The sequence below is a fragment of the Eubalaena glacialis genome, chromosome 19 (genome assembly GCF_028564815.1).
Source record: "Eubalaena glacialis isolate mEubGla1 chromosome 19, mEubGla1.1.hap2.+ XY, whole genome shotgun sequence".
In the NCBI taxonomy this organism is placed as follows: domain Eukaryota; kingdom Metazoa; phylum Chordata; class Mammalia; order Artiodactyla; family Balaenidae; genus Eubalaena; species Eubalaena glacialis.
The window spans coordinates 18,012,849-18,134,744 of NC_083734.1; the positions used below are offsets into that span (position 1 = coordinate 18,012,849).

A 121,896-nucleotide genomic window follows, 5' to 3' on the forward strand; every position below is an offset into this window, starting at 1 on the left:
TGAGGCTCATGCAAGTGTTCGGGACACCTCGGCCAGAGCAGTGGGGAGAGGGCCCTGGTCCAGAACCAGGAGGAGGGTCCCGTGGCCTGAAGGAGAATGACAGAGGCCCCAGGAGGCAGTGGGAGCCTGGGGGGAATGGTTTGGGGATGCCCTTGGGCTGTGACAGTGACCCTGAGGAAGTAACAGGAAAACATCGGGGCAGGAGAACCTCAGAAGTGACTTGGGGGGCTTCCCTGGTGGCGCAGTGGTTGAGAATCTGCCTGCCAATGCAGGGGACAGGGGTTCGAGCCCTGGCCTGGGAGGATCCCACATGCCGCGGAGCAACTAAGCCCGTGAGCCACAACTACTGAGCCTGCTGGAGCCTGTGCTCCGCAACGGGAGAGGCCGCGACAGTGAGAGGCCTGCGCACCGCGATGAAGAGTGGCCCCCACTCGCCGCAACTGGAGAAAGCCCTCGCACAGAAACGAAGACCCAACACAGCCAAAACTAAATAAATAAATAAATTTATTTTTAAAAAAAGAAAAAAAAAAGAAGTGACTTGGGAATTGTTTCACGAGAACCAAAACGCCATCCTCCTACCATGCGTTATTGCATTAAGATCTCAGAACTAGGATATAACTCCTGGAAGAAGTGGTATATTTTCCCCCACCAGCCTGATGGAAAAGGGACTCAGAAATGAGGCACACTTGTAGAAAATAAAGAAACTTCTATGTCTCCTCCCCACCCCTTGAGATGCCTGGCCACTGAGAGAAAACCCAGCCTGTGGATCTGAGGCCTGGAGCCCAGAGGATGGACTGCGCATGCTCGCTCAGTCCCTCCCGCCACTTTCCTCTAAGTCTCTGCACTTGGTGCTGCCCCCTTCCCAGGCCCCATCTGTTCTGTGGTTACTTCCCAATCTTGACTTTCTCTGGAGGGTGGAGCCACGTTTTATGACCCCTGTAAAACACTGTGAGCTGTTTACTTCTTCCTCTGGGTTACTTAGATTCTTGCAGGAGCTGGGGAGAGGGCAGTGAGAAAGGAAGGGGCAGGCTGATCTTTCGAGGCTCCCGCCAACCCGTCAACACAGCTGTCAACAGGGAGATGTGGCCCGATTCCAAGACTTGGCAAGACAACCACAGACATTTGCAAAGTGACAAAAGGGGAGGAGGGGCCTAAGAAGAAAACAGCTTTCACACATGAAAATGCCTGGAAAAGTTTTCCAGACTCATTATTCTTCTCTGGGGTGATTTTCAAGGCCAACAGAGCCTGGGGCCTACAGCTCCAGGAGGTGACTCAAGTGGCCCAGCAGACATGCAGATGCTTCCTCTCTGCCGAGTGTGTGTGTGTGTGTGTGTGTCCATCCCAGGACAGGACACTCTCTAGATCTTTAGAGCCAGTAGGGCATTTAGCCATCCCCTAAATTCACTTCTTTTAGGGCATGTGGAAACAAGGGCCTCAGGGACATAACCCACCTGAGGTCACACCATTCTCCAGAGATAAAGGAGGAAGTGGCCAGGGACTCTGAAACCATCTCGCCTGTGCCCCAGCACTGGCTCCTCCAGCTTGGTGGGGGTCACTCTCTCATGATGGCACAGCCAGTAGATAAAGATAGCGTGGTTGGACTGCCCAGCATTGGTCCTCATCTAGGGCCAGGCCCTGTGCTTTTTTACATAGGTTATGTTGTCCCATGTACTCCTCACCCTCATCTTCCAAAAGAGACATTTTAATCCACATTTCAGATGAGGAAACTGAAGCCAGGTGTGTTTTATTTCCCACAGCCCATGCTGGTCCTATTTATATTATCATGATTGACATTTTGAGCACATACTCTGTGCCAGGCACTATCTACACACTTCACACATGTTAGTTCATTTTGTCCTCATCCTGGCAGGTACTAGGACTAGCCCTATGTTATAAATGAGGTCCCTAAGGCACAGGGTTTGAGTAATGTGCTCCAGGTAAAAGACAAAACAAAAAACAAACACACAAAAAACAAGGGGAGGAGTCGGAAATCCAACATGAGGTGAAGGAGGGGAGGTGAGACAGGGAAGGGAGGAAGGCCCCTGAAGTCTGCACTCATGAGGAAGTGACCACTGTGGGCAACTGGGGTCACTCCCACCGGGACCCTCTGAGGGGCTGCATAGAACACACATCAGGATATGGCAGAGGGGTAAAGATGCTCCTCGTTGGTTGAGGGTCACAACTGGGGTACTGGCAATTCCTTGGTACTTCTGAGCTGCCCCTGTGTGGGCTCCATATCCGGGGTATGTCCTGAGGCAGAGATGCCAAGCTACCTTGCTAAAGCTACTAACTGCAGGTGACTCCAGGTGGCCCAGGGGCAGCTTCTGCTACCGGCACAGTGTTAGACCCGGCACATCCATGCTCAACAAATGCTCATTCACTTCCCTACTCTCTACAGGTTTTGTTTTTTTTCATTCACTTCCCTACTCTCTACAGGTTTTGTTTTTTTTCATTCACTTCCCTACTCTCTACAGGTTTTGGGTTTTATTTTCTTTTTTACCCAGGCATTCCTGGAAATCAATAAAATTGATATCATTAAATGTATGTCAAAATGTGATTTACTTTTACAACACCATGAAATTTTCACATTAAAAAAGTCACAGATTAGAAAACTTGCTTTGTCAGATCACTCCCCAATTATTACTTCATAAAAATCATCATCTCTACGAATGCTCATAGCACTATTCACAATAGTCAAAAAATGGAGGCAACCCAAAAGTCCATCCATGGAGGAATGGATAAGCAAATTATGGTATAGCCATACAATGGAATATTATTCAGCCATAAAAAGGAGCCAAGTACTGATACATGCTACAACATGGGTGAGCCTCAAAAACATTTCACTAAAAGAAAGAAGCCAGACACAAAAGGTCACATAATGTATGATTCCATTTATATAAAATATCCACAATAGTTAAATCCACAGAGACAGAAAGCAGGTTCATGGTTACCAGGCTGTGGGGAGAGAGGAATGGACAGTGATTGCTTAATGAATATGGGTCTGCTCTGGGGGTGATGAAAATATTTTGGAACTAGATGGAGGTGATGGCGGCCCAACACTGTGAATGTACTAAATGCCAATGAACTGTTCACTTAAATGGTTAATTTAACGTTAGGTGGATTTCACTTCAATTTAAAAAAATATCATGGTCACCCATCCATAAGGAGTAGAGAGAGGAGGCAAAGGTAGGTCTCAGGTGAACCTCAGGTGAGGAAACAGGTCAGTTGCCATCCCTGCCCAGGTGGTCCTGCTGAAAGGGTTTCCCCAGCAGCCAAGAACGGTAAATTAAGACAGAACAATGAAGTGGTATTTTTTGTCTTTCAAATTGGGACCCATTTTTTACAAATAATACTCAACCTTGGCATGAGTATAGGGAAAGGGCATTCTCATACTCTTCTGGTGGAATATAAATTAGTCTAGCCATTCTGGAGGAAGGCTTGGCATTTTGTATTATAAGAATTTAAAATGTTCTTGTACTTTTGTTGTTGTTGTTCGTTTGTTTAATTTGGGCACACACTCGGCAGAGAAAGCACGGAGTCCTAACCACTGGCCTGCCAAGGAATTTCCCAAAATGTTCTTGTCCTTTTAAATGAAATATTTCCCATCCAGTTTTCATGTGCAGATGTCTCACTCAGGACTGCATTTTTATCTGGATCTTAAAGAATGTGAATATGTCCTAAATCCATGAGAAGTGGTCTAATACTTTTTTTTTTTTTAAGAAGTCTATACCCTTTGACTTGTTTATAAGGGTCGGGGTCCTGGCCAGAAACAGGCCTAAGCATTTATTCTATAATCGAGGTGGTATTTCAAATCAGTAAGGAAATATTCTAGTAAAGGAGAAAGGCTGAATAATGGTATTTAGGAAGTTAGCTAACTATTTGGAAAAAAATAAGCTTAGATCTTTACTTCACCCTTATAGCAAAATAAATTCCAGGATTTAAAAGCGAATGAAGGGACTTCTCTGGTGGTCCAGTGGTTAAGACTGCGCACTTCCAATGCAGCAGGCCCAGGTTTAATCCCTGGTCAGGGAACTAGATCCCGCATGCTGCAACTAAGACCCGGCGCAGCCAAATAAATAAATATTAAAAAAAAAAAAAAAAAAAAAAGCTAATGAAGAAGGAGAAGGAGGAGCAGGAAAAAAAGGACGAAGGCGGGGAGGGGGAGAAAAGAAAAAAAAATCGAGCTCTAGAAGAAAATTAGGGAAATCTTTTGTCTGATACTCAGATGGAAACAGTCCTATAAGCAGAAAGCAAAGGGGGAAAGAATAGAGCAAAACATCAAAACGTCCTCATAAAAATGTAACGTGTATGTATCAAAAAATCGCTAAAAACAAAATCGAGGTAAACTCTAAGCTTAGAAAAATATTTGCAGCACGTGACAGACTCAACATGTCGGAGAACTTCTAAAAATCAATACGAGAAAAAAAAAATAGAAAAAGTGGACAAGAGATATGAATAGGCCACTCACAAAAGGGGAACTGCAGATGTTCGCATCTATTTTTAAAATGAAGCAGACACGTGATTTCGGGGATGCGGAAAGCAGGAACCAAGCCAGGCTTTCACCAGAAAAGGGCAGTGGCCCCGCCCCGCTCTGTAAAAGGGCTCCCCACGAGGGGGGCTCCGGGATGCCGGAGCTTGCCCTTTCCCCGAGCGCTGGACGAACAATTCCATCCTTTGTTGAGGCTTCACCCAGAACGCAGCCCACACCCTCAGGAAGGTGGTGATCCCCCTCCCTTTTCACGGGGGCGGACCGGGCTCCCGATCGCAGGGCCAGCAGGGCAGGAGCTGGGCTACGCCCCCGGGGCGCCGCGGCCACCGGGGGGCGGTGCTGCCCAAGTGACGCGCCAGCCTCGGGCCAGCTCGGGGACCACAAAGGCCCCTTTCTTCTCCCGGAGATGAGTCACGGGAGTCACGGCCGGGGCCAAAGTCAGAAACGCCGCCCGTCCAAGGCGATGGGAGAGGAGGGCAGCGGGGCCGCAGGGCGGCGCCTCGGAGTCACCCTGGACTCCTGCTCTGGCCTCATCTGCGGCTCGTCGGACTTGGCTGGCACAGCGGGGAAACTGGGTCAGGCCGGTGGCCTTGTTTGCTGTTGAGCATCAGTGGCCCAGTGGCAGGATGTGAGTGGGAAGGGCATCTCCATTTCCTTCCTAGTGCACTCATGTGACAGATATCTGAGGAGTCCCTAATGCCAGGCAGGTCAGGAGACACTCTGACAGGCAGCTTCTAGGGAACTTCTAAAGCCACAGCCACAGGAGTTCAGAATGTGTGATCTCAGACCCTGGAGGCTGGGCTTGCCTGGGTGGGTCCCCAAATCACTGGTCTCCCCTTTGCATCTCAAGTTCAGCTGCCGGATTTGGGACACCTCATCCTGGCATTGGATTCCCTTGGGATCCACCTCTGTGACTGGCTCTGACACCCCCTCTCACTCTGTCACCCCCCTCCCACCATCCCACACACCCCCCTACATCCTACTCATTGGGGCCTGTGTTTGTATCCCAGGCTGCCGTGGCCACCGGTCCCCATGCCCACTCAAGCCCATCCAGTCTTCCCTCTGCTTCTGAAACTGCCCTGGGATGTCTGCAGTCTGCATTTCTTTGTCTCTCCAAAATTCTCACTTTTTGCTGATAAAGAGGACACTTTTGTCGCTTGGTCCAAAGGTGTGAGCTACACAGTCTTAGGGAAGCTAGAAGCAGCCTGTACAGCCCAGGTCTGTTTAGCTGGAGATGGTTGGAGAGACCCAGGAAGACGGGACCTTGGAGAAGTTGGGGGCAACGTCAGGGAAGGAAGCTCTGGGCCTAAGTGACACAAAGACCTCCCATGCCAGCAGGGAGGTCAGCGAGAGAGTCAGGTGGAAGAGGGTCTGAGTCCAGAAGAAACGAACTCTTCCTCTCCTCTCTCTCCTTCTCTCTTTCCTCCCTCCTTACCCGCCTTGAGCTTGAGTCTGACTCTGAACCCACATTGCCCTGGCCGTGAAGTTGGGCTGCTGCAAGGCCTCTCTTACACTGAGTTTTGCTAACACAGTGTCACCTCTGCCTGCATTATGTGTGGACACAGTGAGGCACAGAAGGGCTAAATTATGTGCCAGGAAACACGGCAGAGTGGCAGAAGGGCTTAGCTCCCAAGCCCCCCATGCTCCTCACTGTAGAGAATGTGGCCAGAATAAAGGGGAAAGCAGGTTGGTGCTCTGCGACCTTGCTGGGATGACCTGTTCACAGAATTGAAGGCAGAAATTTGTCTTTAGCATTTTTTAAATTGACTATTTATGTACTTATTAATTTAGGCCATGCTGTGCGGCTTGTGGGATCTTAGTTCCCGGACCAGGGATCGAATCCAGGCCCTCCGCAGTGAAAACTTGGAGTCCTAACCACTGGACCACCAGGGAATTCCCTAAATTGACTTTTTTTTTTTTTTTTTTTTGGGCTGCGTTGGGTCTTCGTTGCTGTGCGTGGGCTTTCTCTAGTTGCGTTGAGCAGGGGCTACTCTTCACTGTGGTGCGTGGGCTTCTCATTGTGGTGGCTTCTCTTGTTGTGGAGCACAGGCTCTAGGCATGTGGGCTTCAGTAGTTGTGGCATGCTGGCTCAGTAGTTGTGGCTCGCGGACTCTAGAGCACAGGCTCAGTAGTTGTGGCGCACGGGCTTAGTTGCTCCGCAGCATGTGGGATCTTCCCGGACCAGGGATCGAACCCGTGTCCCCGGCATTGGCAGGCGGATTCTCAACCACTGCGCCACCAGGGAAGTCCTAAATTGACTTTTTAAAAATGTTTGCTGTAAAATGTCCAAACAAGACGGAAGTATATAAAATAGAATCTGAATGAAAGTCCAATTCTCCCCCAACTGACATCTCACTGTTAACAGCTTGGTGTAAATCCTTCCAAGATTTTTCATCTATAAATTGAGCATACCATTCTAGAACTTGCTCTGTTCTCTTCCTACAGTTTTATCTCCTTTTGTACAGGCTCCTAACATCCCACAGATGGTTAACCCGGCCTTCTCAGATGGACAGTTAGGGAGTTTCCTGGTTTTACCTTTACAGTACACATCTGTGGTTTACTGCAGGCACATCTGCAGGGAATAACTTTCTAAAAGTGGAACTGTGATAGCAAAGGAAGTGCATGCTTCTGCTACTCTCTCTAAAAGCTTGTGATGGCAAAGGGCTGACAGGCGCAGGGCAGGCTGCACTGAGCCACCTCACGGAGCAGTTCCAGATGTCAGCCTCCCCTGCTCCCTGGCCTGCCCCTCACCCTCCAGCCAGGAAGCAGCCCGGTCTAAAGTTTCTGCCTTTGTGCACAGACCCTGGGGTCCTTCTGGCACACCTGACCTCCTCCCCCAAATTTCTTATTTCCCATCAAACACCTCCCTCTGGCCATCAGAACTGACAACTGTCCCACCGTGGGGGGCCACCAGGGACTCACAAAGCCTCCCTTTTGCAGCCTAGTGGCCCTGCCTACTAGCTTTGGTAACACATTTCCATTTCCCTCCTTTTAAGGAAGAGACAAAGATAGAGAAACAGTTTGTCTCCAAATGCAAATCAAATCCTCCCCACTGCCACAGGGCTCTGCTGGGAGTGTGTCTGCTTATTGTCTTAATGCACGGTCCGCAGTCCACTCAGGTAGCTTTGAGTGACTGATGTGAGCTAGTCAAGTCGCAGGGCTTCATGGAGCCCACTCAGCTCTGGGCCAAGCACTGGGGGTGAGAAAAGAAAAATAGAGAACATGAACCTGGGTCCACTTTCTCCCCAGTACTGTGTGTTCCCCAGATCCTGTCACAGCACAGCATGGCTTTAAAGAGATTTGCCTCCCTCCTGCCCATCCCCCTCCCCAACAAAAATGAGTGCAGGTGACTCTTCTTTCTCACAATGACTATACCGGGACTTCCCTGGTTTCTCAGTGGTTAAGAATCCACCTGCCAATGCAGGGGACAGGGGTTCGATCCCTGGTCCAGGAAGATCCCACATGCCGCGGAGCAGCTAAGCCCACGCGCCACAACTACTGAGCCTGTGCTCTAGAGCCCGCGAGCTGCAACTACTGAGCCCACGCACCACAACTACTGAAGCCCGCGTGCCTAGAGCCCGTGCTTCGCAACAAAAGAAGCCACTGCAATGAGAAGCCCGCGCACCGCAACGAAGACCAAACGCAGCCAAAAATAAATTTAAAAAAAAAAAAAGAATGACTATACCATGAGTGTTAGCAATCAGTATCATCTATGGTGGTGGGGAGTGGAAGCAGGGTGCTCAGAACAGTTTACAGAGCATTCTCAGACAACCTTCTTTTGGGGTCCCTTGAGCCACTCACTGGGTATCACTGTCTACTCCCGGAAACTAGGTGGGAAAATGTCCCTGCCCTTAGGTCTAGCCTCACAGTCTGGTCACAAGACAGGAGCAGAAACAATCACAATACAATGAGATAGATGCAAGAGGAGGCATGGGTAGGAGGGAGATTGGTGCCATTAAATGAAGGGGAATATTTACTCTTGGTGAAATGTTTTGGGGGGGAATGTGATATCTGTCCATCCACCTTCTCTTCTTTTTCACTTACACATTTTTGCTCGAGGTTATATGTTCTCTGCCTGTACCTCTTGCTCTTGAAATCCCATTATTGCCTCAAGGATACATTTTTATATTAGACAAAGGAAAAGATAGTAACATTCGCAGCCTAAAGGCAAAACCCCCCATGAGTCTGGCTCTCTTCACAGGTCTGCACGGGTCCTCTGTCTTCTCCATAGGCTAATAATCTTTTATGAGTTTTTCCTTTCATTCAGGGATGCGTTGGGAATGCGGACCGCAGGAGGAAGCAGTTGCCTGTCGAACATGCTGGGTACCAAACATTTTTTGGACAAGATAACGCCCAGTGCTGGTGAGGTTGCAGTGAAGTCGTCAGACCCACACACATGCTGTTGCTGTGGTTTAAATGGAATCTACACTTTTGGAAAGCAAGCTGGCAACATGCAAAAGAGCTGCAAAGTAAAACTTTTGACCCACTAGTCCATTTTCGGGATTATCAAAGCTTTGTTTTTCTGGGAGCTATTTTTAATAGGAGAAAAGAGGGAGCAAGCTTAAATGTCTAACCAGAGGGAAATTGTTCGTTAGACTGAAAGCTCCTTTGATACAGGGACTTCCTCCTATACGTGAAGCCCAGGCTCAAAGAGGGCCCTCCGGAAAAGTCTGAGGGCCAGTGGAGCCAAGAGATGCAGCATAGTGGTTAGAGGTACAGCTTCAAGAGCCAGCCTGCCCGATTCAAGTCCCAACTCTGCCACTAACTAGCTGCGTGACCTAGAGAAAGTTATGTCCCTTCTCCATGCCTCAGTTTCCTCTTCTGTAAAATGAGGATGATGATTAGAGTTGGGCCATTCCCACAGGATTATTGTAAGAATTAAAGAAAGGTAAAAAAAAATTTTAAGAAAATAATTTTTAAAATAAGAAAAAATAAATATAAAGAAAAATCTAAAAATTAAAAAACCAAGGGAATTCCCTGGTGGTCCAGTGGTTAGGATTCTGCACTTCCACTGCCAGGGCCCGGGTTCAATCCCTGGTTGGGGAACTAAGATCCTGCAAGCTGTGTGGTGCAAAGAATTAAAAAAATAAAAATAAAACAGCAACAACAAAAGAATTAAAGAAGGTAAAATACGGGAAGTATAAGTGAGTGTAAATATTCTATTATTATCATCACTGAATAAGCCAAAACATTCTGAAATATCATGTAGTGATTATAAACGATAATAACTAATTCTATGTAGCAAAGTGGAAAAAATGTTAATGATGTCATCAGCTCCTCTCCATTCTCCCTGCCTCTTGCCTTGCCTCTCTGGTACCTGCTTCCTCAGCTGTCACATAGATGACAAGCAGAATAACCCTGTAACTGCACTGCTGGGCTTTTACTGCTTCACTTCTCCTAAAATGCCTAGAAGCTGCTTCACACCTCTATATCTTTACCACCCCCCTCACCCAACCTGGTGAATGCTGACTCATCCTCCAAACTTTGCACTGTATCTAGAGCCTTCCTTCTTTGAAACGCCTGATGCTTTCTGAATCATAACAATTGGATGGAGAGATGAACAGGCGACTGGCTCTGCCTGCGCTCCTAGTCTGGGTCTCCAGCCATGCACACAAATACAGATGGTCTCTGACTTACACGGTTCAACTTTATGATGGTGTGAAAGCAATACAAATTCAGTAGAAACCATACTTGGAATTTTGAATTTTGACCTTTTCCCAGGCTAGCAATATGTGGTCTGATGCTCTCTTATGATGCTGGGCAGGGCAGCCACACAGCTCCCGGTCAGCCACGCGATCACAAAGATGCACTTACAATCATTCTGGATCCAGACAACCATTCTGTTTTTCACTTTAAGTACAGTTCTCAATAAATTACCTGAGATATTCGACACTTTATTATAAAACAGGCTGTGTTAGATGATTTTGCCCAACTGTAGGCTAATATGTGTTTTGAGTACGTTTAAGGTGGGCTAGGTTCAGCTGTGATATTGATAGTTTAGGTGTATTAAATGCATTTTTTACTTAGGATATTTTCAATTTATGATGTGTTTATTGGGAGGTAACCCCATCGTAAGTCGAGGAAGATCTGTGCCTTCACAGCCTTTCTGGCCCCTTGATCTCTCCCTTCCATCCTTCAGCCATTGAAAGGCTGCTGTCCCAAGGCCTTGCTCTGCCCACGAGCAGGCACTACTGCTGCCTAAGGAAGGAGCCCTACAGAAGGGGGCCAGAGAGTGTGCTTTAAACTAGAAGAGGCAGCCAGGTAAGGAGGCCATGGGAAGGATAGCAGCACCACCCCACGTGGTTTCCCAGCGTCCTCTTAGTTTCCCAGCATCCTCCCTGGTTTCCCAGCATCCTCTCCGGTTTCCCAGCATCCTCTCTGGCTTCCCAGCATCCTCTCTGGTAGCTGGCGCTCTCCCCCATGGCCCCACCTTTTGAGGGTCCCATTTGCTGTGAGGACCGCTGGGGCCATGGTTCCAACAATAGGAGTGAAAGGAAACAACCCCTCACTTTCCCGGTCTGGGCTCTGCTGCTGACTTCACCTTGTCTTGATGGAGTTGATTGACTTCAGTAAAATTAAGGGGTTTGAACCAGATCAGTGGTTTTCAACTGGGAACATACTTCTATGTGGCCTGTGTTGACTGAAAAAAAAGGCACAACCTATAAGCTGACAATTGTGTCTTATTCGGCAGACATACCATGGACTTCAAGCCCAGGAGACAGGACTCTCAGATCACGCTCCGAAGAGGTAACGGGGAAGCTAGGATATATGGGAGTTTTTGCAACAAAGACCAGGTAGTCAGAACTTAAAAAAATTACTGTTAATTAAAGAAAACCAGTATCTCAAGTTAAGGAATTTAGCACTTTTCTATGTATGGGGAGAGGCAAGAGTCTGGGCTCACTGAAATCATTCCTTTGATAGGAACCTTAGCTCTCTAGGGCCAGTAGTCTGTGCTTTCTCATCCTGAGTCTCCTCAGGGTGCACCATCGGGGGTGGCTTCAGTGTCTGACTGCTAGATTGGCGGGCATCCTGTTTCTATTCTGAGTTCCTTCAGGGCTCACCATCCGGGCGGCTGTAATGTGATAGCTTGGTAGCTGCAGCATCCTTTGTTTACTGATACGGCAGGCAACATTTTTTCATTGACACCTGGGTTGTGGTTCCAACTCAGAATGTCCAGGGAAGGGGCCTGGCAGGTACTTTTTCCAAAATTCCACAAGTAACTCTTATGGTCAACGTAGCTCATTCATTTTCTGGGGAGGGCCATGGGGCACGCTCGCTGTGAGCTTGGGTGGGGTGGGTGTAGAACCCCATTGCTATACGAAAAACTTGCAGCGTCGTAAAGAAAACCGACTGAAACACTTACATTGCTATATGTCAGGCCCTATTCCAGTCTTTTTTTTTTTTTTTTTTAATGTAAGAAGTGGATTTATTTAGAGAGAAACACATTCCACAGGCAGAGTGTGGGCCGTCTCAGAAGGAGAGAGCAGCCCCTATTCCAGTCCTAAATCCTTTAATCCTCATGACAACCCTATGAGGATGTAACTGAAACAGGAGGGAAGGGGGCAGGGGACAGGCTTTAAAAGAATGACATAGCCCGAGGACATGACATAAACTGATTAGAACAAAATAGGTCCAAGATGGCGGACTAGTCGGCTTCCACGAGACCTTGAGCCTCAGTATATGCTCATCGTGACACACCAGCAAAGCTAAATGACACAACCACAGGCGCCATGACAGTTCCAAGGCTGACCATAAAGGTCAAAAAGCGGGCGGTGGCCCAATGCCTGGAAATCCCCACCCCTTCCCCAAAGTAGCTGGAATACTTGTCCCATTCATTAGCCTATGAAAGTACCCACCCCTGTAAAAACGGACAACCCCATACCACGGGGCCGCTCTCGCCTCTGTGTTGGCCCACACTCTGTGGAGCGTCTTTCTCTCTAAATAAATCCACTTCTTACCTGTCCCTTTGTCTCTCGCTGAATTCTTCCTGCCGTGAGACATCAAGAACCTGAGCTTCATTAAGTCCTGAGACCAGGTGTGCGATCTCAGTTAAAAGACCGTGGGTTCAAGTCCCAATCTGGGTTTTGGCTGGTTCAAGTCCCAGTCTGAGATACATGGTTTCATAACTACTATTATCCCCATTTGACAGCCAAACAGAGGCACAGAGAATCTCAGTTCCTGCCCGAGGTCCCACAGCTAGTTAGTAGAGAGCTCGGGTGCCTACCCTGGCAGTTTGGCTGCAGACTCTCCTGTCAACCAACTCTTTCTGTTGCTTCCAGTGATAAACCCACTGAATAAGGCCGTGAATAGTGATCCTGCCTATGGCCCATTAAAGCAATTATGAGGTTTTTTTCCTTAGCTGTTTAGTTTTACAGATTTGTTTTCATCTGCTTTCGAGACTGGGATTCTTGGAGGGCAGGAACTGTCTTGGTATCCCCGGCACCAGCATGGTCAGGCATATGGCAAGTGCTCAAGATATGCTGAGTGAATAAATGAAGGAAGGAAGGAAGACAAGAATGAATGAATGAGTTTGTGAATGACAGGTGCGGGAATAGAAGGAGGCCCAGGATGTCGAAGAAGCCAGGGTAGGACAGCCACTGCCTGGGCAGAAGCAGGAATCAGGCCCAAGAGGGTGGTTCTGTGCCCTGATCAGTCCATACCCAAGGCAGCTAAACAATGTCCTCTGACAGTCTCTGCCCACAGCCCAAGTACTGGTTCCAGCAAAACCCTCCGCCTCTTGGGGCTGCAGCCTCCCCATCGCCCTCCACCCCCCAGCCCAGGCTCTGCCTTCCCCCCCAGTGGAAGGAGGCTCCTCCCTGGGTTCCAGGGCTTGTGTCTTGGGGGCAGGCAGCCAAGCTCCACTTCTCTGCCTCCCAGCCCTCCCTGATCATCTGACTGGTCACATGAGACCTGGAGTGGGGTGTGGCTGCTTTTAAGGCCTTTGGCATTTCTTTCAGGAAAAAAAAAACAACTAAAAAAACGAAATACAATGGATCAACACGCTAAAAAAAAAATTTGATTTGCCTCAAATTTGCCTGGGGGAAGGGGATAATCAAAAACACCCAAGGCCCCTGCTTCTGTGGACTCTTTTAAGCATAATAACAGTTCCCTATCTTAGGCTAGGCCCCATGCTAAATGCTTTTGGGGCTTTGGGGGCTTGCTCTCCTATAATCCTGACAACCCTGGGTTTTAGGTACTAGGATGATTTCACAGGTGAGGAAGAGGAAGTTCAGAGAGGTCAAGGGACTTGCCCAAGGCCACACAATTATGAAGTATCAGTAGTTAGAGCAAAGATTTTAAACCAAGTTATTTCTTGACTCTGAAGCTTATGATCTCATAGGTGTATAACCAGACTCTGCCTTGGCCTTGTCTGAGGATGTGTCAATGCCCTTTCAGTAATTATTTAGTGCCTAGAAAACAGGCCAAAGTGACCCACTTTCTACAGAAAAGTTCCAGATGAACGCTCCACATCTCTCTCTCTCTCTCTGACCCGCGCCCCGCTCCCTCTCAATTATTGGACTGGCCAAAAAGTTCGTTCGATCTTATGGAAAAACCCGAACGAACTTTTTGGCCAATCCAATACAAAATGAAATACCAGGCATGGGATCTTCTATGTCATTTCTAGGAGAAGAAATAGTATGCAGTTTTTGTCAACTTTGTAGTTTTCCATGTAGCTTGACGTGAAGAAACCACAAGCATTTGTCTTTCAAAACAGTGAAGTTACGAAGACATTACTTTAAAAGTACATGTGGAGATTTATTTCTATTGAGCATATATTTACTTTTAGATCCTATTTTGCTCTGCCTGCCAGGAAGCTCGAAGTTGAACTTTGTGCTCAATTTGCACATTGAGTGTTTTACCTTCTTTTTTCCAGGACCTGGAGTCAGAAAGCCTGGGTTTGAATCCTGGCTCCACCACTTACTATCAGGTGGCTTTTTGGCAAGTTAGTTAACCCCTCTATGCCTCAGTTTCTTCATTTATAAAATGGGGGTAAGAAAATCTGCTTCATTGGGTTGTTGCAAGGATCAAATTATGCAGGTTAAGCACTTAGGACAGTGCCTAGATCATAGTAAATGTCTATAAATGTCAGCTATTTTGCGATTTTAATAGATTTTTGTTAGCTGGATTTCACTGTCAAGCCATTTTTCAGGAAGGGCTAATGGATCCCCCTTCACTTGCCTTATAGAGTCTCACACTTCATTTACCATCTGCTTCTGGTGTCTTCTACTCCTGACATTATCTATAACATCTCACAGATGTTTTACTTGTATGTAAATACCACTGACTTGTATTTCATCAAATCCTAGATGCCACTGATTATAATCTGTACCATCAGTGTGTACCACTTAAGAAAGAAAAAAATTTAAAGACAAGATCGATTTTAAAATACATCCCAATTTCAGAGATGTTCCAATGTGGAGGGATAAAAGTATACCTTTCAATCCATGAATGGTAAGAATGATCTGATCCTTTATTCCTGACTTGGGCCCTCCCTGTCTGTGAACTGTCGCTGCTCCTTCCATCACATCTGTGTCAGTTGACCTGGATAACGCTTCCACATGGCCCAACGCCACCCTCGTGGCTGGTATTCCCACTGGGTCAGCTCCAGGCAAGCGTGTCTAACCTTGTGCACACAGCTGGTGCGAGGGGCTCAGGTTTCCCCTGGATGTGGTAATTTGTAACCTGACCTGGTATTGATCTTTAAAGCCAGTAGTTTTAAGGTCAGCTGACTTTTTTTAATATATATATATAAATTTATTTATTTATTATTTTTATTTTTGGCTGCGTTGGGTCTTCGTTGCTGCCTGCAGGCTTTCTCTAGTTGCGGCGAGCGGGGGCTACTCTTCGTTGCAGTGCGCGGGCTTCTCATTGCAGTGGCTTCTCTTGTTGTGGAGCACGGGCTCTAGGCGCTTGGGCTTCAGTAGTTGTGGCACGCGGGCTCAGTAGTTGTGGCACGCGGGCTCTAGAGCGCAGGCTCAGTAGTTGTGGTGCACGGGCTTAGTTGCTCCACGGCATGTGGGATCTTCCGGGACCAGGGCTCAAACCTGTGTCCTTGCATTGGCAGGTGGATTCTTAACCAGTGCGCCACCAGGGAAGTCCCAAGGTCAGCTGACTTGCTCACCTTTGGTGACTGCTTTACTGCTTCCTGCTTTGGCCTGAGTTGGACTGTTCCTGTGGGTAATAAAAATGACTTGTTTGAGATAAGGTCATAAGGAGAAGAGTGTGGGGAGAAAAACTAACCAACGTCCAGTGTAATTTCCCCAGGCAGTGGGCAAAGCACAGGGCTCAACAATCATTTTTCTTGTCTGCATGGGTTTCAATCACCAAATTATATCTGGAGTCGTTCCTTCTAGTTCATTTTTTCCATGATCCAGGGAAAGGAGAAGTGTGTTGGAGAGGTTAAGCCTGACCTCCGCGCTAACCCCAGGGGGTGGCAGCACAGGCAGGGACTAACTTAGGAGTCTGAGGTTGACTGAGTGAGCGCCTTCCCTAAAGTCTAGCGTCTGTTCATGGCCAGTTTGGAGAGAGACAGGGCTCTGGAGGCAGAGTAACTGGAATTTAAATCCTGGATGTTGGGCTTCCCTGGTGGCTCAGTGGTTAAGAATCTGCCTGCCAATGCAGGGGACCCGGGTTCGAGCCCTGGTGCGGGAAGATCCCACATGCCGCGGAGCAACTAAGCCCATGCACCACAAGTACTGAGCCTGCGCTCTAGAGCCCATGAGCCACAACTACTGAGCCCGTGTGCCACAGCTACTGAAACCCGTGCGCCTAGAGCCTGTGCTCCGCAACAAGAGAAGCCACTGCAATGAGAAGCCCGCGCACCGCAACGAAGAGTAGCCCCTGCTCTCCACAACTAGAGAAAGCCTGCGCGCAGCAACGAAGACCCAACCCAGCCAAAAATAAATAAAATAAATAAATTTATTAAAATAAAATAAATAAATCCTGGATCTCATTTCTTAGCTGTATGACCTTGGGGAGTGAGTTGGTCTCTCTGAACCTCCATAGCTATAAAACGGGGATAATAGTACTTCAGAGTCATTGGGAAGCACCAAGAATAGCAATGAGCACACAGCCAACGCTCAACAAATGGTAGTAACACATGGTGAATGCCTACCGTATACCTGACACTGTGCAGAAAATAAAGCTAAACACCACTCATGGAGGAGAGGCACTATTACAGCATTTTTTAAATATCAAAACTCCGGAAGCTACATGCTATTAAGCAGTCAAGCCAGCAATCATCCAAGTCTTTCTTGAGAGGCCGCCTTAGCCCGCACTTTGCAAAGTCCTCTGGGCAGCTGGCCCTGGGGTGAGAAACTGGGCCAACCTACCATATGAACATCCTCCTGATCTGAGGCCAGATGCAGCCAAGCCTAGAAGGGCTGGGTCTTCGCCATGTGTTGAACATCATCACCCAGTCTGAGAGAACTGCTCTCTCCACGCAGCACAGGCTGGATGGGCTGGCGCTATGCCTCCCATCCCAACTCCCCAACCCAGGGGTACTTCCATGCCTGCTGATCAGGGGCCAGTCTCTCCTTTCCAAGGCACAAACAACCTGCCACTGTGACCCAAATGCCAGCCGGGGCAGAGCCCTGTGGGAGAACGCTGAGAGCCCCCGCTAAGTGTGAGGCATTTCTAAATGGGGCACCAACCCCTAAGAAGAAGTAACCAGCAACAGGGCATGTCTGAAAGGCCAAGCAAATGGTGTGGAAATTAAGATGGATGGAATTCAAGAAAGAAAGGGGCAAGACCACTCTGGGCTGGGGTAGCTTGTCTGTGACCACCAAAGAGAGACCGTCTAGGTCATAAACTCACATACCTACAAGATTTGGGCATGTCGTGAAATTGAGTGAAATAGGCTCGTGTCATAAAATAGGGGGTGGTGGGGACACCTTTGAATTGGGGGCTGCTGACTTGCAGCACAGTTGGCCCACAGTTCCCGTTTCTAAGCTCAACTGGTATCACTGAAGAGGGAGCTCAAAACCTACAGAATTCCTGCCAAATCATCTTAGCAGGGGGGTCTTAGAGGCGAGGAGATGGTTGAGGAATACAAAGAAATGGGTATCTGTATGTTCACCTAGTGCAAATGTGTCTCTTTATGGTTTCCATTTTATACTAGCCTCGTTCCTGGCTCTATTTCGTATCATTATCTTTCTCGGGTATCTCTGAATGTTCATCATCCTTATTTTTTTTTTTCTGTAAGAACATTTCATTATTACTCAAAAATTGCGAAACTTATACACAAAACTTATTGGAGTCGCCACTTCATCTACCTTCGTTGCAGGTCATTCATCTTATTCCTGACCCACACTTGATGATTTCTATGGTCCACACTTTGTTTTTGGAGAACAATTTTTAAAAAGAGCCATTAGTGCTTCAGCCTCATTTAAAACAAAACAACAACAAAAATCACCATCATCACTGTATTATAGATTTTCCTAAACAAAGTTTAGGGTTTATTTAGAGACCAGAAGAGCAACTTCTCTGTGGTATTACAGGTAGAGAAAGTTCCTAGATTTCTATCGTATCTCTAAAAGAGAAACCACAAGGATAATCATAGTTGCAGTCTCTAAAAAGGAAAATAATACTGGAGTTCATCAAAATTGAATTAAATCATTTTTCCTTCCCCAATCCTAGCCTCATTCAATCTTTTTTTTTATTTTCTGATTTCTCAACTGTTAAACCTTTAAGAATGCCATATCATAGCCACACAAAGCTACCCAAACATCTGTAATATAAATAGGTCATTTTATACTTGATTCAGACCAGACATTTTGCTTTTGGCTAAAGGCAAGCTTTACAAAGGAAAGAGCACGTTGAGATTGCTAACTGATCTTCATTCCTCCCAAACATTTTACCATAAACATAAGCCGTGGTAATGATGACCTTTCTCCTGGCTGCACTTTACTGTCACTACCAACAGCTCTCATTTCTCAGGGCAAAGGATTTATAATGTTTTAAATATTTATTTTTGGCTTAGTCAGGTCTTAGTTGCGGCACTCAGGATCTTTTGTTGCGGCACGCGGGCTTCTCTCTAGTTGTGGTGCACAGGATCCAGAGCGTGCTGGGTCCTGGCGGCAGGTGGGATCTTAGTTCCCCCACCAGGGATCGAACCCACGTGCCCTGCATTGGAAGGCGGATTCTTCACCACTGGACCACCAAAAAAACCAGTACTCCAACTGATACTTTATCTATGATTTTGAAACCAACATACAATAGTAAACCCAAATATCACTCTACTGTAGATTTTTTTTTTGACAGTCTAGGGTTGTTTTTTTTTTTCCCTCTTCATTGCGGTGTGCAGGCTTCTCACTGCAGTGGCTTCTCTTGTGGAGCACGGGCTCTAGGCGCACGGGCTTCAGTAGTTGTGGCTTGCAGGCTCTGGAGCGCAAGCTCAGTAGTTGTGGCACATGGGCTTAGTTGCTCTGCGGCATGTGGGATCTTCCCGGACCAGGGCTCGAACTCATGTTCCCTGCATTGGCAGGTGGATTCTTTTTTTTTTTTTTTTTGATTAATTAATTAATTAATTTTTGGATGTGTTGGGTCTTCGTTTCTGTGCGAGGGCTTTCTCTAGTTGCGGCAAGCGGGGGCCACTCTTCATCGCGGTGCACGGGCCTCTCACTATTGCGGCCTCTCTTGTTGCGGAGCACAGGCTCCAGACGCGCAGGCTCAGTAGTTGTGGCTCACGGGCCCAGTTGCTCCGCGGCATGTGGGATCTTCCCAGACCAGGGCTCAAACCCGTGTCCCCTGCATTGGCAGGCAGATTCTCAACCACTGCGCCACCAGGGAAACCCTGGCAGGTGGATTCTTAACCACTGAGAAACCAGGGAAGTCCCTCTACTGTCGATATTGCTTGTGTTTTATCTAAACATTCTATAGTTAAAATGCATTGTCTTAGGCCAGAACTTGGTCAGAATTACTTGGACAAAGTGTTTGTCACCCACAAACCATTCCGGTTAATCTGGAGATTGGATTCACCATCTCTCTGATTTCTGGCTTATGAGACAATGTTTTACTTATTCTGTGTATTTTCTTAGCCTCGCACTGGCTGGCCAACAGCCAAGTCCTCTGCACCAGTCAGATGCTGCTTCAACCCGTAAGCATGCTACAGTTGCAGTCAGCCTTTTTTGGTCTTGCTGCCCTGAAGGCAGGGCAAACCAATCGAATCCAAATTTACCTCAACTGCAAGCAGGCAGGGAATTTCAAGGACCGTAAGTTTAAGATTTGCCAACCTCAGATCAAGTTACAGGTCATAAAAGTCATTTGAAGTTGTGAAAAGATTGCTTGGCTACTGAGGGTGAGAGGCATTTTCCTATGTTCACAGGCACCCCTATGGGGTCCTAAAACAGGAAATGAAATCTGAACATAAAGGCTCTCTTGTCAGTTCTCCAAATGACATGAGAGAAAGCGGCAGTACCATTTTAAAATCATGTAGCTAGAATCTGACCCGTGTTAGTATCCCAATCATGTCTTCCCTACCTTCCTTTGGTCACTCAGTCTAAAGCATTACCATCCTGCTATTACTTCTTCCTGATAGACATACGGAAAATGTAAGCGTGTTTCTATTTATATTCTGCAATCTTCCTTTCATCTTGCACTGTGGTTTTCATGGGGAGATGGCAAGCAATTCTGGCTTTCTCAGAGAACATATCTTCCCAAAATGCTATTTTTACCTAATTGGATATGTTGGTTGGAGAGTAAATAATTTAATGATGTGAAGGGTATTGGTATCTTACTGCTTTATAAAGTAGATGTATTAAAGTAAAATGAAAAAAAAAAATCACAACAGGTTTAAAGATAAGATGCTTTTGTAAAATACAGGTGATTCTCAAGAAGTAACTTGGGTAGATTTTCCACTGGCTTTTAAATTTATAACCTACAACTATATACACCCCGAAAAGAGCAACTTGTAAGAACTTCAAAACAGTTTCTCAGTGGAGACAAGTCTTCAAGGGTACGCATAGCTAATAAAAGTTTTCCTCATTTTGCCTCCTCAAAGGGCCCACACCACTAGATTTTTTTCTTATGGTTACTTTAGCCAGAAAGGTTTACTATAAGCCTATTAGGTCCCCTAAAAGATCATAATTTTCTTTTGCTCAGTAGTTATTTTAAAGTGAGCATTTCTGCAGCACTCCTCCAAGAACAAACCAAGTAAAAGCGGTTGCATTCATGGAGCGTTAACTCTCAAGCAGTGCCCTACAGTTGTGCTGTTTCTTCATTACCCTTCTTATTTAATTTGCCTGTGGTGCTTCCAACACATTTAAGAAACATTTGAGATAGTGGTTTTTTTTTTTTTAACAAGTCTTTAATTAAAAAACTCAACAAAAATATATAATCAAGCATTTTACATAATGCATACATTCTTAATATCTGCAGGTAAGATAAATAACAGAAGGCAAAAGCAGATATACTAATTGTATTGCTTCTCTTTGGCAAGTCACCAATATTATCCCCTGCAGAAACATAGGATATGTGTAAAAAATAAACAAAAAGCAAATAAACCCACCACGGTCTTAAAATAATTGTCCCTTAGTACAAACAACAAAATATTTAGCAATAATGCAGCAGATGGATTTTTCAAATTGACTAAAATTTATTATAATACTTTATTTATACCACAGGGGTTAAAGTAGCAAGCTGCTTTCCAAAATTAAGGCCCACAGCAGTAGTTAGGAAAAAAAAAAAGGACACCCTTTTTTCCTGGTTATATCCTGGCTATTTTTCATTTAATAATGTGACATTCAAATTCTACCTCTCATATGCCACTCCTAGGAAAACAAAATCCTTCCCTAGACAAAAGCTGTTTTACTTGAAGGTCAGTTGTCTGACCACCCCCCAAATACACATTTTGTTATGAGGCATTCAGCTTTCTTAAGTCAGTATTTACCATCTAACTCAGTGTCCCAGAATAAAAAAAATTCCTTCCACTTTACAGCAAAGATACATATTGTGGCTCTACTGAAGCAATATATACATGTTGGAACTAAAAATTAGAAAAGCAGAAGGGTCCATTCAAAACACAGCAGCTTATATCGAAATATATACATGTATGTATATGTTTTCACAGTTACATTTTAGAAAAAAATTTACATTTGATATGTTCAGAAATATTTCTCCTAAGGTCTATAAATAATATTTTAAAAGCTCAACTGATCAAAATGCAATACAAGAATGTATCAAATTAAATAAATCTCCTAAACCTTGAAGTCAGTAAAGCTTGAGGTTTGTGTAAAGTGTGTTGTCAGTCCCTAACACTAGGGAAGACAGCATCCTCTAAACACGGTAGGAGAGGAACTCTAAAACTTTGGAAGGAATCGGCAGCTCCTGGACTTCTTGGGTGGGCATCACTCTCCGGATTGACAGGCGACATAAATGTTGGAGGCTAGGGACTTGCCTTGGAGTGGCCCAAAAATACACACTTCCATCATGTGTCCTAAACAGAAACAAACAAATCACAAGCTCAATCACACAAATCCATGTATTTCATCATCCCACAGCTCAAACAACTACCACCGAGGCTGTGAATTAGAGCCACAAACTGCACATTAAAACCTAATTAAGGAGACCTGCCCAGTGATCTCCCTCTATGACAAAGTAATAATATTATAAAGAGCCCTTATGGAAGATTTACTGACAATAAAATACAGGCTGCTTTGACTAAAAGCCACCTTAAATTGCCTCTTAAAAGAAAACAGAAAAATCACTTACCCAGCAGCTAAAACACTGCCATCAGTAGAAAAGGCACAGCAAAGACCATTGCTCAAAGGTGCAACTTGCACTGGATAATCCTCATCAATTCTCCAGAACCTCACCATTCTGGAAAGGAAATAAATCGTCCAGTGATTATCTAGTAGGAAATTTAAGGTAAAAGCAACTTTTAAAATTCAGAAAGAAATGCCACTCTGTGCTGAGTCACAAAATATACACACAAACACACACACACATCACTGCAGCAATGACTGGAACTTGCTTTATAAAAGATTTTATAGTTTATACCAATTGGTAATTTGGATTAATTCACACTGAGAGACTATAAAGCATGGCTGCCTTCACTTCCCAGTGTTCTGATCTGTAATGCCCACAACCGGAAACTTTCTCCTTACTTCCTTACACTTAAAATATAATCGGTATCTGATCTGTTTAACTCTTTTCAAGAAGTTTATGAAACTTTTCACCTAGGTAGAGTGTGTCTAGGAATAGCAGACAACTGATAGTCAGAAACTAGCTGAACAAACAGGAAAACAATGACTGCTCGCAAACAAAGAACTCTCCCTGTACATTTGCTAACATTCTAGAAAGATGGTAATGAGTCACTTTCTGAACTGATGTGACCAAATTGCTTAATGTTATATCCACATACATTGATAAAAGTATGAGAAAATGGAATGGCTACATCTAGTTTCTCCTTACCAATAAGCAGCACATCTCACTCATGTGACATTTCATCTTTATAGTCTCAGTTTCAGTGGATACAAATGACTCTGTTTTAATCATTTATTTCACTTTGAAAATGTCCTTCTGTTTCAACCTTTATATTACTAAGAAAATCTGTCAGCTGAGCTAAAAAGTTAATTAAAAATGCACCCAGTTTGCCTGAATCAGTTAACAAACAAAGAACACAGGGAAAGGCACGCATTATCTTTAGTTTACATAAATACTGTTCAGGCCAATATTCTTTAAGACACATAAACATCCCCCAAGGTCTTGTCTAGAAGAAGGGCCATTAAAACCCAAACTGCAGAAAGGCCATATTTTTCATCCTTAAGAATGTTTTTTATTAAGTAGAAGAATGAAAGGAAATCTTTACAATAATAAATAGGTCACGATGTAATTCACACACTTACTTATCATCAGCAAGGCTTGCAACATGCAGTCCGTCATGACTGAACGAGACAGATCGTACCCATCGGTCATTTGCTCCTCCAGCAAATATTGGAGTGGGTGGGGGAAACAGGTGCCTGAGGTCAAAGACATGTTTTCAGTGGAAATGAGAGTCACTTCAAGAAACAAAACTACCCAGGTACAAAGTACATCAGTCTTTGGAATAATGTTTAAAGTGGCCTTAACAAACACAACTGAGAAGACTGAGCAGAGCTAGTCTATCCACTTTAAATGAAGCGATTAAACCTAATTACTAATCTCCTTCTTACAGAGTGGTTTAAGACTAAGTCCAACTTTAGTTTTAACTATGTTTCCCCAACACGAAACTCTAAATATAATTACCACTTCTACAGAGTCATGTACTGTTAAGTAACAATAACAAGATCTGCATCAAGAAAGTCAAATTTATTTGTAGAATTTAGACGCATTATTAAAGGGCCTAAATGATACCGAAATTTTAAATTATGACAGACTGTAATTTTAGATTTCACATGTTAATGATTCTAATCATCCCCATGACTTCTTAAAAGCTATACTGATAGTAGAGATGAATTACAGACTAAAATAATTCATGCTGTACCCACCCAAATTCCATCAGAATGTCTCCAGTGTGTGGATCCCAGATATAAACTCGAGTATCATAAGATGCCGTAGCCAGTAATGCTCCATCAGGAGAAAAGTCACAAGCTACAACATCATGGTGATGTCCTTCTAGTTTCCGTATCATGGTATATTTATCCATATTCCAAAGGAAAACCTGCAAAAAAGGCAAATGTTATAGCTTCATTCAGACATGCAGAGGACAAAATGGCACATCTTAAACTAAAACTGCTAAATTTAATTAAGATTACATTAAATTAAACATTATAAATTATGAATAATTATGAAAGAATATGCTCAGTGTCATAGTCAAAGATTAAAATCAGTTAAGTTAATTAAAATAAACATGCAAATTCTATTTCAAATGTTTCTGTTAAATGTTAATTTAAAAATAAGCCTAAACACAAAAAAGGCAATGCAATTTAACCACAGTTATACTGACATCCATTTATTCCAAAAACTAATTAACTAAAATATACAGAAATAAATAGGGTTAAGTACTACAAACCCCCTTCTTTTTTTTTTCCAGAAACTACCAAATTTTTAAAAAATATACAGACAGAAAATATAAGGTTAACAAATTGTTACTCCATTGGCATCTCCCTTTGAGATAATCACTTGTTTACAATAGGCTTGGGTCACCAACGTGAGCCTAGGAAGAGAAACAGATACTGCAAGCAAAGAGAATTTTTCACAGCCAAATGAAATTTCTTTGGCAAACAACAAGGATGTTAAACCACATTACAAAATGAAAATGCTAATTTACGAAAATAATACAATTAACAACATTTCTGTGAATCAAGATTTGCCAATCTTATTTTTCCCAAACCAACCACAATCATTAGTCATTTTAAGTATAAAACATTTAAATTACTTTAGTACAAGTTGACACATAGTTTTAGATTCTAAAGATCAATAGTTATACTGTGCAGAATAGCTCTAAACAGGATTCTAATGTTTACTTCAATCTGTTACATTAAATGTGAGCTTGGAGGTTTATTACAATCCTAATAAGACAAACTCTCCTCCTCTTGGAGTAAAGCAATCCTTTTTGCTACGTTTTTCTGCACAGACACAATATATTATTTCCAAAGAAAAATAAATACAAATTTTAAATTGGATCAAAGACTTAAGGTATCTCTAGTATCTCAAAGAATTCCAAAAAATAGCACAGAGAAACCATTTGAAAGCCAACTACATTATATTAAATTGGTTTCACACGTTAGACTCCCAATTCCACCAGACTGGAAGATCAATTACATCGGAGGAGTCAGTTGGTTTCACTGTGGGGAAAATTATTTTTAAAAAGAAAAAAAGAAAGAAAGAAAAGCAGAAAGTGGACATCGACCAGCACCTGTGTACGTACAGTACACCTTGCAGCCGAATGCAAGGTTACTTCATCCTATGGTAAAGGTCGCCCCCAGCCCGGTAGCCAGAGATGCCACTCTTTCTGCCCAGCTAACACCATTGTGCGCCTGTGTGCGAGTGGTGCCAGCATAACCTCAATCACACCAATATTGCTGCCACCACCTGTGACAGGGAAAGCAAGAAGCATATGGAAAACACACAGCCTAAAATAGCAATGTCAACATCTAGCTTTGCTCTTCTTATGATTTTTAAAGAACTGAATATTTTTTTCTAAACTGCCAACATTTGCAACTATCATTTTAACACACTTCTTGGCTAAATAAAATGCATTTTAACCAGCCTCCCACCCCCCATTAATTCAAAGTGTATTGTGATCATCACATGTATTTGGACTTCAACCATTTTCATAAATACCTGAAGCTAATAAGATCTCTTTAACTAAACTAACTCAGAGCTGGTAGACAACTAACTAAAGGAGGGTTCATCAATAAGCATAACCCTCTTAAGAGTCACTTTATACTTAATCTGTCTACAGGTATGCTATGCGAGACAGATCATATCAAATTTAGATGAAATTTACTCCAGGACATACATGACTGTTATTTTTATTCTTATTAGATTTTTAAGTTACTTTTTTTCAGTTAAATGTCCAGGACCAGCTGGGACTTAAAACTTTTTAACAGCAAACTGGACCAAAAAAAAAAAAAAAAATAGAACAACAGAGAAGAAAATAATTAGCAAGGGAATATCTTAACATTTGGACTAGATCTCTTCTATAGCACATAAACTCTCCTAGATCTGAGAAAATATAAAATTGACATACCCCTCATTTTATGAATATCATCTCTAACTAAAACAATCCAATTTATCACTTTACAATCAATAACTATACTTATTTAATTTCCCTCATGCAAATTCTCCCCCATCATGAAATAACACATTTAAGATATTCAAGACACCGAGCACAGACTTAATAGGTTACTTAGATTTAAAATGATTATGCACACATTATTATAATCCAATTCACAGTAAGTATACAAGAACTTTGACACATACTGCTTTACTGGCTCCCACTGAACACAGCATAGAAGAGTCAGGAGAGAATGCACAGCTGTACACCCAGTTCTGATGGCCCCTCAATACTTTCATCATGTTTCCTGAACAAAAGGAAAATACCTGGGTTAACCCTAGAATCTACTTTAAATAAGTAGCATTTCAAAAATGGCAGAATCACAGAATCACAAACTTCTACAGAGGCAGTGATTAATCTATTGCAGGGGTTGGCAATATACAACAGTTGCTTATTTTTGTACCTAAGTTTTACTGGAACACAAGCATGCCCATTGTTGTGACAGTAGAGTGGAGTAACTACTGCAGAGATAGCATGGTCCACAAGCCTAAAATATTCACCATCTGGCCCTTTAAGAAAAGGTCGGCTGACTTACAACTGAAAGTATGTTGAGAGAGCAAGTTCCATATGATATGAGAAAGAAAATAAAATTTAATTTTCAAATGTTTTAACTATTGGGATCCCTTCACCCCTCAATAGCTGAGCAATCAGAGAATTGATAAATGCAGAAGAGGTGCCACATAGTTTGGTAATAGTATTAGTGTATTATTCTATCAGGCAATGGTTATTACCCATAAGCTGAAACAAGTCTCCAAATCTGAGGGGTTTGTTTTCTACTACATTCAATATAAGCTATATTTCCCCAAACAAGCCTGTCACCTTCCAGCTTGAGGCTGGTAGAGCACTAGCAGATCTTAATTAAATACATGGTTTTAGTTAAAACTGTAAACTCTTTCATCAGAGGCTAAGAAGGGGGAAGAGATGCTCATCTCAGGTCTTCTCAAACAAGGTAGACTCTCCAAAACTTTGTAAAAGGATCACAATTATCAATGTTTCCGAAAAAGCTAAAACTTGACACTGATATTCCTTTTACTATATTGGAGGGCAAATCTCTTACTTTTTATAATTCTTACTTAAACTATCCAACTTATTATTATGATTAGTATTTACATCCTATAAATTCTGGTGTATAAATCATGTTTGAATTTACATTTTATTAGTTACTAAGTTATATCTTTTGTTAGGTCAAGATCTACTTAAATTTTCACTAAGCAAATGAAGGAAGTTAATCCTCCCCAGTATAAAGGAAATAAAACACAGACCAGTTCAAATAAAACCCTAAGACTGATCCAGATTTTGTCCTCAAATAGTTGATACAGATATGTGTAGTTAGTTTCTGAGTAATATCAGATTGTTTACTTAGAGTAACTGCTGGCTCCTATTCTGGATCACATTTATGATTTTGTTTGATCTGTACAGGGAAAGGGACCAAAGGACTAAGCAGAGAAAAGGAAACTTTGATCATGTCACTTTTAATGTCAAATGCCCCAAGTGTTCGTAATACCTCTCAGTAGTAATATCCAGTAACTAATTCTTTTCCACAGCCTAGAAAGAAAGACATACCATCATCTTTCAGGTCCCACACTCTCAGAGTTTTGTCTCTTGAAGCTGACACCAGGATCAAGCTCCCATCTGGAGCAAAAGTTAAATCTCTGACCACTTCAGTATGATCTACCAAGTTAAGGAGGAGTTTTCCTAAATGCAATGGAAGGTGGGAAAGAGACAATGTTAATAATTTTAATCAGCTTCCATATTAAAAAAATAGGGTTGAGATCACCATTAAAAAAAAAAAAAGAATAGAAATATCTGGGTACCTCCTTAGTTTACCAAGTGTAAAATGACTTACTTACTAGTGCCTTTACTATTATCTTTAAAGATTCACTATTTACATTGTTTTAAAATGGATTATTTCCAAGATACCAAAGCCTAAATTAGAAAAATTAAAAGGGAATTCCTGAAATGTGAACAAACTCCTCGATCAAGTCAATTTGATATCAAGAAAATCTACATCATTTAAAAATCTTTGTATAGTATGATTTTAAAATACAAAATCAAAATTTTCCTTTTCTTTTACTTGGCCTAGACTACGAATGGACTGTCAAACTCCCCCAAAGATACACGTTATCCTATAACAGCCTAAATTTTTAAACATAATCTCGATGAAAAAAAGGTACTTTATTCATCTAATATTATAGTTTTAGTTTTCTATGAAAAGCAATGCGCTTACCTTAAATGTTTTCCCAGAATTCAATCAAATTTACTGATTCATTATCCCCACTCAGTGTTAGTATCACTTGCTGTATTCTAATGTACATAATTTTAATGCTCATTTAAAAAAATCTTTTAAATTTTGGAGTACATACTATCAGCCAGAAACTATTTTAGGTAGTGAACAACACATTTACTTTTTTAAAATTTATTTTATTTTATTTTATTTTGGCTGTGCTGCATGGCTTGCGGGATCTTAGTTTCCTGACCGGGGATCGAACCCATGTCCCCTGCAGTCCTAACCACTGGACCGCCAGTGAATTCCCACAACACATTTACTTTTAATTGCCCAAAGAATTTAACTTCTCAACCTATCTGGTTAAACTTTAGATAAAATGTCATTAAAACTTTCCAGAGGTTAGATAATGATTGTTGAAAACCAGATTTACCTTGAAAGCCTCTAAGCTATCAATCATTGAAAAAGTATGTAAGAAAACACCTTGCGATTTGAGTCATAAACTAAATTACCAGTTTATAAGTGATAATTCCTTAGACGTGCCCTTCCTACTATAATATTCTCTGAAGAGTGATCAAGCAATATGAACTCGATTTTCCTAAATTAAAACTATGAGCTGAAGATGCTATTTAGGCCAAATATAAAGATACATTCATGGCATCAATTCTTGCTTCTCTGTGAGTTAAAATCCTCAAATTATGTATTCTTCCAGTGCCTATGAGCTATGCTTGCATCATAAGATAATCAGGTTTGCTTTCAAAACTATGACTCCATACCTGTATATACATCCCATATTTTGATACGCCCGTTGTTTAACCCTGTGGCAAGGAGTAGCTGATCTTGTCCAAATCTGAATCGATGCCATTCTATGTTTACACAGCGACTCTGTTTTTCTGGAACTGAAGATCCAAAAGCAAGACTCCAGACTATATCGCCACAGTCTATAATATGTTCACGAGGCTTATTTTTTTGACCACCATCACTGTTTTGTCTTGACAATCTTAAACTGCTTGAATTGGTGATATTCTTGGTGCCATGCAAGAGACTGGGTAGAAAAAAAGGTCAGATTGAAATCTAGTTATTATTTACTCTGGACTCACGTGAATACTAAATAATGGTAAGTGTTTGTTAAAATAACTTCAATATTATTATAGTGATACTGAATAACAACAGAATCCTTATAGATGGGAAGAGGAAAAGTTGCTACAAGCTACAGGGGCATGACCGAATAAATTCAGACTAAAAGAAATCCTCAGTGTCTGAGAAAAAGTTCAACAATAAAGCAATTTATAATTTATTCATTTCAAATTTTCAAATTTGTTTTACTATATCCTTATTGATATAGAAATCCTATCTCAATTAGGACTCCTTTAATTAACCCAAAAGTATAAACAAGCAAAAAACAAAAACAAAAAATTCTGAGAACATTAAGATATTGTGAAGCTGACACCAGAAAACTATCTTAAACCCCATAATAATCAGTAGTTTCCCATACGTTCTAGACCTAAAGTAATACGTAATACGGACATTAATGACGAAAACCATAAAGGTGAACTAAACACAAAAAGCAGGGGAAGATTAAATTTAGTAGATACATTTTAGAAATTGCACTACCAAGGCACAATTAACCTGCCTTTTGATATATGGAAAAGAAAAATTTAAAGACACCGAAGTATCTGAGAAAGTATTCTATAATATATAAGGCCAGACAATTCTTCCCACAAATTTTCCAACAAATATATTCAGCTTATGAGTAAAATGCATTTACAACAGTCTCCAAAGGAAAAAACTTAAATAGCAAAATAATCTTATTATTCCACACAGAGAAAAAAATAAATTCTACAAACAGATAGATACAAAATACAAAAAAGAAAGCAGTCTTACAAGTTCTTAAGGCACTGGGACCACGGAACAAGCTTTACTGCACGATGTCCTTGTGACCAAGCAAAGTATGAACCATCTGGAGCAAAAGCAACAGTCCAATTTTCACGACCACATTTCTTGTCAAAAGGAGCCGCAGGAGCTAAAAGTTCACCTATAGTACGTGATCTCACTAAAAGGAAAAATAAAAAATATAGGGTATCATATATAACCAACAATGAATTTGAGACTGCATCCATATTACTTTGGGATCCACTCAGCTCCACTGAGTTTTTCCTTTTTCTATGTAGACAAGGTACAATGAGTTCTGCATTCTACCCTTTGAGGGGAGATGTGTGGTGTGAAGACCCCATAATGAGAATAAACATCTTTAAGTTTTGATAAAGTGATTTTCCTAAAATTTCCCAAATCAAGAGCTTTTTAAGACAGTTTCAAAAAAAAAAAAAAACTGGTCAAATAACAATAATGTAATGATCAATCAGGGCTAGCAATTACTGAAGTCCTGACTTTTGCACTGCCTTATGTTTTCCTCAAATTACTAACATTTAAAAGGCAAGAAACTGAAGTTGCTCTGCAGGACAAGTATCTTCCAAAAAGTTTGTAGCTTTCAAAAACCATAAACCACTATAAAATAAAGTTTTATATCATTACTCAAAGGAAGCACTATAGGTACTTCCCTGGTGGCGCAGTGGTTAAGAATCCGCCTGCCAATGGGGGGGACAGGGGTTCGATCCCTGGTCCGGGAAGATTCCCATATGCAGCAGAGCAACTAAGCCCGTGCGCCACAACTACTGAGCCTGTGCTCTAGAGCCCACGAGCCACAGCTACTGAGCCCGTGTGCCACACTGCTGAGGCCTGCGCGCCTAGAGCCTGTGCTCCGCAACAGGAGAGGCCATCGCAATTAGAAGCCTGCGCACTCCAACGAAGAGTAGCCCCCGCTGGCCGCAACTAGAGAAAGCCTGTGAGCAGCAACCAAGACCCAACACAGCCAAAGATAAATTAAATTAAAAAAAGAAAAAAAAAAAGGAAGCACTATAAAATGGTCTAGTCAAAACATGAATATTCTTATCTTTTTCAAGTCACAAAACCCACAAAATCCTCAGAACTAGAAGGAACTTAAAGGTTACTTAGTCCAGCCTCCCCAACCAGTGCTTTAAAATGCACTGTATTTGGGACTTCCCTGGCGGTCCACTGGTTATGACTCTGTGCTTCCACTGCAGGGGGCATGGGTTTGATTGCCAGTGGGGGAACTAACATCCCGCATGCTGCTCGGTGCCACCAAATAAATAAAATGCATTGTTATTTGTGATTCTCGAATAGTGGTCCTCAAGCATCTTCCTAATGGGCCACAAACTCACCCAAAAATGGAAGTAATTCTTTTGGTTTTTAGGACAAAAAAAGAGAACAAGTTCATATATTTTAAATTTAGTTACCAGAACTTAAATTTAGCATTCATAACTAAAACTGGCATATTTGGGACTTCCCTGGTGATGCAGTGGTTAAGAATCCGCCTGCCAATGCAGGGGACACAGGTTCGAGCCCTGGTCTGGGAAGATCCCACATGCCGTGGAGCAACTAAGCCCGCGAGCCACAACTACTGAGCCCACGTGCCACAACTACTGAGCCTGCGAGCCACAGCTACTGAAGCCCGCGTGCCTAGAGCCCGTGCTCCGCAACAACGGAAGCCACCGCAATGAAGAAGCCCGCACACCGCAACGAAGAGTAGCAGCCAAAAATAAATAAATAAATTTACTTTTAAAATAAAATAAAATAATTAAACTGGCATATTAGAGTGTACAGAGAATTTTTCTTCTGCCTTTAACAAGAAGGATAATCAACAAGTTCCTATTGTACATGTGCACACGCAAACGCGGCTGCTATTTCCTCAATTCTGGAAAAGGATCTCTTTTTTTTTTTTTTGGCTGCGTTGGGTCTCCGTTGCTGCGCATTGGGCTTTCTCTAGTTGCGGCAAGCAGGGGCTACTCTTCGATGTGGTACGCGGGCTTCTCCTTGTGGTGGCTTCTCTTGTTGCACAGCACAGGCTCTAGGCGCGCGCGCTTCAGTAGTTGTGGCTCGCAGGCCCTACAGCGCAGACTCGGTAGTTGTGGCTCACGGGCTTAGTTTCTCCGCGGCATGTGGGATCTTCCAGGACCAGGGCTCGAACCGGTGTCCCCTGCATTGGCAGGCGGATTCTTAACCACTGCGCCACCAGGGAAAGGATCTTAATCAGTCTACCACCACTGCTGTCTTGGGTCTGTCTTGATTTCAAATTTTGCTACTCTTCCTTTTTAGTTATAAGTCCCCTTCGGTTTAGTTTCCCTATTATCTATTTTGCGATCTGTTGCGTGTTCAACTCTATGGTCTACTTTTATGTTTTGGGCTTAAAGTTTCCAACAACTAAACTTCAATATATTCTACATACTGCAGTTCAAATGAGAACCACATATACTCCTATTGCAAGAGCAGATATATATACACAAACCCCAAAACTGTATTCATTCAGTGACACTTTCAGTCTCCACGTGTGCTCCACCAACAGGGATTGTAGCACCTGGCATGTGACAGGGGCTCAGAAAATATTTATTGGACCAATATGAAAGCACATGTATAAGCTCCCATTCTTAAGCGATTTAAATATTTCCTTGGGACTTCCCTGGTGGTGCAGTGGATGAGACTCTGTGCTCCCATTGCAGGGGGCCTGGGTTCGATCCTTGGTCAGGGAACTAGATCCCACATGCATGCTGCAACTAAGAGTTCGCATGCCACAACTAAGGAGCTGGTGAGCCGCAACTAAGGAGCCTGCCTGCTGCAACTAAGACCTGGTGCGATCAAATAAATAAAATAAAAATAAATATTAAAAACAATAATTAATAAATAAATATTTCCTTGCCCAGTTCTTTGATACATTAATAATGAGATTATGGTTTAAAAAGTGAAACAAAGGAAAACTGAAATCTCTTTTCCTATGATATTCATAAATATAAATATGCACCTATTTTGGCACAGCTGAAATTATTAGAAAATTTCCTTTTGATGACTCAAAATCTTCCTCCGTGACACCCCACCCACTCAGTACTTGGTCTGATCTAAAAGAATAAGCCTGATCCTGCTCTCACATGACATTCATATATTGAAGACGGCCATGACATCAGCAACTAAATCTTTTCACCAGGATAAAATCTGGAGAGTTTTCAATCATCCCTTAGATTACATGGTTTCAAGTCCATTCTCCACCTACACCTTGATACTTTTCTGGATAAACTCCAGTTAGTAACGGTCCTCAAAAAAGTAGAACTTTTTCAACCAAACACAATACTTCAAGCGTGGTTTAATCAAAGCAGAACCCCCCACCTACCCCTGCCCCACTTGTATCACATGACTTTAATACAAAATTCACAAACCGGTGACACTCTTATGCCTGTAGAATGATTTTTTAAATATACAAATGAGGGAGTTCCCTGGTGGCCTAGTGGTTAGGATTCTGGGCTTTCACTACCGAGGGCCCGGGTTCAATCCCTGGTTGGGGAACTAGGATCCCACAAGCCGCACGGCGCGGCCAAAAAAAAACCAAAAACAAAACACTCACATACAAATGATTTTTGAAAGGGCTTGCTGCTCCATGTCCCCTATATCCCTCCAAGCCCACAGTCTTTCATTCATGTGCCTGGTCCCTGAATTTGCAACCCCTGCCTAAATCTTTTTTTTTTTTTAAACATGGGTTTCTATAACCACATCTATCTTTTAAAATCCACAAATTTTAGGAGAAAAAGAAAATCAAAGTTCACAAATAAGGAAAGCAAGTTTTAAAATTCTACTGAAAAATGCAAGCATTTATCTTAAAAAGAGAAAGCCCCTGATTAAACTAGATGAGTATACTTATATAACTTCCATCTCAAAAAATAGAGGACTGGCCCTTGCATTCAACTTCAAAAACATCTGGTAAATCAGACTAGAACTCATTTCTCCTTTAGCAAGCATAAGCAAGACTAACTTTCCTACAGAAGACTCATTTTTTTAAATCTGTATTTTAGGATCACTCTGTATTTTTCTTCTTTCACCTTGACCACAATCACAAAACTCCTCTTGTGTAAAGGGTGGTAATAAATTAACTAAAAAACTGGTTCAGATAACAAAGACCACGAAATAATAAGCTAATCTACTCTCGAATATATATTTTTTTTTTCAAGAAATAGGGCCACCCTAAAAAAATACTGCCAAATAAATACAAACAAGTACTGAATTAATAATTACCTTGTGTTTCTTTGCTTGTTAACAGGCATATAAAATGATCACTGCATTTTAATCAAATAATTTAAACACTCATTTAAATACTTACTGGTACACTATTATAAACCAGCACAAGGTTTATAAAGAAGAAAAAATTTTAATTAAACCTTTATATACTACCTGCAACTGTTGAATGTTAGTATCCTAAGATACTATGATTTAATGACCTTGTATAAGGGAAAAGCTGCCTGCCATGGGAACTTGGCCATTAGATACAAGTTCTTAATATTATTAATATCTGCACAGTAGTAACACATCATCTGAGTCACTGCTCAACCAAGCAAACCAGATTCAGCTCCTTCTTCACATTCCTCCCTGCAATTTCATAACTAGAAAGGGAGGATCTGTGGCAGAACCTTGTGAAAGAGGGCAGTAGCTCTAGGCAGTAACTCCCTGTCACAGAGACTTCTTTAATCATTCATGGAATCTTGCCTCCTCTTTCAGTACTTACTTGAGAAACCAAACAGCTATAATTAATACCCAAGAAAAAATGTTAGTCCTTACTGATAGATACAAAGCAACGCAGAGGTATTAGTGTTTAACTTTGTATTCAAATGATATTTTAAAAAATGAAACAAAGAAACAAAAACCTGGGGTTTAAAAAAAAAACTTACAAAAGGCCAAAGTTCTTTTAAATATAGCAACTTTATACTATATAGTAACTTTATATAGTTATATAGTAACTTTATATTATATCCAGGAAATAACACTGAGACAAATATGCAAAAAAAAAATTTTTTTTAATTAAAAAAGCTATTTAGTGCATGGTTCTACCTTATGCAGGTATGCTAAGAACCTCTATCCATCCCTTAGAAGACAGGACTGGAAAGTTTTCAAAATGATTCATCAAGATGAAATAAAATACAGATAAATGAAAGGCAGATCACTCATCTGCAATACTGCTGTTGAGTAGGAAAAAAAAAATAGCACTGAATTGAGAATAAGAACTTTTGAGTTCTATGTTCCACAGTTAAAATAAAAATTGGACTTGAATTTTGTTTTCTCTGTATGTTTAAAATAGTCATTAAAACCAGGGTTAAAGTCCCCTCCTAACCTGCCATTCAACCTTATCTCTAAGAGAACAAAAGTCCAGAACTCTAAGATAGCTGTCTCTAGATATAAAAATTCACCCACATACAGGATACAGGGCCTTTTGGATACTTCAGCTTCTCCCTTTCTCTAGAAAACCTCCTCCAACGATTCAATAAAGGCACACGTTTAGTTGAAGAACAAGAAAATGCAAAGGCTCTCTGCTCAGTAGCTACCTCCAAGTTTCATTTAATTAACACACAGTATTGGGCTCTGGGGAGGGATGAGGAGATGCTAAATCTGTTTTATTTTTTTTAAATAAAAACTGTCTATCTATCTACCTATCTATATTTTTTTGTCCATGCAGCGCGGCTTGCGGGACCTTAGTTCCCCGACCAGGGATCCAACCCGGGCACCCGCAGTGAAAGCGCCCAGTCCTCACCACTGCACCGCCAGGGAAGTCCCAAAAACTGTATGTATTTAAATAAGGTGTATAACATCACTTGATAAGTTCAGGGTTTACAAGCATAGCAATCAATGCACAGCACCCGCAACTCGCCCCAAAGTTGTTCCAGTTATATTACCTTGAGAGAGGATTTAAATAATGTGAGGTGCTTTCTACTGAGTCAGTGGGTAGGTCCTGACGCAGGACATTCAACATCTATTGGCTGGTCTTCTGCTTGGCAGGGCTGGCCACTAAGCCAGTTTCTAGGCAGCCTTTTCAAGAGTCTGCTCTTCTGTAGATCAGCTTTTCCCCGGTCACTCCACCCAACCACCCTGCTCCTCCCTGCTCCTCTGAGTGTGAGAGATAACTGAGTCTCCTCCCCAGAGCCGCTGCCTTTCTTAACGCCATGCCATTTTTTTAAATACTGCTTTTTCCAGGCTGATGGCACCTCTTCGGCTGCATTTCTCCTTATAATTGTTGGTATGCACGAAGACCCATCCTTTCATAACAGCTCAGATCACACAAGTTTACTTTTCCCCACCGGAAACTTCTTTAAGAGTCCTGAAGACTTGCCCAGCCCTCCCCTGCCCACTCGACGCCCCAGCCCCTTAGCCAGAAGAAATCCAGAAGAATGGCCCTGCGCGGACCGCCGATGAGAAAACTGGGGGTGGGGGGGTGGTCCCCGGGGAAGCGTGTCCATCTCCGGCCACACAATCATTGCAACCCTCGCCACTCGGCGCCCAGGTTCTCTTTGCCTCTAATATCCGCGCACCGCCTCCCTCCGTGCCAGGCGCACAGCAGGCGCCGCATCAATGCAGATCCCATTTACCCTCGGCGACACCACCCGCAGGGCCGCTTCCCTTCTCTTCGCTCCAGGGCTTGGCCCCGGCTCACTGTTCTTCCTCAGACTCAGAGACGCTTCCTCCCGAGCCTCTGCCTCTCCGCAGCCCCCGCGCGCTCACCAGTAACCCTCACCCATCGTCCCATTCCTCACCGATCTCTTTCTCGTTGACCCTCGGGGGAAAGCTGGCCATCTATGGGGCACCGTCTGATTCCGGGGGCGCGATGCGGACGCAACGACAGAGAAGGGAAAGGCGAGCGCCGAGGGGCGTGACGCGGGCTGGGTCCCTCCCGGTCCCAGGGACGGAGGGGAGGGGCGGGGCGGTCGCGGCGGCTTCTGCCGACTGCCCCGGGAAAACTCCGGGAGGCCTCGGACCAAACTACGGAGTCAAACACAGACAATAGATGCTGTTCCCTTCCTCACGCCTACGGACCAAGACGCTTCCCTCCACACAACCGACTGCAAACGAGACACTGGAGACAAAATGGCGCGTGTCGCGGGGGATAGCAGGGCAGTGGGGGCGGAGCCTCGTGACGTCACAGAGCGATGGCCAGCCTCCGGACGTTCGGGACGTGACGGCCTCGGCTCGGCGCCCCGCCGTCTCTCCGGGTGCGCGCGGGCGTTGCCCTGGGGACGCGAAGGGGGAGCCGGAAGAGCGCCGGGGCGGAGGAGGAAGGGGAGGCTGCAGCCCCAGCCCAGCCCCAAACGCTGGGTTGGAACTTACCGAGTGTGCGTTTTAATTCTGTCTCATTCCCCGGCCGGGAGCCCAACATGGTATTTGTAAGTTGAAGAGCCTTTGAAAAGGCAAACACAGAATTGTATAATATATATTAGCTCACAGCGTAAAGATTGCATTGAACTTAAACTGACTGAACTGTAAAGAACAAAAACGACGTTTCAGGTTTTAACTCGGTTTGGCCACTTCCCCGGCCCTCATGTGCTGGGGAACTGGAGGTTGCAGTGATGAAAACAGTGAGAAGACAGTGAACATCGCTATGCACCCACACGTCCGGCCGAGAACGTTCTGACGAGAGCCAGCCGGTTTTTGGAAGGGCCGAGGTGACCCGAATTCAGGAACAGGGAGACCCGGGCATGATGGCGTCCCGCCCCAGCATGAGACCTCCCGGGGCTGTCTTTGTCCTGGCTGCTTCCTGCAGCTGGGCCTGCCTCGGGGCTGCAGCGAGGCTGGCGGTCAGCAGTGTCCCTGCCACTGGCCAAGGCAGACCCCACCGTGTCTGCTGAGAAGCAGCCCTTCCTGCGCCCAAGGTCTAGGCCTCTGGGAGGCAGCTAACCATTCACACAGCAGAGCTGATAAACGTGTCAGTGTCTGCCAGAAGCCAAGCTGGTTCCCGTATACAGATGACATATTTGCATTTTAATTGGCTCTTCTGTGGACTCTAAACCTAGTTCCAAAGGAGGACAACTCAGGCTGGGAATTTCAAATATGCAGCAGATGCTGATGGGAGAGGAGTTGCATAGCCAGACTCTTGAGAGATCTCAAGTGACAGCACCTAGGCATGGCTACTTCATCTTTTTCTTTGCATAAGGATAATTCTTCCAATGGTGAGATGTTTAATACCAGGTACAAGAAATCATCCCCCCTCCTTTTTTAAAAAAAAAATTTTGTTACATTCAGTCAACATATTTATTGAGGCTTACTCTGTGCCAGATACTGGGGCTAGTTGTTGAATATTTATAGTAGAACAAAAGAAAAATTTTAATGCAGTCTTGTAGCTCAGATACCAATATTTTGGTCAGTCCCTGCTAATTCTTCTAACCAACTGCTATTACCTCTGTTTACATGTACTGTACCAAACAAATTCATGGAAAATACCAGTTCTTGAGCGTCTGTGAATTGTTTTGGTGACTTTTTCGTACAATTGTTTAATTCCGCTCTAGTTTATTACTGCTAGTCAACAGACTTCCAGACCATTTCCTCAACTGGCAAAGTATGACAATGGAATGAAAAATAATTGTATGATTTGCGTACTCATTAGTGATAATATCTGCTATTTATTGGGTCCATGCTACATGTCAGGCACCGTGCCATATAAGTGCTTTTGTGGATTAACCCATTTAATACCCACAACAGTATGAGTAGTGTATTAATCATTTATATTTTACCAACAGTTAGTAACTTGACGATAGTTACAGAGCTCCGAAGTGATAAAGTGCTAGATTTGAACCCAAACTTGTCTCCTGCCCTGCCCTGCTTCCATGCTACCTTGTCTCTCATAAATGAACCCTACCATGAGAAGCAAATATGTACGTGGCATTTCATATTTATATTTGCTATGTTAATGTCAAATCCGAATGGCTGTCTTATCACCTGCATATCCTATAAAGCTGAGATTCTCCAGAGTTTTATTCTTGTTCCACAGCTGTTTTTCTTCTTCCACACTCTCCCTGCGTTATGACAACCTCTCTTTGGGGTTTAATTACCAGCTCTATGTGAAGACTCTCAAGTCCAGACCTGCCTTCTCTCTTGAGCTTCAGATTTACATATTCAGATACTTACAGTAAAGCCTGACATGTCACAACTGAGAACATAGTCTTCTCTCCCAAAGCTGCTCCATCTGTTATACTCCCTGCCCTAGTGAGCACGTCCATCCAGTCACCCAAGCCAGAAGCTGGAGTGTTTTTAGACTCAGGCCACTCTCCCCCAACCCCATGTGGCATGAATCAGTCCACAAGCCCTGCCAGTATTTTCTCTTAAACGTTCTGGAGTCTGTCTTCTCTGTTCCAAAACAGCTGCCACTGTCTTAATTCAAGAGCTTGTCATGTCATCTCTCTTAACACTCCTTTATAACCACACACCCTAAGAAACCGCCATCAATACCTTGGTGCATTTCCTCCTAGGCTTTTAAAATTTTACTAGCTGTGTGTCCTTGGGCAAATTTGTTAACCTCCCTGTGCCTCAATCTTCTCATCTGTAAAATGGAGATGGTAATATTACCTACTTCACAGTTTTGAGAGTTAAGTGAGTTAATGTGAGAAAAACATTTAGAACAGTGTCTGGCAACAGAGTGTCAGATACTAAGAGTAAGATATAAGTGTTAGATACTATTTTTCTACATAATAATCCCAGCTGACTGCAAAAGTGAAAGATCAAAATCTCATAAAATATAAGGGATTGGCAAAGAGCCAAAAAAATAACATCAAGTATATGTATAATCAAAATCATAAGTAAAAGTTCTGGAAAGCATTCACTTCCGAAACAAAGCTGATCCAACCACTAAAAACCCGTTCTCTTGAATCTTATTCTTGAGTTATTCAGAAAACATTGCTGCTGTGTGGTTATCTACTAAGGGTGATTTAGTCATGATTTTTTTATGTGGATATCGTTTCCTTTGAAATTTTTGAATCAACGTTTACTCTCTTGAAATATAATTTTTAAAAAATTTACATCCTGTCTTATTCCATTTTCTCATATCTCAGCAAAATGTTGTATTAACAGTTTGGCATTGGGAATTCCCTGGGGGTCCAGTGGTTAGGATTGCATGCTCTCACTGCTGAGGGTGTGGATTCAATCCCTGGTCGGGGAACTAAGATCCAGCAAGCCACACAGCTTGGCCAAAAAGAAACAACAACAACAAAAACACAATTTGGCGTTTTCATGTATTTATATCTCTTAAGGATGTATTTTTCTACACCGTTTTCTTATACTGACAGGGAAGTACATAAGCATTAGAGAGGGGAAGCAAAAATTATTACATTCTTTTGTTCAAGGAGAATAAATATAACCATTTTATATGTAAATAATTAGAATTTTGGAGTAGAACACAATATAAAATTTTGTGTCTTGCTTTTTTTCTTTCTCACGATAAAATAATATTTTCCTATGTAGATAAACTTTTCACCACATCATTGTAGGTAATTTTAACTTCATTTGGAGGGGAGTTTTTTCCTTTCCTTCTTCAGAATACATAATATTTAACAGTGCAGAAAGGTGGGCTTCTCCTGTAATTAAACTCTCATTACTCATATGGACAGTGTAGGTATATTCCCCGTGATGTTATGAATGTATCCAATTCAAAATTGTGGCCTGTTTTGGGAGACTCCATATTCACCAAAAGTTAGAACAATTCAAGTGGGTTGTCTCTGAAGTTACAGACAAACCTCTAAATTAGCTTTGAATTGGGAAGGATTCTTGCAGGATCTTGTTTCTGAATGTATATCCTGGTGAGAGTAGAAAGTAAGTGTTCCCTTCCTATAACTAAAGGGAAGCAATGTTTACTTAAAATAACAATCAAACATGACTTTAAAAAAAGAAACCCACTAATAATTTTACAACAGGAGTTTGAAGCCTATCACCACCAGAAAAACAAAACAAAAACAAAACAGAACAACAAACCAACATCCAAAATCCCAAATATTTTATCGTCCCCTAGTGTGGTTAAATCTCAAAGATGAAAAAGATTGCCATAGTCTTTTGACTCACTATTGACTGAGACCAAACAAAAAAAAGGTAAGAACAGCCTCATTGTTTAAGCAATAGGAAAGTTGCTTGTGTGCCTGTTTGTTTTGCTTTTTGGACCTTTTTGCTATTGTTGCTACAGCTCCCCCAGGCTAAGCCTAGGAATTCACCCAAAGTTATTCAGTGCTTGGGTCCTAGAGCAGGAGTTTCGGATCTTGGGATTTGTGGAGTTAAGTCTGGGATCCTGGATTGAAGAGTGTGGAATTTGCTCAGAACTTAGCTGGACAAGCATAATTTATACACACAAACATGTGCATTAATAAACTGTAGTAGATACCTTGATAGTTGTAGAACATACAGGGAAAATAATAGAGCCCAGAGGACAATTCTGGAGGCAACTCCTTTTGGCTGTGGTAGTCTTACTGGGGATGAAGTGTCTAGAAATGCCCCTGCTTTTACCCTGCTGTCTTATTTTTCACTTTTCTTCCTGATTTCACATTTTTTGTGGGGTGTTTGACAGTGTGGTATGAGCAGAACGTTAGTATCAGGTTTTCAAAGATGTATAATTTGATCTTAGTTTACAACTATACCCAGAATGGCTCAAAGTGTGGAAAATGGTGTAGCCAGTCTAGATGTTTCTACATCTATGTCTGAGCCAGAACGCTCCTGGCAGCCTATAGGAAGTTATCGTATTATATCTAAAAGGGTAAGTGGAGACCCTGTCTCCAGTGTTCTGTAGGATTCCCGGAGCTTGTTGCTGAGCTGACTCAGCTCCATCCCCTTCTCCTCTCCTCACCCCCAAACTCGGGGCACTTACACGCAGGCTCAGTCCTGGACCTTCAGGAGAAATCTGTATAAAATGGAATATTCCATGCAGTGACGGAGATTTTCCTCATATCAATCATTTTTCTCTTCCTCTGATAGAGCTTTGCATTTTCATTTTTCTGAATGTTCCTGCCTATGACCATCTGTAGAGATTATGAGGGGGAAGAAAATTATCTTTCACCGACTGCATGAAAGGCAAGGGTTCCTCTTGTCCTCCCCTCTATTCTTTGTTTGGGAAATGCTTCTGTACTCTTCTCAACTTCAGTTGTCTGACTTTGGGGGCAACTTTTTAAGTCAGTTGTTTCTTTCTCCCTTCTGTTGGAGGGTGCCAGCATTGGCTGGAATTTGAGTCCTCCTCCGGGGACCCAGAGAGTCCTGCGGACAGCTCACAAGCTATCTCTACTCGAGCTGCTGGCCCCAGCCAGTCTTGCCCTGGTGGAATGGATTTGAATGCAAGATCTTCCAACTGATACCTTTACTTGCTAACATATGGGTCATCGTTTCTTTTAGGCTGAGGAATTTCTGACTGATTTCCAACCCTCCTCCATATCATTTCTTTTTAAGTTCTTTTTTAATCTTCCATATTGTTTTACTTTCTGAATTTGTTTTTTCCTTTCTATGAAATGCATTCTCTTGGTATAATGAAAATGTTTCATTTTCTCTACTTGGTTTTAGCTTCCTTGAGGGCCATGACCTTTCTTTATCTTGGAGTCATTTTTAGGATTTTGCACATAATTGATATTCAGTAGATGTTTGTTGAATGGAATTGAATTCAGTCTTTCATCTAACTTCCCACTAGGGTATTTGAGGTAAATTGAGAAAGCAAGTGTTCCTATTACTGTCTTTACAAAAATCAAGAGAAATCAAATTCGAAAGTTTGCTAGTAGGAGAGTTCAAAGATTAAGGCAATTGTGATTGAAGCCAATAAAAAAAAAATTGTGTGATTTTGCTTATTACTTTTACCTGGAAAAATAAGTGTATTGAAGAAAACATCTCCAATGTATAGTTAGGAGTCTTCGAGACTAGCATTTAAACTAATTTCTCAGAGGCATAGAAACATTTTCAGATTCATAGCTGGAAGGGACCTTAGAGATCATACAGCGTAACCTTATTTTACAGGTGATGAAACTGATAGTTGATTCTACAAATGAGTTTCTCACATTCATGTGACTAGTTAGTAAAAGAATGAAGATGGGGCACAGTTCTGCTCATGAGGAGCCTGGCACTTTTCACATTGCACTGTAGTTCTTTTACCATGCTGTGGTTATTTGTATACATGCCATCTCCCCTCAAAGTGTCATTGGTTAATAGAAGACAGAAGCCATGTCTTTTTCATCTTGCTATTTATAGAAGATAAAAGGTGTAATAATTTGCTTGGCAAATATGGCCACCAAATAGTAGGTGCTCAATTAACTCCTTTTGAATTAATTAAATTCTTACCTGATGAAATGTGTTTCTTCTTGGCCTCATGTTCATGAGAGGCCACTTTTTATTTATTCATTAAATATTTATTGATTACCTACTATGTATCAAGTACAATGCTAGTATCAAAATGAGAGTTAAAATGAAGATCTCCTTGGGGAGTGGGAAAAAAAAAAATGAAGATCTCCTTTCAGCTTTGAGTCTATATTAAAATATTACTGTGGGTTATTAAATATCTCAATTAGAAAGGAAAGGCAGTGAATTCTCAGCTGATCTATTTCCTTTTTATAGACTTGTTTGCATTTCATAGAATTTTAGTGCTAAAGGGAACTTAAGGTTACCTAAGATCACATTTTCAGTAAATGGCAAATTTGAGGACCAGAATGAATGTCATCTCCCTCAAAATCCAGTATTCTTTCCATTACAAATAATTCCTTCCTTTCTTTTGCATTTTTGGAACAACGTATGCGTTAGTTAAACTTATGAGTGTTAATAAAATGGAGATCCATATATCTTTTCGATTAGGTATCAAATGCCTGAAGGGGGTTATGGAGAGAAAACAGGACAACTGATTCTTAACCAAAAAACAGAAAATGTCTTAGTCATCTGCTTCAAATGATAGGATATTAGAGCCGGAAGTTTTCTTAGGGACCAACTGAGCAAGCCCTGTTAGTTCCAGATGAAGATGCTGAGGCTCAGTTTCACCAAAGTCACATGGTAGGTTTCTACCAGAGGCAGGGCTAGAATCCAGGTCCCTGGACTCCTCATCCATGAGGCCAGTGTTTCCCAAACTTCAGTCATTTGAAAACTACCTTTTCAATTTGTCCAAATCCACATATCATTTATGTTAGTCTTTACTTAATATTTTTATTTGAATCAAGTGTTTTTGTTTTGTTTTGTTTTTTTGGCCATGCCTTGCCACTTGTGGGATCTTAGTTCCCCAACCCAGGATTGAACCTGGGCCCTCAGCAGTGAGAGTGCAGAGTCCTAACCTCTGGGCCACCAGGGAATTCCCTATTTTTAAAATTAAATTTTTCTAATATGTAATGTATTTTAAAACTTCTGGGCTTCCCTGGTGGCACAGTGGTTAAGAATCCACCTGCCAATGCAGGGGACATGGGTTCGAGCTCTGGTCCGGGAAGATCCCACATGCCGTGGAGCAGCTAAGCCCATGTGCTACAACTACTGAACCTGTGCGCCTAGAGCCCGTGCTCCACAACAAGAGAAGCCACCACAATAAGGAGCCTGTGCACTGCAATGAAAAGTAGCCCCCGCTTGCCACAACTAGAGACAGCCCACATGCAGCAACGAAGACCCAACACAGCCAAAAATAAATAAATTTTTTTTTTTTTAAAACTTCCATTTTACTCCTAAGAAAAAAGGTTGCCATTATCATAAATGGGAAACCAGTGTTATTTGCTATAACTAGAAGACAAACATAAAAATTAAAACTTGGGAAATATTTCTAAATTCTGCTTAATTACTCCTCTTGCTGAAGGCATGGCTCCCAAGGTTTACTCTCTTTTTAAAGAGAGAAACAACAAGTATTAGAGACTCCAAATGAGAATTACTTCTTGATGTAATTAAAGACAATTGAAAGGGAGTCACTTTCTCTCTACATATTTTTTGTCATTTTATGCGGCAGCCAAAAAATGTTTTGTATACCACCAGCAATTCAAACTCCACAATTTGGGAAACACTACCCTGACCTATAATAGCATGTATTGAAAATGCATTTTGACCCTGTACTCTCATTCTTGGGTAACACTGTATTTTATAACCATTAATTGGTTGTCATCTAACCCGTGTCTTAAAGGCATAGATTGTTATTTCTTCATCCCACAGAGGAATGAACTGAGTTCCAGAGAGGGTTGGAGAATAATCCCAGCACAGTGATAAGTTTGAGCCAGGGGCAAACAAGCCAGGCTTAAATTCCTGATAAGGATTTGGCCACCTTCCTTCCCTTGATGTGACCTGGGAATCTAGGAGTTGTGCAATCCTTGTGGCTTGCTCCAGCTGTCAAGCAAAGGGCTGAAGAGGCTGGGGCAAAGGCTGACTTTTAAACTCAGTTTGGCCCTTGCCAGGTTAGCTCATTTAATCCTGCAGCAAGTGTATCCCACATCACAGAAGGAGAAACAGTTTCAAAGAGGCTGAGTAACTTTCCCCAATTCTCACACTCCTAAGAGGCAGAGACAGAATGTGAACTCCCCTTCCTACTTCTTAAGCTCATGTGCTTCACTGACACCATGAAATTATACATTTGGAGACCTGGGTTCTAGTTTGATTTTGCCACCGTTCAGAAAATCAAAGGATCCTGAGCCATTACCATCTCTGCCTGCTTTGCCCAGTCATGGGTTTCCTTAGTTTTCTCATCGCCTCACAAAGGGACACAAGTGGATTCGTGTTGTAGGCCCCTCGTTCCCTCTCTTTTCCCTGCATAAGTACCATTCTGCCCTTATTTTATTTTGCATCATACTGTGACATGATTAGAGCAATGGCAAAATTTGAGAAATTGGTTTAAAAAATTGAAATTCCCAAATGCTGCTAAGAATCAACATAAACTAGACTAATTTTTTTCAGATGTAGAAATAATCCATGCTGAGAGATAATTTATAAATCGACTTGGCTAGCTCCTAAATCTTACCAGGAAGTCCTTTGGTGAGTGGGTGGGGAGGTGAGCGGAGGCTGAGGGGGACCTGCTTGGAGGGAGACCATTATCAGCGAGATTGAAAGGGCCTAAAGTGAGGGGAGGGGGAGGAATCTTAATAAGCAGGAATTCAGAGGGACTTGGGATGAGGAGCAAAGCGTAGGGGGGGGGGGGATAGAGAGAGGGATGGCAGGGGATGGCAGTGGGGGGACAGGAGACGACGAGGGAGGAGAGAGAGAGACAGTTTTCTTCTTTCTTCAGCTCCTTAGCCTGACTGCTCTGCCTGCAGCAGCCCCTGTGTGTATCTTAGGGTCTTTTCCCATTCCTTGAGCTGGCAGTGCCCTCAGCCAAGTAGAAGATATAGACCTAGCGCTCCTTTTTCCTCCCTTTGGGCAGCAGGTCCTCCAGCAGTCTGATGCCTTGGAGAATATCATCTTCTTTTCACATTTCAGCAGGTCATTCATAAACACTTCCTCCTTCAACTTCCATGGACGCCCCACCCTACAGTTCTCACACTGCCTCAGCCATGGCGCTGCCATCTCCATGGTCCATTGTATCATATATTTTAATGCATAAGTTTTGTAAAGTATCTGGGGAATATGGGGAAATAAGTGTTCTGTCTTCCAATTTTATTTATTGAAATATAGCCAAAAGTTAATGGACCCATATCACATGAGGAGCTAGCGAGTGACATATCCTTCTTCTCAAGGGCTTGTCTGATAACATCACTAATTTTGGATAATTCATTTACCATTTCACCCCCAACACAGCCTATTACACACACACACACAAATTCCAATCATTTTCTTTGTCAATAAATGTAAGGATTGTGGGTAGTAAATGGCGTTTTAGAAGTTGGGACCCCCTCTGATATCAATGCTTTAAAATATTTTTAAACTAGTCATTATCACCGGAGAGATTCCAATTTTATTGTTAGGCAATTTGAAAGCACAAAGAAATTCTTTTCAGAGTCGCAGAGCAGGGAATAGTGAAAGTCCTTGAGTCAGTGAATAAGCCAACAGACAAAATCTCTCATTGTTTGCCAAGCTCTTGATTTCTTCTCTTGGAAAAAGTGATTTCAAACCAAAAGTGATTTCAAACAAACGTCTCTCAAAGGGAATTAAAACTTGAGGTAGGTGAGAAGGAATTAAGAGTGTAGGTAGTCTCATAAAAGAACTTGTCTTCAGGCCCAGACAATTCCCATCCCAGGAAAGAACCTGCAAATGTGACCGTGTCGCCAGGGTAGAAACTCTTTGATGAGAAGTCAGGAAGAACAGACATTAACCGAATTTCTAACTAGTGGTGGATTTTTACCCAGAGGGGTTGATAACAGAATGAAATTGACCTAGAGAAAGGTCTCTAGGAGGGATCCCTTGGGGAATTAGGAATCAGGAAGATGAACAGTCATCAATCAGAAGGAACCATAGTCTGGAAAGTACATCATTTGGATCTGGAGTGGTGCCAGAGTTCAGTGGAAAAAGTCCAGAACTTGAAGTCTGGAATTTGAGTCTCTCTTGCTGACTATTCACATGACTTAGGGTATGCAGCCTGCTGTTTCACTCTTAGAAATGCCTGCTGAATAAAAGAGAAAGTATGTGTGAAATGCTTTATGTCTCTAGAAGGAAAAACTATGTATAAAGGCAGGATAGTAATGTAGTACTTTTCATTCAGCTCTCAGGCTTCATTGGACTCATTAGAAATTTATGTAGCTGGAATTACCAAATGATTTAAGGAATAAGCTCTGAACTATGGAGGAGCAGGCAGTTCTAAAATGGATACAAGTGAATTAGTAAGATAAAAAACCTAACTATTTTATTGCTTTGAAATAGGACTAGTGAAGCTGCTGAATATACAATTTGTTTTTCTTCTGCCAGAGTAGAACCATTTTCCATGAACTTTTCTTTATGTCTTTCTTGTTGTTTTCCTCCCAACCTTATCTTTTTTCTCTTTTAAAAAAAACTCTCATGCATTTACTCCTTTGGGGGAGGGTATTGTTAAGGGGTTAACTACCTAACTTTTTTCACCAATGCCTTGACTTAAATTAGTCCTAATATTCCCAAATTATGTTTCTATATGTGAACTTGGGTCGAAAATAATATATGCTAAGGGAAAGGTCAAATTGAGGATGTGGAAGAATTGGCAAGAAGTTGAAATCCAAGGGCTTGAGTCATGAAAAGGAAATAAATGAGGCTAAAATATAATTAAGCCGTGAGAGGAATTAAAGTTTTTTCTTAAGTGAAAATTATTGTTTATGGCCATCACTATACCAGTCCCAGAACTCAAGGCTCCTCAAGTCCATGAAACATGGCTCTGAAAGGAGCTGCTTCAATGTATTATCTTGTTTCAATAACTTCTTAAATTTTCATTCATTTAGCTCACAAGATACAGATAAGAGAAGGCAGAGAGCTGGGGAGGAGAGACACTTGTTGCCAAGATTTTCTTTTTGTAGCAAATGAGTCTTAAAGAAGGAAGAGCTCATTCTCTTATCCCTTGAAATCTTACTGTTTCATATTCCTCCCCAAACTTGACCTTCCTTTCAACTTGTATTGGAACCTCTCCAGAACTAAATTCTACTGTCCAATTCAAACGATAACCTTTCCTATTTCCTTTCTTCTTCTTCTTCTTCTTTTTTTTTTTTTAATTAATTTATTTATTTGGCTGTGCCGGGTCTTAGTTGTGGCATGCAGGATCTTTGTTGCCATGTGTGGGATCTTTAGTTGCGGCATGTGAACTCTTAGTTGTGGCACGCAGGATCTATTTCCCTAACCAGGGATTGAACCCAGTCTCCCTGCATTGGGAGCACAGAGGCTTAACCACTGGACCACCAGGGAAGTCCACTGTTTCCTTTCTTTTTGCCTGCCCTATTACAAATAAGTGGCACAGAACTTGGCTTTTTATTAAAACTTTCTTGTAACAATGCTTTTTTTTTTTAATTAATTAATTAATTTATTTTTGGCTGCTCTGGGTCTTTGTTGCTGTGCACGGGCTTTCTCTAGTTGTGGTGAGCGGGGGCTACTCTTCGTTGCGGTGCACGAGCTTCTCATTGTGGTGGGTTCTCTTGTTGCGGAGCACGGGCTTCACTAGTTGTGGCACTCGGGCTCTAGAGCGCAGGCTCAGTAGTTGTGGCACACGGGCTTAGTTGCTCCGTGGCATGTGGGATCCTCTCGGACCAGGGCTCGAACCCGTGTCCCCTGCATTGGCAGGCAGATTCTTAACCACTGCGCCACCAGGGAAGTCCCAACAATGCTTATTTTTATCAAAATATTCCATTCAACTAGTTTAGGGAGTTAAATGATGCTTAAAAAGTCTTCTACCAAAAGCAGCATCTCCTGATGCCCTTGGCTCCCGCTCATCATCACTTCCTGCCACCCAGAGGCAACTGGTCAACTGGTTAAATTGTTCTCTTCTGATGTCTACCTCCATATTTCTAAGAAGAATGTGTATATTATCTCTTTTTATTTTGTCCCAGAGCAATTTTTATAAGTTAGGCAATTGTGAAAAGCTTAAAGATGTGAACAAGCTGTTTATTTGATCAAGTTTATTGTTCTTCAAAATTCAGGCATTGAGTTTAATTCGTCTTCAAAGTACAAAATGTACATAACCAACCTGCAGTACACTATTCTGAATGATAAAGCTTTTGGAAGTGCAAACCCAAAGAAGATAATGCATTTACCCAACTGTAAAATCAATGGAATACAATCAGCCAGGATTCAATCGGAGACTCAGAACCCACAGGAACAGAAGGAGCAGAATGCACTAGGAGCTGTGTGTGTGTGTGTGTGTGTGTATGTGTGTATGTGTGTGTATGTGTGTGTGTATGTGTGTGCATGTGTGTGTATGTGTGTATGTGTGTGTGTATGTGTGTATATGTGTATGTGTGTGTATGTGTGTATGTGTGTGTATGTGTGTGCATGTGTGTGTGTGTGTGTATGTGTGTGTGTGTGTGTGTATGTGTGTGTGTGTGTGTGTGTGTGTATCATGTAAATCATATCTAATCTTACGCAATTGTGGGACCTGTTTAAGCAGTCTCTGTAAAGCTGTTGTGATCACACCTAATCCTGGAGCTTGAAGACTTCAGCAAAGACAGCCTGGAAGGGAAGATAGATATAAAGTAGGGAAAAGCAAGTACAACCTGGAACCTACAAGCATGAGCTAAAACCCCAGGAGGACAGACTGAAACCATGTCACTTCTCACTGCCTCTAACCTTGATGGTATAGATAGCCTGTGGGAGAAGCTGTCCCCTTCATTATATATCTAGCCCAGGAGTTGAAAAAGCTGGAGAATGATTCAGGGGAAGGTGGAGCAGTTGTAGGTCCAGCCACTGTCCCATGCCAACAAGGTAAGCCAGCAGATAAGCAATAATGTGAGCTACAAAGTGGTTGCTTCTTGGGGCTTCCCTTGTGGCACAGTGGTTAGGAATCCACCTGCCAATGCAGGGGATACGGGTTCGAGCCCTGGTCTGGGAAGATCCCACATGCTGCGGAGCAACTAAGCCCATGCGCCACAACTACTGAAGCCCATGCGCCACAACTACTGAAGCCCATGCGCCTTAGAGCCCGTACTCCACAGCAAGAGAAGCCACTACAATGAGAAGACTGCGCACCGCAACGAAGAGTTGCCCCCACTCACCACAACTAGAGAAAGCCCGCACACAGCAATGAAGACCCAACACAGTCAAAAATAAATAAATACATAAAGAAAATTTATAAAGAAAAAAAGTGGTTGCTTCTTTGCTTCCAAACCCCAGATCTGTGTAAAAATGTCTCTTGTAGTTCACCCTAGCCAGAAACATACAGGGAGGGAATTTTGAGTAATTATTATTATCATAATAAATAAATAGTTCAAGATTCAAGTATGCATCCTGCCCCCTTACCAAGAGAACAATGGAAAAGTCATCTAACAATCCTGGGACCATGTGTACTTTGGGAAAAATGACTTGTAAGAGGAAAAAAAGAAGAATAGTGGTATTTCATTCCTGGAAATTACCTAGAAGTCCATCATCAGGGATATTTGCCCAGCTCCTTTTCTACTGCCCAAATTAAGATAACTGCTGGATAAACCGAGGTTTCTAAAATTGTATTCCCTAAATTTTTAATAAAAGATAGCAGAGCTAGGCTTTTACTTCAGAGCCTTTTCATTTTCAATCACCACCTTATTTAAAAGAAAACAAACAAAAGGCCTCCAAATGAATCATCTCTGTAGTAATCTGATTTATTTTCTTACCTCTTGGCATTTAGGTGAATTGTGGTTTTACTTTTTTTTAAAGTAGGTAGGCTTAAGTTTCTCTGTTATCACAGTGGAATTTAAGAATTGCTGTTTACACTGTTTAACAAGCAAGAACAATGCATACTGTTCAGTAGAGGGTAGGTGAAGCTGGACACGTATTAAATTTTGAGTATTAAGAAAAGTGCTATGGTGGAGCCAAGAAAGTTAATGTTTTTAGATGAACAAACTGTTTCCATTTAGTATAACTCTCTCTCTCTTTTTTTTTTTTTCAGGGAAAGTCATATAAAAGGAAGGACTATACCTAAATTTTAAATTTTAATTATAAATTAAGTTTAGGTCTCCCTTTTTTCTCCTAAGCTATTCATAGATGAAGTTCATCATTCTTTCCACTGTACGACATGGGATATAAGCAACAGAACAGAAAAAGCCCCCCAAAACAAAAACCATTGTATCTGTTTCTCCCCAGCTTTCTCCATGTCAACAAAAGTTAGGAAACAAAAGATAGTCATAAAAATCTCCACTACAGGAAAACTCGTCCAAAATAAATTATGTCTTTTTAAAATAAATTTATTTATTTTTTATTTATTTATTATTTTTGGTTGCGTTGGGTCTTTGTTGCTGTGCGCAGGCTTTCTCTAGTTGTGGCGAGCAGGGCTACTCTTCTTTGCGGTGTGTGGGCTTCTCATTGCAGTGGCTTCTCTTGTTGCAGAGCACAGGCTCTAGGCAGCGGGCTTTCAGTAGTTGTGGCTCGCGGGCTTCAGTAGTTGTTGCTCGCAGGCTCTATAGCGCAGGCTCAGTAGTTGTGGCACACGGGCTTAGTTGTTCCGCGGCATATGGGATCTTCCCGGACCAGGGCTCGAACTTGTGTTCCCTGCATTGGCAGGCGGATCCTTAACCACTGAGCCACCAGGGAAGCCCCATAAATTATGTCTTTATAAAAATGAACTTAGGGGCTTCCCTGGTGGCGCAGTGGTTGAGAATCTGCCTGCCAGTGCAGGGGACACAGGTTCAAGCCCTGGTCTGGGAAAATCCCACATGCCGCGGAGCGACTGGGCCCGTGAGCCACAGCTACTGAGCCTGCGGGTCTGGAGCCTGTGCTCCACAACAAGAGAGGCCGCGATGGTGAGAGGCCCGCGCACCGCGATGAAGAGTGGCCCCCACTTGCCGCAACTAGGGAAAGCCCTAGCACAGAAACGGAGACCCAACACAGCCATAAATAAATAAATTAATTAATTAATTAAAAAAAAAAAATGAACTTAGTAGAAGTTGATCATATCAAACACAAAAAGCAAGCAAAATTGTAAACCATATAAAGGAAATCAACCTAACTTATAAAATGGCATTCAACCAGTCCAATACTTTGTATAAAAATTGAATAACTTGAAGAATTACAGTGATTGTGTCACAAAGGTAGAGGTAAGATGTTTAAATTACAGGAAGTTTTAAAAATAATTTGTGTCACAAAGGTAGAGGTAAGATGTTTAAATTACAGGAAGTTTTAAAAATAATTTGTGTCACAAAGGTAGAGGTAAGATGTTTAAATTACAGGAAGTTTTAAAAATAATTTTTAAGTGTTTCTGCTTCGGGCAAATAGGAGTTATCAAACCCCTTTCACAGACTTCTCTGGATCCTAAGGTATGCCCATTTTTCTTGCCTTCCTGGTTTTTGGGGGGTTCTGGCAAAGCTCAGCCGCATAGCTCAGTTTCTCGGTGAGCTCATCTTTCTGTGTTATGGGTATTGCCTCAATCATTCTATGCCTCAGTCATTCTGCAGACCTCACATCTCTGAGAGTGTTTCTACTTTTTACAATGAATACCATAGGGTCTTCGTCTTTGTTTGGGGGGGGGGCGGGTGTGGTGGTGGTGGAGATTTCCTCCACCATTTCTTTACTATGTGGGTTTTCTAGATTCAGCAAGATTGTCATAAGAACCAATGTCTTCATTTATCCATGTACTATACACCTACCTTATGGAGTATGAGGCCCATTAACTGCAAAGATTTCTATAGACGTATAGATTTAATGAACTCACCTTCCAAAGGCACTGTATGTGCCCCTATTTGTTAAAAGTGGTTGAAAATTAGAAGTGTTTCTGTAATTTTTTTTATTTCGCAATGCCTCAAAGAGTGCATATGAGTTTTTAAAAGCCAATTTTTTTTAAATAAATTTATTTATTTTATTTATTTATTTTTGGCTGTATTGGGTCTTCGCTGCTGCGCGTGGGCTTTCCTCTAGTTGCGGCGAGCAGGGGCTACTCTTCGTTGTGGTGCGCGGGCTTCTCACTGCGGTGGCTTCTCTTGTTGCGGAGCACGGGCTCTAGGCGCGTGGGCTTCAGTAGTTGTGGCTCGCGGGCTCTAGAGCGCAGGCTCAGTAGTTGTGGCGCACGGGCTTAGTTGCTCCGCGGCATGTGGGATCTTCCCGGGCCAGGGCTCAAACCCATTTCCCCTGCGTTGGCAGGCGGATTCGCAACCACTGTGCCACCAGGGAAGCCCTAAAAGCCAAATTTAATAAGCAAATTGGTTGTATTATTAAATAGCAAAGGATGCTATAATTTCACTGTGAACTAGAAAACATACCACCAATAAAATTTCTGAATATCCCAGAAATATTGACCTATAATCTTACAAATATCCTACAGAAGCTTAGCACGTCTCTCCATGACCTCCAAGCTTTCAAAGATCAGAGCAGTTTGCAGGTGGGGTCTCAGTAGCAAGATGTCAAGGTCACCTAGGGGATTAATACCCGGAGCTGGACTCCTAGGCTAGCTAGCCTGCCCTGCTTTCTTCAGGCAATAAAAGCCAAAATGATAGTCTCATTTAGTTGGGCTTCAGGGGAGGGAGGGAGAGTAGGGAAGCACTCAGGGAAAACCTACAAATTCTACCATAGCCAGAATTTCCATTTATTCCTACTTGGAAAAAAAAAAAAAAGACAAAAGAGTAGCAAACACTTTCTCCATATGTTTCTCCATTGGTTCATTGTGCTCACTAAAACCAACTCTGTTTGCAATTCTGATCCAGGATGCAGTGAATCAGCAAATTGTTTTCTTTTTAATTTGTGGTAATACTCAGTTGCTTTGACATAAGCAGTGCCTTATACACTGACCATATTTCGCCATGATACAAGCAACATCTTTCTCTGCTCTGAAGCTTTAGACTTCCTGAGCCGACTTTTCTAACGCAAGATGTACTTCTCAAGGGGAACATGCTGTGTAATCATGTTTAAATACTTGCACTGGCACCTTTAAAATGTGGTGCTGTCTTTAGGGCCTTTGTGGATGAAGGCTTGGAAAACCAAGACAACACCACTGTGGTTCTCACTAGTATTCCCTTGTTATGATGAACAAAAGTTTCAATGTATAGAGCAAGGCATAGATACAAAGGTGAGCAAATTTGGATGTCAATTTTAAGTAAATTATTTAGGTAGTTGTAAAACGAGACCCTCTTTTTCTCCTCCATTATTGCATTAGTTTGAAAGCATCTGAATTCCCAAGCTAAGAAACTGTTGGCTAGAGATTGCCTCTGTTGCCACAGTCTTCCCAGTAAATACTGGTGGGAGCTAGGAACAAAGCTTAATAAAAGCTTTCTTGTATGTTCTCTGCTGCCCTGGCATAGCATTAAATGGGTATGGATGGTCTTTCAACAATAGCCCACACTGAAGCAAAAAGTAACCCTGAGCTAACCCCTTCTACTACTAGCTAACCCCATCCACTGCCTCAAAAAGTTACTAAAGAATATAACAAAAGAAACGAAAGGATGAAGATACTAACAGGAGTCACAACACCCTCTCCCCTGCAAATTTAACCGTCCAACCTCCTCAACCAACCGCAAAGTTGGCTGTGTTATTTTGCAAAGTAGTCTGTGTTAGACCAACAGGTAATCCCTCTGTAGTTATTTCTGATTTAGGAAATAAGCATTTGTGTTTATTTTGTGGCCATAGAGAATCCTCAAGCTGTAGCCTCAAAGGTTAAAGCCAGATAGAGCTGAAAGAAATGCTTTTAAAAGCTGTCCTTCAGGAGGCAGCCCTAGATCAGCTACATTTTGTAGGACAGCTTCCACATGACCTCAGTGAGAGTATCAGAAATCTTCTTAGTGCAATGCGATCTCTTCTGTGTGCAACTGGCCCTTTGCTTTGTGGTTTGAGCTTCAGCAGAATTCCATATGGCTGATGGTAAAGCAGAGAAGAATCCCAGGAGGGCCAAGAAAAGGTGGATTCCTGTTGCAAAAAGCTGCCTAGCAGTTTCCGGTCCATTATGTTCATCAACATCTGAAAATCCCTGACAGCCAGCCATGGATATGTGGGAATGGCTGCTGCCCAGTCAACCAGGAATCCCTCAGCACAGAAGCTCTTGAAGGGGCAAAAAGCATCTCAAAACACTTAAGTGGACACACTTGCCATGCGTGGAGACTTAGGACTCTCGTTAAGGCCACAATGGCCAATGGTGGTATAATTTGACACAAACCTCTAACTAGGCAGAAGAACAATGGGAAAGCTGTCTGAAATAGGCCTGGATTCCTTGTTACCTCATGCTCAAGATGCCAACATGGCTCACATGTCTGGGACCTGGGCTGGCATGGCTGGAGCAGCTAGGCGCTGGGCAACATGACTGCCTCTCTCCACATGCCTCGCTTGGGCTTGCTCACAACATAGCTGTTTCAGGAGAGCTGGATTTCTTACACGGTGGCTGACTTGCCCCAGGGCAAGCATTTCAAGAGAAGTGCGAAGCTTCTTATGACCTGTCCTTGAAAATCCCAGAACTTCACTTCTGCCAAATTCTATTGTTTAAGAAGACATGAAGCCCAACCCAGATTTAAGGGGAGAGGAATTCAAGAATGCCTCCTGAGGGGAGAGGAGCATGTGAGGTGGGAGATATTGTGTAGCCATCTTTGAAAAACACAATCTTCTGCATCTCAGGACTCCAAATTTTCTAACAACTGTCTAGTATTAGTGATTCTAGTGCACTGTATTTCTGTAAGAAAAACGCTAAATTTTGCTCTTGGTAATTCTATTTGGACAAGTTGGAAATTGATTAAGCTTTTCAACTAACCAAACTTCTGAATTTGAGTTTTAACCACATTTAAATGTTACTATGATTTCAAAGAGGCTATTGATTTTGAAGTAGTGGACTTTGGTCGAGTTGACTTAAAAAACAAAAAACAACACTATTTGGATTTTAACTGTGATATAGACATTATAGTAATAGATCATTGGTGATCTACTGACTATTTCTATTCTTTCTTTTTTTTTTTTTTTGGCTGCATTGGGTCTTCATTGCTGTGCTCCGGCTTTCTCTAGTTATGTTGAGCAGGGGCTACTCTTCGTTGCGGTGCACGGGCTTCTCATTGCAGTGGCTTCTCTTGTTGCGGAGCACGGGCTCTAGGTGCGTGGGCTTCGGTAGTTGTGGCACACGGCCTCAGTAGTTGTGGCTCGTGGGCTTAGCTGCTCCACAGCAAGTGGGATCTTCCCAGAGCAGGGATCAAACCCGTGTCCCCTGCATTGGCAGGTGGATTCTCAACCACTGCGCCACCAGGGAAGTCCACCTATTTCTATTCTTGAGGACAAATTCAATGTATGCCATCATTAAAACGTAAAAAAAGAAATGAGGGCAAGGTAAGTACAGATAAAGCAGCACCCAGAAAATCTTCTAAGAATAATTAGAGACAACTTGACTAAGACCCAATAAGACTCAATACGCTCAACATCCATTGTTGAACTTGGAAGGATGAGCCCAAGAGAAATCTAAGTTATTATAGCCAATCTCCTTCTTGTCATCTTTTAGGATCCAGTCAGCAGAATGGGACTTGCATCTAGAAAGAAGCACAGTCACCAGTATAGAACAAAGACCAGGAGTAGGAGTGGATGGGTGGGGAGGAGGACTGAACCTTCTCTATATGAGCACAAATAGAGAAGGGTCAGTCTGGAGGGCAGTCATCAAATTATCAGGGTCTCCCAGGAGACAGGTAATGCAAAACAATAGAACCCCTGGCTGGGACATAACAGGATGTCCGTGAAGGCAGGCAACAAACCAGTTAGACACTAAGGGGTCCCCAGACAGTAAGAACGCCACAAAGGCCCAAGATTCAGGAGTAGGGGTGGTGGCGCTTGTATCCCCAAGAGAGAGTAAACACACAAAAGCAAAGGACACAGTTCTTTGAAACAAAACAGAATCAATACCAGTTCTGTTCTCTTCTGCCTGAGGTTATGACTAGTCCTGGGAGCAGAGGCAGAGCTGAGGTGAAGATCAGCTGGTTAGATGTGGGAGTCCTAGGAAGCCTGTTTAAGGGAAGGAACTAAGCTTATTTGGTCAGAAGTGAACACACTGACTCTCAAAGTTGAGTGTGTCTCAGAATAGCCTAATAGGGTTGTTAAAAGTCACCCTTTGAACTCCACTCCCAAAGACTGTGGGTCAGTATGTTGGGGTGCAGTTCAGGAATCTGCATTTTTATAACCACCCCAAGTGATTCTGCTGGCCCACATTCTGAGAATGATGGAAGTACAATCCTTTCCACTTGACCGCAGGCTCAGGGATCACAAGGACAGCTGGGTTAAGGTTTTAGCCCACAAATAGAACAGTTAGAATTTGAGAGGACTTAAGAGGGCCTTCAACAAAACCGAGCTTAGTGAATAATTAGTCAGAAATGATCCTATTTCAGAAGTTTTGCTTTTAAACAACTGCAGCAGAGCTGTAACTGCCACATCAGAGGTTTGAAATGTAACTAGGAACATTTTGCATCATTTAAAAATGTCAAGCATTTGAGAAGTTTCCCGGCCTGATTTTAAAAGCTGCACGTTTGAGAATAAAGATAGTTTTTCCCCTTAAAGTAAAAATAACCCTTGTTGACTGTAGAAACTTTAAAATTTAGATAAGCAAAAATAATATTTTTAAAGACCCATAATCCCACCACCCAGAGATAACCACAATTAACCCCTTTGTATGTATCTTTCCAGCCTTTGCCTAGACAAATACACTCATATATGGGCTTGTTTTTCCTCCCCTTTGTTTTGATAAATGGGATAGTATTGTACTTTCCTGGGTAGTGGTGGTGGTTTTTAAAGTTTTTGTTTTAGAACCAGGCTCTGAGTTTACTCTCTAGCCCTTCTAGACCCTGTGGCCTTCCATCTCTACTTCCCTCTGTATCTTGGCTTCTTTCCTCTCTGTCTGTTGAGCGGTTGTTACTTTGTGACCAAAACTGGGTGTTCTACAAATTACCGATAGATGCGGCAACATGCAGAAATCTCACAGGCATTGTGCCAAATGATAGAACCCAGGTGCAGAGGAATACATGCTGTGTGATCCCATTTGTACCAAATTCTAGGAAAGGCCCAACTCATCTGTAGCGGCAGAAAATAGATGAGTGTTTGCCTAGGTATGGTTTGAAGGAGTTGATTACAAAGGGGCATGAGGGAACTTTGAGGGATAATTTAAATATTCTATATCTTGATTATGGTGGTAATTTCATGGGCGTGTACATTTGTCAAAACTCTTTGAATTTAAGTTGGGTGTGTTTTATTGTACGTAAATTATGCCTCAACAAAGTTGATTTACCCTACGCTAATTTATTATTCAAAATTCTAAGAGGGGGATTCTTACTGGCTCAGTTTGTGTCATATATCCACTGTGAGTCCTATCAGCCAAGGCTGGAGGGCCACTGTAAGAGACAGAGATTGGGGTAGATTCCCAGCTCACAACAAGCCTCCCTTCTCCAAAAATAGCCCTGAGACTCAGGAGTGGACCCCAGTGGTCATGCCTGGGCTGTGGGACTCAGTCCACCTGTCACAGCTGGCTGATGCAGGGTGGACACATGACACAAGTCAGGCTAGTCCTCCCCCAGGAGTTTTCAAATGGGAACTTTGGAGAGAGAACCAGCATCTGGCTGGTGGAGACCTCTTTGGATGTGAGGCCCAGGTGCTGCCAGTAAGCAGGTCTGCTATCTTAGAAAACAGAGTCAACATGCAGAGAAGTGCAAGACAGAGCAAAGTACTGGTAGAAAGGATCTCTCTGCAGTCAAGTGGGTGTGGAATAGGAATAATTTCAAACACCAAAACTCTAAATGCACAGAGTCAACCATCCATTAGCTTTCCTCTTCCGGGACTAGAGAAAATTCCAGGGATGAGGCTTGATCTGAGTAGTTTATCAGAATTGCCAGAAGCAGGTATAAGTGGTATAAGCAGGTATAAAAGGGGAACCTCCACAGCCAGAGGAGCAAATGTAGGCATGTGATCTAAGCAACCAGTGGGAGATCAGACATAGGAGGGAGTTAAATTGTGCTTTCCGTGCCTATTTACTGAGCACCGGCTGTGTCCCCGAAACTGTTCTAGGTGCTGGCAATATAGCAGCGGGTGAGGCAGATGAGGGCTCTGCTATCATGAAGCTTTCATTGTACTGGAGGGAGTAAGGCAATAAACAAACAAGAAACAGACACATGGAAATTCTAGATAGAGACACATTCAATGAAAACATAAACACAAGGAGGTAATAGAAAGTGGCTTCAGCAGAGAGCTAGCCATCTTAGACAGAGGGGTCAAGAAAGGCTTAGCAATAGAGGTAGCATTTGAGTTGACAGAAGGAGGAGCCCCAAGCAGCAGGACCAGTTTCCACAAATGCCCTGAGGAGCTCAAAGGTGTTTGAGAAAGTCCACAGGGGTGGAGTGAAACCAGCAAGGAGAGCAGAAGCAGGTGATGTCTGATGGGGAGGGGCCAGACTACACGGGTGAGGGGTTTGGTTTATGCTAAGGATGACGGGAAGACATTGGAATATTAAGAGAAAGTTTCCATTTGTAAAAGTTCCTGCTGGCTATTCTGCTGAACATGGAATGTAGGAGAGCAAAAATGGCAGTAGGGGGACCAGATAAGAGATCACAATAGTAAGTCCTGTTGGACACAAGTAGACAAGTAAAGATTTGGGATATGCATGACATCAGGAGTTGAAAACAACAACAACAACAACAAAAAACAGGTGTTGGACAAGAGTTTAAATGTGTAGACCAGTGGTCCCCAACCTTTTTGGCACCAGTTTCGTGGAAGACAATTTTTCTATGGACGGAGGGGGAGGGGGGATGGTTCAGGCGGTAATGCGAGCGATGGGGAGCGATGGGGAGCGGCAGATGAAGCTTTGCTTGCTTACCTGCCGCTCACCTCCTGCTGTGCGACCCGGTTCCTAACAGGCCGCGGACCGGTACCGGTCCGTGGCCTGGGGGTTTGGGACCCCTGGTGTAGACTATGAACAAAGCAAGGTCATATGACATGTAAGAGCCAACTTAAAACAGAATGTATCTTGCCCAGCAGGCTTGGGGTGTCTGAGTCATACTGCTGCCCTCAGTGCCCAGAGGCCCACGTGAGGCTCTGCTGCTGAAGTGGGGGAACCCCTCCTCCATTTTTTGTCACATTTCAATGTCACCCAGACATCAAAACAATGAGGTCTGTGCCCTGATGTTTCAGATTTCTTAGGGACAACAGCTCTTTCAGCATCTTTGGAAGCCCCGCTCTCCCTAGCGCTCAGAGGGCAGTGTTGACTCCCCTCCCAAGACCCGCTCTGCTGGCATGGGCAAAGGTCATGCTCCTTCTTCAACAGCTCTGTACAAATGGAGCCCCAAGAACAGACTCCTTCGGAGCCCCTACTTGCACTATCCCACCTGCATGGCCACATATGTCTAAATAGCCCAGTGGTGGACACAGTTAGGTTCAAGCCAAGACTGCTACAGAAGTATTATTTTAAATCTCCCTAATTAATCTCCTCTAACATGTTCAAATATTAAGACCTTATTAACAAAAATGATTTGGATAATCCAAGCTCGAAATAAGTACTTAACCAGCAATATCCCTAATCTGAGCTTTCTGTTGGACTTTTGAACATTTTCCTCCAGTTTTGAAAAACAGAGAGACAAACCAAGTAACGGCAAATAAGACACGCTGTTGTCATCTCTAGGCTACACATGAGTACTAAACTGAGTGCCCAGACACCCAGATGTCAGTCCTCAGAGGTCAATCTCTTCCCACCAAAGTTCACTCTTTTCACTCTTTCCAATTTCGGAGCCAACTCTAATAGATGGATTATAGTTCAATAGCCTCAGCTTACTCGGGTTTAGACTGTTAGGAATTAATTCACCTACTCTTCTAGTCAAGGATCTGTTGGTTGCTAGAATCAAAGACTTATACCTGGAAAAACTAAACATGGGTTAGGAGAAGAGCAGCAACTGAGGCTGCTCTCTCACCTTCTCTTTCTCAGCTGCCCCCCCCACCCCGCCCCCTTGCGCGTGTGCGTATCTCCTCCATTCCTCTCCCACTTTCTTTTCTGGCCAACTTCCTCTGCTTAGTCAGTGTCTCCATTGCCTCATACTTTAGGCCTGCACATCGCCTGTTAGGGCCACCCAACCTTAATTCTTTATAACTTGCCAGAACACCTACCTCCCTGCCCTTAACCAACCTAAACCCCCCAGAGAGGAATCTGATGGCCCAGCTTATATATTCCAGCTAGGCCACAAGTCAGGTCACTGACCAGACCGTGAATGAGCTGCCTTTGGACCTGAGATGTATCTCTGATTATATGGGTTATAACCAGGGGGCTCAGGGTCACACGGTTTATGACATGATCACTCCAGTGCAACTGGATCTAGGGACAGCAGTCCCCCAGAAGAGAGAGTGCGTGGGCAGACATCCTAAAATGTCTTTTGGTACATCCTCCCCACTCTGGGGCCCAGTGGCCCTGTCATCACATTGGGTTCCTATGCTGCTACCTGAGTGCCCTTGCTGTCAGTGAAACCCAGGACAAAGTACTCCCATGGGTGTCCCTCCCCAAGCATCTAGCTGATCCGGAGTCACCATCCTCCCCCTCTTCCTCACCTTTCCTCTGATTGTCTCAGTCCAGAGTTAGAGAAGTGCTTCTCACACCCTAATGGGCATACCTGTGAACTGGGGATTAAAATGCATATTCTTATTCAGTCAGTCTGGGGTGGGACCTGAGATTTTGCATTTCGAACAAGCTTCCAGGGAGCACCAATGCTTCTGCTCCCAGGACCTCACTTGAAATAGCAAGGTGTCGTAGAACTCAGCCTGTTTCCAGCTCTTTAGTTCTTACTGGGTTTTGTTCTTAATTTGTTGTTTGGAAGGCCCCAGCCCTGGTTCAGTAGGAGAGCATCACACTGAAAAGGCAAATTATGTGACAGCTAGAACCTGATGGTCAAGAGACTTGAAATAAATCATCTTTTAGGTGTAAGGTGGTGGAAGAAATGATATTTCTTAGAATTCTAGAAGAACTCCTCCTCAAGAGATAAGCTGAGTGCAGAAGATCGCACCATGATCCCTGGGGAAGCTCTGATTAGAGTCACCCCTGACATTTGCAGGCCCTGGGACTAACGCACTCACAGAGGCCCACACACGCTATGCCTAAATGTTACAAATCATAGATCAGGTGAACACACTGCTAAATAAAATGTGTTCCACTCTCCAGTCTTGACAACTGTATCTTTGAAATGGCAATATTTAAAAATACATGTAAAGCTGTAGTTTTATATGCCCAAATCAGTGAATTATCAAAGGTTACCAAGAATAACTGTTGGAACTCTTGTCTTGCTGTTCAGTTGATGGGTCAGGGATGTTTGGGAGAGTAATAAAATAAAGCAAGCATACTTTGTAAGTTATTCTATATTTATTTCATGAAATTTATTTTTTGTACTTTGTACCTTCATTTCAGCAAAACTATAACAAAATTGTGATAATCAACGGTTGACAGTAATGAGCTAAATGATTAAAAAAATATGTTCTTATTGTATCCAAAGTGTAAAAAATTTGAATGTAATTTATCAAAATATAAATTAAGGGGAATTCCCTGGCAGTCCAATGGTTAGGGCTCTGTGTACTTCCACTGCAGGGGGCACTGGTTCGATCCCTGTTCAGGGAATTAAGATCTCACATGCTGTGTGGCGTGGCCAAAAATAAAAAATAAAAATAAAATAAATAGATAAAGTATAAAATCAAAATAATTACTTTTCATAAACTTTCAAAGTACTTATTTTACTTCTTATTTATTTATTTATTTATTTTTGGCTACGTTGGGTCTTCGTTGAGGTGTGTGGGCTTCTCATTGCGGTGGCTTCTCTTATTGCAGAGCGTGGGCTCTAGGCACACGGGCTTCAGTAGTTGTGGCACGTGGGCTCAGTAGTCGTGGCATACGGGCTCAGTTGCTCCACGGCATGTGGGATCTTCCTGGACCAGGGCTCGAACCCATGTCCCGGGCACTGGCAGGTGGATTCTTAACCACTGCGCCACCAGGGAAGTCCCTTATTTTACTTCTAAAATACTTAATGTTAGCTATTAGAATTAAAAGGCAATACAATTATATTTAATAAATATCAAAATTTTAAATGGAAATTACTTACATAAAGCCAACATGTGTATTGGGTTTTGAAAATTTAGTTAAATCTTGTTAACTATTTTTATTTTTTAAATGAAGGGGGTCAATAGGTAAAATGAAAAAAAATCTATGCATTTACCAAACAGATGGAACTTTTCCAAGTTCAAAATACCAACGTGGTGCAAAGCCATCCCCAGGTCGACGTTCTGGCTGCAGTGCATCCCATCGAAAACGTGCCTGCTATTTCTTCCTCTCCTTAGATTATTTTGCTTATCAGAGTCTGGTGTTCCCAGGGAATATAAGGGCTGGTGGGAACAAAAGCAAACAAGATGCCTTTGCAAACATTCCCTGTTCTTTTGACCTTCGAGGGACCCGCTAGGAAATGGAAAGGCTTGCTCGGCTTCCTGAGAAAACTGTAGCAAAAGGAATTTTCAACTGGGTATTATTTTTGGGAACTGTTCAGATTTCTCTAAACCCATTTTTTCCCCCGTAACAGAACAGGAGTAAAGAAATCCAAAGATTACCTTGAAAATAGAGGCAATGCTACCCTGTCTCCCTGTGTGCTATAGCAGTTAGGTTTTAGTAGTATATTTATTCGAGTAGGCCCTTTCTCCAGACATGGTCAAAACTCAAAATGTTATGAGTATCTGATTTAAACTTAAAGAGCTTTTCTATGAATTAGAGAAAAAAAGAAAGAAATTATTAGTACTTTTGGATAAGATGGTGACTTTGAAGGCTAACATCTAATTCCATACCACCTTGCAACCCCAGTTCCTGAAAGAAAGGAATAAAACACAAGTAAAAGAGCACCAGTACCAGAGCTAGAAAAGGATATCACTGAAGAATTTTGGACTACAACAGATAGTCTGCATTGAAGGAAAAACACCTTGACCTTGACTCTTTTTCCCTTCAGGAAGCAGAGTTCTGCAATAATTGGAGATCCTGGATCCCACTGACTCTCCTAACTAGAAGGAACAGAAAATGAAAGGTAAAAATTGGCCTATGTCATCACTCCACTTGCAATCTCTTTTACCTTTAAAAAACAGTTGTGTGTGAGGCCCAAGGTTACAAGTGACTACCTCATAAAGAAGGTGGAGGGAGTGCCTTCCTGAGTTGGTAGCCACAACAATAGGCTAGATTCTACCTGGGGCCTGGGGCCCCCACGCTAGTCACACACCCATCAGAGAAAGCTGGCAGAGGTGCATCATCAAACACCTAGAATCAAAATCTCTGCCCATCAGTTTATAGCCCTGGAGCCCTTCCTTCTACCCTTAGGCTGAGGATCAAAGAGGCTTTCAAATTAAGAAGAGCCTCAAAGCTGCATCTGGGAGAGGTGGGGAGGAGGGGGGAGATAGTGATGGGATCCCAAGAGAATCACTTTACTCATTTCAGGGCCTTATAGGACGTTTAGATAAATCTCTCAATTTTCAAAGGTCAAAAGGTAGGAAAAAACCAACATGGGAACCATGAAAACCTCTTGTATCATAAAGGGAAGGGAACATAGCACTCGTGAGGAAAACCACGCTGTTGAGTGAGGTGAAGTGTAGTGTGCTGAGGAGGACGAAATATTCCTTTACGCGCTGAATACATAATTTCTCACAGGGAGTGAAATGTCTTTGTTCAAGAACATATCTCGCACAGCATGACTGGCTTTGAAGAGGAAGCCTTCTAGGCATAGCCAAGATGGCTGGTGAACAAGAAGATGGAGAGATAAGAAAATGAACCTGAATTGGGAGGGGTTGGAGCAGATCAGAAGGGGCATGATGTGGGGAGAGTCTGAGGAGAAGGGCTAGAAGTTCAACAAGTTGAGGAGAAAGTAGGCCCTGAGCAGAGAAGAGAAATCTGGAGTAAAGTTTAGAAGACAACCCCATTTATGTCCAAATGTTGCAGTCTGGAGCATCCTGACCCAGTAAGAAATGGGCATCTCTCTTAGCAAAAGAAAACTCTAAACTTGTCTCCCCAGAACTGTGTAGTCCAAGATGGTAGCCGCTAACCACATGTGGCTATTTACATTTAAATTAAGTAAAATTTAATAAAATTAAAAATTCAATGCCTCAGTCACACCAGCCACGTTTCAAGGACTCAATAGCCAGACATGGCTAGTGGCTTCCATATCGATGGCTTAGATATGAAACATTTCCAGCATCACAGAAAATTCTACTGGGATAGCCGTGGTCTAGAAAATCCCTTATGCTCTCCCACCTAATAGAAATTAAAACAAAGGAAGCTAATTCTTTGGGTAACTATGTTAGCCAGTGCAGAGATTATAAACATTCCTCTTCCTGGTGGGACACAGGGAAATTCCTTTGCCTTAAACTTTCTGTACTTAGTTGACTTTGGATGTTTAGGGGTTTTTATCAGAACTTGTTTTAGGAAGGAAGACTACAATTTTTTTTTTTTAATCTTCTATCTAAGTCAGAGAGAATTCTTTGCCAAGATTCTTTGCTACTTCCTTTTCTTTCTTTCTTTTTTTTTTTTTGGACGTGCTGCATTGTGAGGCATGCAGGATCTTAGTTCCCCTGACCAGGGGTTGTACGCGCACCCGCTGCAGTGGAAGCGCGGAGTCTTAACCACTGGACTGCCAGGGAAGTCCCCAGTACTTCCAATTTTTAATCCAGTCTATTGTCTATTTGGAGATCCCAGGAGTTGATTTGATGGAGTTGCTTTCTGGGTCAACAGGGGTCACAGTATTTTCTCAGGCCTCCTGCCTACTAGTTACTTCTCTAGAATGCCAAGAAGCTTGTTTCTTGTTTATTAGATACTGTGTTTAACCTATGAGCTTGACAAAGATCAATAGCACACGTTATATGTTGATGTTGGAATTAAGTACAAATCGTTACAGCCATTATGGAGAGTGATATGGTAATCTCTATCAAAATTACCAATGCACCTGCCCTTTGACTCAGCAATTCCCCTTCATGATTTTATCCTACAGATATATTCATGCAGCATAAAATTATATATGCCCCAGGTTATTCATTGTCATACTGTTTAGAAGCCTGGGAACAACCTAAATGTCCAAAAATAGAGGACTGCTTAAGTAGGTTATACTATCCATATAACAGAATATTATGAAGCCATACAAAAGGATGAAAAAGCTGTTTATGTAGTAGTTGGGAACAATTTCCAAGATATATTGTTAGGTGAAAAATAACCTGCCATCATTTGTGTTTTTTTAAAAAAAGGGGATGGAGTAGGGGAAGAATATGTGTAATTTCTATATGTGTACAGACTGTCTCTGAAAGATGAGGGAAATGAGGGGCTGCTGGGGAAGGGGATGGTGGGAAGGAAACTTTAATGTCCAAATAGACTAAATGTCCTATGGTACCTTTTGAGTGTTGTACTATGCGGACCAATTGCCTGTTAAAAATACACATTTTTAAAAAGAGAAAATTGAGTTTTCCAAAGGGCTCCCTCACCTTAAATCTTTCTATCACAGTTTTTGTTAACTGATGAATATGAGTTTAGAATTAGAAAAATAGCTTGTGTGTCTGGTAACATGGCAGACTAGCTAACTACTGACTCTCCCACTGAGCAGTCAATTACCACAATGAAATAGTAACAGTATCATCTGGAAAGTATCTGTGAACTGTCCAGAAAGCTAGAAATCCTCAGCCTAGGAGCAGAGAAGAGCACTGAAGGCAGCTTTGACCCTGAGGGCTTTGCCAGATCTGGTGAACTTGACTGAGTTCATGACCTAGTGAGGCTCTGGAGCCTGCAGAATGTGAGGATTTTAGTAAGGGAGCCCCTCAGAAATACGGGGTCCCAAAAGTCCACACCCTCATGGTAAAGATGAATTAAAAATGCCACCCTGCCCCCAGCAGTCTACAAGGAACATAGCCTGTCTTAAATCTTGGCACTGAGAACAGTAGGGAACTCCTTCCCTAAGCCCATCCCCAAGAAATCTGAAACCCGAGCTGGTTCTCACCCAGGGATGCACCCTGAACTTTAAAACCTCGAACTGAGGATGTACAGTGGTCTTTGGCAGACAGTGTTCTCCAGTGCCTGATAGAAACAAGCACAGATTCTTTCTGAAAGAACCCACTTTTAGGTTTGGGCTCAAAGAATTTCTATAGATAAATTAGAAGAAAATTGAGAAAAATCAATAAACACATAAGGAAACAAGGCATCACAAATGGTAGCCTACAGGGCACAAATGCAGAATCAGACTTGTAAAAACACCTGATATTGACATTATCAGAGCTGGGACATTCAAAATGGGACACTTAAAAGTCTGAGTAACGAGCAAGAGCTGTTGAAAATGAACAAAACAGAACTTGTAGAAGTAAAATAGATTTACTTTATGCAGATAAAATCTCCAGTGGAAGAGTTTGTCCTCCTCAAAAAGCCTATAAAGTATGTGCAATGCCCACCAGAGACCTGTGTGTGGCAAGCATTGTTAATTGCTTACCCAACAGACCTCAGCTTTAATTGGGTATCAAGTGGTGGTAGCTTCAAGGGAGGTTGGCCTCCTCTCAAGCCCCAGGGGCTGAATCCTGATTGGTCAGACTCTAAGCAAATTACAGTCTGCTCCCTTTGCCTGTCATTGATAAGCAAGGGTATGTGAAGTCATTATAGGCATTAAGATGTGAGAGAAAGTCTGCTGGGGACTTTTGGGAAAGTCCTAAAAAAGAGGACTTTGCTCCTAAAGAGAGGTGAATGGCGAGAATTAGACGTTTTCTAATGCTAGGCATTGATATCTGCAGTGTGAAGCATGGAGCTGCAGCAGCCATCTTAGGACCATGAGGGGAGCTGACCTATGACATTGAAGGGGACAGGCCAGTACACTGAAGATGAAATGGCAAGAACTTAAGTCCTTGATGACCCAATTTGACTGGTAAGTTCACCAACTCTGAAACCACCTGACTTCCAGAATTCTTGTTCTGTGAATATACTTTTCATTATTGTTGAAGCCATTTTGAGTTGAGCTTTCAGTGACTTACATCAGGAAGCTTCCTGACCGACACACCAGGCTCTCACACTGCAACACACACCTAGGGCAGCAGGTCAAATCCAGACCAGGGCAGCAGGGACTAAATTCACAACCAGCTGGCAGCTCACCTGGAGCTTCTTGGAAAACTGTGATTGGCCTCCTACCAGCTTCCTGAGGACAAGGGTCCAGGGACAATGGAATGTGTTTTGGCACTTAAGACTGAAGAAAAGTACCTGTTTTACACCAAGAGTCCAGCTTTGACGTCATTGATTTAGTTACTCATTATAAGTCTGTAGACACTAGGTTAGATGTAAGGACAAACAGAGGTGTAGAACAAACACAGTGTGTCTTCTGAGTCCCCTCCCTTCCACACTCACCAATCCCCTTTATGGTGCCATACCCACCCCTCTCTGCGGTTAGAGGCACCTCTCCCTGACTTTTTCACAGGAGATAGAATGGTGCTCCATCTGAAAGTTTGTGTATGGGCTGGATCCAACCCAGCGTGGACCTTAAAAACTAAGGAATCAGGCTGAACTCTCAGACAGCCCCATCCTGCATTGGGGTGAACTCTCTTCCCTAGCCCTATCCTTCTGTTCAACACGTCCACTCTGAACCTAAAGGTGGGCTGGAATCAAACTCCCCTATAGGAATTCATGGATTCATCCAAAAGCCATTCATTATAAAGGCACAGGAGGAGTTCACCATGCTCTGTTATGCCTCTATGATCTTGCACATGCTATTAACTCTCCTTGTTCACCTGACAAGCTCATACTCACTCTTCAAGACCAGCTTGAACATCATCTCCTCCGTGAAGCTACCATAATTCCCAATCTCCCTTCTCACCAGTACCCCTTCTTGACAAAGGGAATTGCCCCTTCCTCCACACTCCCAGCATGCTTTGGACAATGTCTGCTCACCCAGTATTGAAAAATCTTTTGTTTGTGTCCATTTCTCCCTCCATGACTTATTCATCTTTGTATCTCTATTTGTGACATATAAGAAATCCTCATTAAATGTTTATTGAAATGAAATGAGAAGGCCTGAAACAATGAAAGCTTTTCTAGATCATGATGTCCGTTGCACGGTGGAATGTCCCATAGCCTCTATTCTGCTGTTGCCTGCAGAGTCATTTCCCCTTGGGGATGTGGACTTGAGGTAGTAGAACAGTTCTGTTTCCTTCCATTCAAGGAAGGCACAGAAACACACAAAGGAAATATCTTTACTGAGATTGAACAGATTCTTTTAAAGTTGCTAGTTGGATCTCCTGGATTCCAGAGGTCTCTAGGGCTCCCATAATGTTGCACCAGATTGCAAACACTTTAACATCCTGATAAACCAATCTATTTGTATTCTTTGGATTCAAACACGTTATGGCTCTAGTGTAAGTATGCATATGACTGAGAAAACAGTAATTTCAAAAAGATTAAAATAAGAGCCCCCCACTAGAATATGTAAAGAACTCTTACAATCTACAATTAAAAAAAAAATACCCAGTTAAAAGTGGATAAAGGCTCTGAATAGACATTTCTCCAAAAAAGATATACAAATGGCTAATAAGCGCATGAAAAGCGGCTCAACATTATTATTCATCAAGGAAATGCAAATCAAAACTACAATGAGATACTATTTCATACTCACTAGGAGGGCTATAATAGAAAAAACAGATAATAACAAGTGTTGGTGAGGATGTGGAGAAATTGGAGCACTCATATACTATTGGTGGGAATGTAAAATGGTACAGCCACTTTGGAAAATAGTTTGGAATTCCTCCAAAAGTTAAACATAGAATTACCATATGAACCAGCAATTCCACTCCTAGATATATACCCAAGAGAAAGGAAAACATATGTCCACACAAAAACTTGTACATGAATGTTCATAGCAGCATTATTCATAATAGCCAAAAAGTAGAAACAGCCCCAAAGCCCATCAACTGATGAATGGATAAACAAAATGTAGTACCTGCATAGAAAGGAATATTATTTGGCAATAACAAGGAATAAAGCAGTGATTCATGCTACAATATGGATGAACCTTGAAAACATCATGAGACTGCATATTATAGGATTCTATTTATATGAAATTTTTCAGAATAGGCAAATTCATAGAGACAGGAAGTACATTAGCAGTTGCCTGGGACTGGAGGGGTGAGGATGGGAAGGGGAGAGTGACTGCTCGTGGGCATCGTGTTTCTTTTTTGGATGATGACATTGTTACAATGGTTGCACAATTTTTTTTTTTTTTTTTTGGCCATGGTTCGAAGCTTGCAGGATCTTAGTTCCCTGACCAGGGATCGAAACCAGGCCTTCAGCAGTGAAAGCACGTAGTCCTAACCACTGGACCACCAGGGAATTCCCCACAATTCTTCAATATAGTAAAAACCACTGAGTTGTACACTTCAAATGGGTGAATTGCATGGCATATGAATATGTCATTAAAGCTGTTTTATTTATTAGATAGATAGATAGATAGATAGATAGGTGATAAACCAACCCCAGACAGAGGCAGCAGCCCGCCTTCTTCCTGTTTCCTTGGCAGGGAGTTCTCACCTGTTTGTCTTTAATCCGTTTATCTCCCTGTTGACTGGGATCTACCCAGCTAGCAAACTCGTGTTTGCTCTGCGGTAACATCCCTAGGATGTGCCAGGCCTCAGGCCTGACTTTTCTCTGCAGTCCTTGCCAGCTAGGTCAGTGTTGGGGAGGCAAACAGCTGGGGCTGGCCCTGTGGCAAATGTGTGACAATACAAGGGCGTGAGAAGCGGTCAGAGAGCCCCCTACAGGCTCCCTTGGAGAGCACGCTGGAGTCCTTTCTTCCAGTTGAACCTCCTGTTGCTGAACCAGGAGGTGAATGAAGCCAGATACCAGTGTGTGGGACTGGAAATAGGAAAGCACTTCCCCAGGGCAGGGACAGGCTCTGGGGGCTCATTACAGTGAAAAGGAAGACAACACACACAACCAAGCACTGCCCAGTGAAGACTCTGTGCTATTTGCTTTACGTACTGATCTCATTTAATTCTTCCAATGACCCTGTGAGGTGTGAAGGAGGGACTTTTTTAATTCCTCTTTTACAAATGACGGAACTCAAGTTCAAAGAGGTTAAGTAACTTGACTAAAGTTGTATGACTAGAAGTATGTGAGCCAGGTTCTGCTCTTAAAAAAAAAAAAAAAAGATTCCAACTAGCTTATACATCCCACAATAGTGGACTGGTTTAATTAATTATCCTTCATTTATACAGTGGGACACTATACAGATGTGAAAAAGAAGTAGGCTTGTGGGCTTCCCTGGTGGCATAGTGGTTAAGAATCTGCCTGCCATTGCAGGGGACACAGGTTCAAACCCTGGTCTGGGAAGATCCCACATGCCGCGGAGCAACTAAGGCCATGCGCCATTTATTTTTGGCTGCGTTGAGTCTTCGTTGCTGCACGTGGGCTTTCTCTAGTTGCGGCGAGCGGGGGCTACTCTTTGTTGCGGTGCACGGGCTTCTTATTGCGGTGGCTTCTCTTGCTGCGGAGCATGGGCTGTAGGCACGCAGGTTTCAGTAGTTGTGGCGTGTGGGCTCAGTAGTTGCGGCACGCGGGCTTAGTCGCTCCGCGGCGTGTGGGATCTTCCTGGACCAGGGATTGAACCCCTGTCCCCTGCACTGGCAGGCGGATTCCTAACCACTGTGCCACCAGGGAAGCCCTGCAGCCTATTTTTAATGTTGCCATTTACCAAATTATTTTAACTCTCTATACTGATACAGGTATACAGAAAATGAGCTATAATTGTGCCACGCTTGGAACGCAATTAGAAATTTATATTTTAAATATTTAATTTGAAGTGCCTTGCTGGCAGTGTGGTCCAGAATGAGAAACAAATTTAAAGAATTCTTTCAACGTTATCAGTGAATTTCTGTGACTCTGTATAAATTGAATTCCAGAGGACTGACCAAGTCTAAAATCGAGGTATCTTGATTTAGTGATGTAGATTTAGGTGAACTAGGCAATGACCAACTTCCTAATACCATCCCCAGAATTAGACCACCACCCACCCCACTGCATCCCCTCCTCCGCTGCACCTGGTCAGAAATGCTGAAAGCCCTGAGCCTCGCTCCAGGGCTGGCTCCTTTACAGCTGTGCTTGCAGCTGGCCAGCTGGCCGGAGACCCCACTGGAAGGAAAGCACGAGGCGGGGCTTAGGCAGCCCTCCACGGCCTGCCACCTCCTCCTTCTAAGAGAGGTTTGTGAGAGGGAGAGAAGCCAGGAGGGTGTGACAAGTGGAAAGGAGTCTTTCCCCGACCCCTCCCAACTTATCAAGATTGTACCATTTCCCTTTCTTCCTCGAGGTTGATACTCTTCTCCATATTACAGGAGATATGTCAACTACAGTCCAGCTCCTGCCTGGCATTCAAAGAAAGCGAGTGTTTGTCATGCATTAGCCTCTTCCTCCTCCTCCCCCATTTTGAGAGACTCAAATGATCTCTCAACCAAGGTTGGGAGAAATGAACCTTCCCTTCCTCCCGGAACATATTCCGGACTTCATTTCTCCTTGGGATTGCTCAATTTCCCTTCCTGTGTTTGCAATTTCCCCCAGCATGTGACTTGCATTTGGCAACTCTTGTCCTGGGGTGTTGGGGACGGTGGAGTTATGCCTCTCACACCACGTTTCTGTACCATGAAGTCAAATTGCACTTTTTGGCTAGACCCACCTGCCCCCTGTCCCTGCCGAGGGCTCTCCTCTCCCCAGCTGCCAGCTCCAGGACCTGTCTTCCTTGTGCACCAGCTCAAGTAGCTGGAGGACATTTCTCTCTCCCTCCCTCTCTCTCTCTCTCCTTTTTTTTTTTTTTTGGCCCCTAGCACTTCCTATGTTTCAGTGGGGGAGAGTGTAGCAGATCTGGATTCCTGGTGCTGCGGGGGCATGGCACACATGAAGCTTCTATCTGGGGTGATATTTCTGACTGTGTAGCTTTGAGCCTGGTTCTCAAGCATCTGGATGGTTCTGTGAACTGCCCATTAACCTTTTGAGACATTTTCTGCTTAATTCAGTCATTCCATTTCTATGGATTCCAGCTGGGAACCATGACAGTCAGTAGTAGTTGAGTCCCTAACCTGACCTTCCAAGCCTGACTTTCTCATCAGTTCCCACTTGAAGTAAGAGAAGGGACCCAGACTGTGTGTCAGGGAAGGATATTAATGTACTCACATTGTTCTTTTGTGTTGGGGGAGGCCGTGCTGTGGAAACTGCACTCAACCCAGAGTTGGAACCACATGCTTTAGTCTTCATTTTGTCAAAACTAACCCGGTGACCTTAGGCAAGTCATTTTCCTTCCATGGGTTTCCTCATTTGTCAGATGGTCTAAGTGAAGATGCAGGTCAAAAGATGCCACATTTCCACATGGTTCCTGTTCTTGGAGCCTAAGTTTCATCACAGTGGCTCCACTTAATAGAGTATTTTTGTTTTTCCTGTAATAACTTGTAATTATAGTTCAAGCAGAAAAGCTTGACGCATGGTTAATTTTATTGCCCCATGCCAGTCCTGGTTTCCAACCCCAGACTCAGCTGTATCCCAGCTTTAAAAGCCCAAGAGCTGGAACTCTACAAAACAAGGATTAAAATATGTGTATTCCAAAAAAAAAAACATTAAAAAAAAAAATGTGTATTCAAGCTATTTATAGGGACTGGGTCTGGGAAGCGTGTCTTCATTCTACTTATGGGTGGCATCGTCTTTACTTACGGATGGTGATGGTTTATGAAATCAGCCCGGGCTTGGGGCTTGAATCCTGGCTCTGAGTGGCCTTGAGTGAGGACCATACAGGTTCCCACATACTGCTCCATGCTGCCAGCTAATGGGTTGGGACTGACTTACCGTCCCAAGAAGGCTGTGAGTTTCTCAGGAGCAGGAACCATGTCTTAAATGGATTTCATGTCCCCTCTTACCTCTCTCACTTCGACTTTTATATACCTATGTATATGTGGAACATCTCTGGAAGACCACCCAAGAAACTGACAGCAGTGGGGGCCTCAGGGAAGACTGGAGCCAGGAGGAAGTGAGAGATTAACTCTTCACTGTACACTCTTGAATATTTGACCATGAACATAATGTAGTTACAGTATTTTTAAACTGCTTAATAGAGAAATAAGAAAACTCACATCTCCATTTTTATTTCATTTTACACAATAGTGTATTTGTTCAACCCCCCATTTGGGGGCATTCTGATTTCTCTGTCTGGTTAGGGGTTGTCGCTCACCTCTCTTCAACCTGGGAAGGCCTCCCAGAGGAGGTGGCTTCTGATGGATGAGTAGGAGCTAGTCAGGTGAGGGAAGGCATTCCAAGCAGAGGGACCATTAATAAGGTGTGGGGCTTGTGAGAAAATGCAAGGAAGGTGGAATTGGTGGACATCAGCCTGAAGGGATGGGATAGGTCATTTAGGGCTCCTGAAGCATCCTGGAAACTTGAATCCCTGGACTTTATCCCAGACACAGTGTGAAGCCACTGAAAGGATTTTAGATTGGTGAGTGATACTGATCAACTGTATAAATCAGCAACTCAGATTATGAGCAGTTCCCATGGCTTGTTGGTAAGACAGCTGGATTCTCATCTCCTAGGACCCTCAGACTAATGGTGTGATCATGGGACCCTCACCAGAACATCAGGTTATACTACTTTTTGCAGGACTGTCAGTGTCTCTGCTATTTAGAGGCAGAAGGTCTTTAAAAGGTCAGTGTTACTGTCCTAGATGATATCTGGGGTGATGTTCACGGGGGATTTCATGGAATCAGATTTTTAGTGATGGGGAAAACTTAGGAATCCAATTCAGTTACAAATCCAAGCATTTCTGAGGAGCACTTGGGCTTCTGCAGACATGTTTAACATGAAAACCTTTTTCTGATCCTAAATGCCTTGAAATAAGTTAAAGACCACCTGTGTAATCTTAGAAGCTCAGATTCTGAGACATTGTCAGAGGGATCCAGTTCTTCCTACAAATGTTCTCTGAGCACTGAGTCTATGGCAGCATGAAACCTGACAAGCAAATATCCCTGCCCTCTGTGAGGTCAGTCTAGCAAAATACAAGAGGATATGAGATAAAGGGGATAATTTAAAACAGGAAGTTTTACTGTTGAACTCTGATATTAAAGTGAGAACAGAGAAGAAAACATTTGTATATCTTCAAGTTCAAGCCAAGATTTTTTTATATGTTAAGGATTTTACCTGTTTTCTCTGGGGCTAACATGGGTCTCACCAGTGATGGCCAACATTTCCTGAGCTATAAGTTGCATATCATTTTCCCAGGCTTTAGCTGCAACACCATGACCATGGCCCTTATTTTCATTTGAGGGAGGCTGGGTAGATTAATTAATACTTACGAAGTTTTGCATTTAGTTTAGTAAAAGTTGGAATGAAATACATCTAATGCAAAAAGAAAAATGCAAAGGGTAATTTACAATTCAAGCCAGAACACTTTCGAGAGTGAAAGGGGTGCAATTTAGTAATTTCATCCAGAAAACAGGTATGAACTGAGGCTGTCCCAGGGAAAGCAGGCACCTTCGCTGTGTATCACTTAGTGAACTCATTCTGTTACCAAATTGGTTGACTGGACCTGCCCCGGGGTCCTAGCCTGGGCCATGACTCCTTGTCTCGACCAGGGAGGTTCTCTTTCCAAGTGGATTCGCGCAGCCAATAACGAAACCCGTGCTGAGACTGGAACAGCACAAGCTTTATTGGAACAGCACAAGCTTTATTCAGTGGTCAAAGAACGGAGAAGAGGGAGCCTTGTTTGCAAATCAAAACTTCCCAACCCAATTCAGGCAGAGACACCAAATATATAGGAGGGTTGAGGTAAAAGGGAGGGAATTGGAAAGAGTGGGAGGATTATTCATGACATCCGAGAACAGTGGCATGGCTTGGACCCGGAATTGGTGCAGCACTCCTCTTCAGTCCTTGTTTGGGCTTTTCTGATTGTTGTCATGGCAATTGTCAACTGTCATGGCGCTGGTGGGTGTGTCATTTAGTTAATGTATTACAATGAGCTTATAATGAGGCTCAAGGTCTACTGGAAGTCAAATTTTCTGCCACCTTGGGCCTAGATGGTTATAACTGGTTCTTGTTTTTTTCTCTTTGCAGCTTCCTCCTGAAACTTAGATAAGAGCTGTTGGTTTCCATTTGAGGACAGGGCAGGGGTAGGATTCTGGGGCTACAGCCTTGGTAACAATTCTACTTAGAACCAAAGAAAGGCCAACTATTAGTTTATTCATAAATAAAGGTTGGTTTATTCATATAAGGGTTGACCACGCCCCACCCCCATAAGCAGTCTGGAAGTGGGGTGTTGCTGGTGGCCCAGCTGCCCCAGAGTGCAAGGGTGGAAGGCTGTGATTCCCTTGGCCTTTCCCTCCAAGTGCCAAGATGACAGATCCAGCCACTGCAGCCACGTCGGAAGAAGAAAAGGTGCAGTCCTGGGACCATGAAAGCTGAGGCTTTCCAGAAACCCTAGTGGACTTATGCTTATTCAACACTGGCCAGAGCTGTCTTGTAGCTTCCAAGTGCAAGGGAGGTGAGAAGGTGTGTTTTCAATGAAGGAGTAAACCAAGGAAAGAGAAAGTTGGAAGGGCTTTGGGTCCAACCTACAGAGTGTCCGCCATAGGCCCCAAGTGGGAAACACACACAAAGCTGTGGGAGCAGAAGAGAACACATGTAACTCTGCAAAGGTGATGAGAGTGATGGAAAAAGGCTTCTGAGGCTGGAAACCCAGCCTCGGTTGACTCGATGGATGGAGAGCTCCCCACATGGATGTTGAGGGTGTCGTAGGCAGAGCTAAGCACAGGGCAAGGCTCAGGAAATTAGGCCCAGCAGGTAGGAAGGGGCCAGATGCTAATGAGTTTGATTTTCATTGGTTATGAAATCATCTGAGGGCTTCCAATGTAGATTTCAGGGCATCCCCAGATCTACCTAATCAGAACCTCCAGGGGATGCCCGGCAAGTTTGGGAAAGCTGGCTCCAGTCTCGACCAGTGGTTCTCAAAGTGTAGGTGCTGCCTAAAGCCACCCACAGCACCACCCCCCCCACCCCACCCCCGCCCTACACACACACCAGGCATCAGAATGGCAGTCCATCTGGTGAGGGAGCTGCTTGATGAGGGGATGGTCACTGAGTCACTGCTCTCCTGTCAGTTTGGCGGGGCCAGGAATGAAGGTGGACCAGTTCTGCAGGTGGGGTGAAAACAAAACCTGGAAAACAGCAACAGAGAGTTATCCAAGTTCTTTCTGAATGTGACTGAGACCATTCCTGAACCGTCCCAGCCAGGGGCCCTCCTTCCCAGGGAGCCAGAGGGAACTGGCAGAAAGACGAGTCATCAGTCTCTGGCTGGGGCTTCCAGTGGGGCTCACCCACCCTCAGGGCTTCCCCACCACCCCTCCCTCTTTAAACTCTAACTCCTCACCTCCCCCACTGCGGAGTTAGCCTGGGGAAGGTGGTTCAACAATAACCACTGGGCTGGAGGGAAGGAAGGAGGGAGAGGACCCAGATGCTGGTGCTTTACCCCCTGGGCTAATTTGGAATTAACCTGCTATCAGCAACACTAGTTTTGCAGGTAAAGCACCATTTGTCTTGAGTCAGATATATATATCCCCAGTAAATCTCAGTGACCTCTGGGACTCTGGGCTGGCACTGGTATTGGTAGCTAGAGAAGACATAGGAGAAAACCACAGCGCCAATTTATAATGTGTAGTGCTGGCCCTCAAAATGTGAGGTTGGTCACCTTCCCATCTCCCCTTTTATTTCATCAACAAACAATCCTTTGAGAACTTGCCATCTGCAAGAGGCTGTGATGGCCCTGAGGCTCCAGGAAGAAAGGCAAGCCCTTCAGTTTGGAGCAGAGGAGACAATAAAGGTGTGATAAATAAATAAGCAAAAGAGACTTCCCTGGTGGCGCAGTGGTTAAGAATCTGCCTGCCAATGCAGGGGACGGGGGTTCTATCCCTGGTCCAGGAAGATTCCACATGCCGCAGAGCAACTAAGCCTGCGTGCTGCAACTACTGAGCCTGTGTGCTGCAACTACTGAAGCCTGCGTGCCTAGAGCCCGTGCTCTGCAACAAGAGAAAGCCCAACGCAGCCAAAAAAATAAAAAATAAAAAATAAGGAAGCAAAGAGCTGTGACAACACAACACTGGGGCCATCAAGGAGGGGCATTAACCTGGAATAGAATAGGGGCAGGGGGTGGGGTGCAGGCAAGGAGGTCTGAGCCAGTCTTGAAAAGTCAGCTCTAGTTTACCAGCCAAAAGGAAGTTTTCTCTTCCCCCAGAGGGATCACATGGGGAGTTCAGGGATAAAACAGGTGGTGTTTACAGACTTTTCTTCTCCCACCTTCACCCCGCACCCAACCCCAGAAACTTCACTTCCATCCCCAGTTAGACTAACATTTAGTACTTTGTGATCCAGACAATGAGCAGAAAAGGCCCAAAGGGGAAAGTGTTTACTGAGGGTGGGGTGGGGGGAAGAGTGAGTCAGTCTTCTGATAAAGAGTGGAATGGGGAAGAGGGAGGGAGGCGGGTGTCATTACTGGCTGTTGAACTGCTTCTGGAACTGGGTCCTGCTGTACAGTTAAATCAGTGGGCTTGGAGGTGGCTTTCCCTCAAATCTTGGCATCTAGAGCCCTATGGCTCTGCTCCGCCCATCAGCCACGCTAATCGCAGTAGCCACCCATTCATTCACTCATTCATTGAGGCAGAAGATACAGCCATGGGCAAAAGAAAACCTCTGACCTTATGGACTTCTGTCCCAGTGGGGAGATAGGCGAAGAACAATCAAACCAGTAAGGGATAAAGAGCAGCAAGAAAGAGAGGGGGAAAGGGAGGGGGAGAGGAGGTATACTAGTTTACTGTGTTGGGGGAAGGCCTCCTCTGTAATAAGGTGACAGGTGGGCAGAGACCTGAAGGAGTGATGGAGGAAGGAGCCATGTAGATAGATATCTGGGGGAATCACGTTCCAGGTGGAGAGAGCAGCACCTGCAAATGTCCTGAGGCCCGACTGCGGGGGGAACCCCAAGGTTGCCAGTGCTGCTGAAACAGGATGAGCAAAGCAGGGAATTCCTTGTAAGAGAAGAGACCCAGAAGGAGTTTAAGAGCACCAGTTTTGCAGTCATGCATGCCTGGGACCTGCTATTTAGTAGCTGTCTACATTTAGGCAAATTGCCTGATTCTCTCTACGGCTCATTCTCCTTGTCTGTAAAATGGAAGGAACAGTGTTATTGCCCTTATGGTGTTCCTGTTACTGAACCATACTTGGGTCTGCTTGCCCGAAGCGCAGCAAAGCCAATGCACTTACACTGGGTTGTGGTGAAGGAAAGTACAGTGTTTATTGCATGGCGCCAAGCAAAGAGAACGATGTTCAAAAGACCCGAACTCCCCAGTGGCTTTCAAGGAAGGGGTTTTAAAGACAGTGTGACGGAATGCAATGCGTCACAGGATGCGTGATCAGCTCGTGGACAGTTCTCTGATTGGTTGATGGTGAGGTAACAGGGTGATGTTTTAGGAATCTCAATTGTCAGCCTTCTGGTCTGGGGTCTACATTCTGGTGGCCAGCATACAGTTAACTTCCTCCACTTGATGGGGGGGTTCAGTATCTTTAAGACAACTCAAGGACATGGCTGAGATTATTATCTATAGCCTTTGAGGAAGAAGCAAAGGTCCTTGACTTTGTTTTTATGGCTAAACTATTATTATTTTGTCTTGCTTGACTGTTTTCCTTTGATTCTGCATGTTCTGACTTCTCTGATTAAATTTGCTCTTTAGAACTTGGAGAAAGCCTAGGAGGCTAAATCTTTTCCATCAGCAAGAGGCGGGGGACAAGGGGAGGGGGGAAGGTCTATCCCCGGGAAGGCCCCACAGGGTCCTGCTCAGTTTCATTCCACATACTTTTATCATAAGTACAATGTGTACATGTTCATTATTTACTTTAACATTTTCCCAAAGAGATTTTTCCAACAACATATGCTAAATTTTTTCTTTTTGCCAATTTTTTAAATGTGGATTTTATTTTATTTATTTATTTTATACAGCAGGTTCTTTTTTTAAAAAAATTTTTGGTATGTTTTATTTTCATTTACTTCCATGTGTTTTTTTTTAAAGATTTAATTTTATTTTTGGCTGCGTTGGGTCTTCATTGCTGCGCACAGGCTTTCTCTGGTTGTGGCGAGAGGGGGCTACTCTTCATTGCGGTGTGTGGGCTTCTCATTGCGGTGGCTTCTCTTGCTGCGGAGCACGGGCTCTAGGCACACGGGCTTCAGTAGTTGTGGAACGCGGCCTCAGTAGTTGTGGCTCGCGGGCTCTAGAGCGCAGGCTCAGTAGTTGCGGCGCACGTGCTTAGTTGCTCCGCGGCATGTGGGATCTTCCCGGACCAGGGCTCAAACCCGTGTCCTCTGCATTGGCAGGCGGATTCTCAACCACTGCACCACGAGGGAAGTTCCAGCATGTTTTTATTAGTTATCTATTATCCAATTTTTTTTTTTATTGTAGAAAAATATACATAACATAAAATTGACCATCTTAACCACTTTTAAATTTGCAGTTCAGGAGTATATTCACGTGTTGAGCAGCCATCACCACCATCCACCCCCACAACTACTGTCATCTTGTAAAACTGAAACTCTCCATCCATTAAACTGTAACTCTACATACACCCCTCCTCCCAGCCCCTGGCTACTACCATTCTACTTTCGATCTCTATGAATCTAGCTACCCTAAGTATCTCATATAAATGGAATTATATGGTATTTGTCCTTTCATGACTGGCTTATTACACTTTTTTTTTTTTGGCCAAGCCACAAGGCATGTGGGATCTTAGTTCCCCGACCAGGGATGGAACCCGTGCCCCGCAGCAATGGAAGCGCAATGTCTTAACCACTGGACCACCAAGGAAGTCCCTGGCTTATTTCACTTAGCATAATGTCCTCCAATTTCATCCATTTTGTAGCATGTGTCAGAATTTCCCTCCTTTTCAAGGCTGAATAATATTCCATTGTATGTCTATACCACATATTGTTTATCTATTCATCTGTAGATGAGCACACTTTGGCTATTGTGAAGCATGCTGCTGTGAACGTGGGTGTACAAATATCTCTTCAAGACCCTGTTTTCAATTCTTTCAAGTATATACCCCCAAGAGGAATTGCCAGATCATATGGTAGTTCTATTTTTAATTTTTTGAGGAACCTCCCTACTGTTTTCTGCAACATCTGCACCCTTTTACAGTCCCACCAAAAGTGCACAAGGGGTCCAATTTCTCCGTGTCCTCACCAACACTTGTTATTTTCTGGGATTTTTTTGGATAGTTCACATCCTACTGGGTGTGAAGTATCTTTTTTTAGTTTTATAAAAACATTTAAAATCACATGACAACTGCATGTCTCCCATGCTGTGTTTGAGGTACGTGGGCATCACATACCAGCAATCACAAATTACTCTCACTGCTTCCCCCATTCCTCAAGGCGGGGGCTTGCCATCGTTACTCCGGAGCTCTGGTACAGGCACCAAAAGCAAGGCCAGAGGCGTATAGAGCTTGGCTGGGTCTCAGCAAGACAGTTGCCAGAGTCAGGGTCAGAATTCAGTCATCTTCAGACGGAAGCAGAACATTTCTCTTTGAATCAGTACTTCCTCCCACTTTCTTTTCATTTTGAGCAAACAGAAACCCTAAGATTTAAAACCCTTTCCAAGGAGTTCTGAGCTACGGTCAACGTAAGGAAGCAACTGTCTTGCTTTTAATCTTCAGTTTTGAACCTGAGTCATTGGGAGGTCCCTCGGCTACTGGTCCTTGGAATGGTCTCTGGAATGTGGGCAGATTGTAGCAGGTCCTGTCTCTGCCCATCCCTGTTTGACCCCTGTCTTTGCCAGGCGTTGCACACCCACACCATATCTGGTCTGGAGGGTTCTGTGTAATCACGCCCCCTGCTCACCCCTGCTGAACTTCTCAGGAACCCACACCCTGCCCTGGCCCTGCTCACTGCCCTGTTTGTACACTTCATCCTAGAAGCACGGCACAACACAGCTTCTCTCTCCTCGGGACATACCCCGGGCTCCCTGCTCTTCTTGGGCCCCTGCTCTTGGCTCTCCTCGTAACGCAGTGCATCGTCCGTGGCTGGCCCACGGGTCTATGACGGTGGGAGAGACGGGCACAGGCCTCACCCTGCAGAAGCCTGGCATAGCAGGAGAAAAATAGTAATGACAATCAGCAAATTGAGTGCTGCATTAAGGAAAAACTAAGTGCTGCATTAGATAAAAAATAAAGGCCCAGAGGCCAAATGTGGAGAATCGGGAGGAAGAGCTTGCTGCTGAGCCGGGAGCTGGAGGCCCATCGCAAACGTCGCCCTTGCAGGTGAGGCTTGGGAGGGGGAAATGTCCCTGTCCATAGGGAGAAGGTCTCCGACTGTTGCTGATGGGCTGGCAGGAGGTGTGATGGGCATTGGGCATCCAGTTGCCTCTGCTGGACTTCAGAGGTGCCCAAGACGGGGGTGGTGGTGCCAGTCGACAGGCCAGGTGGCCAGGTCAGGGTCTGTCAGCTGCAATGGCTGCATCACACAGCAGACATTGAACCTAGTCTGGGATAGTCAAGATAAAAGGTTTAGAAAAAGGCATGGTTAAAAAAAAGAAAAATAAAAATGAAAAAACATAAAAAAAAAAAAAGAAAAGAAAAAGGCATGTGATTTTCTTCCTTGTTTGTTTTTTACTAAAAACAGTAACTCCTCACCAATAACATATGATGGTAATAGCTCTCTCCTAGTGATCACGTGGTAGGTGGCAGATGCTTTGCTAAATTCTTAACATGTATTATCTCATTTAATCCTCGGAACAATCTTAGGAGGCTTTATCACTATCTTCACTTTATAGATAAGTCTACTGAGGAGTTTATCTCTAGGGAGGTTAAGTAACTTTAACAAGGTTCAAACGTGGATCTGTTTTACCCAGAGCTCAAATCTTTAACCACCTAATTCTGCCTAAGTATAGGCATTTTCTTTAAACAGCTGGGATGGGTTTGACCTGGCCGCAGGGCTTTCTTTAATTCCCAACTCCTTCACCTCAATTCACATTTAAACCAGTCCTCCAGTTTCTGCCTAAAAAAGCAATGCTTATCATATTTAAATATTTATTAGAAGTCTCCATCTCTGTAATGGTGTATTTCCCGAATAATTTTTCTGATGGGGTCCAACCCCACTGTGAGAATTTTTCAGATTTTAACCATGAGAGGTGATGGCTGCATTAACTAATCTTATTGTGGTAATCATTTCTCACAATATACATATATCAGTTCATTAAGTGGTACATCTTAAACTTACACAATGTTATCTGTCAATTATATCTCAATAAAGCTGGGGAAAAAAAGAAAGAATTTTGGGGAATTCCCTGGTGGTCCAGTAGTTAGGACGCAGCGCTTTCACTGCTGAGGTCGTGGGTTGGATCCCTGGTGGGGGAACTAATATCCCACAAACTCCGTGGCCAAAAAAAACACAAAAAAACAAAAAAAAATGGAAGAGTTTTGCTGAGGTAAATATTTTTCAAAGTTAAATAGGTCATTAAGTAGGGTTAGGAATCCTTTGTTATAAAGAAAGATTTTTGATGAATGGAATTTTCTGTAGCAAGCTTACTATTTATATTAACTCTAAGTATACCTTTGTATCACCTCTGTCAGGCAATTTACCTTTGCTCACCCTTTGGGAAATGGTTTTACATTTGATAAAGAGGCCCAAAGCAGACAATGCATCTCTGCTTTAATCCTTTAAGAAAAATACCTGCCTTTATGTCTGGCCCAACCTTAAAAATCAGGTAAATAACAGAGAATAGAGACTCCTTAAAACTATTTACACCGGTAACTGGGATTAATGTAGACCTCAGAGCTTTTAGTGACTTCTTCTGACCTCTCCTGGACACATTTGGGATTGCATGGCTCTCAGGTCCTTTAAAGCAACCAGCAAAATTAGAATTAAAGAGTTGAAGTATAAAGTGTTTCATCTAAATCCCTCATTTTTTGAGATAAAGAAAGTAAGGAGGGACTTCCCTGTTGGTGCAGTGGTTAAGAATCCATCTGCCAATGCAGGGGACACGGGTTTGAGCCCTGGTCCGGGAAGATCCTGCATGCCACGGAACAACTAAGCCCGTGTGCTACAACTACTGAGCCTGAGCTCTAGAGCCCGCGAGCCGCAACTACTGAGCCCGTGCACCACAACTACTGAAGCCCATGCGCCTAGAGCCCGTGCTCCGCAACAAGAGAAGCCACCGCAATGAGAAGCCCGCGCACCACAATGAAGAGTAGCCCCCGCTCGCCATAACTAGAGAAAGCCTATGTGCAACAATGAAGGCCCAAAGCAGCCAAAAATAAATAAATTAATTAATTAGTTAATTTTTTTTAAAAAAGGTAAGGCCCAATGAGTTTATGTGACTTATCCAAGGTCATTCAGTTACATGGTGGCATATGCAGGACCAGCACCTAGATATGTATTATCTCATTTAATGATAAAACACTGATGTGCAAATAGTGGTGAACTCCATTGGGATGAATACTCTTTAGATTATCTACAGAGAACCATCATTATTAGAAATGGGAACAACCGGCATAGACAAAGTGGTTGATAACCAAGAATTAAAAATTAGGATTGTTGGGACTTCCTTGGTGGACCAGTGGGTAAGACTCTGCGCTCCCAGTGCAGGGGGCCTGGGTTTGATTCCTGGTCGGGGAACTAGATCCCGCATGCATGCCACAACTAAGAAGTCCGCATGCCACAGCAGAGATCCTGCATGCTGCAACTAAGACCCTGTGCAGCCGAAATAATAAATAGATAAATAAATATTTTTTTTAATTGCGATTGTTTGAGGAAGGTCATAATTGTTTGAGGAAGGTCATGTCCCATATCCTATAATCCCACAATTATCTTCAGTTACTATTTGATGATGTATGTAGAGTAACAGAGAAGGATTCAGAGAATTCATTTTCACAAAAAGCTCTTTTTAGTTGCAAATTCCTCTTCTTGATTATGGTTTATTAAAATTAGTTTGCTTTCCCAGAGGAAATTTTAACTGACTATAGGGAAAGAAAACTGCCCAGGGTTAAAAGGATTGCTCTTTTTAAGAAATGACTCTGCTAGTGTCCCTGCAAAGGCATTTGGGACCCAAAAGAGGTGTCTAGAGGTTTCTGGTGCTTCTTTGGCCATGAGTTCCAGGTCTCCCCTTTGAGGCATATCTGGATTAGAAAGCTGAATGACCACAAATATAGAATCAACTTATTCCACATTTTAAAAGATCCAGATGCATAGCATTATCTAGATGAGTAGAATATCATATTTGAAAGAATAAAAGCTTTGGAGCCATGCAGTTAGTGGCTACTTACTAGCTGTGTGAGCTTAGGTAGATTACTTAACCTCTCTGAGCCTCAGTGTCCTCAGCTATAAAATAAGACTCAGAAATGGTACCTCCCCAGAGAGTTGTTTGAGAGTAAACCAGACTGTGTGTGCAAATTCTTAGCACACAACCTGGTACAACAGGCCAAGGGGAGGGATAGTGTTGAGTTTCTCACATGATCCTAAATACACCAAATATTTTTTAAATTTTATTTTATTGAAGAATAGTTGATTTACAATGTTGTGTTAATTTCTGCTGTACAGCAAAGTGAATCAGTTATACATACACATACATTCTTTTTCATATTCTTTTCCATTATGGTTTATCACAGGATATTGAATATATTTCTCTGCGCTATACAGTAGGATCTTATTGTTTATCCATTCTATATATAATAGTTTGCATCTGCTAATCCCAAACTCCCAATCTATCCCTCCCCCACCCTTGGCAACCACAAGTCTGTTCTCTGTATCTGCGAGTCTGTTTCTGTTTCGTAGATAAGTTCATTTGTGTCATATTTTAAATATTTATTTATTTATTTATTTATTTATTTATTTTGGCTGCACCAGGTCTTAGTTGCGGCATGTGAACTCTTAGTTGCGGCATGCAGGATCTAGTTCCCCGACCAGGGATAGAACCCGGGCCCCCTGTATTGGGAGCTCAGAGTCTTACCCACTGGACCACCAGGAAGTCTCATGTGTCATATTTTAGATTCCACATATAAGTGATTTCATATGGTATTTGTCTTTTTCTGACTGACTTCATTTAGTATGATATTCTCTAGGTCCATCAATGTTGCTGTAAATGGCATTATTTCATTATTTTTTATGGCTGAGTAGTATTCCATTGTATATATATACCACATCTTTTTTTTTTAAGTATTTATTTAGTTAGTTAGTTAGGCTGCTCTGGGTCTTAGCTGCAGCTTGCAGACTCAGTTGTGGCACGCAGACTTCTTAGTTGCAGCATGTGGACTCTTAGTTGTGGCATGCAACTTAGGGGCTCTAGTTCCCCGACCAGGGATCGAACCTGGGCCGCCTGCATTGGGAGCTCGGAGTCTTACCCACTGGACCCCCAAGGAAGTCCCTGTACCACATCTTCTTTCTCCGTTCATCTGTCAGTAGGCATTTAGGTTGTTTCCATGTCTTGGCTGTTGTAAATAGTGCTGCTGTGAACACTGAGGTGCACGTATCTTTTCAAATTATAGTTTTGTTGGGATATATGCCCAGGAGTGGGACTGCTGGATCATTCTATTTTTAACTTTTTGAGGAACCTCCATACTGTTCTCCATAGTGACTGCACCAACTTAACATTCCCACCAACAGTGTAGAAGGGTTCCCTTTTCTCCACACCCTCTCCAGTATTGTAGACTTTTTAATGATGGCCCTTCTGACTAGTGTGAGGTGGTACCTCATTGCAGTTTTGATTTGCATTTCTCTAATGCAAATTGCATTTGCAATTAGTGATGTTGAGCATTTTTTCATGTGCCCGTTGGCCATCTGTATGTTTTCTTTAGATAAATGTCTGTTTAGGTCTTCTGCCCATTTTTCTTTTCTTTTTTTTTTTCCAGCACCACGTGGCATGTGGGATCTTAGTTCCCTGACCAGGGATTGAACCTGTGTCTTCTGCGGTGGAAGAGTGCAGTCCTAACCACTGGACTGCCAGGGAATTCCCATTCTGCCCATGTTTTTCAATTGGGTTGTTTGTTTTTTTGTTGTTGAGTTGTATGAGCTGTTTGTATATTTTGGAGATTAAGCCCTTGTCAGTCGCATCATTTGCAAATATTTTTCTCCCAGTCCGTAGGTTGTCTTTTCATTTTGTTTATGATTTCCTTTGCTGTACAAAAGCTCGTACATTTGATCAGGTCTCGTTTGTTTATTTTTGCTTTTATTTCTATTGCCTTAGGAGACTGACCTAAGAAAACATTGGTACAATTTATGTCAGAGAATGTTTTGCCTGTGTTCTCTTCTAGGAGATTTATGGTATCATGTCTTTAAGTCTTTAAGCCATTTTGCATTTATTTTTGTGTATGGTATGAGGGTGTGTTCTAACCTCATTGATTTACATACGGCAGTCCAGCTTTCCCAGCACCACTTGCTGAAGAGACTGTCTTCTTTCCATTGTAAATACAGAAGATCTTAATGGTGGAAGTTATACTCGTTTTGTTTTACCCACAAAACTACTAATTTATGTTTTTATCGTGAAGGACGTTTCAATTCTATCCCTCAAAAACCTAATAAAATCATCTAAAATGGACAAGACTTATGTTCACAAAGGCTTTCAAAAGAGTAGTACGACATCCCCACTCCAATACTTTTTTGTTGTTTGCTTTTTGTGATTTTGTTGTGTCTTCTCCACAATAAAGAGTGCTCTTAAAACTTGGCAGTTAAATTGACTGACTGTGTGTGTGTGTGTGCGTGTGTGTGAGTGTGTGTGTTTAAACATTTCATAAGCATGTGCTTAGCACATTTCTTCAAGAGGAAACAAATCTTTGTCAATGAGAAACTGAAGGCATGATGCCTCCCTGAGTTAATGAAGTCAACCCAGCCTGTCTTTTGTTGCAATGAGAGAGGGGAAGTGTAATCCTTTCCCATTATATTAGAGCAGAAGTCACAGTGGGGTGCTACTGAGAAAGAGCTAAGGGGACAGGATTCTGGAGTTTTGAAATTCTTTAGCCAGAGCAGTGCTGCATTGATCAGTTTTGTGATTTATCTGCTCCCCTCAGGAAGATTTTGTTTACGCACAAATTTTTTTTTTTTTTTTTTTTTTGTGGCTGAAAAATATTTGAACAATAGAACACAGATCTAGTCCCATTTCCTAATTTTACATATGAGGAAACTGAGGCTCGTGGAAGTGAAATGACTTACCACTAAGTTAGAAGTAGAGCCAAAAATAGTGCCCAGGATGTGTATTGGTCAGAGGTCGTGGTTGTCCATTATAGAAGCCAATTCTGGATAACTCAAGCAAAGGCTCACAGGGGCTGTCAGAATTCATGGGAATCTGAGAGTCAGACTTGGAAATATCAGCAACCAAGAGCCCTCTGGAGGGCCAAGAAGCTGGACAGTGTTCACAGAAAGTCCAGAAATTGTTTCATAACCAGGGGAGCCTGTTCAAAATATTGATGCCTCTTCCGCCTCGACTGCAATGGATGGCGCCAACCTTTCTTTCTTAGTATCATGTCATTTTTTTTTTTAATTTATTTTATTTTATTATTATTATTATTTTTTTGGCTATGTTGGGTCTTTGTTGCTCCGCACGGGCTTTCTCTACCTGTGGTGTGGGGGCTACTCTTCGTTGAGGTGAGCGGGCTTCTCATTGTGGTGGCTTCTCTTGTTGCGGAGCATGGGCTCTAGAAGCATGGGCTTCATTAGTTGCAGCTCGGGGGCTCAGTAGTTGTGGCTCACAGGCTCTAGAGCACAGGCTCAGTAGTTGTGGCGCACGGGCTTAGTTGCTCCGTGGCATGTGGGATCTTCCCAGACCAGGGCTCGAACCCGTGTCCCCTGCATTGGCAGGCGGATTCTTAACCACCGTGCCACCTGGGAAGCCCAGTATCATGTCATTTTCTCAAGATTCAAAGTCCTCGGAGAAAGTACCTGGTTGACTGAGCTGAAGCCATGCACTCTTGCTGCAGCTGAACTTGAGCCAGGAGAGGCAGATCTGGCCCCTTGAGTTCCCATAGGAGAGTAGCACCACAATGACCCACGCACAATCAGGGAGGGAAAATGCCCCAGAAGGAAATTTTGGATACAGTTTAGTGGGAATGGATGTGGGCAGCCCATGGGGCAACCACAGGGAGCCTGGTGGCATACAGCGGATTCTGACCACATGGATAAATTGTGCCAAACAGGAAGTGACACAGCAGGGAGGAAAGGATCCTTGTTGATGTTTAACCTGACTCTGACCTTTCCCAGGGTGAGCCTCTTTCCTGCTGTTACATCCTTGGTACAGCTGGGAAAACTCCACCAACTTATCACCGACATGAAACTACTTATTTAATAATCCTGTACCCATTGCTAAACAATGGCTCTTTTAGAAAATTATTTCTTAAAATGTAGGTCTACTTCCAAGGTTAGGATAAAGAGCTGGTCGGGTCGTTAGGGAAGTAATGATGGTCTATCAGTCCAGAGAAACAAAACCAATAGGTTGTGTATATACAGGCAGACCTCAGAGATATTGAGAGTTCTGTTCTAGACCACCAAAATAAAGCGAATATTGCAATAAAGTGAGTCACATGAATTTTTTGGTTTCCCAGTGCATATAAAAGTTATGTTTACGGGCTTCCCTGGTGGCGCAGTGGTTGAGAATCTGCCTGCTAATGCAGGGGACACGGGTTCGCGTCCTGGTCTGGGAAGATCCCACATGCCGCGGAGCAACTAAGCCCGTGAGCCACAACTACTGAGCCTGCGCGTCTGGAGCCTGTGCTCTGCAAAAAGAGAGGCCACAATAGTGAGAGGCCTGCGCACCGCGATGAAGAGTGGCCCCCGCTTGCTGCAACTACAGAAAGCCCTAGCACAGAAACGAAAGCCCAACATAGCAATCAATCAATCAATAAATAAATCTTTAAAAAAAAAAAAAAAGTTATGTTTACACTGTACTGTAGTCTATTAAGTGTGCTATAGCATTATGTCTTAAAAAAAGCAATGTAGAGACCTTAACTTAAAAATACTTTATTAGGGACTTCCCTGGTGGCGCAGTGGTCAAGAATCCACCTGCCGATGCAGGGGACACGGGTTCGAGCCCTGGCCGGGGAAGATCCCACATGCCGCAGAGCAACTAAGCCTGTGCACCACAACTACTGAGCCCATGCACTGCAACTACTGAAGCTCATGCGCCTAGAGCCTGTGCTCTGCGACAAGAGAAGCCACCGCAATGAGAAGCCCGCACACCACATGAAGAGTAGCCGCCGCTCGCTGCAACTAGAGAAAGCCCACGCGCAGCAAGGAAGACCCAATGCAGCCAAAAATTTTTTTAAAATAATTAATTAATTAATTTTAAAAATCTTATTAAAAAAATACTTTATTGGGACTTCCCTGGTGGTCCAGTGGTTAAGACTCCGTGCTCCCAACGCAGGGGACCCTGGTTCGATCCCTGGTCAGGCAACTAGAGCCCGCATTCATGCTGCAACTGAAGATCCCGCGTGCCACAACTAAGACCTGGTGCAGCCAAATAAACAAATAAATATTTTTTAAAAAATAAAAATACTTTATTGCTAAAACATGCGAACCATCCTCTGAGCCTTCAGCAAGTCGTAGTCCTTTGTTTGTTTTGTTCTGCTTTTTTATTGAAGTATAGTTGATTTACAATGTTTCAAGTGTATAGCAAAGTGATTCATTTATATGTATACATAAACATATATACATGTGTATATGTATATATTCCAGCGAATTGTAATCTTTTTGCTGGTGGAGGGTCTTGCCTTGATATTGGTGGCTGTAGCAATTTCTTAAAATAAGACAACAATGAAGTTTGCTGCATGGATTGACTCTTCCTTTCATGAATGATTTCTCTGTAACATGAAATGCAATTTGATAGCATTTTACCCACCATAGAACTTCTTTCAGAATTGGAGTCAGTCCTCTCAAACCCTGCTGCTGCCTACAAATTTTACGTAGTATTCTAAATCCTTTGTTGTCATTTCAACAATCTTCACAGCATCTTCACCAGGAGTAGAGTCCATCTCAAGAAATCAGTTTCCTTACACTCAGCTGCAGAGCAGCATACTCATTATTCCCTGTGGAATGCGTTGCTACAAACCTTCAATTTGTAAAAAGTGGCAATATCTGCGAGGCGCCATAAAGTGAAGTACAATAAAACAAGGTATGCTGTATATGGAGAGAGGGAAGTATTTTCAGGAATTGGCGCACTTGATCGTGGAGGCTGGTGAGTTCAAAATCTGCAGGGTAGGCAGGAGGCTGGAGACCCAGGGAAGCATTGCAGCTTGAGCCCAATGTGGTCTGCTGGCAGAATTTCCTCTTCTTCTGGAGAAGTTGGTCTTTGTTCTTTCTTTTTTTTTAAAAATTAATTAATTTTATTTTTATTTATTTTTGGCTGTGTTGGGTCATCGTTACTGCGCACGGGCTTTCTCTAGTAGTGGCGAGCGGGGGCTACTCTTCGTTGCGGAGCGCAGGCTTCTCATTGCGGTGGCTTCTCTTGTTGCGGAGCACGGTCTCTAGGTGCACGGGCTTCAGTAGTTGTGGCTCGCGGGCTCTAGAGCGTGGGCTCAGTAGTTGTGGCGCACGGGCTTTGTTGCTCTGTGGCACGTGGGATCTTCCCGGACCAGTGCTCAAACCAGTGTCCCCTGCATTGGCAGACGGATTCTTAACCAGTGTGCCACGAGGGAAGCCCGAGTTGGTCTTTTTTCTATCAAGGGCTTCAACTGGTTGGATGAGGCCCACCCACATCATGGTCATCTGCTTTATTCGAAGTCTACTACTTTAAATGTTAATCTCTTCCTAAAAATACCTTCACAGAAACATCTAGAATGTTTGACCAATATCTGGGTACCATGACCTAACCAAGTTGACACATGAAATTGACCATCACACGTCTCAGAAAAGGAGCTGGCAAGGTTTAAAGGACTTTACAGCCAGCTGTAGCCACAGTTGACCTTGGGCAGCCACTTTCCTCTTTGGATTTCAGTGTCCTTATTTGTAAGGTGAGGGGCTTGAGTTGGGTGGTCTCTAACGGCTTGGGGGTAAAATAAGAAGGTGAGTATAAACACTGAACTTATCCCCTCCCAGATTCTCATGGGGAATTTCCAACAGAGTTTTAAATGGTGAGAACTTGCTTCAGACGTGGAAACCAGGTAGAGTGCTATTTATGGGTTTCCTACCCAGCCCCCATTCCCTCCTTCCCAGCAGCACCCCAGCTTTTATTCAGGTTCCCATCTTCCCTCATATAGCTGTGTGCTTCCAGAAGAACTGACCTCATGCCCAGCACCAAGTGTTGGCCTGCTTGGCCTGAGAGGACTTTTATCCCCCTGCCATTTATTGGTTCAAGAACCCAGTCAATTAACACACACCGATTCTCTGGACATTGGAACAAGTTCACAAAGGGGTTGGTAACCAGATGGAGCCAATATGGTGTAAAGAGAAGTTTGCTGTAAGCTTCTGAAAAAGTTACATCCTCCTGCTTGAGAGATACCTACCAGAAGAGGCCATTTGTCTTCCTCTGGATGTGGTCAGGTGAGGCTCAGAATTGTGGCAGCCATCCTGCTACTAGTGCAAGACGAATCCAACTCAGGAGAATCCCAAGAACCAAAGCTGAAGCCCTGATTGTATCATATCCAACCACCCCTAGTGATGAACTTTTCCAGTTATGGGACCCAATAAATCCTTTTTTTTTTTAAGCCAGTTTGAGTGGGGTTAGGGTTACTTGTAACAAACAGAACCCTAACAGACACAACACTATAAAGGATGCCATTGAAATGCTTCTGGACTCGGTGCTAGGCTAATTCTGACAGTGGAGGGTGAGAACAGGCAGACACAGCCGGACGGAAGCCTGCACAGCAGGGCTTTCTCTCCAAGCAGGCAGCTGCACCAGGCAGTACCTGCATCCAGTAGGGCTTTCCCCCAAAACAAACAAATGGGGAGACATCACTGTATCCATGAAAAGATGCTGCAAATCCAAAGAAGAGGACCACCCTGGAGAATAAGGAGGAATTCTCCAATTTGAAGTAAGTTTACGCAGCATTTTAGAAAATGTATGAAGTGGATGTTATTGTTTAATCTGCTTAGCATCCCTCCCCCACCTCTTTTGACAATTGGCTTCATCCAGTGGACACAGGTCTGGGAATGAGACCCAGGCTAGACCAATAAGCCTATCCCCGAAATATTTCGTGAAGCCAGAAGAGAGGAATTCTATCGCCTCTTGGGTTACAGAGCTGAAAGGGTATGAATTTGGTGTTACTAGTGTTCTTGTTTCTAACCAGAGGGCAAAAATCCAACTGCAGTAGGAGAAAATGAAGCCAGTAAGGCTAAGGAAGGGTGGGGGAGAGAGAGAGAGAGCCGGCAGCGTGAAGACCCTGGTTTCAATCCCTCTCTGAGGTCCCTGGAGACATCCTGGTTTCTGAGACTCTGCCTTCATTCTGTCAGCTTCCCCAGTGTCTTTCCAATAAAGTCCCCATTTCCCTCAAGCCACTTCCAGCTGGGTTTCTGTTTCTTGCATGTGAAAGGGCCCTGGCTCACAGAGCGGCTGCTTCATGTCCTTATCCAGCCAAATTGAAGGGAACATTGGCCAATACAGAGCAAGAAGTCATAAGGAGGGATCCCTCTGAGATCAGGAAACATTTTCACGGAGAAGGAAACAACAAATGCCAAATGAAAAACTTCTTGGAGGCAGAGCTGCCAAAAATTAATTTAGTGAAGAAGACAAACTTAAGAAATTCACCTAGAACTCAGGATACATATGAAAATTACAAAACCAAAAGTGACGTGGAGGGCTTATTCAGGAGATCCAAGGTAGACATACAGGCTGACAGTTCTTTATTCAAAACCCCTGGAGTCAGATGCACTTCTGGAGTCGGCATTTGGGGGGTTTTAGAGAGGTGACGTAGTGTATCCACGGATAATACATACATCCTTCATGGGGTCTAGGTCAGCACTCTGCAATCAAAAATATTACATTTCTGCAGTAAAACACTGAGGGAAATAAATAAAGACAATAAATAGTCTCATATCATGCCTGGTCAGGATTTACTGCCAAATAAGTGTTGCCAGCTCCTGAGAAAATTTTTGGTTTTCAGAGAATTTTAAGATTTTGGAATTCTGGCTAAAGGCAACTGTAATAGGAATCTCAAAAAAAGATCACAGAACTGATAAAATAGGAGAAACATTCAAAGAATCAAGGAGGTGGGTAAACATTCAAGAGCTGAAAATAGTGAAACTGAAGTTCAAAAGGTCAAAGAGTGTGAGGTGAAATTAATTTAAACAAGACCTAAATGCACTCTGGTCATATTTTTAATATGAAAGATAAAGAAAAAAATCTATAAGAATATAGAAAATTCTAATAAATAATTTATTGCATTGATTTAATGACTCTATCCCAAACTTTTTACCCTATATACACTAAATATCATTTGCTTCAAACACATATATTACATTTATATAAATTGATCATCTACTGGACTACAAGGAAAAACTCAGTTGTTTCTGAAAAATAACTTGACCAAGGTCGCCCAGCTGGAAGGTGATGGCAGTGGGTATTCAATCCAGAGCTCCACTTCTTAACTTCTTCTAATATCTTAATACTCTCCATGGACAACAAGAGGGTAGTAATTCATTTCCAGGCACTTGATCACAGAGATAAGTATTAAACTTGAGGATAAAGACTACAACTGGCTAAATGTCCAGAACCATGTAAATATTCAATAAATGTTAGTTGGTTAAATAAATGAGTGAATGAGCTAATAAAAACATGAGATAAAAAAAGGCTCACCAAGGAATTTTGTATTTTACACGGGATGTACTCAAAAGCACCACTCTTTTTTAGAACACATCTGAGACACGGTTGGGGAGGGCAGCTGTTTCTTTATAAAGCAAGTGATGTAGCCACGGCTGCTATTAGGCACCATTAGAGGAAGCATTAAGACAAGGATGTACATGCAACCGAATTGCAGTAAAACTTCCCTAAGGTGACAGGGATCAACGGGAGATGGGGCCTCGAGAGCCTTAATGGGCTTCACTTACTCTCCCTCAAAACTTTTTAAGCTTCCGCCATGGTGACCAACCCCAGAGTAATGCACATTTAATTCAGCTGTTAATGCAGGAAAATCAATAGCTCTGCACCACAGATAGTTTATTACACATAATCTCAAGTTTAACACATAAATAAATAATATACACAAACCATGGCATTTAAAGAGTACAATTTGGGGCTCCTCTTTTTCCCACAAATCAAAATACTTCTTACATCTTACTAAATATTTCACATTAAAAATAATAAAGATTTTTTTAAAAATCTAGGCTGGAATCACTTGGAAAATTTTTCCTTTAAAATAATCATTATGATGGCTTTTATTTTAATAATACTTTACAAATTGTTTTCATATACCTCACCATATTTTTTTTTTAATTAATTAATTAATTTATTTTTAGCTGTGTTGGGTCTTTGTTTCTGTGCGAGGACTTTCTCTAGTTGCGGCAAGCGGGGGCCACTCTTCATCGCGGTGCACGGGCCTCTCACTATCGCGGCCTCTCTTGTTGCGGAGCACAGGCTCCAGACGCGCAGGCTCAGTAGTTGTGGCTCACGGGCCTAGTTGCTCCGCGGCATGTGGGATCTTCCCAGACCAGGGCTCGAACCCGTGTCCCCTGCATTGGCAGGCAGACTCTCAACCACTGCACCACCAGGGAAGCCCCCTCACCATATTTTGAGCTTCCTCCTCAAATCCTTGTGAGTTAGATGGGACAAGTAAACCTATTTAGCAGATGAAGAAACTTGAGAGGTGAGGAGAAAAGTCCAGCTTATAAGAACTGGGAGTCCAACACCTAGCCAAAGGTATTTTTAGTCCCAACAGGGACTTGGTTCTGTTTGGAGCTGGTGGGGCTGGAAGCAGTTTTACCCTGAATTGTGTCTACCACTGGAATTCGCACATGTCTGGACTTGGTAAATTAAGCTCACCAGAGTCTTAGTTTTCTGGAAGCTTGTTTTGTAGGTTTTTGGAGACCTCAGGTAGAGAGAGTTGAGTTAATCATACCCCTTAATTCATGGCACATCACCATCATCTTCTTCAAGGAATTGCTCTTATTTTGTTCAATTATAGTTTTCCTTTTATGCCCCATCCCCGCTCCTTTTATATAAAGTTCAAAACAGGCAAAGTTATCCTCTAGTTGCCAGGGTTGGGGGGACCACTGGTGTTCCTGAGGTGGTGGTAATGCTTTAGTTTTTTATCTGTGTCATGGTTATATAGAGTTACTCACTTTGCAAAAATTCATTGTGTTATATACTTGTGATTGGTGTGGTTTTCTATATATATGTTACACTTCAATAAAATTTTACTTTAAAAAGTCCTGCTGGCATTTTTAATGGAATTACGTAAATTTATAGATTAATTTGGGAGAGAACTGACAACTTAGAATTGCTAAGTCATCTTATCCATGACCATGTTGCTAAAATTTTATTAAAGGGATATTTGTCACGAGGGATTAAAGTCTGTAGTTTTTTTTTGTTTTTGTTGTTGCTGTTTTTCTTGCAGTGTCTGAATTTAGCATCAGGGTAATGCTGTCCTCATGGAATGGGTTGGGGAGTATTCAATCCTTTTCATTTTTCTGGAAGAGTTTGTCAAGAATTGGTATTATATCTTCCTTAAACACGTGAGAATTCACCAGTGAAGCTACCTGGGCCTGAAGTTTTCTCTGTGGGATGATTTTTAACTTCAGATTCTATTTCTTTAACAGATATAGGGCTATTCAGGTTATCTATTTCTTCTTGAGTGAGCTTTGGTTGTTTGTGTCTTTCAAGAAATTTGTCCAGGGAGTTCCCTGGTAGCCTAGTTGTTAGGATCCCTGGCTTTCACCGCCGTGGCCTGGGTTCCGTCCCCGGTAGGAGAACTGAGATCCCCGGAAGCTGTGCAGCGTGGACAAAAAAAGAAAAAGAAAAAGAAAAAGAAATTTGTCCATTTCATCTAAGTTGTCAAATTCATTGGCATAAAGTTGAATTACCTTATTATCTCCTTAATATCTATAGACTCTGTAGGGATGTCAGCTCTCTCATCCCTGTTTTCTCACTTCTGTCTTCTCTTTTTTTGCTAATTAGTGTGGCTAAAGGTTTTTCAATTTTATTGAGCTTTTCAGAGAACCAGCTTTTGGTTTCATTGATGTTTTTCTATTGTGTTTCTTTTTTCTAGTTTACTGATTTTCACTCTAGTCTTTATTATTTCCTTTTTTTCTGATTACTTTGGGTTTAATTTGCTCTTCTTTTTCTATACCCTTAATGTGGAGGCCAAGAACATTGATATGAGACCAATAGATCAATGGAATAGAATGGAGTCCAGAAACAGACCTGCACATACATGAACAACTGATTTTTACTAAAAGTGAAAAGACAACTCAGTGGGAAAAAGATAGTCTTTTCAAGAAATGGTTCTAGGACAATTTAGATATCCATATGCAAAAAAAAAGAATTTTGATTCCTATCTCACAACATATACAAAAATTAACTCAAACGTATCATAGACCTAACGTAAAACCTAAAACACTAACATTTCTAGAAGAAACCATAGGAGAAAAGATTTGTGATCTTGCAGTAGGCAAAGATTTCCTAGCTTCTGTTTGAAAAAGTTGTACATTCTATTTTTATTCTTCTAGGGTTTACTTCTCACACATTAATATGTATACTCACCTCCATTTAACTTCTTAATCTTATCAATAACTTTGTTTTCTCCCAAAGAGACGTGTACCAGGTACTTTTCACTAGCTCTGGTCTTTTTTATTTCTGCTCTTGGTATTGTCTGGAGATTGGGTTATGGCTTATTATATTCTTTTTCTTTTTCTTTTTCTTTTTTTGTCATCATTTATTCAGCTAGCAAAGAACTTGACTAATTTATTTCCATGCCATATATTTCAAAACATTCTCTGGCTTTGTTTTTCTCCTTGCTGGAGAACTCCCTCCAACAATGTCTTCAAATGAGGTCTTTGTGTGGGAAATCTTCTGAGGGTCTCCTAGAGCACCTGACACCATCTTCAATTCATTCCTTCACTTAAAAGATAGCTTAGCTTGATATAAAATTCTAGGGTCAAAATTCCTTTCTTTCAACATTTCAGAAACATCTCTCTAGTGTCCTCTTGCATCCTATTGAGGATTCTGACATCAGCCTACTTCTTGTCCCATTAGAGATTATCTGCTTTTCTCTCTGGATAGCTCCATGAAAATGAGACCTCTGCTTTGTTCACGGCTTCATGTTTAATGCCTAGATCAGTCCCCAGCCCAGTTCTTCAGTCAGTATTTGCTGGATGAATGAATGTTATACCATTCTGCCTCCAGGATTAGTGTTATTGGCAGTTGTGTGCTTACATTGGTGAGCAGGGTAGGCAGGTGTGGTGTGATTTGACAAGAAAGCCACATAGAAGCCTTAACTGTTCTTCCAATGTTTATAATGACCGATTGAAATTATGGCCCCCTGGTTCAAAGTCAATGTCACATTCAAGAAGCAGAGGACAAGAATTAATTTAAAAGAAATTTTCTCCCCCTCTCTCCCTCCTCCACAGGGGTTTATTATTCCAGCAACTCCTTCCCCTGTGTTCCTTTTCTGTTTATTCTCTGTATCTGCTTCAAGAAAGTTGCCTCTGACCAAAGAGGACAGTGAAAAGGAGCTGGGGCCATGGACGAAGGAGGCAAGGAGTTAGGCTGGCAGTTAGAGAATCTGAGGGAGGACTTCTGCAAAAACCCCCTTGTTCATAATTTATATTCCTGAAACTCTACCCTGGCATTAGGTGTCTCCTGAGTATTCCCTTCTAGCTGGAACACTTTCTCCTCAGTCTATTCAACATCTACTTGCCTACAGCTCAGATGTTACCTCCATGGGGCCTGAGATAACAATTAGGAACTCATCTACACATTATATTTGAGTCCCTACCTGCTTGGTAATAAAAATGTGTTTCATTTCACCCAGGTGATAACATGTAATATTTGGAAGGGACTTCAGAGAAGGTATGATCTGACCCCCAACCAGTGCTGGCAGTTTCTCAGCCCTGCATAGTAGAATCAAACCCCAGACCAATTAGATCAGAATACCTGCAGGTTGGGCTCAGGCATCAGGAATTTGTAAAAGCTTCCCAGCTGAGTGTATGTGCAGCCAGGATTGAGCATCACTGCTCCAGCATCCTGACTAGTGGATATCCAAGAGGCACCATCGCGCACTGGAATACAGCACAAAATAGAATGACTTCGGGTTTTTAGGTTCAAACCAAAGCTCAGAGATTTTCTAGGTATATGATCATGGACAAATTAATATTTCTGTGCTTCAGTTTCCATATCTATAAAATGGGAATTTGAAAATACACCATCAGATCTAATTGCAGAATATACGTGGACATCCACACTTCCATTAAGTAAATTTGAAAATGCATAGGAAATTGCTTTTACAATTTCTTATCTATCTATCTATCCACCTATCTATCTATCTATCATCTTTACAATCTGTACATATATTGTTTCTGTGATCAAGATTAAAGTAATTTGCGGGACTTCCCTGGTGGTCCAGTGGTAAAGAATCCACCTTACTATGCAGGGGACACAGGGTTCGATCCCTGGTGGGGAAACTAAGATCCCACATGCCGCGGGGCAGCTAAGCGTGCATGCCACAACTACTGAGCTCGCACGCCTCAATGAGAGAGCCCACGTGCCGCAAACTACAGAGCCCAGGCACTCTTGAGCCTGAGGGCCACAACTAGAGAGAGAAAACCTGCACTCCACAACTAAAGAGAAGCCCATGCCACAACGAAAAGCCCTCACCCTGCAACGAAAGATCCCGCGTGCTGCAACAAAGACCCGATGCAGCCAAAAAAAAAGAAAGAAAATAAATAAATAAATAAAATGTATTCTTGAAAAAAAAAGATTAAAGTAATTTGAAAGCCAAAATTTTTAAAATAAATAAAATAAAATGGAGATAATAAAACACGCCGTCCTCTTAAGGTGGTTGTGAGGGTTACAGGAGAGAACCAGTATAAAACACTTAGCATAATGCTGGTACATTGCTAGTGGTAGCCAACCTTCAAAATGACCCCAAAGATTCTCACCACCTGGTATTCATCCCTATGTGTAGTCTCTTCCCACAGTGACAATTACAGAAATAACAGAGTGGGATATCTGAGGCTAGGTTGGAAAAGACATTGCCCCTTCCTCCTTGTTCTCCTTCTCAAATCACTTGCTGTGGTGGAAGCCAGTTACTATATTATGAGGTCGAAACTCAGGTACTCCATGGAGAGGCCCTCAGTGGGGGAACTGAGGCCTCCTGCCCGCAGCCAGGTCAGGGAACCATCTCGAAGCACATCCGCCAGCCCCAATTAAGCCTTCAGATTACCGCGGCCCCTGCTGGGATCGTTACAACCTCGGGAGAGATCCCACGCCAGAACCACTCCTCTAAGCCACTCCTAAATTCCTGACTCACATGACATGCATGAATTAACAAATGTTTATCCTTTTAGGCCGCTATGTTTTGGAGTAACTTGTTATGCAGCAATAGATGAGCAAAACACCCAACAAATCTATCGTCATTATTATTATAAAGCACTTCCTAATTTTGAGCTGAAATCCATCTTCTCATAATCTCCACCCTCTCTTCCAGTTCCGTTTTTTTTTTTCAAGCCACATAGAAAGAATATCATCTTTCTTCCTCATGGTCAAAATGTTCAGTGACTGTCTTCATGCCCACAGTTTAGTTAATCAGACCTTAGCTGAAGAACAGTCCTTGTGCCAGGCAGTAAGGTTGCAAAGAAGAGTAGGACAGGGATTCTGCTCAGCCAACATCCCTCCTTGTGAATGAAGGGACTTGGCTCCCAGGTGCAGGAGGAGGAAGTCCCGATTGAGGCATGGCTGGTTCTACTTAGAGAAGTGAGGGAAGGCTTCTCAGAAGAAGTGGCAGGAGCTGAGGCCTAAGGGATGAATAGGAGTTCTCCAGGCAGATGAAGGTGAAGGCTTTCCAAGCAGAAGTTACAGGCAGCAGACCCCACACCTTCACCCCTCCACCTAAGCCCTTTCTCCTCCAGGGCGCTCATCTCCTCCTCTTGTTCAACTTTTGGCGCAGTTTTGAGTCCCTCCACTGCCCCATCCCCACCCCCAATCTGAGTAATTCCACTCAGGACACACCCTTTCCTCTCACATGATGGGGCATCCAGAGAGAGCCAAACCTCCTCCAGGGTGGTCTGACCAGTGTGGAGTAAATTCAGCCATTCCCTTTCTTTTTCTGGAAGTTCCACTGGGTCCGGAGCTGCCTGAGGTTTTCCTGGCACCCACATCCTCCTGCTGACTCATGATGGGCCTACAGGCATCTGGACTGCTAAGTCCCTTTTCACACGTGCTCCTGTTAAACCACATCTCACTCAGCTTTGTACTTCTGCTGTCGTCTTGTTTTTACAATTTTTCCTGGGTATTTTGAAGTTTGATGATTTGATCTATGCAAACTGCTAATCTCGTCTCCTGGTTGGAAGGGGCCACATGGAAGCAAACTGGACCACAAAAACTCACTTTAGAACACGCCCTGGAAACAGAAACCTTCTGTCATTCTAAGGCCATTGTGGTTAGGGGTGATTCACACTGACTGCAACTCCAACCAGCTTCAAAGATCTCACCGGATAAGAGGCTGTCTTGGATTTGGAGATGCCTTCGATGAGGGAAAGGCCATGGGCGGGGTGGGGTATGGGCTGTGATGCTTTACAGATGGAAGGGAATTGGAAGGGGATGTTTGTCTGGTTCCCCACGGTTCCCACCTTCCCCAGTCAGGGAGAATCGGGCCATTGTCTAGGTGGAGCGCTTGGCTTGTTTATCTTCTTAGGCCCAGTTTGGTACAAGGTTTTCACTCAGTTTTTCTTCTGCCCAAAAAACAACCACAGGAAGGGGCTGACCTGCCTTTGGCAAGTGTCCAATCCATGTTCTCCTTCTCCATTTCTCTGCCTCTTTCCTCTATCACCGGCTTCTAAGAGAAAATAAGAAGAGCAAGCTTCCCCTTTTGTCCCATCAAGGCAACATTTAATCATTCATTCATTCAACTAGTGTTTATTGAGTACCTACTATGTGCCAGGCATTGTTCTGGGTGCTGGCAATCCTAACGTTAAAGACACAGCCCCTGGCATCAAAAGGTCACAGTTCTGGAAGGAATCTCAGTAGTGTTAGAGGCAAACCAGAGGAGGTGAGAGCACATGGTAGAAGCATTTGAGCCAGCTTGGGAGGAGTTAGAAAAGTCTTCCAGGAGAGGAGACACATAAGCTGATCTTTTTTTTTTTTTAACTTTTTATTTTATATTGGAGTATAGCCAATTAACAATGTTGTGATAGTTTCAGGTGCACAGCAAAGGGACTCAGTCATACATATACATGTATCAATTCTCCCCCAAACTCCCCTCCTATCCAGGCTGACATAGGCTGATCTTAAAGGTAGAGTTAAAGTTAGCCATGGAGAATAATCATTAGTATCATAGCTTTTGTTAAGCATCTTCTCTGTGCCAAGCACTGTGTTAAAATCTTTACCTATATATTATTTTATGTTAATCCTTGCAACACCACTAAGAGGTTGCTACTGTAATTATTCCAGCTTTATGAATGAGGAAAGTGAGGTTTAGAAAGGTCAGTTTGCTCACGGTTTTACAAAGAATAAATAGCAGAAGTGAGATTTAGACTCAGATTTCTCTGACTCTGGAGTTCATTCTTTAACCCAGGGCTGCTCTGTATAGCTGTGCATGTTGTACACTGCACAACTCCAGGGATGGCCCTGCTCTTAATGATGCATTATGCATGGGAAGGATATACAGGCAGAAGAATCTTCCTTTACAGAAATAGAGAAAGCAACCTAGATTTGGGAAACTGGCTCTGCAATGTAGCCGTGTCAGGGGCTAAGGAACTCCTTGAAGATGGGCAGCTCCTTTGCACCTCCTGTGATTGCTATTGGAACTAGCTATTAGCATCTTGGGAGAGCTCCTGGGGCCTTGTATATGGTGAGGGACCCAATTCTTCCTTCTCACAAAGCAGTGGAACTCTCTGCCAGAGGTGACGTGGATGCGCCTAGTTCCCTTCTGAGCTGTTGGCCACACAAACTTTCCAGTTCATAGGCTGCATGTGGTCCCAGGTTCATGAATTTCAAAGCACCAGATGGAGGCGTTTGAATCTTTCTGCTGTGCTGTAATATTTTCAATAAACCTTGGACAACCATAATGACAACAACAACAAAAACCTTATTTACAAAAACAGACAGCTGGCCTACAGTCTGTAATTCACCAATTTGATTTTTTTAAATATTGCATTGAAATATCACTTCCCTTGAGTACTGAGTTTTCCAGTGTCCCTTTCACTCACCTCATCCTAGCCCCTGCCCTGCTTAAGAGCACATGTGTCCCTTGACTGGATCCTAGTTCAGAAAAACCAGCATCTATAAAACTTTTGGGGAATAAACCAAAAAAAAAAAAAAAAAAGGTATAAGATGATATTGGGGAATATTTTTACTCTTTAGGTGATAATGGCATTGTAGTTATGTAGAAGATATCCTTATATTTTGGAGATGGCTTTGGCAAAAAGTACACTATATATATATATATATATACACACACACATATATATATACATACATATGTATATATATATAAAAATAGAACAACAATTGGATTTTGGTGGTAGGTATATGGATGTTCATTGTACTCTTCTTCCAATTTTTCAATATGTTTGACACCTTTCATGATAAGTGACTTTTACAAAATCTTATATAAGCCAAACTTTTACAATAATATAATAGACTGAAGACTGCCTGGAGGAGGAGGATTGCCCCATGTTGGGGAGGGGTACAGAGACACCTCACTTGCTCTGAAACTAACCCAACCCTACTCCTTTCAGCGCCTCCCCACCCACCTTACCTGCTGCCTGTCCTTGCTCCAGACCCATGAGGAATGGGGGGCAATGGCACAATAAATTTTCAATTTAGGTTGAAATACAGAATTTCAAATGAAGACATTTCTAATTAATAAACATCATTTCGCCAACTTCTGTGTTGTCTTCTTTCTCCTGGTATTTCCCAGGAGTGTGCAGTGTGAAACAGGCAGGCCTCACATCAGACCCAGGAAAGAAAGGAAAACATGATCCATTTTATTACATAAGGCAGAGGTTGTCACAGGTGGGCCTCTGACCAGCAGCATTAGCATCACCTGGGACCTTGTCACAACCCCTGGCTTCCTACCTCAGACCTGCCAAAGCTGAAACTGTGCTGCGGCCTGGCAATCTGTTTTAAGTCCTCCAGGTAATTCTGATACATTCTCAAGTTTGAAAACTACTAATACAAAGACATGCAAACATGCTTATGAATAGACTTCTTAAATTTGGTTCTCAGTAGACTTAATAGATTTTTTGTTTGTTTGGTTTTTTTTTTTTATAAATTTATTTATTTATTTATTTATGGCTGTGTTGGGTCTTCGTTTCTGTGCTAGGGCTTTCTCTAGTTGCGGCAAGTGGGGGCCACTCTTCATCGCGGTGCACAGACCTCTCACTATTGCAGCCTCTCTTGTTGTGGAGCACAGGCTCCAGACGCGCAGGCTCAGTAATTGTGGCTCACGGGCCTCGTTGCTCCGCGGCATGCGGGATCCTCCCAGACCAGGGCTCGAACCCGTGTCCCCTGCATTGGCAGGCAGATTCTCAACCACTGTGCCACCAGGGAAGCCCTGTTTGTTTGGTTTTTGAGTTTTGGTTTTTTGTTTTGTTTTGTTTTGGTTTTGGCCACGCCATGTGGCCTGCGGGATTCCAGTTCCCCGACCAGGGACTGAACCCGCACCCTCGGCAGTAAAAGCGCGGAGTCCCAACCACTGGACCGCCAGGGAATTCCCCATATATACTCTGTTCTATTCCATGGTGATGGATATCCATTATAAACAGGTCTAGAGTGACATTCACCTGTGTATAATTCTGACGAGGAGGTTCCATTACAGTGTGCTCAGAACCTGTAGCAAGTGTTTTAGAAAAGTGCCCGTGTCACTTTCAGGAGCCAGTCTCAGGGCACGTGAACCCAAGACGGTGTTGCCAAGTCTGTGGTGTCTTTGGACCTTGAGTGTCGTTTTAAGCTTGGTCATGTATTTCAGAGAGTCGGGACAGCTGTAATGTAGGTGTCTTATTACAGCCATTTTCAAGTTTTTCTGAGGCCTTAAACGATTTTATTAAAAAAAGAAACAGACAGTCAGTCCGATGAGGGTGTTGGGAGCAGGCTCTGGGGAGGGGGTGATGTCCTTTTTCATCACATAGGGCTGCTAGTCGGCCCCTACTTCTACATCCAGATCCATGCCGGGGAGCCTATGACAGCCAGGGTCCTCTCTTCCTCCCCTACCCCCAGACCACTACGGCCTCCATTTGGCCTCAAAACATAGAGCTACCACTGTTCCCAGACACAGCTGGCCCAGCTGCACTGACATCACCCCTTTGGGCCTTCCCATGATTTAGGCATAAAGAAAACACAGATGTGGCAGGTGAGCAGCAGGAAGGCCAGGTGCACTGAGATTTCCTAGAGGCAGGAAGTGTCCATGCTGTGCGATATTACCATGATAGTTTACCTAACAACAATCAAAAGGCAATTCTTACCGCTGGCTCTGGACACCCCACCCCGAAGCCCCACCCAGGTGGGAATGGTCCTCTTCAACTTAAAGCCTGGGCAGCTTCATGAATGGGCTCCTTTAATCAGGTGCAAGAGGCTGCAGGCTCCTGATTAGGCAGCATCCCCATGTCAGTCAGAGAATATCACCTTCTAAAACCAAAGTGAATTTTGAATCATGTGTATAAAGTATGCTAATGGTGACACATAAATGTGTTTCTGACATTTCTCTAATATCAGCAAGGGGGGACTTCCCTGGCGGTCCAGTGGTTAAGGTTCCGTGCTTCCACTGCAGGCGGCACGGGTTCAATCCCTGGTTGGGATACTAAGATCCCGCATGCTGCACAGCGCGGCCAAAAAAAGGAAAAAATAATAATATCAGCAAGGGGACTAAAATATAACATAAATTGTGATTCAATCATTGCAATGGGTCTGAGTTAATTCACCCATGGTGTGGAGGGCATTTGCCAATGTTTGTGACTGTCTATCATCCAAGCCCTCCCTCTGTTTGGGGGAACTTCCCAGTGCGTGAGTCAAAGTAAGCCTCATGCCCCACAGGGAAGTAGAAAGGTCTAGAGACTAATCTCTTCCCCCACGTGCTCTTCGAATAAGGGCAAATGACCTAGGATAGCCAATCAGACGCTCTCACCCTAAACTTTAAATTGTGAATAAATGAAGCAAAGATGAATGGAAAGTTAGGATACATGTGCGTTGGAAGGACTGGTCTGAGGCATTCTGGTTGGATTGTTCCTGCTAAAAGATGAGTATCCTGTATTCTGCTCCTTAGGCCCTGTCCCTACCTCAATTTTTGTCTAGTCTCCAGCTTCTTGTAAGTTCTTTGTAGCCCTACAATCTCTTTTCTGTTTACAATAACCAGAGTTGTTTTCTGCTGCTCACAACCAAGAATTGACTATACACACATGTTTTGAATGCACAGTCCCAAGTCCATTTCCAGGTGTTGTAGGGATACCGAGATGACTACAGGCTGGAACGCGCTGCAAGCGGTGAATGAGAACACAGGCTCTGCAGTGACACAGGCTTGAGTTCCAGTCTTGGCTCTGTTGCTTACTAGTTGGGTCATCTTCCACATGGGTTCCTTATCTTCTCCTGGTATCATTTCTTCATCTATAAAATGAGGCTGCTGCTCACAAGGTTGTTATGAGGATTAAATAAAATAAGAGTGGTAAAGGGCTCAGCATAGTGCCTGGTATGGAAAAGTACATGATAAATGTTAGCTCTGATGATGATCTTTTTTTTTTTTGGCATGGGGTGGGGGTGGGGATGATGATGATGCTTTTTTTTGTTTGTTTAATTAATTAATTAATTAATTTTTATTTTTGGCTCTGTTGGGTCTTCGTTGCTGCGCGCAGGCTTTCTCTTGTTGGGGCTACTCTTCATTGCAGTGCGTGGGCTTCTCATTGCAGTGGCTTCTCTTGTTGCGGAGCACGGGCTGTAGGCACGCGGGCTTCAGTAGTTGTGGCTCACGGGCTCTAGAGCGCAGGCTCAGTAGTTGTGGTGCACGGGCTAAGTTGCTCCGCGGCATGTGGGAATCTTCCCAGACCAGGGATAGAACCCGTGTCCCCTGCATTGGCAGGCGGATTCTTAACCACTGCGCCACCAGCGAAGTCCCGATGATGATTCTTAACTTCAAGGAATTTGTAGTCTTTAGTCTGGCTCATAGTCACTAGTTCTTCCCAAACTTCCATGGTAGAGATACAGGGACAGATACTATCACGACAAAACGTAATTATCTGCATGGGGTCTAGAAAATAGAGAGGCGTAAGTACATTAGTCAGTCATTTAACCAATAAGATTCAGAGATAGTTATTCAGGTCTTTATTGAGCTCCTATTATGTGCCATGGCCTTCACTAAGCATGGCTTCAATGAAGGAATAAAGCTATATTTGGAAAAAACACACACTCTTTAAGAGAGCCAGGTTAATTCTCCAGCCTAGAAGAAGTAAATTCCTCTCAAAACCATCCTCTTTCAAATGCACTTCTGAATATTAACTAGTTTACTTTTCCAGGGACTTTAAGGCCAGGAAGTAGATATCCTGTAAGTCTGGTTATTGTGAATCATTTCCCAGATTCTGGGCTTCCATGAAAAATTAAGTTTCTAAACTTGCAAAGATGAAAGCCCCAATCCACCACTGACATTTGACCCCACTAAGAAGCAGACAGCCTATGTGACCTACTCTGTGCAGAGACATGCACAACCCAAATATTTTTTGAGCATGTCCTGTATGCCAGCCACTGGGTGAGGCACACAGGAAATGCAACAGCAAATCAAAGAGGATGGCCCCTGTTCTCTTGGTGCTTACTCTGTGGTGGGGAAGGGAGATATTCACCAAAGAATTACATAAATAGTCATGCCATGGCAAATTGTGATAAGTTCTCTGTAGGAAAAATGTAGGGACCTATGAGGTCATGTGATAGGGGGCACTGACCAAGCCTAGATGTTGGGGAAGGTTTTCATGGGTAAGATCCCATTTGAGCTATGATCTTAAGGATGTGTAGTGGTCAAAGTGAGGAAGGAAGGAAGGAGCAGGTTAGGCAGAAAGAACATAGATGAAGGTCCTGCAATGGGAGGGAGCAAGGCCTAGGTATCTACCTCCTGAGTGGTTGGGGAAACATATGAGAAAATACCTGTAGTCTTCAATAAATATGAGCTGATTGAATAAAATAATAATGTTAATAAAAACTAACAATTATTAAGCCCTTAATATATTGTAGGAACTTTTAAAATGTATTAATAAGGTTAATTAACACTAGCTGCTATAGCACAGAAGTCGCAAATCTCTGTGGTTTAGCACAACAAAGATTCATTTCTTCCTCAGCTCACAGTGGGTTGGGCAGCTCTCCTGGGTAATTTCCTCCAAGTGGTGACTCAGGGATCCAGGCCCCTTCCATCTTATAGCTCTATAACCCACCAGGGCAGCCTTAAAATTCTTCCTTAGATCTTTTCTATACAACCAACCAACTAGTGAAGAAAAAGATTATGGAAGATTGTGTGAGGTGTTTTGGGGCCAGGTTTGTAAGTGGCATACATCACATCTGCCCTCATTCAACTGGCTAGAACCCTGTCCTAATCTGGCTGTCATGGAGGCCAGGAAATGCAGTTGCCTGTGTGCAGTGTGACTGCAAAATCTGCTCTCTTGACCATACATAATATTTGCAGATAAATCTTTATCAAGAGGCAGACTGAAGTGCTTGTTTGTACACTGTACTATTCTGGATGAAGCACTAACAGAATTAGATAGAGATAGTTACCAGATTTGGGAGTTTACAGTCAAAAAGCCAGCTCTGGCCTGGAAACTCACAAATATGGCACATTCTATTGAAGAAAACTGTTAAACCCAGGCAGAGATTGTCAGTTGCCGGGGAAGGGAGATGGGACCAGGGAAGAGATTTCAAATCTCTGTGGATGCTTGTGTACTTTGAATAAGAATATTCTAGGATGACCATTGTTTTAATGTTTTTTAGTTATGATCCATTTATTTTGAAATTTTGAATACAGTTGGGGTGGGGTGTAGAAGGAGATATTTATATTGTTCTAAGGGGATTAAAAGAAGGTTGAGAAGCTGCCTAAGGATAGGAGTAATTTACAAGGGGCTGAATTTATGTGGGAAAGAAATAAAGGAACAGGCACGATTCCTTCCCTTCCTTCTTCTCCCAAGCTGACCACATTTTACATGTTCTAAACTGATGAAAATTTCCTATCCAGTCTAGACTTTGGCCTCTGGAGGGACAAGATTAGGGAAAGAGAAGACCAGGAATGAAGAATTGGAGGGAAAGAAAGAGAGGAGGCTCTTACATAACAGAAAGTTGCTTAAGAACATAGGGAAGGAGAAGAAGCCGTCAAAAGCCAAATGGAGTACTTACAAACGGTACCCAGACTACGTTTAGGTGTTAGAAAGTGTTCCTGGGTGGTTGGAGAGCCCAAAGGACTGAGTATCAAAGAAGGGAGAAATAGCTTGGTGATTCGAGGAGTGTGACGTTACTCTAGACAGGACTTCAAGATCTGAGGTGGTGAGAGTGGTTGATGGATAACAAAAGTAAATAAGGTACATTGAGGGCTGCTACTCACACAGACTGTGACATGCAGTTTACCTGCTTTTACTTTACTATTTTATTTTACTTTAATTTTATTTTATTTTACCTGCTTTTAATCATCACAAGAATCCTGTGGAACATGCACCCCTGTTGGTCCCATCTGCCAAAGGTCACATGGCTGGCAAGTGGCCAAGCTGGGATTGGAACTGTCCTTCTGGCTCCAGAGTCCAGGCTAGAGTGGATGTGCCTGGGTTGCATGGAGGCTTAATTAAATGCTGGTATTTATACAGTGGAAACACACAGCACAGTCAGTTAATTACTTCTAACAGTCTGGGCATTAAATACTTTCTCCTTTACCTTTCCTCCAGGCTCCCACTTAGAGAATCTTTGCATCCTTAAGGACAATCTACTTGTTTCCACTTGGACAGCTTGATGAGGAAGAGAACGAACTCCTGGAAAGCTCGTACTCACAGCCAAGGAGAGCCAAGTGAAAAGTTGGTTCCATTTTCCCCAGAGAGTAACAGTTCATTTAATTCCAGCAATAAACTGGCTCCAGGGAGAAAGGACTGTTTAAAGGTCTGTGTCAATTACACAGTGATTATGAAATTCATGATATGACTAATCCAGTGGCTGAACCTATGATTACCTGACATAATCCAAGAATATAAGTGTAACACACTCTTTTCCTCCCATTAAAGAGAAGTCAGTTAGTGCTGTATTCCAGATGACTTCTCTCCTTTCCTATCTCTTCTCTCTATGAAAGAGTAAATGTTTATCAATTGGTTTCTGAATTAAACTCAGTGTCCTGGAAGCTATAAGGGCTATTTTTCTTGGATGGCTCAAGGTCTGGGAACTCCAGTATGTTGATTTATATAATTTGAAGTACCATAAATGCCTTTGACCTTGAAGACTTCCTTTTAATGATTTGCATATCCTTGCCAATGATTAGACTACAGGCCATCATGACAAGCCTGTAACTTCCCGGAGAACTCCTTCTTTATTTATTTTTGGACATTTTATAATTTTTTTTTTTCTCTTAATGCTTTGTAAATAGTAACTAAAACCCATTTGTAACAAGCACCTATAAACGTACCGGCTTTTAAAATCAGGAGGTAAAAAATTATTGCCCAAGCTCTGAGGTCATTGATTGTTTTCGGAGAGAAGTCTATGACAATCTCTGAAAGCCTGCCACCTCTCAGCCCCTTTCAGAGAAAAATGTTTGTGGTTCCTATGCACTGGGGGCTATGTTTTGGGTCCTGTGGCCACGCTTCCTTGGCCAAAGCTGATTGGACCAAGGATTGGCACGTGATTCAAAAGTTGTCCTTTATAGGCTAGACAGCAGCCAATGAGATGTCCTGATACGAGAGCTTGGCAGAAAAGGAGGACCTTCTGCAGGATGGTGTCTGGCTGACTCGGACTGTGAGACGTGCTGAGGTAATTTGTAAGAAAAAAGAGGAAGGAGAGACAGTCATGATATCGGTGGAAGTCTAGAGTCGCAAGCAAAAGACACCTGTTGTTGAGAGGCCAGCATGATAACCAGGTATCTGTGTTGTATCCCAAATGCCAGTTGGTTTTCTTATCTCCTATTCTCTCACTTCTCCATGTAACTTTATCGTAAGCCCCCAGACTGAGGAAACATGATTAGAACTCTGTTTCTGGCCCCCACCCCGTATGTCCATATCCTGACCCCCAGCACCTGTGAATGTTACTTTATAGGGCAAAAGGGACTTTGAAGATGCGATGAAAGATTTTGAGATGGACAAACTGTCCTGGATTTTCCGGTTGGGCTCGGTGTAATCCCAAGTGTCCACATAAGAAGGAAGCAGGAGGGTTGGAGTCAGTAGTAGGGGTTGTGACCATGGAAACAAGAGGTTGAAGTGATGTGAGGAAGGGGCCAGGAGGCAAAGAATGCAGACACCCTGGAAAAGCTGAAAAAAGTAAGGAAACATATTCTCTCCTGAAACTTCCAGAAGGAGCCAGTCCTCAGGACATTTGGCTAAATCCCAGTGAAACTGACTTCAGACTTCTGATGTCCAGAACTATAAGATAATATCAATAAATCTGTGTTGTTTTAAGTCACCAAGTTTGTGACAATTTATTACAGCAGCAATAGGAAACAAATACACCACCTGACTGACTAAGCCAGGGATCCAGCATTTTTGTGCTTTTTTTGAGAAAGACATAAAACAAGTAACTTAAGCACTTGGCAGTTTTGCCTATAAGTTCAGTATCGTGGGACGTTCCCTGATCTGCTCTGAAGAGGTCATTTCATTTTGCCAGGAGGATATAAAGGGAAAAAATGGGAAATTAGGTATTAAATGACAAGAGAATTGTCAGCGTGGCCACAGTCACTCAGAGAAGATGCCCTTAAGAGCAGTATTTGTAGGGGGAAAGAATTTTACGTTACGCTTTTAAGACAACAAGATCAAAAACAGATGAGAAGCCCAGTAAAACTGAAACCACACTTCACCCAGGACTATACCCATCACACTGTCATTTTTCATTAATTCAGAATCTGTCTGGAGATAGATCTCAGTGCCCTTGTTAATGTCTTTCAAGGCATTTTCATCATTGTAATTGGGTGCCATCCTAGAGGGGAGGACGTTAATGACCATATACAACACACTGAGCCAAGTACGAATACACATTAACTAGCTTTCCAGGACTCCTTTCTGCTCTCCCGTTATAATTTATAGAGAACACTCAGCCAGTTAGGTTCACCTGTCATCCTCCATAAAGACCCAAATGAGAATTCTTTTCTGGAAAGCTTCAAGTTTAATCAGTTCCTTCTGCTAGTTGTTCACAGAAGGCTTTCTGCTGCTGAAGAAAATTAAGCCTTAAAAACAACAACAACAAAACAAGTTTCCATACATGCGGTATCTTTTAGGATGAATGCATTTTGAAGGCAAGGACAAGGTTTTTTATACATGCTGTTCTTGATCCCTTTAGGAGACAATATACTTAATAAAGAAAACTTTCTGACAGTGGTAATTAGGATTATTCTGATAATTACTGTATTTATTATTCTGATAATTACTGTACTGATCGTTTGATAACTACTGTATCCTTAGTTGCAGGCAACAGAATCCACTCTAGCTTGTTTTAACAGAACAGGATTGGAGCAGAGTACTAGGTAGATTAGAGGATTTCCAGCAGTGCCAGGGAAACAGACTAGGATACCACACAGCCAGAACAGTCCCAGGAGAAATGCCCAACCATAAACAGGACTGTTCTCATGGAAACCCCATTGTGGCTGCTCACCACTCAATACCTGTGATACTAGGGGCTGGACACTGGAACTTTTTTTTTTTTTTTTTGGCCACGCGGCATGCAGTATCTTAGTTCCCTGAACCAGGGATCCAACCCAAGCCCCCTGCAGTGGAAGCGTGGAATCTTAACCACTGGACCGCCAGGGAAGTCCTGGACACTGGAACTTTTACCAAAGCTTCTCCACCGTCGTGCTTGCAAAAAGATGGATCCACCCATGTGCAACTGCCACTCTGTTTGAATCACTTTCACCTTCCCGGGGCACACGTGCATCTGCTTAGCAGAACCTGGGTCATATGCTGAACCCTAATTACAAAAGAGTTCAGGTGCTGGGAGTTTTAGAAAGGGTCAGAGTGGATGTTGTACAAGCCAATCCATGGAATCTGTCACAATGACCATATCTACTTCAGGTAATTTGTGTGACAGAATGGTGGTAATCATGAGGGTCACAATAAAAATAATAGCTAGCATTTTCTGGAGTGCTTTCTGTGTGTCCAGCACTGTGGTAAATATTTTATGTACATTATCTCATTTAATCCTCAAAGAAAAGCTATGAGGTTGGTACTATTTGTACCCTCGCACTAGAAGTGAAGACATTGAAGCACAAAGAGTTAATGAACTTGCCCCAAGTCTCCCAGTCAGTAGAGTCAAGATTCAAACTCAGGTCTGTCTAAAACAAGTCTGTGCTTTCAGCTAGTGTAGTGATGATGCTTTATTTTTTACCATTTTTTTTAGTCCATCTATGAGGGCCAGCTTGACTAGCTAATCTGTGTTTCCCAAGTTTCTAGAAGACTTTTGCAAACACTGGGACTCTGATACTTGTGTAACTGGAAAAAAATATTAGATCTTCTGAATGTGAAATCCAAAGAAGGGGTACATCTGACCAGTCCTGGATTATATCACCTTTGTGTCAGATCTAAGGTGACCAGCCAATGATAAGAGATGCACTAAATGGAAAAAGTCAGCTAAACAAATTGACCTTTGAAGAGGATGGAAAAAGCATGACAATTCTATATCCTGTACAACCTATATAGGTTGCTTTATTTAAAGTGGGGGGAACCCTTAAAAAGACTAACCTTAGCTCTAGGCAAAACTTAAATGATTTTCTTCTCTTTCTTCATTTTGAAAGCCAGAGCCAGCCAGACAAGACAGGGCGTATACTGTTGCACAAAATCCTGCTGTATTTTGAGCCTCCAGGCTGAGGAGCAAATGCAATTAACATTCCAAGGTGTGAATTATTTCCTCACCATATGAAGCCCTGAAGCATCTTATTGTGATTACAAAGGCTGGACTAACTGCAACTTTCTTAAGGTAAAGTGTACACAGTAAAGATATACAGAAAAGTTCTTAAAAGTTATAAACCCAAACATTGCATAGTGCTTAGAACCCGTTTAATCACAGATCAGGAGACAGTTTCTAAAGAGCTTGCGGTTCAGTGCCTTCCCACCTCTTGTTTCTAAGTTAAAACAGAACAAAACAAAAAACTAAGACTCAAACCAACTCCACTGGAATCATCCTTTAATCTCATTCTAAACTTGTGTCATCCTGTTGAATAGAGGCCCACAGGGAACAGGGCCCAGCAAATCCCTGGACCTCCTGGTCTCTGGTAAAGACACGGTTCCTCCCCTGAACTGGCCTCCTTAAAGCTAAGGTATTTTCTCTTTTGCACACAGAGCAGTATTTTCCAAAATGTACTGTGGAAATCACTGGAGGGGTCAGGGGGTGTGTACATACATGAACCTTAAGTGGTTTATGAACAAGTATTTTTTAATTTTCACATGTTTTAGTTTAAATGTATATTGAGAAAAATATATAACATCAAATATGAAATTCATGGATATGATTGCTTATAACACGGCTAAGTGTTTAAAAAAAAGGAGAGACTTCCCTGGTGGCGCAGTGGTTAAGAATCCGCCTGCCAATGCAGGGGACACGGGTTCGAGCCCTGGTCTGGGAAGATCCCACGTGCTGTGAAGCAACTAAGCCCTTGCGCCACGACTACTGAGCCTGCGCTCTAGAGCCCGCGAGCCACAACTACTGAGCCCGGGCGGCTAGAGCCCGTGCTCCACAGCAAGAGAAGCCACCGCAATGAGAAGCCCGTGCACTGCAAAGAAGAGCAGCCCCCGCTCGCAGCAACGAAGACCCAACGCAGCCAAAAATAAATAAGTAAATAAATAAATAAAAAATTAAAAAAGGAGGAATCACTGCAAGAAGTACATATATTAACCAAGTAGTTGTTAAATAAACCAATCAAATGCTACTTTAGTCAGCAAAACTGCAAATTGCTCAGGTGATAGAAATGTGGGAAACTGTCAAAGGGGAGGGTGACTGGATTCCGGCACCTAGTCTGTTATGTCCAGCTGGGGAGACCTTGTTTTAATTTTTATTTTTTAACACAATTTAAAAATATACTCCATTTACAGTTATTACAAGATATTGGCTATATTCGCCTTGTTGTACAACACATCCTCGTAGCCTATCTTACACCTGGTAGTTTGTACCTCCCACTCCCCCACCCAGCTGGGGAGATCGTGAGCAAGTCACTTCCTCTGGTAAACTTCAGGTTGTAAAATAAGAGGGGATATTAGGGGAAATGTTGGAAAGTGGGGCTGTTCTTGTTCCAGGAGCCCAGGGCTCCCCAAGGTGTCTGAGGGGCTGGCTGAGGAAGAAGGATGAGGCCAGCTGTCTAGGCTCCAGCCCCCAGAGCAGCTTTCATTAGTTTTACTTATCAGGCTTCTAATAGAAATTGGTTTGAAAACAGGGTTTCACTGATTTTAAAAAAGTCTGAAAGTGTTCCTCTCAGCCTGAAAATATAATATTTTTATATTTTGCTTTTATAAACCATAACTAACCAAAAAGCTAATGATATTTAAATAAGCTCAACAAGAGTGAGGATTGTTTCAGGAATTTTGGCCAAATAATAACAGATAACATGTTTTGATCACATAGTATATACCAGGCACTGTGCTATAGATCTCATAGTATATACCAGGCACTGTGCTATAGATTTTGTTTTGTTTTGACAAAACAAAATTGAAAACAAAACCAAACCACCACCATGAGGTAGGTTGTATAATTAACTCCATTTTATAGATGAGAACGCTGAGGCTCAGAGAGGTTATGCACTTGGCTTAGGTCACCCAGTTTGTTTCTGGTCAGGATATAACCCAGGCAGTGTGAATCCAAACCCTTCACCTGTATTGCTGTTTTTGCCCCTGGGAGGAGAGAGTGAGGTGCCCTAGTCTGAAGGCCAGTATCCTGGGGGTTGGAGATCTCCAGCAGTATAACCATCCACGTAATCGCACTTATTTCAACTTCACATACAGCTGCCCTGCACACTTCCAGTTACCCAGCATCCATGAGCCAACTTTCAAAGACTCTACCCATTCATCTAGTTGTTTGGCAGCCGTGGTCCAAGCATGCTGCTCTTGGCTAAATCATGGGTGATTTCTATGTCACTGTACAGTCTTTGGTGTGAGGGTTCACCTGTGTGTGGGCTCACCAGCCACTTGCAGTGGAGTTCCTCATGTTCTGAAAGCACTCTGGATTCTCAGGCTAGGTCCCTTGTTCATATTCACTTTCCTTCTGTACCCCAGTGCTGGGCCTACCTACTGTCTGATCCACAATTACATTCCTGCTCCTGCCCTCACCTAGTTTCCCTTTTCCCAGACCCATGACTGACTTGAACACAATTTTTTCCTCTCTCTCCACCCAACCCCCATTTTGCTGCTCCTGGGGAAAAAGCAGAGAACCTCTTGGAGATTTCCAAAAGTTTTCTGTGTTTTTTTTTTGCTAGTAACAGTGGAGGGGACATGACAATCATTTTTATTTAACAATCACTAATAGAGTGCTTACCTTATTACCAAACACCACTCTAAGTGCTTTACAATGAGTAACTCATTGATTCCTTATAATGACCCTATGAGGTAGGTACTATCATTATCCTTGTTTTGTAGATGAGGAAACTGAGGCACGGAGAGGTTAGGAAACTTGCCAAAGGGTCTCTTAACAAATAAATGACAGATTTTATATTCAAAACCAAGATTGTGTAGCTCCAGTTGGTGGGCGCCTCTTAGCCACCACATGCTGATGCTTCCCAAAAGAAAAGCGTTAACAAAAAGTAACAAGAGAAGGTCGAAGTTGGAAGTCATCTTAATTCTTTTTTTTTTAAATTGAAATATAGTTGATTTACAATCTTGTGTTAGTGTCTGGTATACAGCAAAGTGATTCAGTTTTACATATATATTCCTTTTCAGATTCTCTTCCATTATAGTTATTACAAGATATTGAATATAGTTCCCTGTGCTATGCAGTAGGGCCTTGTTATCTGTTTTATACATAGTATTACAGTTTGCAGTTTGCAATTAGCAGATACATCTTAATTCTTTATGGTTCTCCAAGACTTTCAAATGCCTCTTACAACATTCCTTCATGGTTTGTGCTGCTGGGCTGTTGATTCCCTCTTCATCGTAGTGCTGTCTGCATATCCCCCAAGGCCCGGGTCTCAGTAAACGACCATTAGAGACGGCAGGATACTGGGTCTCTGCCGAAATCCTCCCAGATCTTTTTTATCATTTTGGTCATTTCTCCCCAGCTTCAGGTGTGCTTTTGTTTACAACAGCCTAACCTGTGACTCTTCGGGAGCCCCTCTTCCCTCAAGGGCAAGGTTTTGGAAGTGCTGAGTTTTCATCCTCCTGGGGTGGTCCTTAACAGATGACCACTGGTGGGGAGTACGAATGCCTTGCCTTCGTTTGGAAGAGACACAGGTGTGACTTGCATTCCAGAGTCCCCTGCAGCATCAGGCCGAATGGCAGCCTTGCTGGTTTCTTCCCTTTCCCCTTTGTCCACTCCTTTACTGATTTCTCCTGGGAGCCCTTCCTTAATAAATCATGTGCACACAGTTCCTCACCTCAAGCTTTGGTTCTGGGAAACCCAACCTAGAAAAAACTAAAAAAAAAGAAAAACTCCTTAAATGTTAAAAGAAATAGTGCTCCCTGATTTCAGGATAATTTAATAGAGCCAGGCCTGTTCCTTCTTAGCATCCTGATGGATTTAATGCTCAGTTGAGCATTTTATTTACATTTTCTTTCATCTTTGTAAGAGTTAATAGTGCCCAATCTTTATGTTGCTCTTTTATTTCTTTGAAAGGTTTCTGCAATTCTTCCTCTCTCTAGGGACTCACTGGAAAGGATTGACTTAAACGGGGGTTAAAAATTTGTGTTACCCCAAACCCCTCCCACCTTTCAGGAAGCAGTATCTCAAGTCATTCTTTGTCCCCCAGGACATGCACACGTGAACAAGCATGCACACACACACACATGCAGATATACTCACATATATGTGCACAAATCATGTGCTTACATGCATGCACCTGTACATGCACGTACAAATACACATGCATGCACACAATACTCATATATATGCACACACAAACCATGCACGCACATGCATGCATGCACACACACACACACATATATGTGCCATAGTTAGGATACAGATTTCTGCCCGTCTGTCTGCCTAAGCAGTTCTCTGAGGAATCTCCTCATGCTTCTTTTTACTTGTATAGCTTCCCAGAGGAGTATGAAGGACTCTGATGGCTGTCAACAGAGTGTCAAGTGTGGCTCTGAACCAAATGATATAATTTTAAATGTAATGAGAAAAATAGAAGGCACTGAGGAAAAAAAGAAGGCAAATTATAAAATTTCTTTGGGAAGCTTTTAAAACACAGCTGGCCTGTTCAATCATCCTAAAAGTTTTTTAAAGTCTAAGGGGGCATACAAAATTACCTTTAATTGAATGTTTACTACAGCTTACATATTACTGTTAGGTCAAATTTATAATATAGTAGATTCTGAACAGAGCTGTATTTATTACTATGTTGTGTGTATGTCAATTGTATCTCAATAAAACTGGGGGTTGGGGGGAAGGACTATTAAAAAATATTTTCTGTAGAAGCTCAAAGAATCCCTGCCAGGTGACTTTCACATCAAAGAGGGGAATTTACATGTGATGAGTGTTACAGAAGGAACTGAATCCTTTTGCGAGGTGTTGCTTCTCTCCTAGCCCATAAGAACCAACAATGAGGACCCCTCATCTATGAGGCACTGTGCTAAGCACCCTATGTGAGTTACCTCAGTTACTTCTCACAGCGCTGCTATGTGGGAGATAGCATCATTCAGTGAAAAAACGGAGGGTTACAGAAAGTTAAGTAGCTCACTTGAGGTGACCAGCAATTATCTGGCAGGTCTGGATTCAAATCAAAATCTCTAGCACCAAAGCCCGTGGCCTTAAACAATAAAAGGAATGAGGGGGAAATACAAGTATATGTAAGTGAACACCTGGATACCCCTCTACCCTTGTGTGGCTCTGCCTGCCTAGACTTAAAGTCAGGCCAGAGCCTCCAAGGTGTGTGGCCCAAAGGGACCATGTGAATTTCTCATGCCTTAGGACAGGTCACTCAATGATCATAGCTGATACTTATGAGTGTTTCCCAGGTGCCAAGCACTGGTAAGATCTTCACGAGCATTATCTCACTTAAACCTCAAAGTCCAAAGCTGTGAGGCAGGTAGTATAGTGACCTTGTTTTACAGATGAGCATAGGCTCAGAGAGGCTGATTTGCTTGCCCATGGCCACACAGCTCAGAAACAGCAGACCTGGCCTTCAAACCCAGATCTGGTCTGAGTTCAAGCCACATACTTAACCCCCTCTCCTATACTGCCCTCCAAAGTACTAAGCATAAGACAAGTTGAATAGTCTGGGTCTCAAATACGTCCTTAAAAACCTACCAGGTCTCTCAATTAAAACTGGAAAAAGATTTAAAAAATAGTCCTTTTTTCAGATATTTCCAAATTGTGATTTTTTTTTTTTTTTTTTTTGCCTATGCAGCACCTAAATCTCATTCCCTTTTAGTTGGAATTCCATTTTTGGAAGGTCTTGAAGGGAGGGTCCCTGCCTGCAGCGGAAGCTCAAAGAGGTCAGATAGTCCCGGTCCTGCTTCCTGGCTCAGCCAACGGGATGCTCCAGCAGGGAAAGATGGCTATGGAGGGATGGTGATGGAAAGACACAGGAGCCCTTAGAGAGCACTCACAGCAGTGCCTGTGGCCGTGAGTAATATTCCTGTGTCACGTCTTTGGCTGGGTTTCCTGCTGACTCACTTCCATTGGTTCCTGCTTGTTTTCTGGGGCCTGTCACTCAGCCTCCCCACCCATTCTATGACCCACCAATATCTTTCCAGTACTCTCTCTTTCTGTTCAGGTAAACTGCAGGCTGCTTCTGATGTGTGCAACCAAGAACCTGACGAGTACGAAATTATTCCTGCATTTGGAATTACATAGGTAGAGGTGAAGATAAACCCTTATCTTAGACTTCCACAGATGATAAAGAATGTACTCTTTTCTGAGATCCAAGGCTAGGGACATAAGTACGTCTTTGTACTTGGGTAACAACAATCTTTTGTACATTGGGGCTATAAGGAGCTTTCCTGTGAAGGCCAGAGGCTGTCAGTAGCACTCTAAGTATTAAAAAACAGACACACACACACACACCCAACACACACACACACGCACTCACACAAGATAAAGGTGTTATCTGACAATGATGGAGAGAGAGACTAACTCCTTTCCTAAAGAAACATGCTATGGAGAGGGCATTTTGAAAACAGATCTTTAAATATTTTGTAGTTATGTGGTTTGTTCCTAAAAAACATAAGTGTGCACTCACAAAAATGCTTATAGCTGCACACTTTTAAATTTGGAAGTCAAAATTTCTAATTTAAGGTAAGAAGGACATGTTTCAGGGGATTTTGAATCCATTTGTTAGTTTAGAAAAACAACTGACTGACCTCAGGGAAAATGGAAATACACTAACTGCATTACAAGAGTAGCAGCACCCTTGCAGAGTTAGTGACTAGGGCTGAAAAACTAATATCATTAGAGGAAACTTGTAAGTTAGGGTAGCCATTAAAGAAGTAACAAAATAAACTGAACTTTAGAGCCAGAACTTTGAAAAGATCAATAAATCAAGATGCTGAAAAATAATGAAAAAAGTCCCATCACAATGCTCTCGGTAAAAATATTATGATAAACAACATTCATAATATTTTATGTTTCATAATATATTATAACAATATATTAAATATCATTAATAATATTGCTACTATTAGACATTTTAGTGAGAACAAAAAGTAA

General features: G+C 42.8%; 1 protein-coding gene and 1 long non-coding RNA gene across 5 annotated transcripts; one reads left to right on the forward strand and one right to left on the reverse strand.

Annotated features, from left to right (window-relative positions):
• Positions 1-20,773: 20,773 nt before the first annotated feature.
• On the reverse strand, positions 20,774-37,418 carry WSB1 (WD repeat and SOCS box containing 1). Of its 2 annotated transcripts, XM_061175394.1 has the most exons (9): positions 37,110-37,418; positions 30,358-30,526; positions 29,250-29,518; positions 27,813-27,944; positions 26,396-26,496; positions 23,956-24,128; positions 23,335-23,448; positions 22,199-22,306; positions 20,774-21,923 (listed from the first exon to the last, which is right to left on the reverse strand). In XM_061175394.1, the coding sequence occupies exons 1-9, from the start codon at positions 37,147-37,149 to the stop codon at positions 21,764-21,766; spliced, it is 1,266 nt and encodes a 421-aa protein (XP_061031377.1). In that variant the 5' UTR covers positions 37,150-37,418; the 3' UTR covers positions 20,774-21,763. The 2 variants fall into 2 exon arrangements, with proteins under 2 accessions (XP_061031377.1, XP_061031378.1); XM_061175395.1 differs by lacking the exons at positions 20,774-21,923; positions 22,199-22,306; positions 23,335-23,448; positions 23,956-24,128 and adding an exon at positions 24,295-25,501.
• A 213-nt stretch (positions 37,419-37,631) lies between these two features.
• Positions 37,632-112,225, forward strand: LOC133080125 (uncharacterized). 3 transcript variants are annotated; one of them, XR_009698406.1, is made up of 5 exons: positions 37,632-38,538; positions 64,752-64,826; positions 68,545-68,675; positions 110,811-111,018; positions 111,773-112,225. It is a non-coding gene; the product is annotated as an uncharacterized LOC133080125 (long non-coding RNA). The 3 variants fall into 3 exon arrangements; XR_009698404.1 differs by lacking the exons at positions 110,811-111,018; positions 111,773-112,225 and adding an exon at positions 87,695-87,908; XR_009698405.1 differs by lacking the exons at positions 110,811-111,018; positions 111,773-112,225 and adding an exon at positions 87,695-87,908 and having other exon boundaries at positions 37,632-38,519.
• Positions 112,226-121,896: the final 9,671 nt, after the last annotated feature.

Excerpts from the sequence above, each read along its gene's own strand:
- WSB1 (XM_061175394.1), bottom strand. The coding sequence starts at position 37,149 with ATGGCCAGCTTTCCCCCGAGGGTCAACGAGAAAGAGATCG. Across the intron at positions 24,129-26,395 it reads CAGTGGGAGCCAGTAAAGCA|GTTTTCCTTTGGAATATGGA; the intron begins GTATGTGTCAAA and ends CCTTTTTTGCAG. Across the intron at positions 21,924-22,198 it reads GGCAGTGTTTTAGCTGCTGG|GACACATGATGGAAGTGTGT; the intron begins GTAAGTGATTTT and ends GTTTCTGTTTAG.